Raw genomic sequence first — 117,834 nt, 5'->3', positions numbered from 1 at the left:
ACATACTACTTTAAGCAAACATCAATACCGTACATCACGGTTTAGCTGACAATTGAGTAACGGTTTTTCCAGGGGGATGGGAGGGGGGCGAAATGTGTGATAATTGACTGAAAAATACATTACCCATAACTTGAATAATAAACTTTTTTGGTAAATGTATTTAGGCGATGTGCCTACTTCTATGGAGTATAACAGTGAGAATACATGTAAAATTACTGACTCAACATATACTGTGTAAAGAAAGAATGAAATATATATATACACATTGCCTATAATAAGTCATTCTGCATCTTGCGTTAAGTGTGATCAAATAGGTCAAAATAACACTGGATCTTGCATTTGTAATTATACGCGTAAGCATCATCTTAGACTTATCAAAAGAGAAATAAGAAAGCAAAATGCCAAATAAACAGCACTTTTCAACTTTGGCCTCCAAGCACGTTTCAAATGTTTGTTCTTCTTATAAACTCAATTACACACAATTTATCTCATTCGGATACTAAAGTGACTTCGAACAAAGTGGACGGTAATTTTCTCTCATATGCTCTACACTTGACCTTAATTATGGCGGGTAAAAAATCCCTTTTTATGCATCCGGTTATCCTATATTTTTCTTTTAATCTCGGTTGTCCAGATTTTTTTCCCATTATATATCGGATGTCCAGAATTAAGATGAGTTCTTGTTTATCTCCATTTTCATTTGTAAGTGTACAACCAAAGAGGATAAAACAGTGAATTCAATTAAAAGAAAGAGGTAAGAATGATTTTGTTATTGTAAGAAAGGTGTTGTCAGTATACTGTGCGATGCCTTGTATGTATATGTTACATCTCAAATTATTACTCAATGTACTCAATATATCCAATAAATAGAATTTTATCTCAGAAGTGGAAAAGATTGCAGTTGGGACAATCGGCTTCTCTCTAATATGAAACCCTGACACCTGCTTCAGTGATTGTTTGAAAATTTATCAAGACTTCTCGCATGCACCGATATTGTTTTAGTACCTTAACAGAAAAATCAAGAAACGAAAGATGTCTGCAGAATAAATTACTCGGCGGTAGGTACAAAAAGAAATTCATAGGCAGATGTACTTTGATTTTATCAGTTGTATTTCCAACATGAAATACTAAAACTTTGCATTTTAATTGACGGCTAACTTAATCGTTCGATTTAAGATAACTCTTTTTCTTTATGCCTGAAGGGGGCACCATCGCTACAAAATGAGTATTACAGAAGGCAAAGTGCGATATCAAAGTTAAAACAATTCAACCGGGTGTATGTTATTGTTATCTGAATATATACATGAATATTCAGACGTTGCGGGAGTAACATAAATAGAAGGGGTGAAAAAAGTCAAATATCGTAGCCAACGAAGTTGTTTTGTGTTTATATATGGAATCAACTTTTCTTGTGCTTAATGGCTTTATCCCACTTATAATAGAACTAAATCTTTGGGATTTTACGTTTTAAATATATTTTCCTTGGATTTAATATTTTGTTAGACTTTGTTCATCTTTATTTTTATTTTTTTATTCAATTGTTTCCTTAATGAAATTTTTATTACTATTATTATTATTAAACCTTGAAAACAAAACTTGTGAAAATTCCACCACACTCAAGACTCAGTGTAAAATGCGGCAATTAAAATGCCTAGCAACTAAAGAAGCCCTTTTTAACATTCAAATACCCCCATCCCCCCCCCCTCAAAAAAAAAAAACAAGGAGTTAACAAGGCAAAAGTGGACATGACAGCCAAAATTTCAAATATATTCATATTCCAATACAGTACTTCAATTTAAAAGTTCCTTTTTGTGGGCCCCAGGCTATGTAAAATCCATATCTTTTAAGTCTGGAATTTTTTGGGCAAATTCTATAACTTTCCAGGTTTTTCTATGACCGCAGGACCCATGATCATCAGTTTATAGATAAGAGCTTAAAATTAAGCAGCAATCATAATTGTACATTTCTAAATTGTATCACGGCTGAAAAGACACAGAGAAGTTAATGGTATGCACAAATGACAGTTACAACAGTCTCAGAAAAAAAAAACCCACTCAATATCGAAACCATTTTCTGTCTGTTAAGTACTTGTACATTTTTACTGCAATGTACAGTGAGAGAGTTTGGTTGAGGTAATTTACAATACTATGGAACTATAATAGAAATATTAGCTTACTCCTTACTTTGACCACAGTTATCAGGGAGAGTACGAATGAAGTAAGTTCTTTATGACTGCCTGTAAGCAAGTAAAAACTTCCCATACAGATTTAAACATGCTGACGGGTACTCAACATTTCAAAAATAGAAAGCTTTGAAAAGAGCATCAACTGCACCAACCAAACTATCCTGGAGAACATCAACTCTCTCCACAATCATCTGTGGTGGCCTAAGCATATAGCCTAACACAATGACGTATGGTTGGTTACTGTTCTTCTTTATTTTCCAATACCTGAAGGTAATGTGGAAAGTTTGTTCCAGCCTGCAAGTGGAAGACAGGAACATGTTATTGTAAGATACTAAACCAGAAATATACACCAAATGGTTCAATGCCATAATATGTTTTATTCATAGTCTATTAATCATAGTCTTAGTTGCCATGACCATTTACAGTAGGCAATTTACAATACTATATGAACTAATGGACTATTTTGTATTTGCTTATTCATTAATAAACATGTCATGAGAACTGCAGCAGAGATCATGTACTAATTTATGGCCATCATATCAACCAAGTACGACATGAATCCAACTAGATGACATGTCATGATTAAAATATTTGTTTGCTGCAAACTTTCTAGACACACCCAGTGATGAATATTAATGAGATTAAAGTTATTGGTTATGTGAGCATGCATCTACCACCAACTGATCGTACCATACATGAATATGTCATTTTGTTGCCAAATTATTCATATTTAGCACCTCCAACTTATTAATATACATATCGAAATCAGTAAAACCCATGTGTTCAGTATGGATGATATATATATACCAAGTATGATATCAGTCCAATTTGTCATTAAGATATGTCTAACTCTGGTGTTACACACATACACACACCCACACACATGTCAACTTCACTGCCAAGGTTCTGATATTGCCCTCAGCATATGAATGAGAAGGTTCAATGACAAATGGTCTTTAGACATGACTTCTATCAACATTTGTGCCATCATGCCCAAGGTCATGAGTTTTCTTCTGTATAATATTGAATTATATTTGGAGTTTTGGATTGATCAATTGTTCAATACAAACACGGCTTACTACCAAGTCACTGGCCCTGATAAATTAGTACTTATCCTCAAAACGTTTTAGTTTTACCAATACATACTGGATAAATGTCAATGAAGGATTTGCTGAATCAGATTTAGTACATCTGCTCATTTTCCCACTGCAGGTTGGCATTCCCATTGGACAGCACAAAAATAGTAACCATCGTCCATTAGGTAGAATAGGAATATAAAAATATAATAATAATTATGGTTTTGCTAGAATTTATTTTATCTGATGCATTATGACATGAAATCCAACAGCATTTTGTACTAGTGTAGTTTTTGTTTCACAATGTGGATCTCACCTGTGATATGGACATTACTAGAATCTTCTTTGACTTTTCCAGAAGTACACAATTTATTGTTCGATGAATGTTAAAAAATGTTGACATTAGCAGCATACATTTCCATTGTAAGATTGTACACTACTAAACCATAATGCACAATTTGCATAGTGATGGGATGCTATAATTATGATATGTCAATATGAATGCACCCAAAAAACGAAACTAACAAAAACAAATAAGCATCAGGTCTCGAGTTCGAGTCACTCCAAGATTAATATATGTCGTCCAGTTACAGAGTTGTTGACAATTGACAATTCGTAGTCATGGACGTTAAAATATGAATGTAAGAAACTGACTTCGGTCAGCTTGCGGCTTTGATAAGCCAATGAGGCTTCTTCGCGAGTTCCTGCTTGCAGGAGGATCTAAAATACATACATACATGCAATACATGTACTTTACATGATAAACGTAATATACCAAGTATGATATCAATCCTACATATATAGTTCAGGTAATACAGTATCCGTATCGTGTTGACAAACTCATAGTTACACACAACCTGTCTATATAGCGGGCCTCTTTGAATGTGTCAGTTCAGAGACGAATGTGTGCTTATGGTGCTTCTTTTCTTATGTACCCAGTACAGTACAAAGTGGGTTATGTGTACGAGCATTATTGTATCATGTTAGTACAGTAAACATTGTCGTACGTGCACTAGCATATAGCTTATCTGATAGTACTGTAAACCATCAAATGAATGAAACACAACCATATATGCCTATTAGTTTAATAGTCAAGACTTCATACATACGTGAAGTGAAGTATAACTTTTATGCGAGCTTGCTTTTCTCTTTCCTTTATTTCTTTTATTGTTGAAAGAAAAAAAAACTAATAAATCAACCGAAACATATTCTTTTAAAGTAAGATATATAGCAGAGCATTTTTGGATGACATTCAACACCACTGAAGTTGAAACAATTTGTGCTTGTAAACATTTTATTACAAGTCGTTACAACTATTTATGTTTAGCCATTGAAGTCTGTGTTGCATATGAGGCACCGATCTAATGCTTTGTGTATTTGACTTAATAGCCAAGTCACTCTAATTGAGGTGCCTCAGATGTTTAAAGGGGCCATTTCCCAAAGTTTGACAAGTGGTATAGTCAAAACAACTTGGACTGATATAGCAGTGTGTTTTAACTATTAACAACATATATAAGAAATTATTAATTTTGTGCCTACGGTTATCCTTTAAAGCGACGAAATAGTTCGATGTTGTTCATTCATTTACTTCGTCTCGCTGTCAATACAAGGATCATGGATAATTTAACGAGCTACTTTATGAGAAAAAATGACATCAAAGAAAAGAACGGAGACTTGTTTATTGATAAAGAAAACTAAATTGGATTAAGCCGTATTTCATGTTAAGGACGAAAGGAACTTTTACCGCGAGTTTTATGTCTCTAGTAATAACTTTTACGAGTAACAAGCGTTTTAATGTTTGAAATGATCATTCTTTTTGTTAGTCTTAATAAACAGACTCGATAACACAGTTACCCCCTTTTTTCATGTATACCGCATATTGTTTATTATCGATACCCGCCTGACACACACACACACACTTGTAAATTTGCAACTCCTTGTTGTAAAAGTCATCGGTGTTGGCCCAACCATTTTGAAGCATGCTAAAGTTTACAAAATTGCTTTCTGGGATGATCTTAACCTTTCACGTTATTTCCAGAATTTGAGGAGTGTTCAGTCATAGACAATTAACTCTTTCAGGAGAATAATGCTAAGGTGTTGAAGGTGGTGTATAAGAATGACAAGCCCTTGACTATCAAGCATACTTGGGGACATATTGATGTCATTTAAGTGATGTTGGAATCGTATTTCAGTAATGTTGATCCATGTTAGCAATCACAGAAGCATGGAGGGAGGCGGGGGTATTTCATAATGCTACAGTAGTCTTAAAGCAGGTTTTATTTTGCAGTTGCTTTTAGAAAGTTTTACTTTATCATCATGCATATGAATTGTGTTAGTTTGATCATGATTAATCGTACTCCATAATGTCATCATGATGCCATGTATCATTATTGTCATAATCATTATTTTATACATTGTCAATATCATTCAGATTCTCCTTATGATAATGATTATGATTTTCATCGTCGTCATAATCGTCGTCGTCTTCGTCTTCGTCGTCGTCGTCGTCATCGTCAACATCGTCTTAGTCATCAACATCATCAACATTATCAACATCATCAACATCATCATCATCATCATCATCATCATCATTATCATCATCATCATCATCATCATCATCATCATCATCATCATCATCATCATCATCATCATCATCATCATCATCATCATCATCATCATCATCATCATCATCATCATCATCATCATCATCATCATCATCATCATCATCATCATCATCATCATCATCATCATCATCATCATCATCATCATCATCATCATCATCATCATCATCCTATTACGGTTCAGATCATTAAACGAAGCATTTGCTGAAACGCTCTACCTCCCATAGACTTTGATGGCAAATTCCTGTGATGAAATGTAAACAAATGTATTTTATCTTCTTTAAGTTGTAGTTTTCAGAATAAAATTAGAAAAGAACAGAAGCCAAAGAAGCTACAAAACCGACTTCCAGTAATAACTAGCAAGCTTTTCCAGTCTGTTTGGAAGCCTTTTGGTTTACGGTTGACATTGGAATTGAGATTGATATATGTGTTGTGACAGAATAATGCGATAATAGGAAGTAATCGCAGTTCATAAAGATCAAATGAGTGAATATAGACATAATAAAATGATATACAATGCACACACACACTGTTGACTCATTCCTTCGTCACCTTTCAAACTACATTCTCATGTTACCTTTGATCGATGAAACAAAAAAGACAGAAAATGTCGGTTGGGTTTGAAGATATTTCCCAGCTTGGGATATATAATCCCACTAGATCTGAAACCTTTTAGCTTGTAGCAACTTTTGGTTTTGATAAATTAGAGATGACACTATATCGACAATATTACACCATTACAATGTAGTTTCTTAAGGAGATATTGCAGGGAGGAAACTATGCTGTTAGTTCATGTAAACCCCCATCTCTATAATTCGTGTCCCAAACTCGAAATAGGGTTGATTAAATGTAACCTATGTTGACTGGCTAGGCCCTTCCTTATTCCAGGAACTTTGTCACTGTCGTTGGTTTGTGATGTTATTATTCAAATACTTTACTCTCCTGTTATACCATTTTCATTCCTTTGTCCTTGACATGTGATCACCATCGTCATAATCCGCTGCGGTGTCACCCTCCCCAAGACCACCACCGTCGCAAATGCCTTAGCCATAACCGTCATAATCACCACCAACACCACTATCACAATCAGAATCACCATCCGTACGACTGTCACCATCCCCATCGCCCCATCCATATCCACCACCAGCACCGTCTTAAGTACCATCGCCAACAAACCACGATCACAATCACTAGTACCAATATCATCATCATCCACACCATTATCACCGTCCTCATAGAACCACAACCACCATCACCATGATTAGTAACATCACCATTTAACCACCAACTCAATCACTAGTACTATCACCGTCTTAATCCACACCATTATCACCGTCATCATCCACATCATTATCAACACCATTAACAAAATTAGTAACATTACCATAACACCACCAACACAATCACTAGTACCGTCACCATCAACATTCACATCATTATCACCATACTCATATAACCACAATCACCACCACCACCATAATTAGTAACATCACCATTAAACCACGAACACAATCACTGACACCAGCATCACCCTCCCTACTACCAATACCACCATCGTCATAAACATCACCACAATCATCGCTATCACAATCAGAATCACTATCCACAATCTTATCACCATTTATATCATCATCGACAAAACCACAACCACACCCGTCACCATCATTAAAACCACCGCCACCACACCACAATTACACTGAATAACACCACCACCATCATCATCATCATCATCACCATCATCACCATCATCATCATCATCATCATCATCATCATCATCATCATCATCATCATCATCATCATCATCATCATCATCATCATCATCATCACCACCACCACCACCACCATCATCATCATCATCATCATCATCATAATCACCACCACCACCACCACCACCACCATCATAATCATCATCATCATCATCATCATCATCATCATCATCATCATCATCATCATCATCATCACCACCACCACCACCACCACCATCATCATCATCATCATCATCATCATCATCATCATCATAATCACCACCACCACCACCACCACCACCACCATCATAATCATCATCATCATCATCATCATCATCATCATCATCATCATCATCATCATCATCATCATCATCATCATCATCACCATATACACAATTATCACATCCCAATGCAATCGTCAATAACGAGCATATACGTGCCAAAGTTCTCTGCGTAATATTCGGGTGGGTTTTTAGTTCACCCAGACACTACACTCAGACCCATTCAGCCTTATCGCCTATACACCAATATTTGAATATAGTTATTCCATTACTGAAAGAAATGGACAAGACAATATTCCCAACGTGAATTTATCTGCTTATTAATCTCCTGTTTATAACCACCGAGTTCGAGTTATATCCTAGATAAATAATATATATTTATAGTTATATTATATATGTATTCATTATCCTGTGGTGATGCGGTATCGATAAAATTATAACAATATGCAAATAAAACATAAAAATGGTATCTGTTAGCTTTATTTTCTTTCTTAGTCCTGTTTATATAATTCAAAACTTTTACTAGTATTTTTATATTGTACTTGCAGATGACAGTTTACTAAATTCGGCTTCTACATTATTTTTTTATTTTTTATTGTAGTATTTCACAAATGTTAGACATAAAAGGAAATATGAATCGCATGTCTGTTTATGATAAATATTCTTTTGAGAAAATACAGATAAAAATTATCAATAAATATCTAATAATAAAATGCGATAGTCATTTGAAGTTTTGAAACGACCTTTTGGCTACTAGACCAGGGGTATCTGTTTCTTGTGTGTTTTTGTTGTTAAAGAATCGTACGGTAGGTTAAAAGTACCATCAAGAATAAGAATATCTGACAAGAATAAGTTGAAATTGTTGAAATGACGAGATGTAATAAATTTGATATTATTTCATCAGTTTCAGAAACTTGGAGAGAAGTCAACAATTCAACATTCTTACGATTATATTTTTTGTAAATGACGAGATAACACAAGTAAACAATTTTCATAGTTTTTACTTTATTTTTTCGAGATATACATTGGTCTCCGCCAATTTACTTATTTTTTAGTGGAGTGTTAGCTCAGTGACTAACGTCGGTGCCTTCCAATCATAAGGTCCCGGTTCGAGTCACTCCAAGGTTAATGTATGATATAAGCCAATGAGGCTTCCTCGCGAGTTCCTGCTTGCAGGAGGATCTAAAATACATACAAATACCTACATATTTTGCACAAAATGTTATCTTGGTTTCTATCTGAACAAGTTTCTGCAAAATGTTACGTAAACTGAGGTGGGGGTGGGTGGGGGCACCATGTTCTGATCCTTGATGGCACTTTTAAGTTACCGTAGAGTTGTGACACTGTACTGGCGTTAACAGTCCCATTTTAGCAGACTTAAGTGCTTAGAGAGTGTATCAGGGACGTGTACCTGGTTATGCTTTCTAGCCTAGGCAAATTATTTATCTTGTGTAACTTTTCTTGAGAATATCTTGTATTTTGCCAATTTTGTCAAGACTTTTCGTTAAAAGATGTTTAAAATTAATATAGTTTTGTGGTTGATCATACCAAAATATGTGAATGATGATATCAATAACGTAAAATGTGTTTGGGCGACGAAAAATGGTGGAAAATCGATTATTATTATTAAATAATTTCTCGCTAATTTATCTTTTTTCTTGGAAAAAAAATTCTTAGTTTTGATCAAATTGCAATCTTATTTTGAGTTATAATTGTCTTAATTATGTCAAACATAGCACAAATACTGCTGTGATTAGTGAATATCATAACGGTCAACAGTGAAATGGAGTTTACATGGGTTTCCGCCAATTTGGTCTTTTGGGAACGCATTCGACAACCAGCCAATCGATTAGGTAGGAGTTAAGTAGAACATAGAAATTATTTTACGGAGAGGACTGATCATTTAAAAAAAATGTCCTGGAAATTTCTCAACAAAAGTAAATACTGAAGCATTCGTATGATCCGTATGATCAGTCTCCACGATATTATAATTGCCAATTAACTTACAAGTAAATAATCCGTTCCGCTATTCCTCAAAAAAATGTTCCCGATCGCTGCACTACACTTATCCTCCATCCTGTTAATTGATCCTAACTTTCATCATGTTACAATCTTTAAAAATTCGCCCACGAAATATAATAATAATAATAATAGTAAGGCGAGGATACAGAATGAAAAGAAGCAGAATCCCTCGGGGCAAAAAAGATGATTTACGAAAATATTTGGTAGTGCGTGTTTAACAAATTTGTGTTATCTTATTAAAGTCTTCATTTGAGTATAGCTTCGAATATCTTGTGCAACGAACTGAACGCATGCCTCGTTCAGTCAATGTTAAATATGTTATCATTGAGGAGATATGTATGGCGCGCCGTTTGTGTCAAGTCATTTTGACTCTTTAGCTGATACACGCAGCATACATGCTTCATCGTCTCTGTATAAATACAACGAAATGGGTTACAGCATATAATACTGTGCTGTGGTATGCTTGCCGTATTTTAAAATTAAGTAAACGAGTAGATATCATTACACCCGTGTACTCGTACACCCTTAAAAGGAAAATCTACTTGTACTTTTGGTACTGTATTCGAAATATTGTCCTGAAAAGGAAAAACCTACTTAATACTCATGGTACTGTACTCGAAATATTGTCCTGAAAAGGACAAACCTACTCGAAATATTCTGTTGAGGTATATCCAATTGAATACATTTCAATATTAACTTTGATTCTGGTCAAACTTGAAACATAATGGAACTTCTAGCCATTAATGGTATGTCAACGGATAACCGCACAGCACATATATACTGGATTGCAGTGCAGCGCATGCATTGTAAAGATTGACAGTTGGCAAAATAAATAACGATTCGTCGAGTGTATAATTATATATATATATATATATATACGTATATACCACACAGAATACCGCACAATAACACTTACATAAAGATATCACGAAAACGTTCACGTGTATAAACTAAGTTTTAATGCAGTTATATATGTAACACTTACACTGCACGCTAACGTTCTTGCCGTTTAAAATCTCATATAACTAATAAAGAAACATGTAAAGTTTTCTCCTGCCAAGAAAGAAGACCACACATGATGATGTCAAGTATTCACGATTTGCTATGGTGATGAATAATACGGAAACATTTCACTTCTTAGTCAACCCCTTAATATATGTATATAGTTACAGGAGAGCTTTGTTTGTTTTTTTGCTTTATATTTTGTTGACTTGTCGGTTACCGTCACTTACGATTTATTTATTTACTTCTGAGTTTGCGCATGGAAAACGGATTACCTTATTCCTTTCGTGAAACATTAACGTTAAATGCGACGACACAGGCATCCAACTTTTGGAAGTAAATGAACCGTAAAAACGCTGACGTCATCCGAAGACACGAACTACCAATTTTAAAGCATCTGATTATTTTTTTTGACAAATACCAGGGGCTCTGACGACTGAACAATTCCCAGGTTTATCTTTATGGAGGGCCAAAGTGGACATTCATCGCTCAAAAAAAAAACCGATTCATTTCTTTTCCCTGATCAATTGAAATGGAAGGTAATAATTGTGTATCATTATACAACTATTCTTCCCGACAAAACTAAACAGTGTAACGTCAATCTTTTCAATTTTGTTTTAAAGGCATGTTTCATATTAAAATTTACAACGGTACTAGCTTAACTTGTCCTCTTAAATTCACGCTAAAATGCTTATCCCTTTGTAACGGGCTTTTATAAATACGTCAAATAAATCATAAAGTTCTTAGCAAATAAATAAATCGAAGGATTTAAAATTGGACGTGCACCCACCCCTAAAATTATCAAATGTTCTTTTCGCTGCTATTCCTTTCTCCGTTTTCCATTTACTTACCCCGTGGAACATTTCAGCACCATGATTCTAATCATAATAGGTTCAGCGGCAACGTACCGCTTTAAGGAAACGGCTTTGGGCATGAAAATAGGACTAACTTTTTATTTGCTTTTGGTGTTTTCATCTGTTTGTGCGGTGTCAAGCTCCCATCCATCACCAGCATCATCATCGCCATCTCAACTCAGTTCGATGAAACTGTAAATTGTCAATGTCGAATACGTAAAGAAAAAGTGTATGTGGCTTTATGATGTCATGTTTAGACTTGATCAAGTCGCCAGCCTTGTGTATGAAAGTATGAATGTTATAATGGGTTTAATACAGGAAATATATGTTCTTATTATCACCGGAGGCTATATTTTTGAATAGAATATTTATAGTATTGTGAATAGATCCATACAGAGGAACGGTTTGTGCAGCTTTAGAGTGTGACTTAGACATAAGGTCATTGGTCTGGAACGCTCCTTTAAAGGAGATGACTTTAGACATAATTTTAGTATTGATATGTCATAGTCCAAGAACCAGAAAGTTGTTACTTTAGATTTTTCGATTTTCAAGGTATTCACCTTTAAACTATGCTATATGTCTCGAATATTCCTTTAAACGAGATGATTATACCAGCTGCTGATTTCAAAGCCCAAATGTTAATGTGTTTTTTTTTCTTAGATTCTATCTATAATAACGCAAGAAAAACATGTTATTTCATGCTCATATGAAGAACAGACACTCCGGATGACATTCAAACACCAATAGTCCTTCATCAATTTCTAATACATTTTAAACATGTAACTCGAGACCATGAAGGTCTTATGTTTACCCAGTGACTTTTTTGTTGCATCTGACGAGCCGACGAAATTGTCTCTGTGCCGGTTAGACTAAAGAGTCCAGTCGCTTTCATCGATGAGCCTTAGATGGTAAAAGGTTCATTTCTATAAAAAAAAAATAAAAAAAAAAAATAACAATGATAATGATAATAATAATAATAATATAAGTTATATATAGAGTGGCAACCTGAACTGCTAACAGATTTCTAACGATCTATACCAACCCTTTATATTAAAATTAATATAATTGCACCTCAAGTCATCCTCTTATAAGATGCCAGCGTATAGCATATATATTGTCCATTATGTTACATGCAACGGAGTTCAAACTGTGGTTCTAGCCTTCAATGGATTGTGGTCTTTATATCCATGTCTGTATTTCAGACCAGTTATTTTGTCCCCTCAGTGATGGCACGAGAAACTATAAATTACACGATGAGATTGGCAAGTCTCTCTAAAAACAGACTGAAAAACACATAAAAGGATTCGGATGATATCTTATTTAGCACAAGGGATTCTTTTTTTTATATAATCAATAAACATTTATTTTTATCTTTCTCTCTTTATTGTCTTACTTTCTTTATCTCCTTCTCTCTTCACACCTTTATTTCATTCATTTCTAAAATGGTATTAAGTAAAATCTTTGCCGATAGCGAAGCATTACTTTAAGCATTTGTCAATAAAACGTTTTGGTAATGTGGACGTATTTATAGTATCTGTATTGTCAATTGAAAACGACTGGGCTTTGACAGTTACAAGTTGTCGTTGCAATTAGTCACGACACATTGCTGTCGGGATAAAAGATACTTTTACACCTGCCTTTCAAACAAGAAATAACAAAATAAAAGAAGAAATGAACGACTTTTTACCTCAATTAAATGATGTCATAAACAAAGAGGTGTGTCCTTGCGATGCAATGCATAGCGGACGGGTTGTTTCTCGTAATTTTAGGATCGGTATGTGTGACGCTTATGAATAGTTGTATGTATGCAACATCACGATTAAGCTTTTAGTGAGAAGGGCCATTACATTCTGGAAAGCGACTTTTACATGATTCGAAAAGCACACGTGCAATTAAGTTAAATATATATATATATATATATATATATATATATATATATATATATATATATATATATATATACGACCAAATAGCTGCAGTGATATACGGGCTCTTCTATACTAGCTGGATCCCCTTCTTACCCCAGCGTTCCAACACACCCCCACCCCACTCCACACTCCCCAAAATAATTTTCACAGCTTTGATTAACTACCACGAGTATTTAGTATGATCCCCTCACGTACTCCAACAGAAACAAGTCGGTGTTCCTGCCATATGCAGTAGTCTATACTTTTTGTAACTTCTGAAAAGTATATTTCGGACCATCTAAACACCATACCATGCCTTTGAAGATAGCTCGACAAGTTTCAAGAACACCCCAAATCATTTCTATTCCCAAATGCATTACCTTTCCAAAAAATTGACAGCCTAAAATTTCAAGTTGAATTCAGTGGAATGTTAATGATTCGAGCGAAACTTCTCTCAGCCGTTATGTTGTGTTCCGCTTCTGCATTCTGTCTTTGCCTGCGAAGGGCGCGTATTTATATGGTCAATAACACTTATCATATATATTAACGGTGAATTGCATCTTTCAGTTTTAGTTCATTCTCCTATGACTGTCATGGCGTATAACATATACTCCTACGCACATTAATATACGTTAGGCTATACATCTAGCCTATCCAATAACACCCTAATGTAATTATATAAATTTAAAAGCAACACTAACCACAGCAATGACCTCACATGACTGAAATTTATTTTCCCCAAACAACCACCGTCAGTCAGAAAACAACAACAGTAAACAAGAAAAAATAAAAACAATACAAGACACGGCAATGTGTCAATGGTTTTAATTCCCTTGAGTTTACCCAAATGAACGAATAGGTTTATTTATAGCTGTTCGCTTTTTATCTAATTTTCCACCAAATCCTCTGACGTCACGCATGGTAACTCGATAAGTTTTGCGAATCAAGTGATGGAGCTCATTTACCGGTTATTTCTTCGCAGTGCATTGAGAGTCTAACTAATATTTATATTCCACCGGTCGTTAAATGTTGACAACAATATTACCAGCGTCTGTTCAGCGTCAAATGAAGATAAAACTTTTTTAATCGCTGATAGTTACATAAAAAACGACTTGGTGGTGTATATTTGAATGTACAGCTTAGCAAGGAAGTGGTAAAGAAGAAGAAAAAAATACAGCAACACAGATAGACGATAAAATAACCTCGCAGTGAGTTTAAACATTATAATAGATGCAAAGAGTTCGTATGTGTTTTGTTCCTTAAAATAGCTTAGTGCAAAAATGAATGTTTCTTGATCTTACGTGTGGTACAAAGATCGTATAATGTGTTAGGATAAATTTATAATGTCTTGTAGCTCTAGCATATACTTGAAGCAATGTTCTGGACAGTTGTACTTTTACAAAAAGAGAGATGGAGAAAGATTCAATGATTCCATTTTCATATCAACACTTTTATGAATTATGTTTTATAATTAAAGAGTAAAACAAGAAAGAGGAAGTATTTATGACTATTAACTACTATAGCTGGAGCACAAAGAGAACTGTTTTCTTGAAGTCACTAGTTTGAGCTTAATTTTGCGGTATTTTTTAATTTCATTTTTTTTTGGGGGGGGGGGTTAAAAAAGGGGCGGGTTGTAGGAATGTGTTCCTTTTTAATACAAGTTTTGGAAATTTTTGATGAGGAATAGTCCTTGCTGTGAAGAAAGAAGATTGGTACAACAAACACACAGAGAGACAGACAGACACACATACAGGAACGGTTCAATTTAATATGAACATCCGCAAAATACCAACTCGAAGGACGACATTTGACTATATATTCATTTGTTTACATTCTTCAACATATCTGAACACATAATAATTTGACTAAACAGTGCTTAAATCAGTCTTATGTTTTACATCGTACTTACTATGATTCAGGTGTACATGCAGTTGTATAGCCTCGATTGTTTTATTGGAGAAAAGTAAAGTTTACGTATTCGTAGGATGGAGATGGTGAAATTATCCGGAAGTACCTTACCCTATAGCCTATACCAATCCGACCACCCCCTCCTCATCACCATGAAACCAACTAAATCTAGCCAACTAAATGTTGAGATGAAAACTCCGAAAAGACAAAACAAATCAGTGGCGGATCCAGGATTTCGCCGAAGGGGGGGCCCAGATGGGAAATGCCTAATAGTCGTCCTGGGGAAGGGGTCTAAGGAGAGTGGGTGCCCCCCTCCCCTTTGGGAAAATTTCACAAAATATGGAGGTCCTCGGTGCAATCTGGTGCTACTTTTCGTGAAAGTTTGGAGTAAAATTTATTTCCAATAAATCATGTATTCATGGTTTGCCGGGCATATATTTGCAATTTCGAGCAATGAGCTGGGATTTACGTCTTTGGGGAGTATAGGTGGTGATGCAAACTACTTTTTACCAGGCTACTCCAGGCCATTTCATCTTGGATGCCCCCTTCCAGATGGAGACTATTGATGCAGTCAGAGTGCCCCTCTCACCTTCACTTTATCAGAATGATGGTGTACTCTTTTTGCAAATTTATTACACGCACAGTGGCGTAGCTAGTATTTTTTGAGTGGGGGGCCATGGGGGGCTGTTCTTTCTTGTGGGGGGGGGGCGGAGTTTACTATCTAAGCGGAGCGCCACCTTGGTTGGCGCGGAGCGTACAGAGAAAATTTGAGATTTCAGCACCCCCCTGATCGCAGGAGATGGCACCTGTGAGGCAAAATAGCAACCAAAAAGATGTGCAACTTTGGTGACAGAAATGCAAAAAAAGTTTTTTCACTTTCATGCTGACTGGCCTTGCCAACTCAGCCAGACTTTTAACTTGAGGGAAGTTGGCATCATTTGTCGTTTCAAGCTGTCAAGGCCTTTCTCCCAACTCAAACCCCTGTGGGCTACCGGTAGATTTGCAGGATATGCCCACATGTGGACTTAAATAGCATTAGAGGAAGGGGGTGGAAGACTAACACGCATCGATGTTTCGGTAATGGTCCACATTGATGGCTCGGTGCTTATTAGGCCATTTATTGGGTTTCTTGAGGCAGCTGTCATCAGAATCTGGCTTTTTGTGCCAATCGATGACCGATAACATGTATTGGTATGTAAATTTCTTCTTCATATACCTAGCAACACTCTAAAAACAAATGAGTGGATTTCATTCCATTGGAGTGATCACTCGGCGCACTTCAAATTAAGAGTAAAATTTAACTCTATTGGAGTTAACCCTCACTCCTAATATGAGTGAATATAACTCTTTAGGAGTTAAGATTTACTCCAATGGAGTGGAAATTCACTCTTATACCGGAATGTGCTCAGTGATCACTCCCATGGAGTGAAATTCACCTATGTTTTTATCAGTACAGTACAGTGCATATCATCATAGACGTACGTACTACGTACGTTCGTATATCAGACGCACTCGATACCCACGATACGATACGGTCCTGGAGAAACTATTTCCACTCATCATTTTTTAAGGCGATACAGTAGTGAGTATTGAACAGGCACAGCCGCATGTTTGCAGGAAATTCAGAATTCCCAATATTTTATATCTCTACCAGTAGTGAAAATCATGTTTCGACAGTTTCGTGGACATAAAAAGTTGTTTGTGGAATATTCAATGACATATCAGGGGCGGATGCAGGATTTGTGACAGGGGGGGGGGGGCTGTCTGACTGGTCCAGCCGCGCCTGAACGTAAGACTATCTAAGCGGAGCGCCATCATCGGTTGGTGCGGAGCGTACAAGAAAATTTTTGGCTTTACAAACCCCCCAGATGGCCGGAAACGGCACTTCCCGAGTATTCTAAGCAGCATGTACCTAGCCTGAAAATATGGATCTCATGTCTGCAATTTCAGGCCCCCCGTAGCTACGCCACTGATCACGCATGGGGCACTTTCCCTCGAACGGGGTAAAAAAAAAAAAAAAAAAAAAAATCAGGATTTTCAAAAAGGGGGGGCCCGGGCCCCCCGGGCCCCCCCCCTGGATCCGCCCCTGCAAATATTAAAGAGACGACAAAGACGTGTGATTTGGAGACAACTGTTAACTATCGAATAACAGTTTGAACACCTGGAGTGGTGATCAACACGTCAATGCTGGTGTGGACACATGTGGAGATATGTGGAGACAAGTGGAGACATGTGGAGACAACTGTTAACTATCGAATAACAGTTTGAACACCTGGAGTGGTGATCAACACGTCAATGCCGGTGTGGACACATGTGGAGACATGTGGAGATATGTGAAGACAAGTGGAGACATGTGGAGACAACTGTTAACTATCGAATAACAGTTTGAACACCTGAAGTGGTGATCAACACATAAATGCCGGTGTGGACACATGTGGAGACATGTGGAGATATGTGGAGACATGTGGAGACAACTGTTAACTATCGAATAACAGTTTGAACACCTGTAGTGGTGATCAACACGTCAATGCCGGTGTGGACACATGTGGAGACATGTGGAGATATGTGGAGACAAGGGGATACATGTGGAGACATGTGAAGACATGTGGAGACAACTGTTAACTATCGAATAACAGTTTGAACACCTGTAGTGGTGATCAACCCGTCAATGCCGGTGTGGACACATGTGGAGACATGTGGATTCATGTGGAGACATCTGGAGACAACTGTTAACTATCGAATAACAGTTTGAACACCTGGAGTGGTGATCAACACATCAATGCCGGTGTGGACACATGTGGAGATATGTGGAGACATGTTAAGACAACTGTTAACTATCGAATAACAGTTTGAACACCTGTAGTGGTGATCAACACGTCAATGCCGGGCACACACCTTGTTTCGTAAATTACTCAGACGCAAAATTTGTTCCCAGAATTTGTAACTAGACCTAATTTGAAGAATCCGTTGGACGCTCATGTCCTGCTAGGAAAAAGTATTGTCTCACGCTTTGGTTTTGCTCCTTCGTGTCAATTTCTTGGCTTTGGAGTAATCCTAATAAAATGTGCTAGATTTGAGAGGTTTTATTAACCGTCAAATATATGGCAAGTATTTTGTAAAATTTTCTTTTCCTATTATCTTTTCGTCTTCCTTTTGAGAACTAAAATTTCCTCGAAAAGTGCCTCAAAAACAAAAATGTACGAGATGCAGTTACAACTGTTGATAAATATCCAATATTTTTCTGAGATTTGAAGTGAGTAAGGATGTTCACATTTGTGAGAAGGAAGAGGATAAGTGGGGGCCTCGGTTCGAATTATACCGAGGCTTTGAATTTTTCCCAGCAAAAATGTTTGTGATTTTGATCCCTTGATGAATTTTAACATTCCAACGGTAGAATCATATCTGGTTATTCGTCATCTTTGCCTTCAGTAACTAAGATCTTTGTAAAGAACACCTTGGCAACAGACTGATTGAAGTTAAATTCACTTCCCATGGAGAGAGGTCCCTGGTTCTTATTTGTCAACACAGTGTGATGCATTTTGATGTATTCAAATTTACCCACGGTTTCTCTTTGTTTGTTTATTCATATATACATGTGGAAAGTTAATTTACATTGTATCTGACAAATAAGGCAAGGTCAATCAAAGGTGACGAACTTCTGTTTCCTGTTTATAACGTAATTGATATTTAAAAAAAAAAAGGCATTTCAAGATCCTCTTACATGCAAAAATGAAATAACTGATTGCGTTCGTGTTTCTTTGACGTTCGGGTGTGCTGGATGAGCAATATATACTGTAATGTGATATGACGTGGATGTCACGTGTTCTGATGTAATGTCATATCATGTCATGTGGTGTGCTTTAATGTGATACGCATGTCATGTAATGTAATCTTGTGAATGTAAGTTGATTTGCATACTGCAATGTGATGTGATAAGATGTGATGTGGTGTGATGAAATGTACTGTGATGTGGTTCTGATGTGATGTGATGTAATGAAATGTACTGTGATGTGATGTAATTAGATGTACTTTGATGTGATTAATGAGATATCGTGTGATGAGTTGTGATGTTATGAAATGTACTACGACGTGCTGTGATTAGATGTACTGTGATGTAATGTGATCAGATGTCGTGTGATGTGATGTTGTGTGATGAAATATACCGTGATGTGATGTGGTGTGATGTGGTGTGATGTGGTGTGATGTGATGTGGTGTGATGAAATGTACTGTGCTGAGATGAGATAAGATATTCTGTGGTGTGGTGTGGTGTGATGTGATGTGATGTCCTGTGATGTGACTTGGTGTGATGAAAGCGATCAACGTGCATGGCGGTTGTAAAATATAGTTATCTTAATTTGTGTCTTCTCAGTTAGCAGTTAGATCTCTTCTAATTTAGAACTCAGATGGACAACACCCACTTATGAATATACTCAGTTAATTGAACCATACAAACTAATGAACGTAATGTACTCATGTGACACACTACACATAACTAACTCACAATGTAAAACATTCTATCTCTTTCATTTATTTTAATTTCCTTTTGTTTTCTCTGATTTCTTCCCTCTGATTTTGAACTATAACTCTCATTGTTATATAGTAATAAAAATATGAAAGACTTCACTGCTTGACACATAATATTCACATATTATGTTTTTTTTCCTGTTTTGATGGTACACGTACATATCGTGAAAGCCTAGCATAAACTAACACGTACAAGAACAGCATACTATCGTAAAAATTGAAACCGCATTTATCAAAACGCTCTCTCACACCGTGACAATTATTTTTAAATTTTTACAACGGCGGTTGTCATGGTGTTGCTTATCCTACATGACATATACCTACGCAAACATTTTAATCCAAAGCTCACTAAAAAAAAGTATTAAAAATCCATAATAAAGCATAAAAGCTCAATCGATGGGGGCGGGCGGGGGGGGGGGGCTGTTCCATTGCTCGTAAAAGTTCATTTGACGTCTGTATCGCATAACCAGTTTTCATATTATGAGATCGTTGAAATTTAGCCTTTTGTTGACTGTTTTTGTTATAGCTTCTGTAACACGCTAATATTACCATATTATCAGTTATACTTCTCGAATATTTTTTTGGGCTGTTTTATTTCCTTGTTGACACATTTGATCAACTTTTACCTTTGAAATAATATTTATTAAAACTATATAAACCAAACGTGTAAACACAATCCTTACCAACTTTAGAGAAAAGGTGGGGGGGGGGGGGTGTTGGGAAACGAAACAGTTAAAGAAACAGATAAAGAAATAGATAAAATAAAATAAGAAAAAAACGAAAAAATTAATGTTACAGAGCAAGAGATCCATGAGCATTCATTTCCACAAAACTGGATTCTGGATCAAATTTATACCAATTTTGTAAACAATATCAATTATTATGACCGAGTAATTAAACATAATAACTTAAAATACTCTTGCGGTGAATTAATTGATGAGATGCTGACGATAATAATAATAGTCTTATTCACGTGTCTGTGACGTAGATACATTGTGGCTAATAAAAAGATGAACCTGTGTTTTTTTGGACAGCTAAACCTCAGATGTTGTTGTTGTTGTTTTGGTTCAAAATGACAGATCGAACGGTTTTGCTTTATATATTCTAACTTAAATGAAAGTACATTTCTTACCATTAGGAATTTCCAAGAATTTTCAAAAAAATTATGAAAAACAAATTTTTATCCTCAGGACATCCAAAAATAGAATAACCAAAACAAATATAATCCAAAACAAATTTGACGTCATAAGTTTATATTCATTTGTTGTGATGCGTCGAAAGAGGTGACCTAATTGGTTGTGATATATCTAGGTATATCAATCAATCTTAATTTGATTAGAATGAGGTAACGTTAATTGGTCAATAAAACAACAAATCATCAAAACTTAGTTACTGTACGAGAGACATCGGTCAAATGGATTTCAGAGGTTATAAAAATATTGATTAGGATTTGAGAGTAATTCGAAAAAATATTCCAATTGAGATTATTTCATCTGAAAATCGAATTGATGAACCACCTTTATATACTTAATTAGATTTTATCAGGCTATACGTAACATTTATATGTATGCATGCACAAACATATAACAATATATGTTTTATGTAATTTCACCAAAATAATGACTGCAAAATCATATCGATGTTTCGATTTTTTATCCCTAAATATTTGCTTCATAATCGTAACGTGATAGCTCAAGATATGAATGTTAAATTATCGTACTAATGGGAAATACCGGACGTGTCCAGTTGTGCCACCCACCCGCTAGTCTATAATATAACGAGTTTTATCATGTCTGAAATGAAATAGCGCCTCAATCTCCGTTTTTTTTTTTTAACTTTTTAACTTTTCTTTTTTCTTACTTACTTTTCTGTTTATTCTCTCTTCTTTTGTAATCTCCGCCTCACCCCCCCCCCCACCTCCTCAATGTGTGTTACCTGAGGATGCATTAATATAAGCCTTATATCTTCTGCGGTTGAAGGTTTTTATCAAAACGAAATCACGTCAATAAACCGAAGAAGTGGTATTATATTTAAGCAATGGAAATATCTCCTGCACGACAGGCTAATACTTCCATCTTTAATCAGCTCGATAAGCTAGGGTGGTTTCAGTTTGATTGACAAATTAAGTATAGATATGTATTGTCTTTCTGTGAGATTACGCGGAACTATATGCAATATATACGGACGGTTAAATTTACAAGGTAGAACTAAAGTAATTTATTTCATTTTTTACTCGGTATATAAGATTTACCCCAACCTGAAGTGGCAAGTTGACAAAGGCTGGCTGTGTATTTGATTTCTGCGGTACGTGCTTTCTTGGAATCATGAATATGTACTGCGGAATTATTATAACACTATGAAAAAGAAAAAAAAACATAAATATATTCTGTGAGATATATTCTACAAAGGCTGCGAACTTCATCTAGAAATGATCAATTCGATACAGTAACTCTGTTCCTTTGCATTAAAAGAGTGTAATTTGTTCGACACAGTTTTTTTTATAATTCTTTTTTTTTTCACAAACTCACAAACGTTATACGTTAGCGTACATTTTGTTGAGATGACAATGTTTGGTTTTACGGTTGTGACGTTCACAGTCGGGTCGTAACTTTCTGATTTCCAATTGACCTCTTTCAAATGTGAAAAGGTTGGATAACGACAACCCCCCCTCCCCCACCCCCTGTCAGTCTGAGAATCAGGCAGTAGATATCATTTACCGATGCAAATGTACACCATTGCGTAACGTCCCTTATTGTCCCCTCACCCTCATCGCCTTTTACGACAACCCACCCCTTTACCAAACCATACTCACCATGGTTTATGATCTAGCAATGTTGTTTACTCTTACTGATTGTGTTTGGTATTTGTTCTTCGGACTACGCATATACAGCCACGGCGTTATAATAAATGTAAATACATCACAAGCAACAGCATAATGTGGCGCGACATCGTGTCTTCCGTGTCGCTTGAACTTGTGACATTTCAATGATACAAACAAACCCACTTGTAATTAGCAGCACAATTAAAGATGCTCTCCAAGATAGAATTTTTGTCACAAAACATAACGTCATGGCATTATTCTCTTTTTTGATCAAATTTCTTTCGAACCGACACGTACCGTAACGTTAACATATAAATGGTAACAAAAATAAAACCCTTAAGCAAACAGGTGAACTTCTCAATCTTATACGTGTACGTAAACTCTGTGTAGCTATAATATTTTAGATAAATATCGCCTTTTTTTCTTCGATTCTCAACATTTTTGTCTGTTAATGTTTTGTTTTGAAAGATGATAAAAAAATTAACGTGACCTCGAACTATGGTATTTTGTTATTTCCATATTATAACATAATATCGGTGATATAATTTACAAACGAATGAATCTGAAATCAATTTATAAAATTGACAATGATACAAAGTTCTTACTTCCTCTCATTTTGTTGTTGTTAATGAAACGAGTCGTCTAATATTGAACAAAAATGCTAAACAATAAGGCACCAATGATCCAACAGTAACATGGTTATTAATAAACAATCGTGATGATATATATTAATATAGATATAGATATGGATATAGATATAGATGTAGATATACATATACATACATATATATATATATATGTACATATATACATTGTAGTGAGTTTGAAAATCCAGAACAGTGAAAAAACCTTCCAGCCTCCACCGGGATTCGAACCCGGGCCTCCCGCTTTATATGTGGACACACTAACCACTAGGCTATAGACACTGATTGTATGCCCAGAGGTTCGAAACAGGTAAGGAAGGTCGTTACGCCACTGTAGGCGTTTGTCACCTGTATCGAACAATATTAGTTCTGTTTTGGTGACATATTTGCCTAAAGCTAAGATTACCCAACCCTTGGCATCTCACTAGCTCAATGCATTCCTAATATGGGTTTGTATTCAACTCATACTTGATGGACCAGGATTGATACTGTACACGGGTGTAACCTATTCATTTATAATTGTAGTGCTATGCCCAATCAAAATGTACTGCCTAGGTAATAATGGAATCGACAATATTTGATATAGAAAAGGCATCGAACTTAATTTTTTTTTTTTGTGGTCATCTATCTCTAACGTCATGTTTAAAGTTTCTTTCTTTGACATCGATATTCGCGATATGGTTAAAGTAAAAAAAAAGGGGGTGTCCCTTGTCTGAGGTTGTTTTCTTAATATTTGGACATCGATGGACCATCACGTTTCACTTCTTCATCCTCTGTCATCAAATGAATAGCTTCTTCATGGTCAAAAATATCAAATTTGACAGTAGTATAGGGTGAGAATGAAGTGTATAGCTGAAATCTATGCAATCTTTGTAACATGACTACGTAGTGATCGATCTAAGCCAAGGCTTTTTGGGGGGAATGCTTGGAGGGACGGTACAGTCCTACATAGATTCTCAGATGACTTTAGACATCAATAAGTTTACCTGTCTACAGGGGTTAGAAAATCTGGGAACCTTAAAGGAGTATCCAAGGTTGTCATTTTTAGCTCGATGAACAACGATAAACTGACTAAAGGGGTAGTATACGCTCTAAAAAATGCCAGGAGTCCAAATCTTCCAACTTGAATAAATTATGCACATCAGTCACAGAAAGGAGGTTAGGACTGAATAACTCTATTTGGAATCGCAGCAGCAATTCGGTATTTCCGAAATATCCTACCATATCTTACGTTCTTCCTTCCTCTTTATATTTATTAATTTACACATCATTTATTGTTCGTTTATTTGTTTATTTATTGTTATTGCTGTTTTCTGGGTATTCTAGATACCAATGGGTTTTTTTTTTGCGGTATAGATATAAAAGACCTTGAAACTTACATGACATTTTGTTGATGTCACCTTTCTTCAAGAAATTTTTTAGTCTAGTCCATGCACGTTCGCAGGGACGCGGTAGAAAATAAGTTTACAAAGTACAAGGATGAAAAAATGTAAGATAACACTGTCAAAAAGTTTACGATGGAGTCAAACCGTGCCCCCTGAACCATACTTTTTACGTACCAAATTACTAGAGTCTAGCTGTACTTCACAGGCAAGTGCCATGAAGGTTATATACCTCTCTTAGCCAAAACATCAGATAATTGAACTCAAATTTCACCAGAATTCTTAGAATATAGCCCGGCTTTCTTCCTCTTTAAAGAGGCATAAAATAAATGTTCAACTGGACTATTCCTTTAAGTCTAATGACAACATACGAAATTTATAGGACTTTTCAATCGTCAATGGCTTCCTTTTTTCTTGATCAGATCTCCAGAGTCTTGCCATGGGCTGACAATAACAATTCTTTAATCTCATTCTCTTTTCAAATATCCAATAAACGTCTGTATTTATGTCACTATACCTCTGATAAATGTTAGAACAATGTCAACATGACCGAATGCCAATGACCTTAGCTTCCTTAGATGTGAATGATGCAAGAGGCCGTATTGTCCTCGTTTTTCTTTGTTTTATTAATATTCTTAAATTGATGAAAAAGAAGGTAGTCTGGACAGAATTTGCCCCAAGCCCCGAGTTTGGCGAGTTTGTGCTTCCTTGTATAATTTCGTTTTCTTGCTGCCTACCTCTGGTTTTAACGTAGATTTATTTTGATTATCTCAAAACATTTGGAAAATTGTTCCGCGCAGAAATATTACGTCCTCTTCCCGTCTTTGAGTTGGTGTTTTATTTCGTGTTATTTATACTTCAGAACGATATATTAGGTAAACCGTTATAACATCATTTATAGTCCAAAATTCATGTCAGATATCTAAAATTATTTTTCAGATATCTAAAAGACGTATAACATTAATCAATTGCCTTTCAGATGTCGACAAATAATTGCAGAAATGTTCTCCAAAAATATCGCCGCAAAGTTTTAAATATCTGAAATATTATCCAAAATTAAATATTAGACAGTATTTGAAAAAATAATCCACAATTTTTCAGATATTTCAAATTTTTAATTCATATATCTGTATGACGAATTAAATGTTAATACGCTTTAAACAAACCCGTTGACTGGAAGTAATTAAAATAGGGCAATCCCGTTGATTCATTAAATGGTATTTAATAATAATCTGTTTGGTCAAACTATTCAGTCGATTTTGATAAAAAAAAATAATAATAACGCAGGTTTGTATAACATCTACACATCCAACGTAAACACGCTCTTAATCTCACTTTTTCTGCCTTCTTTCTTGCAACATTTTACTCTTTTTGAAATGTCATCTCAGAAGATTTGATTTCTTTCTTTCTTTGGAATATAGAATTTTGCTGTAAGTTGTAAATTAATCTTATACAAGTATTGCAAGCTCACGTGAGTGTATTGGTGTATGCGCTTTTCAAACTGTTTGTGACGTAGTTTTAGATTTATGAGTATATGGAACGCCAAAAGGGTCCCATTTTGTCAAAACTAACCTTGGCATTTCGTATAATGGCTTATGTAACCTGTAATCACAACAGGCAAATTGATCGAAACAACCACCGGAAGGTTCGTTACACAAATCATTTGATTGGAGTATGAAGGTCTGTGTGTTTGCACAAGTTATTCTGTTATATATTGGCATTACTGTTGCTGCATTCTATCTTATGTTTTAATAGAATAGTCCAGGTCAAATTTCATTTTGTTATGTTAAAGAGGAGCATAATCTAAGCATTCTGGTGAAATTTGCATTCAGTTCCTATGTAAAGTCTTTGAGATATTGACAGTTGATGTTGCCTGCTTTCGTACCAAAAGTGAACTTGGAGCAAACAGGTGTGACGTCATTGTTGCACACTGATAAATAATTTTTTTGTTTTCCTTTCAAATTTACGTCTAATTTTCTACTCTACAATTGGATGCATCCATAATGTGAATGTACCATGGGTATTGGTATTTTATAAACTTCACATCCCCTTTAGACAAACTATAGTAACCCTATCCAATCCAAGGTCAAATCAATAGACTGAAAAATTAAAGAAAAACAAAACATTATTTGTCAGTGTGCAACTATGACATCACACCTGTTTGCTTCAAGTTCACTTTTGGTAGTATATCAAAAATTAATTTTGACCTGGACTATTCTATTTAAGTTAATCATGCCCAATGGTCGACTTTGCATGAAAGGAAGAAATATTGCAATAGCGGTTTCGTATATAGAGCGACATCTGTCTAGACGCTTTATGCATTGGAGTAACTATACAAATAATTGTACGTTAGCTCATTTTATTTAAATAATAATTCAAAGATGCTTCTCACTTTTCTTGACAAATATTTTTGAGACAAATTTTAATGAAACAAATTTAATCGAAAAAGCGTGTTACATGAATGCAAGGCGGTTATTAATGACGTAAACCTGATAGAAGAACCGGAATTACCTAAGGATATGTCTGTTCCAACATGGCGATGAAAGTTAAGGTAACTGAGACAACAGTTCATTACAAATTGGTACACTCTTAGTATAGGGTCAACCTTAAAGGGACATTCGCTGCAATAGTAGTTGCAACCCCCCCCCTCCCCCACACTCCCCTTTCAATATATTGTCCCTATTTATATATAATTCATATAAAATCCATATCCTCACCATACAGAATGCGGTTATGGTTCTTATAAGAACCATCGTAAAGATGAAGAAAGTTCCAGCAAGTTCGCCTCAGACATTGGAATATCCCTTTAAAACAGTTTCTATCTGCTATTGTCCAGTATGCAGATTGCGTACAGACTTGCGTCAAACGCGGCACATTATAATAGGTATATGTACGCTGTATGAATATCTCCACACTATAGATGCAGTGCCCTCGACATTATTTCCGTCCATGTCATGAGTAACGTATATATTTTCAGACAGTGTGAGCAATGCTCTAAAAGAAATTCTTGGCAGAATCCAACAGTCGAAAGAATTTTAAACGGCTAGCTCAATTTCTTTCTTTAAACAAAATTGGTCCCTTAAGCTTGAGCTCATCAACGGCCCTACCGTTTACATAGCTAGATCTTAGGTATACTAAGCTTGTCGGTGCTCTCTGGCCCTTTGTTCCAACCAATACACTTCCCTCTGGTCCGCGTGGAAACGTAAGTTTAGAACCCTTCCCCCTTAACTAAAGAGCAGCGTAATTTGAACAGATCACAAAAGTCGAGGCATTCCCATAATAGACTTTTGACATGGTCTATATTATTTAGCTAAATCACCGGTACTTGATAATGAAATATAACATAGCTTTTCATATTCCGTTGCTTTAAGAAATTATTACTATAATAGTTTAATAGGCTTGTTTTGTATGTCATTTATAAGTTTCAAAGAAAAACATTAAAATATATTTTCAGTCATTTTTTCTTTATTGAATGATAACATTTCAACCTGGGCGAGTTTCATGTAGATTCGTAATTTAATAGATTCATTGTCATCATTTTCTTGAGTTTTCGTTTTATTTTGGTAAATATTTTTTATGTTGTTGACATCAACTTATGTTCCGTGTCTGTGGACACATTATTGAGAGAACGTTAGCGTGAAAAGATAAAATCGTTTGGTGTCATGTGGTGTTCTGTCTGCGCCTGTGACACCGTTTTCATGAAAATCAAGCCATATTAAAATATCGTTAATGTAGCGGAGTATCACTTTGACAGCTTTTGTCATTATCATCTGTCAAAGGAATTAATTTCGCTTGTCACGTTATTTCGTCACCTTGAGGTATTATTTCATACAGTTTCCTTTACCCTGACAACCGTGTGATGATCATAAATATTCATGAGATCTGTTCCCAATGGTTGTTCAATATCTACAGTTAAAAATGCCAAGCACGGTTAAAAAGTGTATATATATTTATATATATATATATATATATATATATATATATATATATATATATATATATATATATATATATATATATATATATATATATATATATATATATTTATATTTATACAGTTTCCTTTACCCTGATATATATATATATATATATATATATATATATATATATATATATACTCTCTTAAAATGAGAGACTGAAATTTCAGTCTAATCGACTGAAATTTCAGTCTAATGATGGATGGGATAAGGGATCAGACTACTTAGACTGAATTCCAGTCTGAAATGTAAAGACTGAAGGTCAGTCTTAATTAGACTAAATACTCTTCAGTCTAATAGACTGAAAATCAAACCACTTTAGACTGAACAGTCAGCAGTTTAGACTGATTTATTGCAGCACCAGTCTTAATAAGATTGAATACTTTCAGTCTATAAGACTGATATCAGACTGAACAGTCGGTCCTTTAGACTGAATTATTACACATCACAGCTATACTGTCAATTTTATAAATTGCAAATTCTGGATTGAACAAGCTTTTCTATAGATCCTCCGTGTTGGCTAAGTGCTGGAATTCTTCAATAAAGATGCAGTTAAGGTCATCAAGACAACATTCAATGATCTGTTAATGCAGGGGAATTTACTGAAAGGTGCTACTTCATGGAGTGACTTCACCTTCACATCCAATCATGTTAGGCTATAAAGACCAGAAAATCATTGTGACAGTCACACACAAAGTACATTAAAAATGGTATTCCATCAAGAAATATAATTGTCAATATCCACCGAACAGTAATTTTATTCCCACTAACCCACTTATATATTCTTATATAATTTTTAATATATTAAAAAAAAAACAGAAATCAAAACTACAATATTCTGAGGGATGTTCAACAAAACATGTTATCTTTGCAACAAACGTTCAAATTATAAAGATACTTTACATAACAGTGACATATTTTCAGTTCAATATTAATCTGTCAAATTTCTGCTTGAATTGGGCCTGGATCTAAAATGTTCTTTAATTTTTTTGGAAAGGATTAGGTGAGCTGAGAACAGATCAGTGGTGTCGCCAATGGGTGGCCTGGGGAACCCCTCCCCCGAGAAGGAATTCACAAATAGACATATCACCAACCAAGATTCAAATGTCTGGCAACACCACTGTAACAGAAAGCACTTTAAATTCTTTGTATGTCACCACCAGGTGGTAATACCCTGGAATTCATTGACAACACAGCTGTAAATTGAGTGGTTATATACCCAGCTGATCCCATCTCCCGATCTCACTGAACTTTAAATTTTCCACTGTAAAGGATATAGTAACTATACGATCCTGCCTTTACAAAAGGGATATGATGGAAACACGACCATAGTACAATGGATCTGGTACATTGCCTTTCTTCCAGTTGTGAATCATTAATGTATAGTAGCAACAATTTTCTTAGAATGATTTCAAAATGGGGAAAACATATGACAAATTTTCAGCAGGTTATTTATAAAATATTAGGAATGGTCAAACTATATATCAGTGCGGTGAACATTTAATACTTTGTGTTTCAATGATATAGATTGGCGATTGCTGAAAGTCATTATCCAGCACACACAAAACAACATATTACAAGCAGTTAACAGAATGGCACAAACTTCATAATGGCTATTAGATAAACATGAACTATTATATACTGCATTCACGATTTCATGATATGGCATTCATATAAAGCAAATTTGTATGCAAAAACAGTACATGTGACTATTATACCACCCTCAATTATTTCTTAACTTTCTGATAGTAATCATATATAGTGATTTTGATTGGGATTTCAATCAAATTTTAAAGTTTTATAAATTATCTCACGTGAATCCTTTAATGTCGGCCTCTAGCTGAAAAAGAAATGTCACTCGAGAGTCGACTAAAAAATTGAAAACAGTTTTGACTCATTACATCACTAAAATTTAAAAAAAATGGGGGGGGGGGGGAATAATGAGGAAAGGATATTCTCAAATGGAATTTTCTACAGTTACTGACTTTATAATAATCAGGTTACTTGCTTTTCATGGAACAAATTATGGAATATTGTGCACAATAAATAATATTAGCTTAATTAATTGCTTAATTAAATAAACCTTCAACATAGTGAGTGCAGTGAAATGTAGGAACATTAAAGTAAACATTAAAATAACATGCTCGAAAAATCATACAACAAAGTTTTTTTGGCAACTAGGTGTTTGTTTAATTACATTCATAATTAGATCAGTATCATTAAAAAACATTTTTAAAAACCAAAAATCAATTAAATATTTATTTCTGGAGCCCTCCCTATTCATATAAAACTGTTTGTAAACTCCGGGTAATCAATTTAACGTTTTAGGGTATGTGTTAGTTACTCCTTAAAGGCATTGAAGATTTGTCCCAAACAGCATGCAGCCATCTGAAAAAGTTAACTTTCTGTTGCTTGCAAGTGATGTTTGTTCGTGTCGCTAAAAAAGACAGACAGTAATGAAACGTGATACCTTGATATCTTTAGCTGGACCTGAGATGTTCATCGCTGTATCGTTCATACACTGTAATGTGGGTATTGACCGTAGCTGTATGTACTGACTGTACACTAGTGTCTAATTACCGACGGTAGCAAGCTGTGTTTGTATTTTCTGGGATCGATGGCAGTGTCTAACACTTCTGTTACACCTCATTCGAAACTAGGTCAGATTACCGGCATTAGACGTTCTTTTTGCGCGAGTCTTCACACCCTTTTAAAGCTACTCCATGCTGACACACGTGGTTCTGGACTACAGAGCAATAAAAAAGTAACATTCACTCCTTGAAGTAACTCCATGCTGGCTGCCCTTATAGATGTGGCATGGATACGGACGAGAGACTTCACTTCTGTTGGTTGCAAAATTCCATACACCATGGAAGCATGGAACTCACAAAACTAGTGTTGTAGAGGGGGAGCATAGTCTATGTTAAATGTATGTTCTACGCCTCTGTCCCAGCTGGAATGGCCAGTTTATCTGCCACAATGAAGAATTGTTTGGGGTTCAATTCTGGTCCGAGAGATAGGATGAAAGGCTGTCAATATTGTCCTTGTCTGCCCTGTGCTGCACTCTCAATATCTGTGCCCTCCTGTTTGGTGAAGATAAAAATAAATGTGATAAAGGACAAGCAATATGGTATAAATCAAAACATTCTTAAAAAAAGATATGTTGAGAGGTAGAGAGACTAGACTAGAATAATATTTAGGAGAGAATGGAGAAACAAGAACATGACTGGCATTGTACAAAGGAGATATATCAATTCACGATAGGCAGCAATATGTCATCCATGGCGGGTGAGATGTGTTATGTGAAGGTGGATTCAAATTCAACCTAACATTTATGGGTTATCATGTTGATTTTGGCAGGTACATGGTTACCAAGCAAGGTTTGTTGTTAGTTGTTTTCAGAAATTTCTCTTTTTAAGGATAAATTGTTCATGACATCTCCTGATTCCATTACATCAGCATAGAAAACCAGTGAACAAGGAATATGATTTACATTTTAGCCTACTGATTTCACTAATATGTCTATCTGCTTGTAAAAGAAACTGATTTCATAACATTAGTGAATGGTAATATTACTGTAAAATCTTATAATAAAGACTGATGGCCCACTATATGTTTAATAAAATAACAAAAGCATACCAATTTTTTTCCAGTTTCCACATGATTTAAATACAATGGTAATGGTTTAACAGAATCGTGTTAGCTTCATGCTGTAATGGCTGTAGAAGTCACTACATTTTTTCAAATAATTAAGGGTGCTTACAATCTATGCATAATAGTACTGTGTTTTGCAATTTCTTGAGCATTATTATGTTCAAGTATTTGTTATGAGGTTAACCTAGCCTAGATTCATTTGGGACGATCGAGTACATATTGCAGTCCTGACAAGCGTGCTTATTCGCCCGACGATTGGGTTCATATGCAGGACAGGCGGGCTGATTTGCCCGACGATCGGGTACATATGCAGGACCGGCGTGCTTATTCGCCCGACGATCGTGTTAATAGGCCCCACCAATTATAACAACAGCCTAGGCCTAGGCCCTATTTGCTATAGTACAGCCTTGCTAGGCCTACCTCGCGCACAAGCCTAGAATAACTAACGTTACGAACTGCCAAGCTTTTATTCTGTATTAATTGGAAAACAACAAAAAACATACATACATACCCTCGAACACTGTTATCACTTCTTCGTGGAAACCTTTATTTGTAAGAAAAGTTCTTAAAGACTCAGCCATTGCTAATTTATAACCTTTACTCTAGCTTAGACATACGGTCGTCTGTCTCGTTCATGCCTAGCTGTGTGTACGGCGTGCGTACGTACAGTACAGCGAGTACCTGGCTAAGCGAAGAATATAGTAGTATATATGTACACAAGTTGTAGCGCTCGTTGTCACACTTATTTTTGTGCAGCGTATTTGCAAGTTTTCGGATGACGTAGGCGCATTTCTTTTCTCTGATTGGATACATTTTTCAGTGGAATACAGAGACTGAAAATGGTAAGATGACATGCCACATGTGATTAGCTGATTGGTTAATAAAGTCAGTCCAAAACAGCGACTGAACGGTGTAACTGATAATACAGTCTAAGTAGAGTGTTTCTCAGTCTAAACTCAGTGTATAACACTGAAAAAAATTTCAGTCTCAAAGAAGACTGAATTCTTCAGTCTAACATTTTAAGAGAGTATATATATATATATATATATATTGGCGCTTCAAAGATATGGATAGCGTCTTTGCCCACAATCGGTTGATAGATTTGTCTAGAATAGATGAACACCTACTCAGAGTAATCAAGACAGTCTAAACTGTTATTTCATTGTGCACAAATACAAAGAGCATACTACCACATGAAGGTCATATTCAATACGTCAATATTTTTTACTTCAATCTCTGCTTGGTAATATCGTCGACGAATAGTTATCCTTTCAGCATTGTTAATGAGAGTTTGAAACTTCAAAGATAATATACCAAGTCATGAAAAGTATATATCAAAAGAAGAAAAAAAGTTTTGGAAGAACTGTCTACTAATAATGGCAACTTCAAGGGCAAAAATAAAGGAAAGCTAAGTACAAAGAACCCAAGCATCAGCCGATTCACACAGAGATTACAGTAACTACTGTAAATCTTAAAGTTTTGTACCACAGTAAAACTGGAGCGCGTTGACAAATCTGATAAATCGGTAGCATGTGCTATAAGGATTACAGTAATAGGATTACTGTGGTACTAAACTTTAAAATTTACAGTAGTAACTGTGTTCTCTGTGTGTATCGGGTGCAAGCATAGGCCTATAGATAAATATATATATATATATATATATATAACTAGATTGATTGATCACTCGGGAGTTTCAGTGAAACATATTGGTCATCCGGTATTAAAGATTCGCATTCATCATGTGGTAACTCACCCAGAGTCTGTAAATAAATACTACGGTGGGAATTTGAACGACTTTTCTGTTGCAAACTCAGCTCCTTGTTCTGCACTGCATGGTTAACGAAAGTAGCAGTCCAGTGGTACTACGAAGGGAATTCTGGGAATCATTCACTTTCCATTTTCTTTTCTTTGTCTGCTCTTTCGCCGAGAATATTTCCCTTAGAATTGTTAAGGTATGATGTTAAGCGTATCCCCCTTTTGATGAAACAAGGGAATGTCTTACCTTTGACTAATAATACTAGGTCAGTTTTGGAAGTACATCAACGCAAACAGCTTCTGATTTAAGGTCTGCAAAGTTATACCGTGATCGGACACTCAGCGTATACACACTAATTTATTTCAAAGAGAAAAAAACAGAAACGCTCGGACGACCTGGGTAGGGTAAACATATAAAGGTTACATAACGTAGTCTTGCATATCGATTCTGGCAAGATCATCTTCAGAGTCAAACTTCAAAGGGCAAGAGATTGAAGACTGCAATGAAAGATACGGTTAGGGCAACATGTGTTGCAAGGAAACAATAAGGAAACAGAGGTGGGCGGGAGGGAGCAGGGGAAGGGGTGAGGGCTCTCTAACTAAAAGTTCTGCTGGTTACGGTAGACGTCTGCAGTGATCTAATGCCGCTGTTTACAACTGATTCATTATAAACTTTGATTTTCTTTATTCGTCCAGTTCACGAACATCGTGTAGATGTTAATTGATGTACAATATCTGTATATGTAGGCACTTTATCAGTACGATAGACACGGGGTTTGTCCTTCCATGTTCTGAGTGTAGGTATTTAAACAAAAATTCATGTCTCTTTGCTTTTTCTCTTTTCTTTCTTAGTCGCTCTCAATCATATCTCAAATGGAGGATTTTCTTTTAAGTCGCCAGAGCCCACTTTTCTACTCTACTTTTTGCTAAATTACATTTTTTTTTTCTCTCCCACTTACCATTTCTGAAAGTTATCCCATAGGGAATAACTTAAAAAACGAGAAGTTCATAAGTATCATCAAAATAAAGTTCTCGATCCGTTGAGAGTTTAATCAATAATTTATGCCAAATCATTTTGTTATTATGCCATGCTTTTTCAAAGTTAATCAACATTTTCTTTCTAAATGAGTAAATGTGTTTCCGTTTTAAATTACGAGTAAAACTTGATGAATTTTAATTCTTCTCTCCTGAGTTTATTGGAATTATTGCCAACATATACGTCAGTTGAATTCTACTGCAATTGTTGTTCTTTTTTATTAGTATAGTAATATGCAACATTAGAGGAAGATGGAGATTTAATGACGTATATACATGATGGGCTTATTAATACTACGAACCAGACTTATATTGAGTCCTTTCTCACATTCGTATTTTAATATATATATGTACTCGCCGTTGTGGATTTGTAATCGTACTGGTACTTAGGGAATTTTGAAAGTCTAGTACAGTCTAGTAGCCTAGTAGTCTAGTAGTCTAGTGAAGTCTAGTAGCCTTTCAATCATAAGGTCCCGGTTCGAGTCCCTCCCAGATTAATGAATGTCGTCCAGAGTCGTTGACAGTTAACAATTCATAATCATGGACGTTGAATATGAATGTAAGAGACTGACTCCAGTCAGCTTACGGCTTTGATAAGCCAATGAGGCTTCTTCGCGAGTTCCTGCTTGCAGGAGGATCTAAAATACATACATACATAATAAAGATACTATAATGTAACATTAAGTACCGTTACTCGAGCATGGAACCTTGAACTAGTACTTCTACCTAATTGGAATTGTATAGTCGTACTCATGCCATTGTACTCATATTGCAAGACTAGGAATTTTTCTTATTTTAACGATGACATCTTTTACAGACCATAATCAATGGATGTCTATGAACCTCATGGCCACTGCTTGGTTCTTGGTTTTTCAATTTGCGATAAAGTTGCCGCAAGGAAATCTGTTCTGTTTGTCTACTCCTTCTCCTTGAAAATAATTACAGTTCAGAGCAGGCTAGTGCAATCTGCAATCTCGACCTGGTTGTCCGAGTCTCGCAGAATTGTAAAACCTCATGTTCACGCAAGAACGATTTGTCGTTTAAACGCTCTCATGAGTGAACAACCGTACGTTTAATTTAACGAGAATTTATCAGAGCACCAATTAGCATAGTTATGAGATTTTGTTCAATGTTTTAACACAGCGAGTGGGGGGGGGGGGGGGAGGTGGGAAGCCTAGGCCACAAGTATTTAACTGCCCCACTCCAACAAAATGGAAACTTTCGCCCCCTCCCCCTCCCTAGAAAACAGAAGTCTAGCTGAAACAGAAGTCCCATTGGACACGCTGGCTACATATACGTCACTGATTATTTTATCAGTCAAAGATTTAGAAAGTAGCCAAATGAAGTGTACTTTGTCCAACTTATCAGAGAAGGCCGACCTCTGACCACAAGTTCACCTTTATTCTAAAATTGTACGAGTACAACAGCAACAGAAAAAGTTCAAGTTCAATTTGCCATTTAATGAGTTCAATCAACAAGCTCTGGCCGTGACTGTATATAGGGTTCATTAATCTTAGTTATAGGCTCTATACCAGATGTCCAAAAATGCACTGAAGCAGAAGAGTACAAAATAATGAGCATCGTAAACTATGCTGGAATAGCATTAGTACAACTATACGTACTAAATACGATAACAGGGGATTAGTGATTTCACTTCTCTCTCTCTCCACCTATCTCCACCTCTCTCTCTCTTTGTACATACCCAGTTGACTATTACTAAAGACAGTATTTGAATCTGAAATGAGAACTTATGAGATATTCACCGAATGAAAACAACACAAGTTCAACAGTTTTCAACTTGGACTGCTAGTTTTATATAACAGTATACGTGTATGGATTATATTCAGTACGTATTTTGGCTTTAGTTGTATAACTGTGTACATGGGTTATATCAACTTACCCGGTTGCTATGGTATCTGTATTAAAAGTTAAATTATGCCTCAGTCCTACTGGCAATATTCGATTTGCGTAGGTTGTGAGACAGATTAAGCTAGGTATTTCCGTTATTATAACAGAAATTGGTAAAAAACGAGAAAATGAAACCTGAGAGTATATGTGTGGCTTATATGGATATGAATAGTTAAAGTTATATACAAAGCCTGGAAGTCACGTTATTGGACATCAGCTTTAACCATCAATCATCAGTATATTCCAACACTATAGGCACGAATCGAAGGGGTGTGTGGGATTTTGTGTGGGCGGGGGTGCGAGGGAGGAGAGGGGGGGGGGGGTAAAATGCTCATTTTTCCAACCTCAAAACGAATATTAAACATGAATTATGGGCACAACCTTACGTTTAGACCTAACCTTAGAGACCGATTTGATAGTTGAAATATATCTCAGAATTAACCATTTAACGTCTTAAAGGTAATTTAATTTACCTGGGGGAGGGACCCCCTACAACGCACATGACAGTTGGGCTTAAACGAACCATAGAGACACACCCCATACTTTATGACTTCCTGGATCCATCCCTGCTGTAGTCGGAAAATATGATACACCCACATTCTAGGATGATAGCCACTTATCTTCAAAGAGAAACAGTCTTGAGTGAACGACTTCAGCATGTATTTACTGTGCCATGTAACCCCTCCCCCGTCCCCATCCCTGCCTCCGTTATCACCCCCCCCCCCCCTCCAGAAAGGACAAAGAGGAGTAATGCTCAAAGCAACTGTACAGACTCATGAAATATTCACATTTTGTCTGGTAACGTTGTATATATATATATATATATATATATATATATATATATATATATATATATATATATATATATATATATATATATATATATATATATATATATATATATATATATATGGTAATTCTACAATCATGAAAGAAATTACAAAGATGGGAATCTTGACGAAAGGAAAGGACTTTGGGAAGAAAATATTTTATCACTTCCGTGGCTTAGAAGTGATCGAATAACTAAAGTAGAAAATGAAAGCTTAAAGGTGTTAGAGGGGTCCACACGAGGGTGCGAGTACTACATAGTTCTCTGTTTCTCATTACCTGAATGGCGTCGTGTCAATTGCGACGAAATCGCCCTTGATTCAGAGGTACAACAACCTGAGTAACTTTGTGTCCAGGGAGAACCTTTTTTTTTCGTCAAGAATTTGAATGAGTCTCATAATTGCCGACCCCATGTGATTCGTATCGCTAGCACGTACTCACCCTAGACAAACCATGAAGGTATATTGAGCTGTCCGTCGTGTTCAAAGGGAAATGCAAGCACGCGTATAGGCTGGAGTGGGGAAGTTTCATGTGGAAGTACTGCGACGTGTTATATCTTAATGAGATATTCTAATGGTAAAAATGTAACACTTCTCCGTAAGGCAAAAACATGACCCATTCTTAGGTGAAATTCCCATCTCAATATCTTGTTCCTAACTCAAGATATAGTTGATTGAATGGAAACCATTTGGACGGGTTACCTATAAGCACCATCCTGACTCCGGACAGTTAACCATTATAGGTGGTATGTGGTTTTGTTATGGAAGATGTTCTTCAAAAGTTTTATTCCTTTATTAATTTTTCTTGATCATTTATCCTTGAAATGTGCCACATTTCCAATATTTGTTTATGTTGTCAATGTTCTCTGTTTTCAGAGTTCGTTCCAAATATAACTTTTATGTAGAATTTTTTATTTTTTCTCCGTTGATAAATGATTTAAATATTCATTATGAAAACGTTTAAGGGATGGTTGATATGCATCACTTGGTTTACTGACCATACTAACTGACCAATACAAATAAAAGCATTGATATACCACTATTTGGTTTTTGTTCTTGTGACCGTTGTACGACAATAAAACAATACCTATTATTGGAAAAACAATACCCTTTATCGGAAATTGTTTAGTTTTTAGAAAAACCAATATGCATATAGAAAATAAAAATAAAGATATTAAAATGAAATCAAACCTTAGGTGAATATTTCATTCTTTTATGAAAATAGTTATGAAACAGATACACACGTAATTATGTCAGCCCTGTCGCTATATCGACGAAGTTCTTCTGATTGTTTTATCAATACTAATATACCTACTGATTTTGAGAGAAGATATTTTATAATCCATATAGTAATTTTCTTTTCTTTCTTTCTTTCTTTTCAATTGCAAAGACCGAAATTGGTTTGAAACGATTTTGTCCTTATAACCGTAGTCTGATAAAATCCTCTATCCATCTGAGAGAGGAGGCTTTAAGGAGGTCTGTAGAACTTCAAATTCAGTCAACGACTTAAAAGACTAAACTGACTTCAAGTGAGTTAATGACGGTTGTTCCATGCCACTGGGAGTATAAAAAGACGTGTTTTAAATTGGTTCACTATAGACCAATGGTACAAATAAACAGGTCACAAGTAGATGCTATGTAGGTCACATTACCGCGGAAAACGGCACTCGTGGTATGCTTGAAATCAAATGAAGTAGATAGATGGTATATAAGCTTAAATAGCTGTAAAGTATGACCGTTTGCATTGAAACAAACAACTTATGAAGTTTCTTTGAGAAAGGTAACTTTGACAAATGTTGCATTCTTTATTTTTACAGTTTATTTTCTGTTTTGTGTTAGGGACGTTTGCCTTGTTATCTCTCTATACATTGCTGTATCTACTATACACACACATAGTAATACATGTGACATAGATTCACGTACACGTACATGCGTTTGACATTTGCTTATGTAGATACCTGTAAGAAACTATCGTGAACCACTTTGCAAAGTGGTCCATATGGCTTCTATAAACATTGCCAGTTTTACTTTTTTTTTAGTTTTGTTTCTGAAGATAGTAAGTACGCAAACGGGAAAGATGTGGTAAATCCTGCAATATTAAAATTATGCTTTATGGATAGTCGCAAGCATTCCTTGCTAATTAGCGTGTTCCAAAGTTTAGTTCTTCGTTCTTACAAAGTACCACTATTATCGTTATTTCCATGATGTTCTAGCAATACACGGTTGAATTGAACAAACAAAACAGTACAACTGACGAAAATTCCAATACATATGCCAATACAGTACTACTTATTTGTCAATTATGAGTCATATCTGATATCTCTGTTTGGTTAAACAATAGCAATGACAATGACAAAGACAAAGACAAAAGACAATGACAATGATAAATACAATAACAATGAAAACAATGACAATACGCTCATGTATACTTGGACTACGTAAACTGATGAAGTTAGACTACGTAAAATGTAAGTTTTCTTGATAGCCAAACCGCTTTAAGCTTCACTCCCTTTAATATGAATCTGTCCTTCAAATGCTGTTTCAGTTGAATATTTAAGTATATTTTATCTCAAACTAAAAAGCCTAACAAAAAAAAAATAAACGAGAAATGTTGCATGGGGCGTGATGTTAATGGCTATGAAGACCGACTTGAGGTATTATTATTATTATTATTATATGACAGACAGATTAATGGCTGATTGTGACGGTTATTACTACGTCAGAGTTGTTCGGCTCGAGGGTGTTGTACTTTCAGTGTTATTTTGTTTCTTTCAATGTCAATTAAATATTGATTTACCAAAAAAATTACTAAGTTATGCAAAATTATCGAAGGCCAAGAAAGGTGATAATACTTTTCTTTCCTTGCATAATCTAAAAGTGTTCGATAAACATATTTTTGTTTTTAAACTTGCTTTAGTCGTTTGCGCTCGCACTGAGACTATGGGGTTACAGTAACCCCTCTGGTGCGATGTTGTCTTTAAATTCCTTGAAATTATGTTTTACATACACTTATTTATAAAAAAAACTGCACATGCTGTGTTATCTGTAATGAATGTTGCTCTTATTATCTTGAACAAATTATTCTCTCTCCCTAATTTGGTACAAGTACCTTTGCCTTTTGTGGGCCGAACTCCCTTAATATATCTATCCACACAAAATCGACTGCGTTAGCATGTTCAAAGGTCATCTTATAAATCACATTTTCTTTTCAGCTAACGATAATTGGTAAATAAAAAATCTGGGGACATTTTCATTTTTATTACTTTTTCCAATATGGCAGGATATGCATATATCAATAGATATAATATTTGTTTTTAATCCAAAAAAATTCTCACATTTTAAAATCGTGCTATCTAAATCCGTCAAAAAGTAGGACATATTATTAGAGGTGATATGCCTATACCGTCATGTTATAGGCACTAAGCTTATGTAAAGCTCATTTATGCTGTTCTTTCACTTTTGGTAAAGTGTGTTTTTTATTATCTTCAGACAGAATTGGGTATTAATAAGATGAAAAATAAGATAAATAAGATGAAAGGAAGATAAGAGATTTTCCCTTCATTGGTCCAATGAGAATTAACAATCATTGTGCTTCCAGGAGAAGTTAATATAAATATTAATACATTGTTTGCGCGGTATTCATTCATAATTGGAGAGCCGGGAAAATCATGACATCCCAGAGGGGAGTATGAGGGGGGGGGGGGGGGGTATTACGCTGACTTAGAGGCAGCTTTTAGAAACGAACTAATAAGATTAACTAATATTGAAGAAAAGAAATCGTTTAAAATTTAATCAGCCAACGCAAGAAGTACTACTGTAGTGTAATAAGAAATCTATTCATAAAACTGTGGATCTGAATAAATTATCGCTGATGCTCAAATATCAACAGACATGTCCTGCCATCCCAAAAGTATTGTGTTGTTCTCTAATCTGCTCATAGGCATAGAATTGTCCATGAGGCAAAGGTACGTCATCATAAATAAGAACTAGATAATTTACTATTCCCAAACATTGACAAGATTGAATAGATGATTAGGCATGGAGATCATTATAATCAACAAGGAATTAAGAAAAACAACGCTAAAACAAGAAGAAGAAGAAAGAACGGGATATGAAAGCTTTAGATATACTTGATTAACACATCTTTATTCAAATTCTTGTCGTAGAAATTCACTTTCACAAAATGAATCCTGTCACGTGGTCACATAAGCAAACAGAAAAATCCTCTCTTGTTTTTAACTTAACTTCTAAACTTGACGAAAATTGATACTTTCTAAAACCCTAACATGTAACGGAAAATTTGTGTTAGTAAATTAATTATTCGTAAGACAAGTGCACATTCAAACATTAAAATGTTTCATTAAAACGTTTCATGATACCATCTGCACAGGCGCACATTTGTTCCGATGTTGTTTTCTCACTCCGAAACCCCACCCCCATGGCCACTCTCTCAGTTTGCGTTTTTCCTTTCATTTTTAACTCTGACTCTCCACTGAAAACGGTTCACTCAACACGAACCCCCGAACTGCTGTTCACTCCCCACCCCCACCCCACCCCCACATACACACATTCACAAACGAAATAAAAATCTTTTAATATCTCCATTAGTTCCTCTTCATGTACACTAAGAACATTATGCCCTCCTCGGGTGGGGGGGGGGGGCTAAGATGCATCTTAAGTCATTCAGGAGAAGAGTGTAAGAAGTGGACTGTACACTAGGATTCTTTGAAATATTGCCTGTCAGTAAGGGAGGGGGTTGGAATGAGCCACCGTGATTCTGTGGGGCTCAAGCCCCTTCCCGTCCCTCCTCTTAGATGAAAACGTGATTGCTCTCCCCCCCCCCCCTTCCTCCCGGTTCATACCGAAAATGCATCGTACAACAGGAGAGATTGTTTCATGTATTACTGTGTATCTCTCTTCTCGTGAACCCATCTGTTTGACGTCACACAGTCAGCTACATTTTGCAAAGAATTCAAGTAAAATAATGACAATATTTATTTTTTATTTACAAATGTCAATGAATTAAAAGAAAAGTTGCATTCAACCATGCACGTATTGTTGTAACGAGTCAGTTGCTAGTTTCAAAAAGTGACTAAGTGACTCAACAAGTTTGTATACATGTAGTTGCTTGATATGATGGTGAGATTATACGTTGAGTCGTGTTCAGAATTTGAACTGAGTCAGTCATATGACTGTGACTATGTGCTAAATTTTAAGAATTGCGTAGCGATAGTTGATTTCGTTTTGTAATTGTAACACTATCAACCACGTCAGAGAAATTTAAAAAACTTGACAAAACAATTTTAGTTACAATTTACGAATGATATATATATATATATATATATATATATATATATATATATATATATATATATATATATAAATATATATATATATATATATATATACATATATTCATATAGCTTTATATATAAACCGGAACCGTGTAACGTGTACATGTACGTGTACGTGTACATGATTAAACGTATTTCTTCTTCCAAATTATGTCAATTAGTACTGAATATACAGACAATCTATCATTTTACTTAATACTATCGATACATCAATTCTATCTACAACGCATCTTCAAGAAGAAAACTGAAATTGAAATAAAAGAACGTTAAATATTTCATATGCCATGCATGTTCTTAAAATTGAATTATATATAAAAAAGAGTATTATTTTTTATATCATCTTTAAATTTTATTTGAATATAGTTTTTTTTTTTAATTACGGTAAGTCAAACACCATTATTCAGTTGCAAATGAAGATGAATATTAACGATTTGTTTTTTTACAAGTTTACTAATAACAGCATTGACAATCCACAATATAACGTATAATTGATATTTTTTACAAATTCAAAATAGTAAATATACAACAAATATATATATATATATATATATATATATATATATATACATATTTTTAATCGAACAAAGAATTAGATTGAGTGCTACAGTAAGATATGTTTCTCTACCTATTCCAGCTGTAAAGAACGAAAAATATAAAGCGCTATTTAATCTAAATTGCATACTGATCTTGCATGATAAGTTCATACGTTGGCTTGAATGTGAAACTGTAACCTGAAACCAAAACTAGAGCTTAACATAAATCGATTCTTTTCACGATCGAGTTTTACTTTTCCTTTTTTTTTTTTTTTGGGGGGGGGGGAGCTCTAACCAATGACGTATGTTCGATCAGACATTTACGGGGTACCCGAATCTGTTCTTTGTTAATAAGCTGATATGATACAAAAATTGTCCTTATTTTATCGATTCCCCAGATGCCGTTCAATGCCCTCTTATTATAACTGTTCTCCAAATTTGGAGCATCAAACTCGACCATAGAGTTCAAGCAATAACTCTGCATAAACTTTCAATTCTTCATCTCATGCTATATAACGGTATTACTCCACTATACCCTGGTAATAAACGAACGCCTTCAGGCTAGGGTCATATAGGTCTGACGTAATGGATTTCAATTGCAGCCCCTTTTATTTCTTATTTTACTGTTGTTGTAAAAGTGGAGATATTTTCGGTAAAAAGGACAAACTTGTTTGGATATCCCTGATATGGAACTGAATGTAAATTGCAAAAGTGTATAGTTTACCCTGACAGGTAGTATAATTTCCTGGTATGTTAGAACCGTTTGCAGTCAACTTTACTTTCATTTCTACCTTCTAAAAGAAATTGATTCATTTGGTAGAGCTGCCACAAAAATATGTTTTTATCAGTTCCTCATAAGATAGGAAACCCAATTATTCAGATGGCATGCATGTTTTATAGCGAAGGTTCGACTGTTTTTTGTTCAAGATTTAGGAAAGTTTCTAAGTTTACCTGGCGATAGCATATGTATAGTCAGAGATCGAATACGAGCCATCGTGTTTCCAAACGATGAGACCTTCCTATTTCTAAACAAGGAGATCTTCGTTTTTCTTAAACAATGGCTCTTTTGTGTCTCTAAACAATGAGACCTTAGTGTTTCTCGACAATCAGATAAAGTAAAAATCTATGAAAAGATGAATCTGCAAATCGCACTTTTAGAGACCAAACAATGAAACATTGATGTATTGTATCTAAAAGAGACATTTGTGACCTTTCAACAATTAGACAATGAAATAGTTATCTGTATGCATGCACATACGAATCTGCAAATAATAGAAAAGTGAGTAAACTATTCGACTACAGAGTCATATATAAGTGGAACTACAACATTTCTATAACAGATAGTGGGCTGAGAACGTGACACTTATTATTTCTTAATAAATTCATAAACTACCTATATGCCACAACCAAATATATAAACTGAAAAATACTATAGACGGCCATAATATATATGAGGAGAACTAGCTACTCCCACTATTAAATCATTGTCAAAAACCGTGACCTTGAAGTACACTATTTCAGTTGCTAAACTTGGATTTTTATCACCATCATTTCCTCCACTCCGCTCCACAGCTCTTTCCAATGATAGTTTCACTGCAGGGCTAACTAACGAGTTCAAAATATGCCCACCATATACAACTTGAAACGTAACATGAGAGAATAATATAAAACAGAGAAAATGGTGACGTCACTATGGATTATAACCACAATAAAAACTTTATATACTATATATATATATACTATATATATATACTATATATATATACTATATATATATATATACATATATATATATATATATATATACGCACGACGTCTATGAACGGAGTGACCAGTGTATATATATAAACAACAAAGGCATGAAAGGGAGGAAAGTGCGATGCAATGTTTCGTTCCTTACGTCATCACTTTGGAGATTTCTAGCATATTTTGAGACACCTTAATCTAACAATAATTCTCATTCAAACACTGGTCGCTCCGTTCATAGACGTCGTGCGCGTTTCGCCGACCGGCGATGCCCCGTATTTGGCATTTTTACAACACAGCGTCATCCAGACGGCTCTCCGGAATCGCTTCGACATGAGATTGTAAAGTATTGGATTGATGATAGAGCTGGTGTAGAGGAAGAGGATGGAGAGATGGTAGAGCCATGTGTGGTAAAACATAAGGAACCCTGGCGACCAGGCATAACCGAAATGTGGCATCAGTCGAATCACATGGAATGGGAACCAGGAGGCGAAGAAACAGAAAGCGATCAAAGCTGAAAAGAGATACAATAATGGAATCTGTCTTTATCGATATATCTTGGGATATAGACAATTATATAGGCTGGGTTTCCTTATTTAGTTGAGTTATTGTAGAAATTATAACGAAATGGATTAATATTGACTTTTAGCTATTTACTGAGAAGCAAACGTCATATTCAATTTAGCCTTAAAGGAGCATTTCAGATATTTTATGAGAACATTTTAAAGGTGAATATCCTGGAAAATTAAAATAGCTGAAGAAACATTATTAGCACTTAAGACCAAAATTCTCTTTAAAATCATCCTTTAAAACCATATTTAGAAGGAAAATGAATATGAATACATGGAATTTATTTCTAGATTTAAGATCAAAGCTGATGTGTTCAATATTTCTGATTGCTGCTAAGGCACGGTTTATCATGTTTATTGAAGGTGTCACATAATACAGTTTGTAAAAGTTGAGCAAAATAAATGGGAAACCATGCAAGCCATGTAATCAAAGGAAGTAATATTTGTTTTTCACGCCTTCCATCAACAAATTGGTATATAATATACACTGGTTGTTTCATTAATTTTCTTTGTGTGGAAATTGATTAATGATGTTTGTGTTAGCTTCTGTTCTGATCCGTACTCTCACGTTTTCTATAGACAACAAACGAGATGAATTGTTTTAATTTTATACACTTCTTATAGCCATTCGATTCATTTCTACCTCGGCGATTTTCTTTCGAACTCATAAAAAACGAAAATTCAATATCATACAAAAAACAATATTAATAACAATTACATCAATAACAATGACATAATATCTATCTCAGGTATATAACTATTCAGTGTTGAAAATAGATTTTCTAAGCAAACAAACTGCAGGATCTTTATACGTTTGAAAGAAAAAAATGAAAGAAAAGGAAAAAATACAATAAGTAGATATAATGCCTAAATGTACAACCTATGTACAGTATATGGTTTAAGCTATGGATGGTAATTTTTGTTTAGAAAAAAAAAAGCTGCGTAATTTTCTCGAGATAGGTATGTCCTGTGGCACCAATCTATAGCAAACAATACACAAGGTGCTTGGGAGCTGCATGTTACTCGTTGGATCTGGTATAAACTTGTGATACCAAGTACGTCATCGTTAGATGACAAGATAATCAACGCGAACATATTAAACCTTGTTAGGGTATTAAAAAAATTACAAACAGAAAGGGATTGTTACTAATATTTACTTATGTTAATATCTTCTCTGAAATAAAATGAAAATAAAATACGTTTATTGATCTTTTATGAATGGTTCAGTGTTCTGTAATAACTGTCATAATAAGCGACTAAACCTCGAATTTGTTTTTGATAAAAGTCCTTCAGAAATTGTTCCTTTTATTCCTTTCTTTATGAATATATAGTAATAATAAGCATATTTAGATCCCCAAAAGAAAAAGCCAAGCCATTAATCAAATTGGTCAGGGTAAGTTCTTTCTTCGTTACAGCCTTCGCTTGTCAATTCAGCAAATAATATACTGCCATGTGACTTTATTTATATTCAAAACCACTGTCGTAGAAAAAGAGAAAGCTTTCATATTTACCTCAAACCCTTCACGAATAATTAGTATTAAAGAGTTCCTCAAATATATTTATATATATATATATATGTATTTTCTTGAGCGTAAAATTTAAAGTAAACATTTACAAGATAAAAAAAAAGGAGCGAGTTATTTTTTGATTATAATAACGTTTTGTCTACATAGGGCAATCCATCATTTTTCTGTAATAAAACTGTACATTTGTCGAAGGAGACATTTCGTAACTATTTATTAGGCTAAGTGAACTAATATTGTTGCTTTTGAGTCAGTGAAGTGTTTATCGTAAAACAGTTGAGTTACGCTTTCTTGAAGGATCCGGCCTTCCCACCACCCCCCCCCCCTTGCCCCTAAAAGGAGAGAAAACCTTGTTAGCGATGATATTTGATGAAAGGATAACGTTGGTAAAGGGAACTAGGTTGAGAGTGAGACTTGGGAAGGGGTGGGGAGGATGAAGTTTAGGGCTAGTACCTTTTGTATTACTTGTTCGGATCTTAAGATATACAAATTTAAATGTTTGGAAAGCCAATTTGTTTAATGCTTAATCGATGATGACGTCAGCGGATCGGTTCATATCTGAAAAATTGTATTGCTATAGAAGTTTCAAATATTTACAATATACCTCAATCTTATGCCGATGGTATACACATGACCTTGCACATCTGCCTATTTTTCTTTCTTTTCATTTCCCAAAATTTTTGTCCTTTATACTTACCCACTACATCAAAGTATACGTTAACTAATTTAAAATGCTCAAGCATGCTTACAGGGTTTTTAGCTTTATACTATTTGTCCTTTTATCATTATTTTATTAAAACACACGCAATAAAGATCCAAGAAAAACGATAAAGAAGAAGAAACAACAATCAAACAGCATGTAAAATAATCACGGCTTTAGTACCCTGAATAGTTGCAAGGTGTAGGGTATATATTACCTATATACACCCACTTATGTAAATCTAATCAGCTGCTGGGGGTTTTCTTATTTAGCAAAGTCCTTTTATGCATACAAGTGATATATACCAGTATACATGCGTACACCAAACACACAATAGTGCGCTACATGCAGAAATGCCTCTACACTGGTTATACCGCCACTTAACTGCTGTCTTGCGTATAATTTACAGAGGGAGAGAGCAAAACCCTCAAAGAATAGCGGCGAGATCTCGGCGCATATAGGGAAGTTCGTGTAAGAAATCCAATTTACCCCAGGGAAGATTTTTAGTTCACAAAGTCAATACAGAAATGAGTTACATTTAACCTATGCAAAGTCTCTTTAGGGAAACATCCATGTTAGCCTACACACTTAACATACGCTATATGTACGCATGCATTATATGTATATATATATATATATATTTATATATATATATATATATTTATATATATAAAATATATATATATATATATATATATATATATATTTATATATATATATATATATATATATATATATATATATATATAGAAGTGTATAAAATGTTCCAGGTAGAACACGATAGAGTGCTCAATTCCACGTTATGAAGAAGAGCGTAATGCAAATTTTGATTTTTGCAACCAAACCTCTACTCAGAGTTTCATGCTTACTAGCAATCGTCAGGAGGTGTACTAAAAAGCTATCTCTCTTTCATCTTAGATTTGACTTTATTTTGGGGGTGTTTTGGTTGGTGTCTGCAGCTTGCGAGGATTTCTGATCTTTTGTTCAAGAGGTTAGGGCTAGAATGATCTATTATTGCTAGTTTCTCGGCCTGGCATAAATTACAAGAACCTGAGCTGTTGATCAATCTGTTTGATTTCCTGACAATGGACCAGGAGATTTGGAAGGCTCTATTACTTTCTTTTAGAGACCAAACATGTTTTGAAAGCTCAGTTTCTCCGTGGTATTTCTTCAAGTTGAACGACTTTTTGTGGTTACTAAACCTTGTTTTGAACTGCCCTCCGCACATACCAATACAAATAGACTTAGAATCCCCAGCAGTCACTTCAGCTTTGTATACTATGGAGGGGGTCAAGCACTCTCCTCCGAGGGGGCAGGTCTCTCGCATTCTGCAGTTGCATCCATGCTTGGGTGAGTTTTCAACGGCCTTTGATAGAACTTTTATATATATATATATATATATATATATATATATATATATATATATATATATATATATATATATATATTTATATAATATACGTACGCATGCACTATGCCTCTACACTGCTGTTTCCTCCCATAATATATGTATCACGTTTAAGGGGGTAAAAGATGAACTTCAACCTAAAGAAAACAGTTTAATTAATGGGTTGATAAATGTTTCGGCGCTCCATGGCACATGATTGACAACTTAAAAATTGTGGAAATGAAAACAGATTAATCATTGTGTCAGTTCATTTGATGATTAGCAAAACAGGGTCATAATTGCCATCTCAGATTAACCATAAATAGGTTTTTTGGAAATCAAATGTATTTATAGCTATTTTAGGTTAAGTGGATTTATGTATGCAGGTGAATGTAGCAAACTTAAGATTGTTGAAGTTGAAAATTAAAAAAAAAAAGCTCATCGCTGATGATAAATTCGAATAAATTTCAGAACTGGTATCATAAAATCCCAGATTTAAGTATAATATTTATATGATTATTATTCAAAAATTAAAAATTATAGACTACATATCGTATCGTTAACTGTCATATGTTCGTAAAGATGGCCTCATTTTAAACTTGTTGTTGTTGTTTGGTTTCTTAAGAATCTTAAGAAAATTTGCAATTTGGTTTAAATCAGACTTATAGAGCGTACTTAATAGAGTACTCGCATTCTAGCACAGTGGTCTGTACTCGTAATTGCCCGCATCAATGTGTACTCTAGTATACTCCGAGCTTTTTGCAAGTGTAATGCAGTAGTATGCACTCGCACGGATACTCAAACCCAAGGAAAATCTACCTATGCTGATTTACTCGTTCCCCAAGATTAGATCAAATCTTGAATAATTCATTATTCGAATCCTAGCATAGATTTAGGTCTATATAACAAGGAGGTGTATGAATCGGTGGGATGGGGGTGGAGGGGGAGGGGAAGGGGGAAGAGGGAATGGGAGTAAAGGGTATTTATTAATTTTATTAAACTTTTCAATTTGTTCTATGCTTTTCCAGGAAGTTATACACCGCAGGGAACGTCTCCATTGAAAACCTCTTGATTTATTATTGATTCATATCTAAAATTCACAAACACGCAGCTTTAAAAAAAAATTAAAACAAATTTCATCCCTTTTCAGATTCCATAAAATAATAAATAGAAATTATTTGGTAATTATAAATTGTGGTTTTCTTATAAGCATATGTCGCTAAGAAGTCTTTATCCTGTTTATCGGTTAATGACATTTTAATCAGGCCTATTACAAAGTTATTACGGACAAACTCGCTCTCTTTAGCCTATTCTCATCCCCTTAAGTTATCCCTCTGCAGGGAACTTGTGGGTAATGAACTTTGCCTTAAATGACATAGTTTCAGCTTTTTGACCCAGAAAAGAAGTAGCAATTAATTAGTGGAATTATTGTGGCCAGATATAAAGGTGACTGAACTGGCAGTCTGAAGTTCTATTTTTAAATGTAATGGAATCAATGGTTTTATTGTTTCTCCAAATAAGAAGAAAAGAATAGAAATATATGAGATGTTTCTGATGATAGTGATATATAATGAGGTGGCAATGGTGACCTCGTTTTCATTCCTTTTTGGCTTCTCTGAATTCTTTATATATATATATATATATATTATATATATATATATATATTATATATATATATATATTATATATATATATATATATATATATATATATATATATATATATATATATATATATATATAATATGTATATTTAATCTGTTTATAGAAGGTAAGTGATGACGAATACAACAGAGAAAATAGACCAGATACAAAGACAGGATAAAAATGTAATTAGAAACAAGTATTTTGTTAACGTTTTTGAATTATTTATTTTGACATTTTTTGGCTTATGATCAAATTCTTCAGATTGGATGTTACACACACGAAAAGATTAAAAAAGCCTATAGAACATATAAACACAATACAATGTATTTCTGTGTGATCGTATACTACTACATACATTAAGCAGAAATATGCCAGAAAATGTGTTGATCCATAATTCTTCAAAGTAAATGTAACAATTCGAAAGACTTCATGGGGTTCTACATCAGTATGTAGTGATACGGTATATGTATTGGGATTAATGATTGAAGCTTTAAACTTATCATATAGTTGATAATAACCTTTAGGTAAACATATAATCAAGGGTTAGGCTGCGAAAACTTCAAGAGCCGGCCTGCGAAGAAAGAAAATTAGCCAATAAAAAAAACCCTGCAGAGTAATAGATAATAGATAAATCCTTAACGCATTAGATGCGAGAGCTCAAACGGCCTATAGGTTATACCCTGTACTTTCCTAAATACACCGTATATATATATTATACATACCAAAAATTTTCACTAAACTTTCTTATTTCGTACTCGTCACAACTTAAATTCATTACGCAGGAAGCTGGGAAGTGATGATACTTTCAAGAAATATTACCAAAGTTCAAGACAGAAAAAGAAAACCCATATTATTTAGGAATATTGATTTTCACACAAAAAAAGACTACTTTTGGTGAAGCAGCGGTGTCCATTTACTTTTCGCATGAGTAAACCAAATTCATAACGAAGAACCAAACGTGGGCTCATAGCCGTTAAATGATAAAGCATTATGGATATGGCTTCGCACTAATCATGAAACAAATATGAAATTTTTTTTACTACGATACGGTTCGCCCTCTTGTACTTCTCAGATTTCATCCGAGAAGAAGCTTTTTTTCACTATCAATCCAAAGTAACGTGTATATAGTTTTGAAAATATATAGAGGTTAAAAAATGGAGGACTTTGGGTAGAGGTCTAGCCTCGATGAGTCACAGACCAATATAATAGAGGGAAAAAATGAGAGCTATTAATAATTGGTTGGCCTCTCCAGTTTCCAAAATATTGAGCATTAAAATAATTATGCTAAATCGTTGGGCATGCTCCTTTAAGATTAATTTGATGATGACGTCACAGCTCCTATTTGACGTCATGAAGCTCTTAGTATCTTCGTTTTTATCTATTGAATTTCGTGTCGCAACTGATAACTATTATGTGTCCTTCCCATTTAGGGCCTCTCCATACTCAGGCTCCCTATTGCATGTACCTCTCTTCCGTCTCATCACTGATGTACACATGTGTTAACAATCCTTCATTTAGAGTGTTTAACCCACCAAATAGCTGTTTATCTTCTTATCCAAACCAATATACAGTTGTAGCCGAGATGTTTCGACAAAATATTAGCAAAGTCAAAACGCTTTCTCACATGATTGCAGAATGAAGTCATCTTGTACTTAACAGATGAAATAAATTGTACCATTGAGAGTTTATTTTTGTCACTATATGTTGCTCGGTCAGCAGAAGTTTCTACCCAAAGTTCAGCGCCCTTTTATATAGAAAATGCATAAGATACATAAGCGGATCATACTGGTTGCACTTGTGCATGGGCAATTAGTATAAATTGTATTCACAAAATAGGACGGATGCCCCTGGGAATTTCTGAGAGTGTTCGTTAACATACAGGTATATGAAATGCTTCAGGTCTTTTCATTAAACTTGGATGCAGATTTTACTATATTGCGTAAAGCTATGTAAGGTATTCACATTATGAATTGCCTTTTTGTTTTCATTTCAAATATAGAATGTTTGCTTAAAGTCATTAAGGAAAAAAAAATAACCAAATGAAGACAACTTATTTAAGTTTTGATTTGATATATGTTTACATATAATATAAGGGGAATTAGCGGTGGCACTGTATGTGATGACGTCACGTAATCGTAGTGCAAACCACATTACCATCTTGTCGTTCGCAAATACGTCATTTCCTGTTAACGTTTGCGCGTTACGTTTTGTATGTGGATGGAGTGAAAGTACGGTGTACTGTGGAATGAGTTGTACGGATGGTCGAACACGTTTACACAAAGATCGCCATTATGTACGTGAAGTACGTGCCTAATGGGGATTTTCATTGGTCCAAGGCGTAGATTAACTTTGGCAAAAAGGTTCGTCAACCTGTCGTGAAGACTTGTTCGCGCTTTCATCTGGCTAATGACTGGTCGGCGGAGGTCTGAGCGTATAGCATTTACTCACTTCCGTTTGTGTTCTGAAAATATACGTCATGTTTATTATTAGGAAATCTCACAGAGATTCGCCATATTTAGACATAATTATGTAGCTTTCAGATAACACTGTGAAATAGCTTCTCGTTAAATATTTATGTAAAAGCCTACTTGTTTTCCTCCAATTACTTTGGTTTGACCTCGGGTCACGAAAATACCCGGATAACCGTTCGACAGCATAAGATTTCCAATTTGAGCAATTGCGTATGGGCGTGACCAGTGGGTTCAGCTCATATAACGTGATACACAAACACAAGTATGTTTTATTATCCGACTTGGTAGTAATTGAATTAGTCATTGAATTAGTTGAATTATTAACTCCTATTTTGCATAAATTAGATAAACATTTCTTTAAGATCTCTAATATGAATTCTAACATTGAAGTTATACGTGTGATTATCTTGTTATTCCCTTCCGCACTACTTTAACTTTGCGGAAGCACATTTTCAAATTAGTTGAAAGACCCCATTTATATCACAACCTGGATTGCAGAACTATACAACTACTCACCCGAAAGGAGTGAAGAAAAAAAAAAGAGTTTAATTAACTTCTTATACATGTCTCAGATATCTTACATAAAGCAAAGCAGGTACCTGAACGAAGGCATTATGTTGGACTTATCTGTGCCATAAACTTTCTTGATCACAAGAGCTCAGTTCCGGCTCTCACTCAAAAGGTAGAGCCTAAATAAGTTCTCCGAGTTCAAGATAAGGGTAATGGAATACTCCGCTCTTTCTCTGTTTATAAAATGTGAGTGACAACGACACCAACCATCGCTGCTATTAATTAAATCACAAACTCCAAATGGTATATACGAAAGAACATTTCTATTTCCTTTTTTACATCGTGCCTAAATTACAATAATTCAACTGTGAACGGGTTTATACCTGGACAATATCCTCGGGGAGTCACATGATCTAGTTGAGGAAATATTTCGCGGAAATGGATCTTCAAAGGTGGCGAAATCGCATCGTCAGAACACCAGTTCTTGAACTACTTTCGACACCAAATTGTAGGTTGTCCTAATTTCCAAGATTATTCCTATCTACATTACATGATCGCAGTTGTTCGAAGCGAACTGTCATTGGAGAGACAGCGGTTCCATTTGTTGGAGGAATATTTCCGGTGGCTGAAGTTCATTGCCTCACTAAAATTTACCGGGAACTTACTTCTGAGGTCAAGACCACGATATTTCTTCTTCTTCTTTTTGTTATAGCAAAGTATATGTGATTTTCAAATTGGAGTGATATTTTTTGCTCAAGCATCTGGCAATATCAGATTAAATGTCAATGGGTTATCATGTCATCGTGTAAGTCGATCTGAATAATGTTAATGCTAAAGAACAAACAAATCTAAATACAGAAACATTGGCAGCTGAGCAAATACTCTACATGTATCACATTTCAAGGATAAATCAACAAAGGAAATAATTAGAGTAAAAATAAAACTTTTGAAGAACATCTCCCGGAATGACCGTCAAAGCTAGGCCACCTACTATGATCCACTTTTGAGAGCATAGGCGCAGGTTTAGCCAATTAAAATTGGGTGCGATACATTTAGGTCAACCATACCTCTATTTATAGGACACATTAATTAGGATGGTTTCTTCCAACACGGTGAAATACTCTCTCCTCCATGCACATAAGTGTTACATTGCTAACAACAGAATATACCTTCAATAATTGTCGAAGCCTGTCACTATTTTTGTTTGCGCTTATTAACAGAACGTACCAAATGAAGATTAGAAAAAGGGGGAGGGGTGGCGAATACATAAGTTTAAAGAGGAATGTAAGTGCTTCTGAGGTCTTGGAAGCCGATTACAAATGTAGGGTTATGTGGGAGTCCCTCCCAAAAAAACAAAAAGAGATAAAAAATATTGAAGGTGAAATAGTTGATATTGCAGGTATCTTTAGGCTATAAACTTTGTACATAATTAAGTCCACACGAAAACTTTTGCCGATGATGTGTGCTTTAATTTGTTGTGTGAGGTTGAAAAGGTGGAGCGGTTTTAACCACAACAACCCTGGATCCACGCCTATTCAATTAGCAAGTTAAGTATGTGATGAATTAGATTGGATTGGCAACATTTCATAGGATAGTCACCTACTTTGGTTTTAACAATATGTAAACAGAAAATCAAAAAAATCTCCTACCTCTCCTCTTTCCCTGTTGCTTTCTTCTCACCATCCCTTGTCTACTTATAATCCCCTTTCATCTATCTCATTGTGTTCACCGTGCTCATTAACCTGTCTGTTTTCTGTACGTGTTTTTGTCCCTTCTGTTACTGTACTTGTCATTTAGCCTCTGAAGAAGATCCTGCTAGGATCGAAACGTCAGGCTTACTTACTTTTACACAATATGTAAACAGGATAGTTAATTTGGAATTATGATACATTTATAAGATTTGCTTTTCAACACCTTTCATTTCAAAATCTATTCAAAAAGCGTTTTTATGTTGAATGTACGATAAGTAATAGAGTTTATAGCTATTGCTGTCTAACGTTTATCACAATTGTTAAACAGTATTGACAAGAAAAACATGGTAACAAAACGGTGTCATATTTTCTTCTAATTATTCAATGGTCGACACAGTGTAAACATTACACAGTTATGTACTCAATATGTTAACTAGGTGCATATGACAAATACGTAATGAAGTTAGTTACATTCAAAGCATGAAAAAGCATGCACAAAGCACACATAAAGCATGTACAAAGCATGCACAAAGCACGCAAAAGGCATGCACGAAGCATGCACAAAGTACGCACAAAGCATGCACAAAGCATGCACGCACAAAGCATGCACGAAGCACGCACAAAACACGCTCAAAGCATGCACGAAGCATGCAGCTGTGGTTAATTGGAAGCGTAACAGTGTATGTACATCTGGTAAATCGAGCATGCTACTCACCTTAACCCCTGCGCGGTATTCTTTGATGTTATATCTCATGTCATCTTGATGGGTTTTTTTTATGATGATATAATTGATCTCCATATAACGAATGTTTTTACCATATTGTTTTCACGCTACGACAGTTTTTCATGCTACGACAGTTTTTCACGTTAGTATGGTGAGACAATTTTCTTACGTTGTGATTGACGTTGGCAATGAAGTTAAGATTTTTGCTGCGCCACCAACAGGGGCACAACCACGAAAACTTCTCGGGGGCTTCAACCCTGCCTCGTATCATTATAAAATCAAACGGTGTAGCCCTCCACGCCCCCCCCCCCCTCCCCCACCCCCACCTCGTCACACTGATTGCCAGAATATTACAACAACACAAATCCTAGCATATAATATACTGTATACATATAATCATATGCGCACACAGTTGAATTTCAAAATGCGGTTGTCTTTTGTCACACTAAACAGTGATCCACATTGTACGGAATTTAAACATCGAATAGGTTCGCATCGGAACTTTCACCTCAAAAGTAAAACTCAAGAATGACCCGTTTCATATGGCAAGTTGTACCGGTATATATGATTATTTTTTTTACTTTTATTATTATTACAAACAGTTGTCTTAACACGTATAGTATATGTATAATTGCCACTTAGACAATTTAGTTGTCGCTAAAACTTATGATATGGAACTTCTGAGAGGTATATGTGGGTACGAAGGCTACATGTAGCTAGCTTATCTGTCAACTGGAATTATAGAGAAACCAAGGACAATAGGGTAGAGTAATTTACTAGAATATATAGTTATATTAATTAGCAAATATCTAATAACCTTAACCAGACTGTGTACTTCTTTGTTGTTGTTACGGTAATCATAAACGCACTACCTAATTAGCATGACAGCGATTGCATATCCCTAAAGAAAACGGATTAGAGGAATCCTTAGAACAGAATATGTGGTTTGTAAATATTGACGAAGAAAGCTGGGTTGCCATAGATACGATGGATTAATATGCATATGTTAAATATGAAAACAGAGATAGATAAGTGGAGTAGTAGACTTCTCTCTAGATTCGAAGTATAAGCTATTGGGGGCTAATGTTGAACAATTATCAATACATTAATGTCTAAATCGGCGTTCTATAATTATGACAGAGAGACTGCAGGTGCGGTTTTCTTCTGAGTTTGCAGGTATTCGTATACGTGGTACTCTAAATGCTGTTATCTTTGTTATCCAACATGACGTCATCGGATATTTGGCTCAATTTATCAAAGATTATCATCTCTTGCAATGTTAATTAAACATTTTTCATGATTAAAAACCCTTATTAATGATTGGCACAACAACTGATATATATTACACAAACCATTTAGTTTTGTCTCGTAGATTTCGTTTAGCCCCGCCCCCCCCCCTCCCTAGGAATACAAAGCAACATATAATTAACATTGCGTGAGAGTGTGTTATATTGTATAGTATTCTTATATATTATGTGACAGGATGCAAACAATATTAAAACTCCATGGATGACGAGAAATGGAGAAATAAATTAGCAGTAAAGACAGCTACTTCTTTCTTTAAAACTTGCCTGTAAAATCGTGTAGTTTGTCCCCCTGAATGCGGGGGATGTTCTAAGCCAGGCTATCAGTGTGAATTATCCGCGGTGAGATTCTGTGCAAGTCTCCCTCTAGTGTTGTTAGTAATTAACTTATCATATGACTGGCTAATCGCTAGCTGTAACTTCATTCTTTTGTTTTTCTATACAAGAAAGATAATCTTTTCCGATCCGTTGCGGTATATTAGGGGGAACTACACATCACTAGACTAAGTATATCTCAGGGCAGTTTAGACCCCATACCTCCTACCAGTATACTCAGGAGGACATTCTATACACATCCTTACAGGGCCACCTCAGAAAGTTCGTTTTGGGTATTCTCACAAGGGCGTAGGAACCGGGGGCTGGGGGCGCCAGCCCCCCCAGTGAAAAATATGGGGGGCGGGAGTATCATTCCGCCCCCCCCCCGCTCCGCAAGTCAGAAAACCCCTTTTTCATTTCCAAATGAGAAAAAATTCTCATTTGGAGCACCAAATTGCATCTAAGGCCAGGTGAAAATGCAAAATTATTTACAAAATGGAGTGGGTGTTGAAGTGTAATATATTGCACCAGATTGCATCTGTGGCCACCTGGAAATGCAAACAAAAAATCTTCAGCCCCCCCCCCCACTCAAAAATACCTTCCTACGCCACTGTATTCTCAAATTGTTAGTATCCAGTTATTACAGACATTGGTTAGATCTATATTATTTCTCAAGTTTCAAATATTTGTCATATCAAAGGGACATAAACAGCTAAAATATTCTCCTTTTTCTGTAACTGTAGAACATGATCCGTGTTGGTAGTCTTTGCAGGTTGCTCAGTGTGAGGGTGGGGGGGGGGGGGTAGATAGCCGCAGGTGTTTGGATTGCACTTATAACAGCAATGTTATAATGCTCCTTAATTGCACAATGTATAGTGGTAGAAAATAATGATTTGGTTGTTCCGAAGCAAGCAAAGACATTTCTTAACTTTATAATCAAACCATCGCATTCATGTGAATCTTAATAGACTATAAACCGTATTCTATGAATAAACGTATATTTAGTCAAAAATAATCCTCTTCCCCACCCACACCCTCTCAAACACAAAATAAACAACAAGAACAAGCTAACAAAGGCACATTAAACATTTGCTTGTACTTCTGCGGTACCAATTCTCGACTGACAAGCACGCACGCACGCAAGACGAAATACGTCATCTACTTCCGTTTTTTTCCCCCCGTCGATTACAAATAACAAAAAAAGTATCAAAACGAGATTAAATAAGCCGCCGGGTCGTTTCCAGGCAGAAAACTCTGACCAACTAAATACGCATTAAGTTGTTAGTTTCTAACGTCTGTACATTATTCTTGCAACAAATACTATGCTAATCACACGTGGATAAACTTTTTAGTAATTAGTACTTCAGAGGATTTTTTTACGTTTCGTTATTTGTGCAAAATATGCGAATCACAGCCATCTATTTGTCAAAGACGACATAGGATGGATTAAGGGTACACGTAGGCTCTCTGTGTTCATGAATACCCCCCACCCCCCCCCCCAAAAAAAAACATAGCGTGTCTGACGAATGGTTTGTTTGTGGTTTTATGCTTGAAGCAGCTGCTGCAAATAACCGCATTCTTTATCTCCACCAGATTCACTGACAATCAAAATTAGTGACATTTTCGGGTGAATCCGATAGATCTGTCTACTTAACGAGTACATTGGCGTTAATAGTAGTTTCAGCGCAATGTTGTCTATGCAAACGTATATAAGAAAGTCGTATAACAGTTATTATGGGCTAAAGATTTGAGAGCTATTAATTAGTTCCAAAAACAAAAAAATAGGAAAAATTCACCTTTTGGTAATGCTTCTTGAAGCTTTCATTTCTCCTTTAGTATATTAAGAGAATGACAAAATGTATTAGCATACATCACATAATCATCCGGGTCTCCATATTGACCCCGGGTCTCTGGGCTGTACCCCGTCCCCTTATCCCGTCCCCTTATCCCTATCGCTTCAGGCCTAGTCCTGGGGAGGAGCCCCTTTTCAGTAAATCGCTGGTTAAGCCGCTGTAAAAGGTCACACTCGACTCAGCCCTGCAAAATTGTATGCGCGTTTTCAAACTTGCAGATATAACCTGGTGGGATGGTGGCATTATATAACAGTTTTGAAAAACAATTTTTTTTCTTAAATATCTACAAAAAAATGTATATAATTTTGCATCCAGGTATTTGTTATTGCTTAAACTGATAAGAATCTTTTTGCAGTTTTTTTTCTGCACAATTATACGACTAATAACGACAGGGTAATATAACGGTTGGTGATCTCGTCCTTCCCTAAGTTTTGTTGTTGTAAATCCTGTACCAAAGAAAAGAAAGTAACTCACTGCTAGCGTCTAAACTGGCTTTGTATATAGCTGTTAAATGAGGGCGTATAACCCCAAGTGTTATGATTGTATTGAGTGAACGCCTGGTGCTTTTGAATCTGAGAATTTACACAGAATTATCACTTTCTATAGGCAAGCCAAGCCGTAAATAAGAAATAAATTGTCAAAACATGGTTAATTTTGATTTGCATGATGTTGTGGTAGATGAGTATCCTAATTATGTATTTTTTTCCTTCTTAACTATCTTATTTTTTCCCTTAAGTTAAAGCACCAGTTTTGTTTGTATTTGCTGCCATCCGGCCGCTGCAAATCGGTCCTGGCGACAGGAGGAGGTCTTTGAAGGGGCGGGGGGGGGGTGGGGGGTGGATGCACTTACTAAAGCCTCGGAACCGGCGTCAGTTAAGGAGTCCGGGAAATTTATTCTCATTTTAATCATATACTTAGGGGAAATAAAGACTTAAAAAGGGGCCAGGGGTCCGGTGACATATAATTCACCGACCGGGCTCTCGGGCGACTGTCGCAAAGTATAATGCTTCACCAAAGCTGGACGAATCTTTGCACTATTAATCGTTTTCCATATAAATGTATGTATACAGTTACAAAGCAAACTTAACATCCCTTAAAACTGTCATCAATGCTCTTGTTGAAAATTAATAAGTACGAAATGGCTGCTTAAACTTTTAAAAAACAATCGTTAAAACGGATTTTTTTTTAAACCAAGGACTGGGTGGCTGAATTTGTACCTAAAGTTGGTAAAAACTTTTACCCGTGCATGAAGTATTGGAAGTAATCGATAACTGTTAATTGATTAATTTCTTAAAATAATCATTCCACTAGTATAGGCGATGATGAAACTGCACGTAGCAATTATTACTAAACATACTATTAATTGTTCTGTCATGTTATTATGGTTTTGACGTAACTGTTATATTGCCTAATATATGTTAGTAATATTAGTAACAATGAAACGAGCTTTTACTGCCGGCCACAATCTTTAACGATTTACTGAAACGCATATGAGATCAATAGGGGTTCACATGCTCGTTACATTCCAAACCCTTTGAGCAAATATGAAATTAATCACTAAAGACAACATAAAGGTAAGATGTGAATACCACAGATATCAACTTACAAAACACAAGATTGGCAACCATGTCAAAATGGTCACGAACGAAGGATATATATATATATATATAGTTCCTCTGTTTATCAAATCGTACGGTATCTTGCAAACTTGATAAGATCGTAATACATCAAGACAAGTTACCCCCTAGGGCCATTTTCTTCCCACATTCCCTTGTATCACATTCATGTTTCCCCCTTATGACGCCAGAGTACCATTAGCTGGGGATAATGTTTCTTCATTTAAAACATTTAAGTTTGATGCGAATCGATCAACAATCTATTTCTGAGTTTGCAAAACTATTCTTAAACCGTTATGATTGTGACAGAGACAAAATGAAAAACTTTTTCTACAAGAAATATTACGATTTTTATTATTAATATTTTTGACATTTTGTTGCGTTTCATTATTACTATTCTATTTCCCTCTCCCCTCATACCGTACATGATCGCTGCATGTTCATTGTCCACGTAATCTACATGGCTGAAACGAAAGTCTCTACATATATACCGAATTGTTTTTAAACAGTTTTTGCTCTTTGATCGTTAGTTTTTGCACCAAAGTTTCCAAGATTTAATGTTATAAGCAATATTAAAATTGATATTTTTGTTTCAACAAACTGAGCTTCAATTTTATAAAATCAAGCGAATTTGAAGCTTAATGTTACGTGCACTATAGATACTGTCCCATAGTACATACCGATGTGTACACCGCGTATACTCAGTGGCGTAGACAAGAGGGGAGAAGGGGGGTGGGGACCGGTTCCACGTCCAAATATTTGCCTGGACGCCTAAAGGAATTGTCAGAAAAAGTTATTTGTTTCAGAACCCCCCCCCCCTCCTCCCGCGTAGAACACATTTTTGTTCCACCCTCTACACCACATCTGGCTACAGGAAATTTAGAAAACGACAGACTCCAAAAATGTCATGAAATTTCAGTCATTATTAAAATGAAACTTTATTGTTTTAAGCATTATCTATATATTTACGTCACTTCGAGTTTCTAGTCTGCAACCGTATCAAAAGATTACATATGAAAAATGCAAGAAGTTTGAAAGTTTGTTTCGAGTAAGCTATGCCACCTTGAATACAGGTTATATCCATTGACTGTCGCTGAAACAGTTTGGTTTACTTGCTGCTGCTTATATAAGATTGCCGAATGTAACTACCTTTTTTCATAAAAGGTTGGAACCTTGAGGAAGTACAAAACAACAAACATCTATATATTTTGACGATATCGTCCAAGACAATACATAAGCCTACGGTGCTGATTACTATCCACGGTAACTACACGTGACCTTGTAGAGGCAAGTTGCACTTAAGACTTTGACGTGGGCTGTACTTTTCAACCTTTCGTTTGGCTGATATATATATATATATATATATATATATTTCTATATATATATATATATATATATATATATATATATATATATATATATATATATATATATATATATATATATATGAAAAAAGAAAGCAAAAAAGGCACAAATTAGCTCTTTGTTAAGTTGTTTCGCTTGTTTTTTTCCCCCTATATATATTTATATATATATATATAAATGGAATGCTTCACAGACATTTTATAAACCGATAAGTTGATATGTAAAACCTTATCAAAGGAATAAACCGAAAACATCTAGAGATATGGAAAAGTGTTTCATGGTCATACGTTTGTTTTGCTGGTGGTGGTAGTAGTGGTGTCTGCATGGATGGTTTTTCATAAAATGCATGGTATGTCATTCTGATAAGAAACCAGTTACATGTTTACGTGTAAGGTGGGATGGAAATTAATAACTACCACATACGGTACACTGATACATACGCAAAGTGTATAGTGAAGAAAACGTTCAGCATAATGGGATCACTGCCGAGTAAGATTTATGGCCATACTAGAAATCGATACACTGCTCTTCATAAATATTTCAGCATTATATTGACTACTATTAAGGTAATCCACTTGGTTCGCTATAAGCTGCAATAGCTTTCAAATTATGGCTTGGAAACTTAATTATTTGCCTTATTTTTACCAAACAAACTAAACCGACTTCAGAATCAGTGGTTTCTTCGACATGTGATTTGATTTTGCGATCAAGACGAACGGTCGTCTCAAATTTAAAAAAATCACGATTTTATCGGAAAGATCAGCTATAGGCCTATACCATTAAAATTGACTCTTTTGTCAATTCCGAGTCCTAAGCGATCTTCAGACGCTCTTCGTTAGGCCATCGCACCCTCACTAGACTCCAAAATTAGAATCCAAAATTAGGTTCCAAATATAGAGAGGAACAGCCAGTGGGAAGGACATGTTCGCAAGTTATTACAGTTCCCAAAAGGACGACAACATTTATGAGAGAATTGATGAGATAGCCCCGTATGTATAAAGGTGATGTAATTGTGGTATATAATAACCATCGATATCTAAGGATGCATACTGTAAAGAGCTTGGTGCGGCACCGTGTTAGAGAAACCGAACAGAATAGGAATTACTGAAGGAAATAAATGTGTAGAGCAGTTTTGCACAAAATGTTAAGATCCACGACCCAGAATCTTCCATAAAGACTGAAACCCCATCCCACAGAATCGATGACTATAGTTTAAAACACGGAAAATAACGAGGTCAACGGACTTCATATTCAGAAGAAAAAAAAAACCTTTCAATGATCGATCTTCCAGCTAACGATTTGTGACCGTCTGGAAGAAATCTAGTTTGCGAACAGTCAATGTACTAAGTAGACACGTTAAGCAGGTCTATCGGGAAAACCTACATACGAAGATGGGTATAGCAAGATCATGTTTTATATTGCTAATAGTATTGATTGATTTATTGGAGCTACAATTGTGACGCAACCAGTTCAGACGTGACCACGAGGACAACCATCCACTCTCCCCTCCCACACCCCCCCCCTCCCCACCCACAGTGGAGGCTTTATCTCTTTCTTGTCTACTCAATTTGAACAACATAGATGTAATACAGATTACAGACTATACCAAGGCTACAAGTTGTATAAATGCCTAAAGAGAAAGCATACATATTGAACCATTATTTTGGGTTTTAATTTTCAATCAACCATTTGTTGTTTTCATTTTCATGTACGCGTCCATTCACTTTGATATCAAGCAGACAGACAGACAGTCAGATAACTAGACTTCGTAAATACCGATCAATCCTAAGTATAGCGTGCGAATTTGCTTAGACTTGCAGGTATCTAGCTATCTATGTTTACGATAGATGGATTAATAATTGTCATATTTCGATCAGTTAGAGCCTCGTTTTATATATTACATTAAATAAAGGGTGTAAACAATATTTCGGTCTTATGTAGGCTTTATCGTGCATGGCGACTAGCAAATAATTATTAAAAGGATTTCGTCAGAGAAAACAAAAAGTTTATTGTTTTATAATGACTTATACTTATGCGGGTTGTCATAGGAACATACATTATCAAATTCATCAAATTTACCTAAAACAAAACTAGTCTATTTAGTTCCAGTCAGGTTTGAACCTACTTGTTTTCGCCATCTAATATATATTTATTTTCTCTCTGTGAATCAATCATTTAATTGGTGGGGTATCCGAGAAGCTCTGACAATGAGAATAGGATGCCCATACCCCCCCTACCCCCCCTCCCCCTTCAATCAGGGAAGTCTCTCCATATTAACATATTTTTGTCCCGGTCGATAATACCAATATCACGAAAGATAGTTCGAAGGTAAAACTCTTATAGTTGACATATGAAGGGAAACAAACATAAATTTGTTTTTAGGGTCGGAAGTTTTCGGTCCCTCTTGAGACCCTCTCAAGATCAAAGAAAAAACCAAGCAAGGCTCAGAGGTAATACAAAAAGTGCATTGACATGCACTTATAGAGGCCACACATATTGATTACCGATCAAAATAAGAAAGAATTACGTAGACGTTGAATACAAAACTAAGACGATGTGTGAAAGTTCGACAAGGCAGAGGAGCTTGGTATCAAGTATTGAATTTGCTCGTCGTCAAGTTTAGACTTACAAGTTTTAAACAAGTAGGTCTGGGAGTTTGATGAGGAGGAGTTGGGAGGGGATTGAACGTCATTCCAATGGTTTTCGAGTTCGTTCTTCCTATGCAAGTTCTCCATCACTCCGTTTTTATCAAATCTATGCATGGTAGTATATAAAGGCATGTAGTTTCGTTAGCCGATGGGAATGATGAGGTTGGTTGAGGTTTAGATGAGGTTACATGAGGTTGGTTGAAGTTGGTTGAGGTTAGATGAGGTATCGTACGATGTACTTATATTGAAATGATATAGCATTTTGTCTCACCCAAACTCATCCTCTCCTAAACGCATCAAATAGTTGAATGAACAGTTTTCTTACACACAAGATGATTTAAAACGTACACTAATGCTACTGGTATGAGTGAGTAATGGTTATCATTGCAGAGTTGAATGATCTTGCACTCTCATGAATGACACAAATGCGAAGTCTTCTGGAAACACTGCCGTCTGTATGGCTACAATTTCGTATGGAGTGACACATCTTCAAAGAATGTTGCACGTCTCAGAGACATCCTCAACCCCCCCTCCAACCCCCACATACACACACACTCTTGCCGTCCTGAAAATTCTCACCCCACCCCCCCCCCCACCAACCCCCTTCAAAATATTTATCTTTTTAATTATGCTGGTTAAGCTATTCCGGCGGATTGTCTGTCCGTAATTTCAAAGTTTCCACGAGACCCAGTTTATGTGTCATGGTGAATAGCAAAAATGCGGTCACGATACATAGAGAGGAATTTTAATTCGAAACGCTTAAAACTATACAACGGTCAAATTTAATCGACAGACAATGAATGTTAATTGATACTCAGTTGTGTAATAGCAACTTCCCCCTTACTATAAGATGAAACTCTTCCGGTTGTAGACAGATAATCATCTGTGGCATAATTAGAGTAGCCTGCCTCTCAAAACAGATGTTGATTTGCAAGCTTGTTATAGTTAATGCACGAACCGCATGCGACCTTAAAGCTTAAACGCGGGAAGCAGAATCAATGAACCCAACCTCTATCACAGAGGAACCTATGGGCGTTCCAAGGAAAACTGCACTGTAGACATTACAGTATGTCATCATGTTGTGTGTGTGTGTGTCGATGGGACGCCTTTGTGTTTATTTACCCATCCAACCACAATTCCCCGACGAACGCGTTCGTTCGTCCATCCATCTGATCAGGCACTCAGTCACTCACCATTTATCAGTTACTCCCGTTCATCCGTTCACCCATCCTGCCATTCACCCCGTTTATTCATCCATCCATGCATACACCTGTTTATTTCATCCATCGATGCATTCATCCATCCATCCGTCTATCCATCAACCCATTCAGTCAGTCAGCCAGCCATACACAGATATAATGTGTCAAATTGTCAATTGGATCAACGCAGGAATTGTCAGTAGAAATTGCGACTTAACCCCAATCCCTGATTCACTATAGTACTTAGTGTTACCCAGAATGTCCCAAGCTAAGTTTCAGGAGCTTTTTTTAAGTCCTTACATTTGGGGGCAGTGGCGTCACAGACTTTTCAGTCTGGGGGGCACAGGGGGGGCACCAGCATTTGATGGGGGGGCACTTAGGTGGATCCGGATCGCCGTCCTGGAGGATGGGCTAGATGCAAAATGGTGCCACATTTGATGTTAAATTCGATCTGAAGATATCTCCAGAAATTGCTATTTTTGAGGTAATGATTTTAACAACGCGCAGAATTTTGCAGAGGATATGAACCACATGCTGTCGATATTATGCCTAACCCTATCAATAGAACCTTCATTTGTTGAATTAATGTGTGCATGACCAGGGCCGTCTTAACGCATGGGCCCACTGAGCCCTGGCCCAGGGCCCCGCGATGTCAGGGGCCCCGCAATAGTAGTAACCCCATGTCTTAATCTGGGAGGAAAACTTATTGAATAGGCCATTATGCCTGATTGAATTCGATACTTGACAACTTGCGACGAGAGTTAGTGAAACACTTGAGAGTTTGACATTAAATATTCGAATCTGAGTTGGCAACCCTGGAATATACAATGCCCCGAAGGCTTACAACACCAGACAACTCGGGTCCGCGGTCCGAGCACCAGTCATTTTTTCAATGCAATTCTCACCCAGGAGAATATATCCGGTAAATTGCCCTCCGAATTGTCCTATGCATGACGGTTACAGATTGTAACGGGGAACGTTCATTTTCAAGGTTAAAACTAATCAAGAATAATCTCCGGAACAGAATGGGGCAACGGCGACTTAATAGGCTCTCTCTCATGTGCATAGAAAGTGACATCCTCAAAAAGATTGACTTTCAGCCAATCATACAACAGTTTACGATCAAGAAATGCCGCAAGTTCCGTTAGTTTCCCCAGTTGAAAGACTCAACACAAGGGTGTTACAAATGGTGAGTCCAGTATTGTTAGGGAAGGGATGGAGGGCAACTGGAAGATTACTCTTCTATAATGTCTTTCAGCTTTTAGATAGATCACGTATGTTATTCAGCTCAAGTTTTATGCTTTACGCGCGACATAGGGAGGGGTGATAAATGCAGGCATGTCTATGCTTGAGCGATTGTCAAGGATGCCAATTTTTCACGCAACTTTTTTCGAACTCACTTGATTGAGGGGCCCCGCTCCATTGCCGGGCCCAGGGCCCGGTGATCTCTTAAGACGGCCCTGTGCATGACCCCCGACTCCTTTCTTGTCCTTCGCGTTTTCTCCCATTATCTATTAAGATGTAACAGGTTCCAGCATCGTTATTGGCTCCTATCAGGGATCTCACAATGCAATCCAAAGTTTGATCACACATCGAGTATGGCTCAGTATGCAGGTGTGAACATTCGCCATTTGTTCCTACAAGCATCTGACCTCAAATGACCTCTGCACCCCCTACACAACAGGGTTAATATATGGGTCCACAAATATAGGCAAGTATGGTACCTGCGGACCCTCACATTCTCACATTTCGTGGTATGGCGTGAGCACTGACACATTCAATGTAAATATCGACACCTGTTGTGATGGCGCGGGTTATGACTTCGATACCCGACGGTCAAGGATAAACTTTTTTCATTTTTTTCGCAGCTCATTTGAAGAAAATACGAATTACTGTGCTTCTTTGTCCTTATGAAAAACCAACTCAGATGATGGGAGTTGAATATAACAAAATATATATATTTTTTTTTACCAACCCAAATCTCAGATGGGGGGGGGGCACTCGAGGTGCACTAGGTTTTCCAGGGGGCACGTGCCCCCTGCCCCCCCCCCCCTTGGCGACGCCACTGTTTGGGGGCAATTTAGATGACATGTGGTATATAATGAAGTTGCTCGTATTTACAATACTTAATAGGCACGTTTCATTAACGTACGCGCCATATTATTAAAAATCGCCGTCTTACAAAAATTGACTGAGATGATATATATATATATATATATATATATATCGTCCACGATAAGCACAACGACAGTCTCTTTCGCGATGTGAATACCAGACATGTATTTAAGTGATATCCAATTATATTACAAAGACATTCCGAACACTGCCGCTATGAGTACAACACAATGCCGACACTGCAGTTATTATAGGTCTACTGCATCACAGAATACCGCTCCCCCCCCCCCACCCGTTTCTCCAACCAATTCTGAACATCATTTATAAGAAACGTTTATATGTGATGACAGGTTACCAGTATTCCGCCCTTTTTCAGCCCATTAATATTTCAGTGCCAGCCCCCCCCCCACCTGCCCTTAATAGTGTTGGTGTTCCTACAACTGCCAGAATTCCTAACTAACGGGCCTACCAAAACTACTAATGCATGTCCTAACTACTGGATGAAACACGTGGTAAAAATAAAAAATAAAATAAAAAATATTAAAAAAACATTAAAAAAACAGATTATATCATCTCTCAATTATTTTTTCTTTCTCGACTCACCTAGCATTTTAACGACTTGTTTTCTGGTCTTTTCAATGCCATCTTCTTCCTCTTTCATTTTCTTGGAGCCTTTTGACTTTCTCTTCACGACGCTCGCACTTCTTCTCATGGGCACTTTGACGTTGTAACCAAACATGACTCTAGCGATGAGTGAGTAAAGTACGATGATAAGAATCATGGGAATAAAAAATAATAATATCGAGGAAAACACGTAATATCTATGTAAGCGTTTTTCCCAATCGTCGTCCCTGATTTCGCACACTGTCGATTCTGGAATTCCTTCACATCCGCTTAACAAGTCATAAGCAAAAAAGATTGGAAAAGCGAACAGAAAAGAAGCGATCCAAATAATGCTGATGATTTTCTTGGTTCTTGAAGCGCTGACGAGTGATTTAGCTTTCATTGGGTGACAGATGACGAAGTAACGTTCAATTGTAAATGTTGCTATGTGTAAGACAGTGGTAAATGCGCACGCCTCGATTAGGAAATATCGCAATCGGCACAGTAAGCGTGTATAATTCCATGGCCAATAATGGGCATCGGCGGCAATTTCAGTCGGTCCAGTAAGAACAAGAAGCAAAATGTCAGATACCGCCAGGCTGAGCAGATAATGAGAAGAAGCCTGAAGGACCCGATTCTTGACAATCACGACGATCGCAAGAAAGTTCCCCACAATTCCTATCAGCAAAATGATCGCGAGTAGAAATAGAAATGGTACAATGAATGAATAGCTGAAATGGGCAGGCGGCATAAAGGCCGATATACGTTCCTTGACTAACGTTGAGTCATTAGCCACACTATAGATGTAGGCTGGACAGGTGTATCCACAGTTGATGAAGCAGAACAATGTCACCGATGGCATCAATGACGCGACCTCTTCGCCGTTGCTAAGGGCGATTCTGTTGAAAAGCTCTGTAAATTTCGCGAAACTGGTTTCGTTCATTGCACATAATGCACTCACTGGTGTGTCTTGTATTGGATCATCGAAACCGTTGCCCGTAATATTAGACAGTGTCGCGTTGCCGCAGATATCCATGGTGACCTATATATGAAATGGAAAAGAAGACATTTCGGGGGTAAATGATAAATTGATAATTACATATCGATAATAAATATGAAATTCGAGACGCCATTTTAACATAAAGCCATCAAAGTGCGACATTTAGGGGACACAGAAGGAGTAAGGGGAAAAAGGGCCTCAGTATTTGAAAATCTCCAGAAACCCACCTTCCCGACCAAATATAGAGAATCTTTGGACCACAGTAGCTCGTGTTGTTACGTTGCTGCGTATAATAAGGTTGTAACTTTGACCAAATCATATTTATTTACAAATACAACCGGTAACCCCTCGATCTAAGTAAGATATCTGTCGCGGTGGTTAAAACTTCTCAGGTATATCGCTTTATCAAGTTAGTAACCATGCAGCCCGCGGTGGTAGTGCCGATGGGGGGGGGGGGGGGTATACGGGGAAAGTGTTCCATCCCCCGCCTCCCCCAGTTCGGTAATAAACCTCAAATGTACCCCATTGTAATAAATAAGACGTACATCTCTTTGCAATTGTTTTGCATGTTATTAAAAAGTGCCCCTTCGTTATTTAAACAGTGCCTTGTCTTACAATATTAAATAAAATTGTCATTAAATCGTGCCGCCCTGTTGTTGAAAATAAAAATAGATTGAAAGAAACAAATGTAATTTAAGATGTGCCGTCTTGTTGAAAACCAATCAAATCCTGAAATTAGTGGTACGGAGTGTATATTTTGAGGATTCTTTGTAGTTCACCCATTGAAATCAATGTCAAGCTCGCCGCTGCCCCTGGAAGTCGTAAATTGCGACTATAGACAGCGTTGTTTTCGTACTGCTTGGCCTCATTAGTAGAATTATTAATTAGGGAACTGTACTTATAGCAATGTTGTTGTACTCGCACTTCAAGCCAACTTTACTTTTTCATTCATTCTTCTATATAAAGCAAAGATTAAGTATACAAACGCAAACAAATATAGATTATCCTATCGATGCCAATAGCGCAATACACACACACATTAATGATCAAATTAAATCCAAAGCAAATATCACCGCTTTATATCTTATAGACATGCAAAACAAGAGGGGGGGGGGGGGGATTCAGAGAAAATAGAGCGAGGCTAGACGTAATTTGAGCTGCAAAGCCGTAGAATGTTGTTAACTTCCACTCGAGAAACGGGAAGATTTGAGATGGAGAAAAGAAATTGAGATCATTGCCATGAGATGTCTATTATTAAACAAAAGTAAGAGATTTGATTTAGACAATTTGTGATTTTTTTATGAACATTATTAAGGAGAAAAGTGTTAGCCTAGGTTAAACAGGAGAGGTGATGAAGGAGGAGGCCAAGGGGGTGGGGGAGGGGCAACTTCCCTAGGGTTAACTTAGTTGCACAGATAACCTCTCCGAATCAAACTTGCCATAACCTTTCGAATGAAATTTGTAATAATGTTCCGAAGTTGCTGAAACCTTTAGGCACTTATGGTAAATAAAGTATATGTCTTTACATAGCAAAGGTTTTTTTTAGGGTGGTGGGGTTGGTGGGGGGGGGTACATATAATGGGAAGCGTCTTCAAGAAGCTAAACTGTGCAAACGTTAAGGTACTTATTCCCGTTGCTTCCTGGCTTTCAATATGGATATGAATTAATAATACATTTCCACCACATTGACTGTTAAATATTTCAATACAACTATTGATGAATGTTGAGAATATTCGAGATTCAGTACATATATAATGTAATGGATCATAATGGAATATTCATACGATACGATATAGATTCCCCGGCAAATCAAACACGTATACCTATAATCATGATTCTAAACACCTATAGTTTCAAGGCAGGATTATCCAATAGGAAGATAAGGCCAGTAGCTATACTTAAAGAGTCCTCTAACGTCAATGAGACCAAAAATGGTTACATCCAAGCAAGACATGTCAACTTTCGAGCATATACAGTCTTGATGAAAGGGGGGGGGGTAGGTTAATGTATATGTATATATATATATATATATATATATATATATATATATATATATATATATATATAGCCGTGTAGATGTTTACACTCGATAGAAATATCAAGGCCTTTACCAGTTAAATACAAGTCACACACCATGATGTCAACTGTCGTATACGACATCACATTTCAACACGTTCATGCATGTCACATTTTTTTTTCTCTCTTTAATTCAAACTCAAAAAGGTTTAGGTGAACAAACAACAAACATATCAAATGCTCCTTATTTAAACTGTAGTGACATTTCTAGAAGAATATTCAAACATATCTAATTTGATACCCCCCCCCCCACGCCCCCTAGCAACTATAGTGTATCAACGTTTCTCTAAGGTCCATCTATACCTAGCTACAGGAGTCACTGTCAATATAAACAGAAATTACTCACACTCTTTCGGTGCCTTAATATGGATAATTGGAAGAGACGGCTGAGACGTCATGAAAATTTGGTTTCTATTGGGGGGGGGGGGGGCATAAAACAACTGGTCACGATTTACCAATAAAGGCTGTAAATGATATACTTATGTCGCTAAAATTTGCGTTGAGAGTTGAAACGATTCAGCTGTATTCATTTGATGCTTTTGCAATATGATTGCAATTAATTGCCATATAGGTAAACTCTCCCATGTTGATGACTTACTCCTTTGTGTCACCATGTGATTGTGATGTCACTCCTTTTGAGGTTTACAAACTGCCACAATGTACTCATTTCGTCATTAATGTTCCAAAGCAGACAGATTTTTTACCCCCCCCCCTCCCCCGCTGCACGTATGAAAATGTCGACTATGATTGACGACGCAATCCTTCGTTTGAGTGTTTTTAAATGTCTCCTCTTCTACCTTCTACATGTAAATTTGAAAGATAATGTTGCTTATTTAATCTCTAATGGCGTTCCAACAGAAGTATTGTAAAGGTTAAAAGACACGTATCGCCTGCAAATGTTAGTATCGTAAGAAGTGTTAGCCACAACCATTTTTTTTAAAATTCTCCTTCAGAAGAACATTCAGGGACATTGAGGAGTGTAACTTAGACAGTTTGATTTCTGATAGTCGAAATCGGTTTCTTCGTGAGGGGCTATGAAATCTTGAAATTTGTAACTTGAATGACGACTGTCTTTAAGTACTTCTCTATAGAATATATTGGAGCAAGAAAAGGTTGATAGTAGGATGGTTAGCAGGCCAACAATATATCCTCCCAGGAGTAAGGCCGGATGGGTGGGGCACGTTCACCCCTCCACCCTACCCCCCCCCTCCCCACTTGTACCATACACGTCACAATGATATATATAAATATTTATATATATATATATATATATATAAATGAAAATCGTAATGAGTTGGAAAATCAAGATCAGTGAAAAAACTTTCAGCCTCCACCGGGATTCGAACCACGGGCCTTTCATTTATATATATTCATTTGCCTTTGTCGTTTACCTCCATTACATATATATATATATATATATATATATATTTATATATATATATATATATATATATATATATATATATATATATATATATATATATATATATATATAGGAATAACGGAAAACTGTTAAACAACTATGCTGCATTTAGAGAAAGGCTGGATCTCGAGTGAGATACAATAATTAAATTAGGTAAGTGATTGGAAGTAAAACAGCCAAATGTTTGGTTTTTGCAGAGCTTTGGAGCAAAACTAGCTCTTCTTCAGTGCATGATCACCGAAAGTGACAAGGAGTAGCAGGAATTGAAACTATTTTATAGAGAAGATTGTCGGCATGGTTGTAAAGTCAAAGCGACTTACTGATTTTTTCTAAACTGAGCAGAAGTTTTAGAAATTCGGATTATATGTATATATATATATATATATATATATATATATATACGTTTTCATTTATATATATATATGACTTTATATCTGATGTGCCTCGTATAAATAAAATAAATACTTACGGAATTTATTTTAAAGATCTTCCACCACCCAGCTGACCCCAAACCACCTGACCCCCAACCCACCAGAACCCCAACCCACCAGAGCTCCAACCCATCAGCATTAAATCGATGTTCAGAATGTGTGCAAGATAACTTGGACTAAAGACGTGGTCTTACAAAACGTAACAGTTCATCTTTCCGTCCGTCGGCGAGCTCCGAAATTTTTATTAGATAAATGTTCCGATGTTTGGCAACACACCGAAAACGTTTTAGTGATCCATCACCTTTTTCACCGTGGCACGTCAGATCTTCGATTCAGACGAAGAATCGTGTAACGCAATTACTCATTGATCTAAGTTTATTCCTCCACATATCCTTGTCTCGAAGCTGAGACTTAACATTTTTTTTTTAAATAGTGTTTTCGGTTTTGTTGGTTAATAGGTGTATTCCGTCACGCATTGTCACAGACATCAATCATTTTTTTTGCATTGTCGTAATTCAGATTCCCCCACACATGGGATCTTAAATACGAGTTTGATCATCACATTCTCTCAATCATAACATACACTATTAACATAAAAATAACATATCATGACACGGTTTATGAATTGTTGTTGTTCAATGTTATATCATAAAGTGAACATAAAATCAATCATAGGCTATACGCATTAAAGGGATATGACCTTTACAGAAGAAAAAATGTGACAATTTCAAAGAGGAGAGAAATGTTCTACTTGAAAAACACAAGTATATATAGAGTATAATAGAAAGAACTTTATTGATCCTTAACAAGGAAACTACAGAGCTCTCAAGGCAATAAAACATAAAAAGATTAAGAACTAAAACTAAAAGAAAGAAAATATGAAAAGCAGCAGGCTGTTCATAATAGGCAAGAAAGACATTCAACCAAAATGTTTTAAAATCATATTATGAGTTTTGGTAACAGAAGAAAGCTGCCTGAGCCTACCACTGTGCGGGATTACTTGTCACAGAGGTTCAGGTTGGTCATGTAGGTGTGGGGTTACTGTTACTGTCAGTCCAAAGGGACTCCAGCTTGCTACATACAAGGCAGTGGTTAAACACAGTCCACCGCCTATATGGTTGTTTGCAAGAATGAAGAAGTAAGTTTCTATTTACTCTATAGATGCAAATGTCTTTCTAAAGTTCCGGAATAATACAAAGCATTAACAAACAATTTTGATCAGTGTCAGGTGCGGATTTTTCCCCACCGGTTTACCGACACACTAAATGGTTAGGTGCGGAGGGCGCCAATTTCCTCTCGGTTACAAAATATGCTATTTAATTTCGTACGAGACTCAAAATGCGCCATTTTTTTCAAGATCCCAGCGCCACCGGCAATATCACTGACCCGGTAGCAATTTAGGCCTCTGTCATCCCTGAGACGAGCACCGTCTCTTTCTTAGTTTGTATCACTTTAAGAAAATTACTGCTAATCCTTTCAAAAGCAAAAAAAAGATTCAAATAAATATTTTTTTAAATATTCATTTTTATAAAGAGACGTATGGAAACTTTCGTCCCCGATATCTGCGCCAATATAGGTATTCCGTGAAAGCACATAACATTGTCACATTTTATAATAACCACCGCCGTCTCCTAGACTGACTATGATCAATAAGCTGTGTTCCAGCATCCTGTTATATGGCTTTGAGAAAATCACTGTTAATCTGTTAAAATTATAAAAAAAAATAAGACAATTCATATGGAGACAAAAACAAAAATGGAAAAAGAAAAGGTATGGAAAAAAATTCTTATTCGATAATATCGAAGATTCCCAGGTCTGCGCGTAACACACTACTTTGTATAAGAACAAAGTAATTAGAAAAATTGTCAATTTCATACGTGAACATAACGTACGGATGCTCCCTGGAGGCATCATCACTTACATCATATGGCGAAGATTTTAATGGATGTATTAATTTTTGAATCGATGCGACGCGCATGTTTTGTATCTTGGGAATGAACTAACACCTTTCTCCCTTCTTGGCCATTTATGGCACTGATCCAACGTTTGAACAAAAACTCGCAGTTTCTCAGGCCATGAACTCACCCCACTTTGTTTTTGTTCTATTGCCTCGGTCATGACAACAACAAAAATGCATCTCGTTCTCCGTTTAATTGTAAACATGATTTCCCCTGTGTTGATTGGACAATCGTCATGCCTATTTTGACCAATCAATTAAGTTCTTTGACTGACAAGAAGAAAAACGGTATATAACATTTCTCATCTTATTATTCCTTTGATACTATGTTTTAGTGCATACATCGAGACAATAAAACTAGTCACAGTACTATAACTGGTATCAAAATAGGTCACCAGTGATTCCCTGGAAATTCGAAAAGTACATAGGCCTATTGTTGTTGTTGGCATGGTAATTATTTAATCAAACGCGGCAATCCTTTGTCGTTTGCTGTTATTAAAATTATGAGTTTAGGCAAAACATAAGTATTGACTTGTCAAGATCAAATAAGGGGGGAACAATAATAATAACAACTGCTAATAACATAGTTATAAGCTATTCCTGTTTTCAAACTACCTAGCTTTAAATTAATGATTAATGCGTGGAATGCTCCTTTAACGCTAACTTGTTGATGACCTCGGCTTCTTCTCCCAAATATTGCAAAGTCAGTTCTGAATAATGTACATTTGTAAGATGTTGTTGAATATTGTCGCCATTTTTACCCAGGGGTTTAGACTCACCTGTCGGGCAATCTGACATGGGCCATGAAACCCCGGTTGGTCGGGGTGGGGGGGGGGGGGGAATCACCATTTGTTTTCGTCGGAGGGATTAAATCACTGCCAGTCCGTCTCTGAGTTTACCTATAAATGCATTATATAGTGCAGGGTGCACTGCAAAGTCGTATTATTGTAGTGCGCTACAGTATTGGCATTACTGGCCAAGTGAACGATACCTACATGACTGGACGTTGAAACTTAAAGTTTCATATAGTCTCTGTACATATTCAGTTTCAGAGGCTAGCTGCATAGGCAACTTATTCTGAGCCTGTCACAGCGCTCACAAGCGCCCTCACTTTGTAGGTACCTACATGTCTATACTCCCTGGTGTTGTCCGCCGAAAAAAATAACACCATGAACAACCGAAAAGTTCTTCCTAATAGTAATACTGCAAGCACTCTACGCGCACTACAATACGGCGTATCTGCGGGCAAATGCAGTTCTAGTTAAACTGACTTTACATAAGGGATAAGAGAAGATTCATCTTCGGTATAAAACCTATCAAATGGATAGACTGTAATCATTAGTCTGTCACTATGGCAACAGTCTAGCTACGGCAGCAGTCTGTCGCTATAGCAACAGTATCAAAGAGAAATGTCATTACAAAAGTTACTGCACACCACACAAAATAAAATCCAAATTCTCTGTCAAAGTTGACAGCAGAAAAGTCAACTTATTCACATATAACGATATCTATAAATGACGTCATCACACATCGCGGTGTGTGTTATCTATATTATATTAAAGGCGTTTGGAAGAGTTGATTTATCTTTATGGTTAACCCCGTCATTAAATGTCTCTAACTGCAGTTTTAGGCCACCTCGTTCATGCTTTACCCTTCAAATCATAATATAGTTACATCTTCAACTAGCATTCGAAGTTTGATCCTTACCCCCCTCCCCTCCCTCTCCTACCCATCCCCTTCCCATCCCCCTCCCCCTCCCTCCCCTTCCCATTCCACCCATAGATTGAACTCTCTTCCTCTGCCTCTGTGAAAACACGCTTATATGCCCATCATTCAATATTCTCAAAGTTAAAGCGAAAGGCATTTCATGTAAAAAAAAAAAATGTTTCTACATTAAAGTTAAAGAGTAATAAAAGGGTCTTTACATTACATGCAATAGACAAATCGAACGCCTGCAAATCTATACACTTAAACAGCCTATACCGTATAAACAAGCTTCTCGAAATGATGACTGCACTATTGGCTGGCATTTATTTATATTACTTTTGTGTATTATTTTTATGATTACTTTCTCTCTATATGTTTACGGTAGAGGTATACCGGGACTCGATCATTAGGTTTTTAAGTCAGATAGAAGGCAAATGTAAAAATCCTTTTCGTTCTCCTGTAAATTATGAAGATCATAAAATTCATTTTCTCTGTGATTGATTGTACTTTACTATTGGAAAATACTATTATTAATACTATCTCTATGGATTTACTGGTATTGTCGTAGTACGGTTGCATATAAACAAAACTTTTTTTTAAAGTCTATTAATTTATTAGGATTGTCGAAATCAATCTGTTCGATGCCTAGATTTCTCTATCTAACATATAAACATAAATTTCGAACAACTTTACAGTATGCCCGTAAACACGCACAGCTTGTGCTCTACGAAAGACATGAGTGTCTAAAAAGAGACATTCACTATGTCGGCCTTGAAAAGTACAACAAAATTTTTATAGCGAAATATAAATATACAAAAAGGATCATATTATAGCAAACGGGCAACGAGTCATTAGTGAGTCCATATTCGTACTTAGTTACCTCACATGCACTGGTACTCATCCTTGTGAGTTTGGACTCGTACTGGTACCCGGGACATATTGGAATCTAGTCCAGATGCTAGTACTGGTACTCATTCTTGAAGACTTGAAGACTTCATTTGAAGACCGAATGCCACATTCGGCGACAGCTTGAATTCGTTTTATAACTGTTCTTTTATCTTTTACGGATGTGAACGACGATAACCATATATGCCAAAAGTTGCATTAAAAAAAAAAAGAAACATTTAGGCAAGACGTCCAAAAGGCTTTATTTCCCAAACGGCTGTCCACTGTTTTTACGGTATTAACCCTAATGACAACTTCTCTCCCTCTCTCTCCAAAATAAAGTACTATTCTGAACCTTTTTAACCAATCAACTACAGTTATTTTGTCGTACGATTTGGGAAAAAATAAATTTTATTTCAAGAAATTGCATTTTCGTTTCAAGAAAAGAATCTAAGAATCATTTTCTTCTTATCACCTTTTATTTTATGAGTCGGTTTTGATAAGTCGGTTCTTGACTCAAAGGAAGCTAAAGTATTAAAAAGAATCTTTAGGTCCCCCACCCTACCCCCCCCCCCCCTCTGGCAATTGACCAGAAAACGCGATTCTGTAATACTCAAGTGAGTAATTGTTGGTATATAAGCAACTTGGACATCACGCAGAACATGACGTCATAACAGGGCGCCACTGAAGAACATTTCTTGTCAAAATCCGTACATTTTACAATCTTTTATTGATCAACCTTAAGTGCTTTCATATTTGTGAACGAAGGCGAAAAGAAGAAACTTGTCGATATGATAGTTACTTTCAATCTATAGATTTGGGAAAGAGCGTATACGATTGCTGAACAGGGTGAAAACTATAAGATCAGTGAGGGACGGCAACTTGCATTGACTTCCCTATACCCAAATAAACGTTAAGAGTAAGGTAATCAGGGGGGTAGGAGACGGGGGGCACTGGGGACACGTGCCCCACCCCCACTTTTTTTTTCCAAAATAGCAAATGTGCCCTACTGGCAAATAAAATGTGCCCCTTTGATGAAGAACTGTCTTTTGGATATCTTAAGCCTTTCATAATTTTAATATTTTTTTTAAATTATTCACGTGCACCATAATAGTATTAATAGCATACTAACACATCATATATATTTAAGTGATATGGTCGGTGTGTATCGGTTTATAGCATAACGAGTAGTGGTTGTGGAATGAGAAACTGCCCCTCTGATGTTGTGCCCCCCCCCCCCACTTTTTGGAAGCTTCCTATCCCACTGAAGGTAATGCAGTTGATTCGATATGCAAGACTTCTTTAACCTGCTGGGACACGATTCATATATTTAATATAATGCAAATTTGAATTCATTATTTTTATTGAATACTAATGAACTCTTCAAAACTATATAATGTCAGTGTTGAATTTATTAATATATATCTATATATATTCAAATCATGTGAACATCTCAGTGTCTTTACCAATAACTCAGTTGCTGTCAAGGCTTGCCTTAAAATAATAATATTATAGAGGAAACTGTAATGTTGGCTGAAGGAAGAGAAAGTTGTTCTGACCGTCCTAGTGAAATTAAATTAAATTCCTACCTATGTTTTCGAGATAACAGCCTTTGAAAGTTGACACGTTCTTGTACCCCATGCAAAGTGAACTTGAAGCAAACAGGTGTGATGTCATAGAAGCACACTGCCAAATTTCTTTCATCTTTTTTTGAATTTTTAAATTGACATCATATTTCATAATTCAACATTGAGATAACTCTCAAATAGAACACACTACAGTAATTTGTGTATTGTTAATTGTATACGTTCCCTTATACGCGATAAGTTGTAACCATATATTCAGTCCACGATCAAAACAATAAAAAGGTGAAAAATAAAGAAAAATAAAACCATTTTTGTAAACAGAAAAGAGTGAGTTTATAGTAATACGGGTTAATCAGCGTATAAAATTCATAATGTATGATTTAATTGGATATGATGGATAGATAATCCAAAACGTATATAATATGTAGGTAACTGTTCTGATTTACTGCCGGACCAACAAAATCATATAACACATTATTTAACATTTTATTTCCACATCTGAAGATAGAACTTACGTTTTAATAAGTCTAAATCGCACATCGCATGGTGACCGACGCGTTCAAATCCTTGTGCAATGACGTCATGTCGTCATGAATATTCAATCGACATGTGTGGATACACTTTTGAGATAATGCCAGATGTCGCTCATATATAATACAAACGAACTGATGTGTAAATTACATTGATTGATCGGCTGGCAATCCGCGGTTCGCTCCAAAAGTCTTGAAATCATTTTGGCATATAGTTCAAAGTTTTTCACGAGTTGACAGTTTTCGCTTCACCTGCCTTGCAAGCTTTAAAAGATGACCGCTTAATAACTCTTTTAAACCTTAGAGTCAGAAAATGGAAACCATGTGGGTTTCAATCCTGAATTCCTTTGGTATTTCCTGTCTCTTGCATGTGTGACGATCGTTCAGTTATAAGAATATAGCCCCTAGTAACAAGACTGCAGGATCGTCGGTGATCCTTCATGTCTTTTGACGTCTGTGGATTGGCTGTCTAAAACAGGTTATCAGATACGCATGCGCGTTGCTATGGTATAAGAATCTTTTTAGTGACATTTGGGACTTTGGTTCTTATTTAATATTTTAACACACATATATATGATATTATTTATGCCACGGTTCCATTTAATAAGTTAAGAAGGTGTCACAGTAATACAGATTCACTGCATATAACCAACGTATCATAACCTGCTCTTTATAAACTTCTCAGACTATATGCATGTTTGCATTGGTGATTTTGTCATTATGCTGTTTTGTTTCTTTGCAGCACTACTATAAGAATCGTAGTCAAAGTAGTTTGAACGTATAGATGACAATAGGAAATGTATTGGTCTCATCGGGAGACAAAATGGGCGTTCACAAGATATCAAAGATAAGGTGAAGGTGTGCAAACTTCTAAAGTCCCTCGACTGTGTTAGGTAGTTCATGAAGCTATAGCGAAAGGTCAGAGGCGTTTTATGACTTTAAAAAAGGGAGGTAGCGTGGCCTAAGGGTCTTTCAAGCCGATTCCAATGGCGGGGAGACTGGGGGTCCTTCCCCATGGAAACCTTTTTTTAATATGTCAAATGGTGCGTTCTCAGGTATATGTTAAGCTCTGCAATAATATCGAAACACAGGGTTTTGATGAAGGAAAATTCATTCTGTGTGTGGTTGGAAAGGGGATGTACCGACCCATATAGCAGTGGTCTTATCCTTCCCCGGCTCAACGTTAAACATCCCAGACTGATGATGGAAGGTTGGGTCCATGCCCCCTGTCCCGACCCCCCCCCACCCCTCCTCCATTGCGCGCGGTACTGGGGAGACAATGAACTAAAGGGATTGACCATCATGAAAATTTAAGGATCTGAAGGAGTTCTGGAAGAGTGCCAAATGCTGATCTAACCAAGCAAGATAATAATTATAATAAAAAGCACAAAGTATAGTGTAACTTTGTGGTACAGCAATCGTTGTATTTTGGGTTATACATACAACAAAAAGTGACGAAAATACATGAACAACATAATTGTAAGCTGGGACGGTTATATACTGTTCGAAACTAACCCTATCGTGTTCATGTTAATAATACTTCAGTGAAAGTTGATTATTAAGTTAAACAACTCCCAGTAGGTCATATAGTATTCCCCTGTAGCTACAAACAATATTCATAAGCCAATACTTAGTGGTAGAAAAATCACACAAAGGGAAACGGGTTTAAAAGTGATAAGGAAATATTGAAATATTGGCGAATGTAATTAAGAAAAGCATAAGAACTAGGAGAGGTCACGTTGGACTCTGTTTTTCTTTGTGCTTGTATGTTTTATGTTGTCTTTTTTTTTTTTTGCTTTGTAATTTGAAGAAGTAAAAGTAAAAATTCAAGAGGTTAATCTTAAATTGTTTTTCCAAATTATTCCTTACTTGTAGAATGATTACTGCAGGACACTAAGAAGAGAAAGCATCGATTAAATTAATATTTTAAAATGAATAGAATAAAAAAAATGCTGCGAAGCAGGTCAATTGCATTGCCCTAAAGCCTTTTCATGCCAGAAGGGCTAGGATATAAATAGGCTAACTATAATAACTCCGTGCCATGTACACAATAATAGATGTGTAACTACATGTTTATATAACTAACTATTGTTGGCTTGAAGAAGAGAGACAACGGCATAGACAGAAGGAGAGACGCCCGCATGTTGTTACGGTTATAATTACCCCCTGCCCCTGCCCCTGCCCCTGCCCCTGCGCCTGCCCCACCCGACTCCACCCCACCCACTCACTCCAATCCATCTATCTCCCATCGACGGAAACGAGGAAATTCCAACATTAAATGCACGTATGTTACAAATTTCATATTTATTTAATAACCAGCGTTCTGACTGGTATTTTGTTAGAAAAACAAGAAATATCTTAAATATTCCGGTATTTTTCGGAAGTCTTCCCCTTAAATCCCGCCCGGTGGGGTCCCGTTGATGAGCCCTTACACTCCAGCCAAAGCGGGCACACCTTTCTAATCAGATATATGTCCTAGTCGTGGGTATATACAGTTGTATAACACAAACTACTGTCACCCGGGAAGTTGCCTTTCCTTACCCCTCTATGATCCTTTATTCGTCGACATCGTTTACTGTCTCAACAAAACACCTGTAGGTCTCACCTTCGATCTATGAGCTCAGCTCGGCTTCCTCACCCCCCGCCACCTCCCCTACCCGCCCGAGCCCCCACCCCCTCCCCCTCCTCCTACTGTTAAAAGTGTTGTATATTACGTTCCTACATATAACAGAAATACTATCAACGACAAACTTTCGAATTGTTATTACACACACCCGACTTTAACCTGTTCACCCGCGTCAACATAGTATGACGGCTTACTGTAAACAGGCTTTGAAGATATTTAAGCAATTAAGTGACTTAACAATGATTGCCACTTTCATTTCCTCAAGCAATACAAATGGGATTTAGCCTTGTCATATACCTTGAAAACTCAGGAAATTTTTCTGGAATATTAATTTGTTTATACTCTTGTGTATAATACGTTAAAGCATTCATGAACTCTTGTACAAAAACGAGGCGTTGGCCCGTTTACATACTTGTTTATGACAGCAGGTCGATTTGTAATTAAGTAATGTGGCGCCCTTAAGTACATTAAACAGTATGAGAGAGGAATATATAATTTTCATATAGTCTGGTTTATACACTACAGTCTAACATGACATTTTATGTTGTATAAACATACGGGTATATATATATATATCTATATATATATATATATATATATATATATATATTTATATATATATATATATATATATTTATATATATATATATATATATATATATATATATATATATATATATATATATATATATATATATATATATATATATATGACCGACTACAACCTATAGTTTTTAGCCTACAGTATAGCGGTAATCATACATGCTTATATACGTCAAACAGATAAATGGAATGAATTTGATATAAATTGCATTAATAACGGAATCAAACTATATTGTGACATGGTGCTGGTACTGAGTCTGTCTGTTTTACCTCCATGGTCTGATGGCTGGGATAAGATGGATGTTTTCAAATTAATTCTTTCGATGAAGAAATGAAGGAAGTTTAGATAGGAGGGCGGGGAAGAACGACATTACTGTGTGTGATCACAATTCTGAATTCAAGGAAGAAGAGAGGAACAAACCCCTGCAGTCTTACCACGGGAATGATTCTACCACGATCCCTTTACCTCATAAATTACCTCTGGGCTGAAATGCTAACATACGGAATTCATGGTATATTAGTAACGTTACTATACATACTCCTGACATACCGTGTAAATACATAAAAGCAGTGTCATCATATTTTCTCCATGATTTTTCTATATCTTTTGAAATTTTTAGTTGCAGTTTTAAGCCTGAAAACTTAGTTGCACAGTTTTACATAGTTACATGCATCAGAAAAAAAGACGTCGGAGAAAATAAAATGATAGAGGTTTATGTATGACGCCCTCTAATTGAATCTGATGCCGGTCGTTTGACTATTTCCGTAGATTGTATTCTTTGACACTGATAACGTGTTATACAGTCACTTCAGAAATAGAATAGAAAACAACAACAGACATGGTTTATTATTCCTTTTTTTAAAAACGAAATGCTTTTAGAACTAATTAAGTTAACAGTTTTGGCCTTTCCATCCCAACTTATGTCGGTCCAGGATTACGTACGCATACAAATCCCATGAGTGTCCAGTATACCCTCTAAACTCCCCCACCCCCTGTAAAAGTTTTAAACAAATGACGTTCAAGAATAGCAACAAACTATTACTTTTTCCCCTCTTGTCTTGGATCCACGTAGAAGCTTCTAGCACTGTTCTTAACTCCAATCTTCTTTTATTGGTCACAAGAGACATGTTTTTTATCAAGCCATTTTGGCTTATCTTACATATATATAGGTTTGGAGAAATCACCCTTAGGAACTGGACATTAAGATTTGCGTCAGTGTATTATTAAGCGGTTGGAGAGCTTTCAAACTAACGAGTGTCCATCTTAGCAATGACGCCAGCCACATGAGAGATGCAATGAATTCTTCACGGCAAATACCAAATTTAAAGGAAAACAGACAACACTTTTTGTTGCTCTCCTCGTCATTTATGCGTTCTCCGGTAACAACTGAAATACATGAGAGATGTTTGTAATAAAAAATAAATAAAAAAATAATAATTCACACTTTTCTTTTTCTTTTTATCTTTTTTGTTTATTTCATTCTTCGGGACGCTACTCGAGTGTTACTAATTGCCAGCATCAAATTTCGATCCACTGAGAGAAAATAGCCGACCATTTGATTTTTTCAAGAAAAATTATTATCTTTTATTTATCGTCATTCCCCAAGATAACCACGCTTCCTTTAATTTTCTCCTTGTTTATGTTGTCCTATGTTTTTATTCATATATCTGGTTATTAAAATAAGGAAATAAACGTGGTGAGTTGATCGCTAAAGATGCAAAAACAAACGCAAGGTTTAAACCTGATTAATTTCTTTTTAATGCCTGATTAATGTCTATATTAATTTCCGATACATTATTTTGTCATGCTGCAGAGCAGGGGGATTAGGGTGGGGGTGGACGCAGTTTTAAGACCACTGTCCAGTGATGTTAAAAGTGCCGAACGTGCCAACGTTCGGCATGCCTACACTTGAATCAGCACACAGTGTATTTTGTTGGTTTGATTTTGTCGCAGCATGTCCAATATCCTCCAGCAAGGTATAATTGAAAAAAACTTCTTTGCGACGGAATTCTATCTTGGTTTTCAGACCATACAGTCACCAATTTTTCTTCATATCTACATTAACAATGCCTATAATTGAGAAAGGGAAGCCTGGTTAACGTTTCAGCTAACACTGAAAAAGGCAAGATATGATTCATCACGTCACAAAGAACCTCTTTATAAATCGTGAATTCCAGATATTTATATCTTGATATAAACTATAAATCCTAATTATCTTGAAAATCAACGCAGGATACAGAGATAGGCCACGAACTTGTAGATTTTCGCTTTGGTTTGGCATGCTTCATATCAAATCCGAGACATCAGTTCAATGGTATGACTTTAAAGGAATGATTTTATCAGAGATTGTACATGTTGAAATGTGTCTGTATCACGATCAGAAAATAATATAAAATAAAAGAAGACGAAATTACATCTATAATAGGTTTTAGGATATTCACCTATCAAATTATCGACAAATTCGATCATGGAAAGTTATATATAAGTGTATATAAGTGTTCAGTGCAAGTAACCAACTGGCTACGTTATTGACTCAATGACGGAACGAACCATCATTATACCTTTGCGATATATAGATGGATGGATGGATGGATGGATGGATGGATGGATGGATGGATGGATGGATGGATGGATGGATGGATGGATGGATGGATGGATGGATGGATGGATGGATGGATGGATGGATGGATGGATGGATGGATGGATGGATGGATGGATGGATGGATGGATGGATGGATGGATGGATGGATGGATGGATGGATGGATGGATGGATGGATGGATGGATGGATGGATGGATGGATGGATGGATGGATGGATGGATGGATGGATGGATGGATGGATGGATGGATGGATGGATGGGTGGATGGGTGGGTGGGTGGGTGGGTGGGTGGGTGGGTGGGTGGGTGGATAGATAGCGGAACAACATCTCTGCCCTAATCCTAATCCAGCTAACTTAAAAGGCCTTTAAAGCGAGCCTCCTGACTGATTAAAACAGGGACGTGGTATTTATAACAACCCTGTATTCAAGTGCAAGTTAGTCAATATCCGATTCTTTCCTCAATCCATGTTATAACTTCTGGAATTTGATCAATTGTCTGTTGAATTGTCTCTACCTTCTATAACTCACGCACGATACAGTTGACAGAGTTGAACGCTTCCACAGCTGTAAACAACACAGTGCAATGGTTGGATGGATGAAAAAGCTCATAGAAAAGGAAAAAGGGATCTTTGTCCTTGAACATCGTAAATATCTTCAAGAGTAGCTGATCATCACAACTGAGACATCTGTCGTTCATTACTGTTGCTGGTAAACCCAGTAATTCCCGAACGTTTCCTATCAAACCTATCAAACCTAACCCCTAAAACACTGATCCATCCTCAAGTTTCCTTAATATAACAATTCCCGAACGTTTTCTTATTGAAGTATAATATTTAATCAAGGTTGGGCGAAATGACCAGGCTGGTTGGGCGAAATGACCAGGCTGGTTGGGCGAAATGACCAGGCTGGTTGTCGAAATGGTATAAGGTTGGGCGAAATGGCAGTTGGGCGAAATGGTTGTTGGGCGAAGTGACCAGCTTCCATTGTAATCAGCATGCAGGATACAGTATAAAGTCAACATGTGATGCTTTTTGGGATTTATCGACATGCATGCTGCATTTTAATACAACTAAAACAAGTCTAGTAACTTTCCAATGAGAGACAACTTTAAATTGGTGCAGGTCTGGGCGTTAATAGAGGGCGTGGTCGGGTTTGGAGTTTAAGAGTTGAGAGAACACAATATATATGTAGTTGTTTTTGTAAAGAATTTTTAATGAAACGCCCTAGTTCGAGACTGTAACGTGGTGATCATGACGATGTTACTTCAAGTGGTGTAGCAAAAGTCCCTCCGAACTTTCGAAAGGGAATCGATACTAGGCCTACACGATAATCGTGGTTAAATGTTAAAGGTTCATAAGTGACATATACAAATGTGTTTTGCGTATCTCAAAATAACACATATTACTCATGATTTAAACCAAATGGCACGTAGAAGTCAAATCAATATGCCAGGCTATCTCTATTGTAGTGAGTATGCGGCATGCCTGACGAGAAGCGGAGTAAGACGGGGGAGGCCGGGGGCGAATATTTTTTTCCCAAACTGAACTGACACTGAAATTATTTCCTCGATTCTGATTGGCTCTCAGTGAGCCAACATGTTCCCGTATAGGTTCCGTACGTATAGGTTATAAGGCTTTATACAACACCTAATTGTATTCTGGTCAATTGATTGGTCAATTGCTCGTTGATTGCATGCAAAATCCGCTCTATTCCACTCTATGAAATTGAACCATGGGTTATACTTTTTTGGTAGCACTTTTTTTTCAATGGTAAGAGAGCAGAGAAACCTGTCTGTTCAAAACAATCTGTTGCATGAGTGCATTTTACCCATCTTAATATAGCCTAATATGTTGTATAAAACAAATAATGAATGGTTTCCATTCGTGCAATAGTGCAAATATTTCATTCGTTGAAAGATGTAATTTGTTCCATTCAACTCGGCTGCGCCTCGTTGAATGGAACATTCCATCTTTCAACTCATGAAATATTTGCACTATTGCACTCATAACCATTCATTATTTGTATAATATACAACTAGTTAACGAGTCAAAAGACACAGACATATCGTCAAATGCCTTTGTTGTGTACACTCACTGGCTGGCACACACTCGCTCGGCGTCTTCATGGCCACTGCATATTCGACTAGGCTTATCATGATTCATTGACTGAATACATTTTGAATTTATGATTATAAAACTAAAAGTATCGCAACTCCGAATGTACACAAACACCTCGTACATATGTACATCGGCTACATGTATACAATTACAACTGCACTGTGTTTTATTGTGTTGTATACTACTATACACAGTACAATAGGCTACATTACATGTGTTGTGTATAGAGCGGAGTCAAGCGAGTAAACAAACGAGGACTGCCTATAATGGGCGCAGTAGTTGGGAATAGTTGCTTCATTGTGTTAAGAACACTATATACTTTCGTTCATATATACCTACTAAAGTTCTGGGAAGTTGCTAATGTGAATATCTTGAATTTGTTCGTGTTGATCATATTGATATCGACAGAGTATGGAGGGATCTATGTTGAATACTAAAGTATACCACGTGCTCGCTGAGAGCCAATCAGAATCGAGGAAATAATTTTAGTGTCAGTTCAGTTTGGGAAAAAAATTACGCGGCCGGGGGGGGGGGGGTGGGTGGTCACCAGGCTACAACTCGAGTTCTGAGATCAATTGGTGGGGACCGGGAATATAATGGGAGGGGCAGGTATCACAAACGACATATGGAGATTGCAGAAAGAAGAGCCTTTTACATTATTGACCCTGGGCCCGGACCTGGCTCACGACGCATGCGCATGTTTATTACTAGGTATATACTGAGGGTGAACATTGATGCGCAGAACGTAGAATGGCGTTATACGTAATAACATTGATTTACATATGCATAATTAAGGTAACTATAGTAACACAAAACATGAACATAAACAATATAGCACTTGCAATAAACAATTGTTGTTGCCTAAAACACGTATACACTGTTCCAATCAAGCATGAATTCATTTAAACTGCGTTTTAATTTCTCATTTATTTACAGAATTTTCTTCTCTGACATTTATCAAATATGGACCCCATTTGATTAATATTTTGCTGCATTTATCATGATTCCTGTTGATATTAACTCATGGTTTCTCTAAGCGTGTCGGTTGATAGCAAAAGCGAGTAAACAGGTGGACCGATGATAATCCGCTCTTTGTAATTCTGCAGACGGACAAGTTGCTGGTTGCTCTTAACATGTAAACATGTTCCCATCTTTGGTATAACTCAGCGTAAAACAGCGTTGCTATTGGAACTGCCTGCTCGTTCTAAATACGCAATAGTCTCGCCTATATAAATAACACTGTCTGCGCAGTATTATATACTGAATGTACATTATATATTGGAGGAACAGCTCTACCAGCTTAAATTTCGACTCTCTGCAGGGATCGGCAGTTCGAGAGCTTCACAATGGTCAATATAGTACCTTTTATCTATTTATTTATTCGATGATGCAGTACTGATCAACTTAAAGTAGTTGGTCGCGATTTATAGCATAATATGAGAACCATAAAGGCAAAATATATCCTTGTTGTTTTTATTGCATTAGCAATACGCACAACCGTTCGATTTCCCTAATATCTAGACAACAGCAACAAATTTCACATAATTTCGCATTTTCAACTAAAGTGGTTACTCTACTGGAAGACAACGTAACACACATTTATCGAGAAGAAGTAAACATTATTTTACCCTTTTTGTTGAAGATCCCATCTTCATATCTTGTTTATTTTCATCAATTTGTTTGTTGATCAATGACATCCAGTCATATAGGAAATAATAATTATAATATCTCTTTAAGTTCGTCAAGCCAGACTAGGCTTAAAGAACTCCTATACGTCTAACCTATACTGATAACGACATAAAGATCGGCAAAACACTTTTATCATAACACACAAACAGAAGTGAATTTGTTATTGTCAAAGCTATTGACAACGTGTGATTCAGTTAACCTCAAAATGCACTTTTTTTAACACGTTCGAGAAAAAAACAATCCAAATCTTTCTAATAGGCCCCGTGAAGACATATGGTTTAAAAATGGTTACTTTGACAATGTTTACAGTAATAACCTGCGTGAGTGTGCGTTTGTTTGTATGTGTTTGTTGTTTTATTTGATTTTATTTTTGTTGATTTTTTTTTTCAAAAATTTCTTAGGGTGTCACTTAATGGATGACTTTAAGTAGAATTTAAGTCCTGATAATTTCACAGTCCAAGGAATATTAAAGCAAACATTGAGTATAATTTTATATAGGGATTTGTTTCTTCAAGATAGTCATGTTCAAAATATAAACTTAAATCTCTGGAACGCTCCTTTTATAATGATCACTTGAATGCTTCTCAGTGCAAACCGGAATATTTATGTTAATCTCTTGCTTGTATATTTGTTTGTTTTTTGTCATAATTTCTAATAACTCAAGTAAAGAATGCCTTTTTTTTACCTCAGTGTAAACAACATAATACCCAATTGATGACATGGCTGAAAATCAACATTATTTGTGCCCTGACAATTTCTTAAATGTATTTTTAAACATGTTACTTTGAGTTTAAACAAGTTCAACGGTTTTACTAAAGAGTTTTTGCATTCAATCTTAAATAACTGACTTAATGGTCTCTGTGTTAGACTATATAGTTCAGTCACTTCAACTGACGAACCTCAGCTGTTTAAATGATCATTACTCAAAAGTTAAAAGGTGTTATAGAAATACAACCTGGATTGATAGCATTGTAATTGTTGCCGTAAATAAAATATTAACATTTTATTTATGTCTAAAGTCATTTTCAGGCAAGTCTGTAAAATGGTATTGTCTATATCAGTTTAGTAACACAGTTAGACATTATCAAGACCCTGTACGAAGTTATAATCATGTAGTTATACCTCAACTTCATTCTTTGGTCTGATACGGTATATATATATATATATATATATATATATATATAGGCTATATTTATATATGCATATATATATATATATATGTATATATATATATATATAGGTTATATATATAAACATAGGCCATATATATAGGCTATATATATATGACTATAGGCCTATAAATATATATATACATATATATTTATTAATATCTGGATGATGATGATGATGATGATGATGATGATGATGATGATGATGATGATGATGATGATGATGATGATGATGATGATGATGATGATGATGATGATGATGATGGTGGTGGTGGTGGTGGTGATGATGATGATGATGATGATGATGATGATGATGATGATGATGATGATGATGATGATGATGATGATGATGATGATGATGATGATGATGATGATGATGATGATGATGATGATGATGATGATGATGATGATGATGATGATGATGATGGTGGTGGTGGTGGTGGTGGTGGTGGTGATGATGATGATGATGACGATGACGACGACGACGACGACGACGACGATGATGATGATGACGACGACGATGACGATGACGATGATGATGAAGCATCCGTGACGTTATGTCGTTGTGTGGAACATTCTGCTTGCTGGAATGTGTTTGATGGAGAGCAAACAGTAAGATGACACATCTATTGTGTTTACGATTTGTTTGACTATCACATAACAATGTCACATATCTTGGGTGTTAAACGTAGCGGAATGTAGTTTCACTTGGATACAGTGGTACGCGCTCAAGTAAAGTAGATAAAACGTTACATTCCTTTTCTCTTCATCCGTTATTACCATATTGTCATGTTATATTAAACTGAAAATAAATATTACTTTTTAATGTGTGAAATCCAGAAAACGCCGAAAGGGGTTTAGTTTGGTCCATAGTTTGGAATTATTTGTTAGAGTAAAGATGAGTATCATCATCTTTCATGGAGCACCGTGATGATATTTGGTGAGCCCTTTGGCGTTCCATGAAAGTCATCTTTCCAAATTTGCTCAGAAGTATAGTTACGAGCGTATATATACGTCAGCATGCAAGCGTTGTCAACCTCTGATAAATTATTACCTAGAATCTAGGACGGGTTACTTTAATCGTTCTCGCGAATGACATGTAATAACCGACACGTTCGATCCAAAAAGGCAATAATTTCGAAATGATACTAAATAGGTAATAAGGGGCAAATGAACAGAGTCCGGAGTTAATGTTTACATCCAGTAAATTGTTTCTAATTGAGTTAACATTGAATCGAATAAATTTAAAGTTCTTTTTTTTTATGGTAAATGCTGATACTAGTTTACGTGATATGTCAATATATGTTACTTCAGTTATTCGTCAAGGACTTTATGATCATATCAATCTGATGAAATTATTGGCATAACTTGAGCAGAGTTTCTTAAAATTGTCATTACGTTGATCTCGCAAGTTCAGACCACGTGATGCTAATCGCTAGTGAACTTGTGTGTCAACTGTCCGAGTCAAATGTGACAAAGCCTGGCCCACTTTCTGTTCGGACAGGCGAATGCTAAATGACGTATGCGCATCTCTGTATGCGTGATATTTTAGACTGCTGGTATATGAGTTTAGTCTTTATAAGTTCTTGTGGGGAACACAGATGCTCCTCTTGCGTCACGTTGCTATGCGCAACCTCCACCATAAGCTGCTTCTAAATCTACTGGCCTTGTCTTTGAAACAAACAAAAAAGATAAGTTCCACACCACTGTCGTGTTTCCTCGGGGTTTAAAGCTATAGTAAATTATATAACATATTTTAATACATGGCTAAAGACCATGAGTAAATTGATACCTATAGATGGAAAGCAGAATCCAAGCCAGTTATATACTCACGAAGGAGAAATGTCATAAACACAATGGTGAGGACAATTGTTTTTACCCCCAAACTTGAACAAGCAAGAAAAAAATATTTCAACATTTTTTTCAAAATTATTGTTATTTGTAATCTCGCAGAGGATAACTACACCCTTTACTAGTAAATTGTAGTAAAATTATTTCAAATATTTGCGTCAATACTTTGTCCCATTCGGTAATTTGCAAGTTGTTTGCGATCAAAAATGTCCTGATATAAAATATAATTATATCCGATTGGCCGATTTTGTTGAACAGATTTAGCCGAAGATACACTTGTGCAGCTGGTCATCCAACATAAAAGATACAGAATTCGCAAAACACTGCCAACTTGATGGAAAAAAATCTCTTTATTACATTGGTTGTTCGTGAAATTTAAGATCATGGTTGATAAATATTAGAAACAGAAATCGTGTCTGCTTTCATAATAATTTTGATAAACAAAAGTTCAATAAAAGAGAATGAATATATTATACAACACTATATTCATTGATTCTTGACATACTTTGGCAAAACTACTAAAGATGAAATTGTATTACGGGGATTCTATCTTACAACTGGTGATTCTGTTATATATATATATATATATATATATATATATATATATATATATATATATATATATATATATATATATATATATATATATATATATATATATGAACCACAACTTGTATACTTCGATATTCTCTAAGGAATTGGAGACTCTTTTTTTGACCTGGCTTAAACTTTAAAGTGTGAGTTGTCTGTATATATTGCATTGGCATGCTTAGGAAGCCTCTGGTGCTGTTAATTCAGAAAATAATTAACGTTTTGGAGTTTTGTGTCTCGAGAATTTTATGAGTCACATCGACGTTTATATATTGACTACGTATTCACACATTGAACTTTGAAGCAGTCTGTTCTATCTAGAATTCATCAAGTCAGTCTTGATATTAAAATTCAAAACGGCAAGATGGGGAGGAAGTACACTGCTTAGAATTTGTTTTTTTTTTCCCCCTCTGTCTTCATCTCAATTATGAACAGATGACTTTTCTCACAAAGAGGGGACAAAAACAGATCAGTTCAAAAAGTCCCACACCCTGTTATAATCTCTATTATAAAGTTACATGAAACAAATATTATTATTTTTAGATTCAGTGATTACGTATAGTGTCACATTCCCGCTTAAAACATGAAGCAAGGTTACTTATATCCAATAAGTCTGTGGCTTTTCAAAAACCGTCTCTAATACCGAATCGGCTTGGCAAGACCAGCTCTTTTTTTACGGTGACATTTTCTCTAATGATATTTTTACATCGGTTTTAGAAGTTCGAATCAAAGCTTGAAAGTGATAGACTAATATGTGAAATCTGTTAGCAAAGAGTCAGTTCTTCTTTATTTATTTCCTTATTATTCTATAAATTAACAAATCATTTATCTTCTTCACAATGGCTAAACATATGCAAGGGATGGATTTGCATCTCGTTAATATTCTTTCTTAAATGTATGAGTCAGTGATACGATTGTTTTCAACGAGTTTATGCGAATAATATTAAGAATCAGCAGTTATTTTTACGACTCGTTAGGCGACCACAAATGTGGGAGAAACCCTCAAGTGTTTATGGATTACAGCTTATACGTCGGGTGGCTTCCAATTCAACATTTTTAACCCAAATTTGGAGTCTTTTCAATATTATAAAGTCATTTCAGTTGCGTAAACCGTAGATTGCTCTTGGATGAAATACCCTCCTTACTATGACCTGGCCGGGTATCGAAGCCGGAACCTCCCGGTTGCTAAGACTCTATACTTCAAATGCTACACGACAACAGCACCGGTTTACTAAACGTACCGCGCTATCCTAGAAGACACTTTTAACTCACTTTGCTGCCGTTTATAATTAACAATCCATTACTCAGTAACGTGTCTATATAGTGTTTAATGTTCTTATTACCGGTAATACCGTCGTTGTTGACTTTAAAGAATGCTTCACACTAGCCCTGGCCAAATACAGCTGGAGACATGACCTATTTTCTCGTCTCCTCAAGCAATAATTCCGTTTCTCTTGACACAGCAGCCTAAGATGAGAAATCAGTTGAACCACACTTTACTCGTGAACGATATCCTATGTATGAACGTACGTACATACGGTGGTCCTGGTGGGACACTCAGGCGAAAGAAGACTTAACGTCTTATGCGAATACAACATCACAACAAAAACATGTATCTTTAGATTAAGCCTTTGCTGACATTTAATTCTCGAAATATCGTGACGACATTTGCCAAAGTTTCGGGTGTTTGCGTAACCTTGACAACATGTACAAATTATGGTATTTGTCGAGTTGACAATTTACGATAATATAACATTTTAACAAAATTTGTCAAAGTAGGCCTATCGAATTGCTTTAGTTTATATATATATACTTGTCTTGATAACACGTCAAGATAGTATAACAATATGATATCATAAAATGAATATATAGTCAAACGGTCGAAATCATGTCTTACGTCATTACATTGTATCTGGGTTACCCTAAACTTGAGAAAATGTCAAAGTAAAGACATCTGATGACACACGGCCAGGTTGTACTGACAAAAACATTTAACGAAACTCCTTCTATTATCGAGATGCTGGGTTCATACTCCAAACTATATACAACACGTCAAAAAAACAAAACGATTTATATTTGGTGACTTGTGAAGTTATACAAACATCACATCTGGATAAAATGTAGACGAGTTTTGTCTTTTACTTGCACGATACGTCTGCGACTCGTTTGTACCTTCAGAACCCCTGCACTTTAGAGACGGCACATTTTAGACATTTAGAATCCATTAAAGTCAGCGTTCTACATTTATTGATATTTAACTTGGGATTTCTCCCAGATGTATATAGGTACACGTAGGCAAAGTGTTTCACAAGTGTCCAAATTGCAATGTATACATCAAATGTTGCGGGAGAAGAGGTCACCACGAACTGTAGTGACGTCATTGGCGTCCCTGCCAATGACCTTGTTCAACTTCAACAAAGCGTCATATACAACGCCTTCCACACATATATATGTATAATTTGTGTCTGGCTAATTTCAGTTTGTCTCGTGGTCAAACAATGTACGTTAAGTAGTCTACGGTACATATAACTTTGTATATGTGTGAAATAGTTCATAGAGTTCTAGCACAAGTATAACAGTTGATAACCGCTACATTTGAAATTTCTAAGAGTTAGAGTATAATGATGTTCTAAGTGCAATTATGAGTAGTAGGCTACTTAGTATTGTATCAGTAGGGCACCTTTGACTCCAAAAACGCGTCTAGTACAAGTAAGACCATAAATTCGCGAAAGGGGATTGGTGGTGGTGGCGGGGTACAAATACAGGCACTTCTGCTGTGTTTTAAATACGAGAACGGACTCATTAATAGTTTGATTGTCAATACTTACGTCTTATAAAGCATCGTTTGAGAGGCAATAACACAGACCTTCAAATGATCAAGTTAAACTGTAATTTCCATGAACGTTCTGTATAATTCAACTAAAGGAATCCATTTTGATGTCAGTGATAACAATACTTATCCTTACTATTAGGTTCACGAAAGTTTTGTCTTTCATTTTCGGTTAATCAGGAATTTTGTTTGTAATCGACTCAGCCGTGAAGTTCATTCGGGATTTAATTTAAATAACACAAATGCAAACGCCTGCAGCGTTTTGAGTGATTGTTATGAGTGATTTTAGTGGATTTAACTAACTTGTATATAACTTGCTGGATAAAGGGATCTTTGCCGGATTGGGAAAACGTACGAGATTGGCTTCATGTGTATTTGACTATTCAAAATTGTCACATATCTGAAACAACATGCGGTAATGATGTTTGCGGTAATGATGTTTGAAAGACACGTTGTGTAATTTGTTATCTGTACCAGACTAGTGCGAGTACAGCAACAGGGGTAAGAGTATAGGTGCAGAATCGTCCCTGTGTTATAGGCACGAGTACAGTGTTCAGTGTACTTGGATCGTCTCGAAAGTTCAGAAGTCGACCAGTCAATTGCGTCATCAAGGGTGTCAAGGTTCTCATCGAAATGGAGAAGAAACTTGAAAAGGGAGAATCCATCGATGACCTCGTCATACGAGTACAGTGTACAGTGTATACATGTGTACGAGAATAGTGTAGGTACCAGTACAGAGTACGAGTACCGTGGTCTAATGCAAGTACTAGTAGTTAATGTTGTAGGCTGGTATCTATTAAAGATTGACAACCTGTCACTAGTACGAGTACAAAGTCCATGAGATGGAGTACAAGACGAGTACAAGCAACTATGATGTTAAAATACTAGTACGAGTTCGGCTGGATCCCTAAAAATCTCAATGATCCCCGTAGTCATCAAAGGTAATATGTTGTATATTATAACATGCCGTGACGTCTGTGGGATCACATAAAGAACAATATATGGATTAGATTGAACAGTAATTTCCAAAAATAGCCAGTTTAAACAACAAATATCTTAGCCTGCTGCTGCTGATGATGTTGATGGGGGTACTCCTCATTCTCTATCTCCACCCCCCTCCCCTTCCACAAAAGTCAAACTGGTGTTAACTGAGCTATATTTAGCTAGCTGTTTCAACAATAAATTAGGTCTCTACAGTTGGTGCTGATAATTAGTTTTACAGTTTGTGTGAGGTTGCCACACGCACAACTCTTGATTGGTACACAGGGCGTTCTGGTCTCGGTATAACGGTCTAATTCTATACTTAATCCTAATTAATATGAAAACACCTCCCCCCCCCCACCCCCTTGAACGGTTTTCCATCGACTGACGATAGAGATGAGGAACATGGCCCCTTGCGCAAGGGTAATGCGTGGTCGAGACACCAGGGAATAATTGGTGTCATCAATGACATTGTCCTATAGTAAGTAGGCTAACGTGTCACGTTTCCTGGTTTAATAGCACACAAAATCCGCACTATGAAAGTAAATTACATAAAATACCTTTAGTCACAATCTATCTCTTAGGTTATATTTTGTGAGGGATCTTACAATAAAACAACTACTTCTTTGCTCAGCTGCTTTTCAAAAGTCTTATACACCCACCAGATCAGGCAACCTTCTGCAGGGCAATTAAGTCTCTCCCTTTGTGAAGTTCTTGACAACACCTCAAACACTTCAGCAAACACTTCAACAGACGTTTGTATATATTTCATTCCTTCCGAAAAGGCACGAACTGTACAAAAGTGGGTATTTCCTCTTCCCTTATTCTTTCTTTCGAAGTTTAATCGAAAATGATTGTAGAAATTGGGCGAAGTGGACTACCTCATTTGTTTGATAACAAATCCTTAACAATAAAATATCAAGTGAAAGAATTCGTTCTTTTTGTATTCTCTGAGCTCCCCTGCTATATAAAAGAGAAAATGAAATCGAGCATATAATCCGTATCAACCATTTTGATAGTTAAATTCAGCTTCTTTTAGACGGTGAGGAAATTGGCCCGTCTACTATTGAAGTAGAGACGAATGCTATAGATTAAGTTTCAAAGCGTGTCAATATCTTCGTAGTCATGTTCGTGACAGGGCCTTCCCTTCTTCTTCTTTTCCGTTGTCTGTATCAAACTACTTAAGAATTTGCATTTTGACAGGGTGACTGACAGCTGCAATGTGGCGAGATTTCTTGTCTAAGAGTAACATGGTATATATTTATATATATATATATATATATATATATATATATATATATATATATATATATATATATATATATATATATATATATATATAATCCGTATCAACCATATATATATATATATATATATATATATATATATATATATATATATATATATATATATACAGTCCGTATCAAAATAAACGGGGGATTTTGATTACCATATTTCCGGTGATTTCACCAACCATATTTTCTCAAGGTAATATCTGCTGTCGATAACATACATATCTGATATCTTCGAAGATGTTCTCATCAAAAGAAATGAACATTACAGTACAAATCACCGTACCTCGTAGATAACGTTTTCAAAAATCTTTTATTGATGTTGTAAATTTTATCCTTATAAAAGTAGGAAAGAAAACTTTGTATTAGGGATTCTAATGGCCAGTGCGGTGTATAATAGTGTCGATAAAATATCGACATTTTACAAATTTACCACAACGTCAACGACCACAGTAAGTTGCTCCCTAGGCTATATTCTGTATGCAATGTATTATTCTGTATTCCTATAGTTTGTATTCTGTATTTTTGTAATCTGTCATTCTTCCGCACAATGAAAAAGGGAAGCATTGTTTTCCATGTTCCTTCAAGTGGGACCATTTCTATTTTCAGTATACTTACTTAACTAAGAACTAAAGAAGATTTGATTGTTCCGGTTAATCTACGGTTTGTCTTGGTTCACGGATATTACGGGACGTGACTTAGCAGTATAGCAGTCAATCAAGTATTCAGTGGTATTCGAATTGTCTACTATGGCCACCACCACTCCCTCTCGGGTGAATATAATTACCAATCCCCCATCGCGCCTCTGTCGGGATGGGTTGTTGTCGGTGGGGACGTGGGGAAGGGGGGGAGTTGTTGTCACCGGTAAATCCCTTCAGAAGAATCAGTCATGCTGAAAAGTCCAAGAAGCAAAACGTAGAAATATAACATGGATATAATTAATGAAATCCATATCCATATATCATATTAATTTCTCCCAGAGGTACTTATCGTAGCAGCAATGTGAGTCATGATTTATGTGACAGACTGAAGTCACATGACACCACCATTGAACTATTGATTGCTTTGGAAATGCGCGTGGCTTTCACACTCGAGAGACTTTTTTTTTCTCCACACTAGCACATTTTTTTTACAAGAATCAAACAACTATGATAAATGTAATTATATATATTAATAAGTGTGGATTTATTCGCCCGATAGCTACATGATCAATGCGGAATTGTTAATCAATTTTGAAATATAGGTTACAGATCGCTTTTCTCCTTAAAGCAACCAACAGTTTTGTATTTGATTTTGAGCAATGAAGTTTAAATATTTGCTGTTACAGTAGCAAAAAAAAGAAGGGGGGGATTTTTCTTCTTAATATTTATTTTCGCTAGTTTGTCATGATTGCATCTTACTTCACCGTTGTATCCATGTCACACGATATTCAAATGGCATATCACAGTGAATATTCACTGCTAATAGTTATACTAAGTGTCGGATTGTTGCATTTTTGGTAAACCGGGACATTCTCCTATGTTTTGTATTTTAAATCACCAGTTTGTGATAGTTCGGACTACGTTAATTACGTCTCGGTCTATCAACTAGACTTAAAAGAAAGAAGAAGAAAAATTTGCTCTGGCAGATGGGGGCGGGAAAGAGCCACGAGCTGGTCAGCCCGAAGACTATACAATGGTTGTTAGTCGGGGAACAACACTCGCCCGAGGTGGTTTCACTGATAAGTTCATACAGTAGTTAGAGGTTCATGTCAGTTCTGGGAGTGCCCCCCCTCCCCGCTCCCCACCCGACCCCCAGATTCGTAGATAATTTTGCCCTAAGTTTTGTTTCCTGTTTTATTATTCCTGTGGAATGTTTCCTGTTGATAAATAATAATAAACTTTCATGTTTTTATTGTGTTCCCTTCCCTGATCCCCCTCCCCCACCCTTTTCTTTTCTTTTGTAATCCTCTTCTGGGACCTTCTTGTCAATTCCACCCATCCTGAAGGAACTGTGCATATCACAGCAGGGAACAGGTTTCAATTGACTTATCTAGAATCACATTCCATTAGCACATGAACTGGTTTAAGGTTTCGCAAGTGATCCACACCATGTACCATCGTCCTGCACATCCCTTAATGAAATGTCTTCAGTAATGTGTATGTTATCAAGAACAAACGTTAACTTGCACGTTATTGTAGAAAGTTGGAGGTCCGAGATGACATGTTGCTTATGTTTTACCCTTGGTACTTCTCTATATTCGTGCCACACTTAGTTACTCGGTTGAGAGTTCTTTATTGAGCTGTTATTAATCACTAGAACTGTAATAGCCTACCTTCAATATATTCCTAAATAACTGGCGATTTAATGTTCAGTACGAGGACACTTAAGCAGATTAAAAGTCAAAGAGAGATTTCACACTGTTTTCTTTAGAGTCAGAGATGTCCCAGCTGTGAGATAACCGTCCGCACTGTGGAGTATATATCTTAGGCGAATCCCGATATATGTACACAGCGATCTCCTTAATATGTACATATGTTTGAAACGGCGGTTTGCGTCTAGACGACATTTTTATTTTCTGTCAAACTTGTCCAAGGATTTACTCAAACTAATTTTGCAATTGATCAGATATAAAGACACCTTTTAAGATGTTGTTTCTTTAACAAATGAACATTAATGTGACAGAATTTAATTTAATTTGATTCCACTTTCAATATTTCGTCGGCCAGACACTGTTCATATAGGAGTGACGATGTCTGCAACAGCAAATTGAATACATTTATTTTAATTATTTTTTCTTCATTATTTTTTAATGATGCTTAACTCTTCAAGTTCAAAACCTAAATTGTTACGGGATTTTCGTGTCGAAGAGCAGCATAAACTTGATCAGAAAACAACTCACAAAGCTGTTTCAATATTCTGAATTAAATGATTTGGTTGTAAGTGACGTTTGGAAATTCAACACAGTCTGTCGTTTCTACAGCTATATGATTAAAGGTTTCGCTTGGATTGGTAGTGGTGTCTTAAAATTGATGGGCACTAGTGATGCAATAACCCCCCCCCCCCTCCCCTCACACCAACCTTTCAAAACCCCTGTACACTTAAGTGTATTTAAGTAATGAATACTAGAATTTTGAATACTTAATTCAAACTAGTGTGATACCAGTGAATTCGTTTCCTTGGTCGTATATATAATCACTGTTTGCGTTGTCCTCTTATTGCATTCTTATGGTTTCCTTATAAGAATGCAATAAGAGGACATCGCAAACAGTGAGTATATGCGACCAAGGAAACGAATTCACTGATATCACACTAGATTGAAGTATTCCAAATTCAAATATTCCTCACTTCATCATTTCATCATTCCAAATACGGTTTCTAAAATGATATTAATATCATTATTGTGTTAATTAATGCAGTGAACTCTTGACGAAATACGAACATTTTTCCCCAATTGATTTTCTTGTTACAAGCATTACGCAATGCCGCAAACGAAAGACTATCCGGTAGTTGTCGAACTCGTATAGTATCCGGGTAGAAAGGAGAACTTAAAATAATCACGCCCTCATCGATCGGATATTTGAAGTCCATCATATTTAACACCCCAAAGTGCCTCCTTCAAATGAACCGTCCTCGATGCTACATCGTTAGACATGTATACAAATTATCTACCAATGACATTTCCGACGTAACATATGACAGAAGTCAAAATCAGAAATTAATCAAATCGATAACTGCACCAGCCTGCTTTATTATCTGCAGGTTATTATCACATCAAGGGTTACATATTGATAAGTTTACCTCTTGGCGTATAATCAAAGACGGGAAAAAGGGAGAAAAAAAATACTAATAATCTGACTATTCCTCAGCCACTGATAGGCCGACAGAACGGTCGATTTTATAACACCCACTCTGTAGGCTGACTCAAGCACAATAAAAGTACTGTACATATTCATGACACGTGCAAAGCATTCATCTCCATTGAAAAATAATCATAATATTCAAGATATATTTGAGCCTAAATTGATTGATGTATGAAAGAAACTATAGAACTACCGTCGATATTGCTGCAAAAGCAGTTGATGTAATAACGCGGATCGCTTCTCCAAATGTGAAACAAACTTAATACTTGCTTGTAAAAGTCTAAATGTAAACGGTCTACTTACAAATCAGAATCGTTTTTTTTTTCGTTTGTTTTTCCTTTTTTTTCTTTTTTCTCTTTCTCTTTCTTCTTCTTCTCCTTCCTCTATTTGTTAAGCTTGAGAGAAGCCAGAAATATTAGCTTTAGAATGTGCCATTTACCTGTATGTTATAAGGCAAATCCAGCAGCTATAATTGCCCTTTAGCAGGGTTCTCCGAATCTTTTCATCCCTGGATTAGGCAGCAGTTTTAGTTTTGTATCTATAGAAGATCTCGTTAACTTCATTTGCAAGGCTTAAAACTTACATATGTCTAAAGATTCAATCACTGCAGGGCCGCTAGTAATGTACGCAATATATATATACGTAAGCTTACAAACTTGCCTACTACTTCTTCTGTATTCTGTCACCGTTGCAGAATAGACACATTCCGCTAAGATTCACACAAATTCCAAACCCAAGTTGTTTTCAATTTTACATTGTTTGAAAGTATTTGATATGGAAAAAGTCATAACTGTCTTTCTTTTAACCGTGGTGTGCATCGTTGGAAAAATCAGGCTTCATGAAACCTTTTTCGACACACAACAAGTTACTCGATCCCCTCCCAGGACACCATTTAGTAACATGTAACTTTGCCAAAATACAATTTTGTTTTTCAATTTTCAATTTGGAATGTTTTCTGACAACGTATTATCTCATTTCCTTCGCTTCATGACACTCTCCATCAACGTTTACCTTAAACTAAGAAGACTTCGATGTGGAATCTTCAAATCTTCAAAGAAACACGTAAACGTTATGCATCATATTGTAATATTGTGACGAGCCCGGCTCCTCCGATAGTAAAACTATATCGGGACTCGCGATAGAAAGGTACTGGGATATCTTGATGCCGTATTTATGCTTCTTCAGGAGATGTCTCGAACGGAAGAAAACAATGACTTCACACAAAAAACAATTTGACGAGATAGGATTTGATTTGATGATTCGGTATAATTTCTTCTCTGTCGATTCTCTTTACAAATAAAACTAAATTACAATGATTTGACTTGACTTGACTCCGTCAATTAAACAATTAGAAAGAGTGATGAAATGGTGACGAAGCAACGAACTGATCACGGAGCGCTGACGGAGTGATAAATTTGCTGGCCAAGTCATAAATTTGCTGACAGAGTGCTCAAACTTTCGGCCTCCTTTTACTTTTAAACCCTACTTCCATAAAATCCCACTGCGCACAATCAGTAGACAGCCAATAAACTGACCATCCTGTATTAACTTAATGATATAAAAATAAGTGCACTGGCACTGATCTGCCCTGATTGGTTGGGAGTTTAGAAGTCCATCCCCTTTCTATGGAAACTTCCATACCACGTGAGAGAACCTTCTCGAATGTTCCACAGACATAATGGAATCTATTTTGGGAAAAAGCCCTGTACCAAGATTCAATAAGATAGTTAAAAACTTCTCGTGGGAAAACTGAATCCATGACCTAGATAAATACATAAGAGGCCCGTAAGGTGTCTCGATGGCGTGTTTCGGTAACATCAAAGAGATGGCATCACTATTTCATAACATCCCCCTCAATCTTTTAAAATTTTTGGATACTCCAAAATTTTAACATCATACTGCTTTAACTTATCATTATCTCAAAAAGGTAGTGTACTGTAAGCACATTCACTAATATTCATTGACTTCAATAAATGGTCTTCACGTATCTCAAAGGTTAACATCTTGGTTACGAATATTAAAATGATCATATGGTATATACATTGATACTATCTCCTTGAAAATTTTTTTTTGTGTACCTCTTCAATATTGATGACATCATATGATGTAACCTAAAAAAAGTATCATTAAGGTATCTCAAAGTTACATGACACAGCAAAATATGCAGTATCTCTTACAAAATACATTTATGCATTTCATACATCAATAATACATTTATATCAAAAGTGAAATCATGCCGTGATTTGGGGAGAGATCAGAGAAAACTTGACTTAGTTATCTTTTAACTGAACAGAACGCCTTAGCGTTCCATGCAAAATTCGTACACTAGAAAAAGAACCTTAAAATATTACAAACTCATTTACAAAACCTCCTCTTTAATGAAGTCATAGTTTCAAAACTGCTTTGAAACCTTGTGAATCATATACATTCACCTCAAGAAAATCAACAAAATGTGACTCGATAGCATGGTGACCCTAGGTATGCACTCCGAATGATAGTCTAGTAAAGTACCAAAGTACTAGATATTCGATACCATAAAAGAGACCCCATAGACTATGACATCAACAAATCTTTCTTCAAATTTACATATTACTTAACATCTTGTTTTTTAAACTTCATGATGAAATTTACTTTTGCATGAATATTTGATAAAAAGAAAATATATACATAAGTTCCTCAAAAGAGCTATACTTTCATTTGCTTCGATAACTGTTGCTGTAAGCAAAAGTTGCATATCACCAATGCTGTCTCTAAATAGCCTTCAATATATAACATAAATGATGCAATGTAAATATCCTTAAAATATTTCTCAATATATGAAAACCCATGTTGCTAATGTTCCGGATATGTTCTAATTGCCGGGTAAACGTTTGAACGAATTCATAAGGAGAAATAAGGTATACTCACTACACATTTGTTATAAAAGATGAAACTAGGTCACTTGGTGGCGTTTTTAACAATAAAGCTTATATTGTTACACCATACAGTACAATGACTTCCACTTAATAGGTATGCAGGTAAATGCCATGACGCATTCCATTCATAAAATCGTGGGTAAAACACCTGTTCATCTGAACTTAAAGCAATATGCAGTTATACATATTAACCATATAATGTTTGCAACATCCTGCCTGGACTGCCTGTAATGTTCAATCCCTTTTCATGGAGAAAATTCATTATTTCCTCTGTGTTGGAATATTTTCCTACATTCCACCAAAAATCATGACTCTTAAAGCCTGTTGGAAAACATGGTGTCTGATAGGTGACCAGAACCTGTAATTCACCCAATTTGTATCTAGCACGTTGAACTTTCATGTCTCCTTGTGGAGCATTTGCAAAAACTTTCTTTTGCCTTAATATGCTATCTTTCATGGAAGGATATGGAAGTGCTAATCCTTCATTATGTGCTCTATTCTCTAGAAAGGATGCAACATTCATTGGCTTAGTGGTCATAAGACACATGACGTGATCTGAAGTTACCCCTGGCAAAATGTTACCAAACTCATCATGAAACTCAATATGTGCATCTTGCATGACATTAACATTTTCTGCATTAGAAGTGTTACTACTCAAAACATTTCGCATTCGTGCAACCTTTTCACTTGATGAACCCTTTGTTTTCAAGACATTTCGCAATTTCTGAATGTTAGTGATATTCTTAGTTTCAGAAGATGCTCTTACAAAACATGGTTTAAGCCTGTTATAATTGAATACATCACTAAGAATTTCTCCTTTGAGAGTGGCCAACAAATAATGAGTCCTATCCAAAACTTGATGGATCACTAATGGTCCACACCATTCTGCAGCAATTTTGCGAGAGTTCGCAGTCAAGGAAGAAGACGTTGGCTTATATAGATACACTAATTGACCCGTTGAATAAATTGCACCTTTGTCCAGTTTTGCACTTATCTTAACATTTTGAGCATCTTGTTGCTTCTTTTGCAAGACTAACATTACCCTTGACAAATGATCAAATCGTTTCTTTAACAATGCAGCATATTCTCCATGAGATTGTGATAATCCTGCCATTGGATTGAACGATAAATTTGTAAGATTTGGTGGCTTACGTCCAAATGCAAGTTCAAATGGGCTATAGCTACCTAACTGAGGAGAGGAAAATGTGTTATATGCATAGGCTGATGTTGGGACAAATCGTACCCAATCCGTACCAAACTGATTTAAGTTCACTTTGAGGAAATTTGAAAGAGTCTGAATGTGTCTTTCAACCTGTAAGCTTCCATGATTGCTTACACTGATGAACTTTTGTTCAATGCCTAAAGCTTTACTTAAGAGCTCCACTAATTTTCCTGTAAGAGAAGCTGCCGCATCACTTATGATACAAGACGGTGGACCAAAAGTTGTGACTACCCTCTGCAATAATGCTTCACATATTGTTTCAGCATCAAGAGTCTTAAGAGAAACACATACAACAAATCTAGTGATCTCATCACAAACAACCATCAAATGTTTAAATCCTGTAGCCGTTGCGGGCATAGTCTTGAAATCCAGACTAAGTCTGTCAAAAGGACGATAAGAATCAGGAATGCGAGCATGATATTGTCTCAATTTGTCCGGTTTCTTACGGAATTCTTGACAACGGAGACATGCCTGAATATAATTACTGATGCGTTGAAACATATTGCGCAGATAGAAATGCTGTCTAATAGTCAAATATGTACGCATTACACCCTGATGATTACTTAACAAGTCATCATGATATCGAGATATTATTTGTTCTACCATAGTCTCAGGTACGACTAACTGAAGAGTCATCTTAGCATCATTAGTCTCATGCAAAAATATCCTGAATAACAAACTATTACATAACAAATAATCCTCTGCTTGAGAACGAACAGTTCTAGCATGCTTAGCATTACTTGGAATAATGTCATGTGCAAGAAAATCATAAATTGGTTTGTAGTAAGGACAAGTTTGTTGTTGAATTTGCAACTCTTTTACATCAAATGGCAGATCATAGTTTTTGATCAGCTTTCCTTGAATTGCCTTCATGACTTTATTCAATTCCTTTTGTTTTGGAATGTGCCCTGTAACCAAATGATCAATGTTTGTTATTACTGGCTTCGGCTGAGCGAATAATTCTGGAGGTGGTTCTCTGATTACCTCTTGCACTCTATGTCTACTCTGATCCACTAATCTTGGCTCTGAAGGTTGTGAAACACTTGTAAAATTTGGCACAACTAACATGTCAGGACTAAATGTATGTCGATTTTCACTCGGCATAGAAATAGTAGGCCTTTGACTATATGTATCTCTCTTATCAGTAGAAATAACTGGTGTAGTCCTCTTTTGTGACTCAGATTGTGGTCTCTGCGTAACATGATCATGTGTTGCCTTAGGAATGGATGTCCTTTTAACTCTATTTGTTGATACTTTGGCTGGGGAATCCTGCTTGGACTCCTTTGTGACTTTATTCGGAAATAAATCTGGAACTTTGACTCCCATTGACCTTGCCATTGACCTTGTCATGATTGGATTAAATGTCTCCTTAGGTGGAGTTGAAATATCCTCATAAGAACTGACCTCTTGAGCAACCTGATCTATTTCAGAGTGGAATTCCTGTGGTGCTCTAGACAAATAATCTGCCAAAACCAATTCCGAGCCTTTTTTGTAACCAACCTGAAATGTATATTCTGACAATTTGAACAGAAGTTTACGTAAGCGTGAAGTTGCTGGTTCTTGTTTTGACTTCAACAATTCAACAATGGCTGAGTGATCAACATATGCCTCAAATTCTACATTTTGCAATAAATGTTTGAATGCTGTCACATTAATAAATAGACCCATCATTTCTAATTCAGTTACACTATACCTCTGACATGCTGGTGGTAATATCTTAGAGTAATATGCAATAATATTCTCTTTACCATTAACTCTTTGTGTCAAGTATGATCCTGTTGCTACTCGTGATGTGTCGCTATATAATACAAAACGACCATATTTCTGTGGCATATGCAATATAGGTGGATTACACAACAACTCTTTAATACTTTGAAATGCACACTGATGTTCCTCTGTCCATTTAAATACCTTTCTCTTACGACTCAAATGATGTAATGGTCTCAATAGTGCTTGAATATTTGGAAAAAATGAAGCCACATAATTAACTGCACCTACAAATCGTCTTACTGACTTAACATTGTGTGGTTTCGGTGTGTTCCTGATTGCTGCACATCTGTCATGTAAAGGTTGGATACAAGCCTCACCTTCTGGGGTTATTGAGAGCAAATGTCCCATATATCGGACTGAATTTTGAAAAATGCTACACTTTTTCGGAGAGATTTTCAATCCGTTGTCCATTAAAACCTTAAAAATTGCCTGTAGGTGTTGTTTGTGAGGTCGTTTGTCTGCACTGTACACAATAATATCGTCATGATGAGCAATACAGAACTTATTTGAATTTGGGATCGTTGCCAAAATATCATTAATTTTCGACTGAAAGATCGCTGGAGATAAATTCAATCCCTGTGGTAAGCGTTTATAATAATAATGCTTTCCTCCATGAAATGAAGCAATACCTGTATATTGTTGTGCATGAACACTAAGTGGCAGACAGAAAAATGCAGACTTTAAATCAAGAACACCCAAAATTTTGGCTCCAGAGTACCCTATGGTACGGATAGTCTCATTCAGTAATGGAAAAGGGTGATTGAGACGTTTTATTCTACTGTTCAAGTAGCGAAAATCTGTGACAACCCTTTTGTCTTTTGTTCCCTTCTTTGGAATGAGGAAAACCGGTGAGGTATAAGACTGATGTCCTACCGCTAAGATTCCTAATCGCACTAATTTGTCAAGCTCACTGGCGACAATGACTTTGTCCTCATCTGAAAGTCTATAGGGACGTATGTAAAATGGCTCATCATTAGTAAGCGTAACATCAGCCTCATAATTTGGACAGTGAGATAATTCACCATAAAGAGAAAATGCATCTCTATGTGAGTCTAGAAATTCATAAATGCTTTCTGTTTCTGAAGCATTTAGAATACTTTGTTCCAAATTAATGTTATCTCTCATGATTTCCTGTTCAGATTTGGAAACCAGGGGATCATCGGCTGTCAAATGTGGATAACGATGTAAATTATATCGTGTAATTTCATCACGGTTCTCTTTAGAGTTAGAATTGGTTTGAAAAAGAGACGGTTTTTCGATGTCTCTCATGACATTGAGAAAATCTAGACATTCAGTAGGTATGTCTTCTGTGACCGTAATGATATCTGCTAAATTTAAATGAGCCACTGTGCGAGAAGGATGCAGAAAAAATTTCCGGTTACCCATGTTGCTTAGTAGAATCTTTGTTCTACCTTTATGCATTTTCACTAACATTCGTGAAGGACACATACGAGATATTAGAGGAAACGGTTTAATAACCACATCTGCATTTCGTGCATATAGTGGAAGACGTCCCTGTACAGTAATGTATCTTTGCTGACCTGGGTAAATAACAAATCTCTGCACTGGCCTAAGGAAAACTTTGGCTTGTTTAATTCTAAAACAGTTTGTGGTAAAGTCCAAAGAACCATTCAATTCCTTCAGAGTTTGACTACCTAATATTAAGTCAATACCTGTCAGGTTTGCAGCAATTAAAGCAGAAAGCTGAAATTCATGACCTTGAATTTTGACCTGAAATGTTATCGTGCTATACGCATGAATAAACTGACCATTACCCAACTTTAAGTTTACTACATCAACTGAGACAGGTTGTATAGAGGATAAATACTTTGAATTTTGCACTGTAGAAGAAGAAATGATAGAGCGTGTCGCTCCACTATCAAACAACAATGAAATTCCTTTACCATCATGTAAAGTACCTCTTACAAAATTACGTGTGTCCAGTTGAATATCCACATTACGGTCGTTCCCTGTATATCTAGAACTAGGAATATTACTATTCTTCCAAATATTATTTGCTTTACGTTTCGATCTTCCCTTACTTGGTACTTTGTCTGGAGTCACTGTATGATGAGTGCTATCACAAGTGCTCCCTACTGAAAATTCTGTGTTGGTACTCTCTTTACATTAGCCTCCATTTCATGGCTTAGGCGAATTTGACAATATTGTGCAAAATGACCTCGATTTTGGCAGTAGTAACATGTGATTGAAGGATTAAAATATGGTAACCTTCTCCTGTTATTATTCTGACCTGTCCTAGGACCACGAGAATCACGAGAACTATATCTTTGCCTCATGTCTTTTGGATTGTCTTGCGATTCTGACCTACGTGACTGATCAAACTTGGTCTCTAATTCCTGAATTTTATTACACAACTCGTGTATCTCAGAAGCTGCAGAAATAGTAGGAGTCTGATCAGAAGACGCTTTGTCGTGCATTGCCATAAATAGTTCGGAAGAAGCTGTGGGTTGACTTTGGATTTGTAAGTCAAAATAACATTGGACTTTCATGACCAAATCTGCAATTGTTGCTTGTGGTGATGCAGACATTAACACTGCTGAGCGACATTGCAAAGTCAGGGTCGAGATGAATTTATCTCTAATTTGGTCCTCGCCATAACTTAATTGTGCTGCAGCTTTTGAAATTTTGGCCAAATGAGCTTGAGCTGTATCACCTGGCGTATAGCTTAATGCATGAAATGCCTGTGATTTAGCGTAGGAAGAAGTGCCTGGACTGAAACGAGCAAGGAATTGCTTGCGCAGATCAGCAATAGTTGAAAAATTTTTGTTTTCAATCCAGAGTCTGGCTTGGCCTTTAAGTGTTCGCTTAAATATGCGACATATTTCATTAAATTCTTCCGCTACAGCCTCAGGGGTGGTTTGGGACGGCAATTTATGCAACTCCAAATAATCTTCAAATCCCAAATAATGAGCTTCGGCTAAATCTGCATCAATTACATCGCCCTGAAATCGTGATGGCAAAAAATCAGTGGGCCTATGTTTCTGCATAACATTAACAGAGGTCGAAGTTTCCTGTTTACTGACGGACATTATGCCGCATACAATTAGGCTAGTTACGAGTATACAACATGTGCCTCTACTCAATTGAACACACTATCGACCGCAATTAAATACAAATAACAAATATGCAATACATGGACACGATTAAAATAACTTATCGGTACACTCTGATCTCAAATAGGGGTTTGGGATACAAATTGGCATGATTTCACTCACCCTTAAGTTTAACTAAGAACTGGTAGTGGAAACGACGAATGAAGTCCCTCGGTTAGCAGTAGTATAGTAGTAGTAGCGGCAGGTAGGCCTACATCTCGTATACTGCAGATTCGTTCGCCGTTAACATCGGGTAGAGCCTAGGCTTAGATTTCGAAAATGTTCAGTTCTGATAATTTGAGCTGTAGTATGCTACGTCCTAGTTGCGCGAATGTTCAACGCGAACTGCATGCTGGGTTGATTACGTTAGTGTACAGATCAGTGGTTCCGGTGTACAGACTTAGGCTAGTATAGGCTGACTTCCCTCGTAGAGTGTGTATGTTAGGCTAGGTCGTGAACATGCGTCGTGTTCCTCGTTAGGTCTTCGGGCCAAAAAAAAAAAATCCTTCTGTTCGTTATTGATCGTAACGAACGAAAGTTGTGAAAAGTTCCTTTACCGTTTTGTTCCTGAAGAAAGCAACCGATCTCCACCATGTAATATTGTGACGAGCCCGGCTCCTCCGATAGTAAAACTATATCGGGACTCGCGATAGAAAGGTACTGGGATATCTTGATGCCGTATTTATGCTTCTTCAGGAGATGTCTCGAACGGAAGAAAACAATGACTTCACACAAAAAACAATTTGACGAGATAGGATTTGATTTGATGATTCGGTATAATTTCTTCTCTGTCGATTCTCTTTACAAATAAAACTAAATTACAATGATTTGACTTGACTTGACTCCGTCAATTAAACAATTAGAAAGAGTGATGAAATGGTGACGAAGCAACGAACTGATCACGGAGCGCTGACGGAGTGATAAATTTGCTGGCCAAGTCATAAATTTGCTGACAGAGTGCTCAAACTTTCGGCCTCCTTTTACTTTTAAACCCTACTTCCATAAAATCCCACTGCGCACAATCAGTAGACAGCCAATAAACTGACCATCCTGTATTAACTTAATGATATAAAAATAAGTGCACTGGCACTGATCTGCCCTGATTGGTTGGGAGTTTAGAAGTCCATCCCCTTTCTATGGAAACTTCCATACCACGTGAGAGAACCTTCTCGAATGTTCCACAGACATAATGGAATCTATTTTGGGAAAAAGCCCTGTACCAAGATTCAATAAGATAGTTAAAAACTTCTCGTGGGAAAACTGAATCCATGACCTAGATAAATACATAAGAGGCCCGTAAGGTGTCTCGATGGCGTGTTTCGGTAACATCAAAGAGATGGCATCACTATTTCATAACAATATCTTCCACCGTTGTCTTTTAACACATCATTAATTCCTTATGCACGACTGCAAATACCCATATAATAATATCTAAACGCAATCATCTTGCTGAGTTAATCATTACGAAACAGCCATTTCTCTAAACCATAATTGATTCTGAACTATCCATGCGATTAAAGAAAAAAGCTCTATGTCACTTGTGAGTTCATGTGAGTTTTTTTTTATATGGAGGAATAAACTGGAGACAATTTACAGATCTATATATTTATTTAATGTAAGTGATGCAGTAAGGGCGAGAAGGTCGAAAGTCGAAGGTATATTGCCAACGAGAGATTGCTGGCGGTTATTAATTTTCGGGAAAGGGGTGATTGCGTCCGACAATAATGGGTGTGTAGAAGAGAAGGACGTTGGTTGCGTACAACTACCGGTAGGAATGGATGAAGGGATAAACTAACATTTGAAAGATCAAATCTGCCAAAAGCAAACACATGCAGCCATTAAAGCAAGAACATAATTAATTGAAGCTAAATTTTTGAAATTAAAATGTCCCAGGGGTCCAATACGTGTAAGGGAACCAGGGAATCGGCAACTTTCAGATCCGTCTGGGTTTGTGCTGCTAGTCTCGAATGGTTCTACTGAGCAAACTTGCTGCTTACAAAGATCATGTCATATGCTATGGTATTTATAGTTGTTACAAAACGATCATTAAGGGTTTCGATTGTATAGAATAGGTAAGTTAAATTGTCAAATCGATTTTGTCACTTAATAAGATACATGTACGTCATTGTAAATCTAAATATATTTGTCAAAACCTTAAGCGAAGGACGATGGTGTTGCTTATCCATTCAAATTAAGCTCGAACGAAGGACGGACGCTGATATTGTCTCACAAGTGGTTTTTACTAATTCTAATTTAATTACGTCCATTTTGGATGAAATGAGGGTATTGATTAGTACAGTACCGACTCTTACAACTTTCAACGGTAGATGAGTTGGTCGGAAGCATACTACTTCTAGTAAGAACAAATACATCATGTTATACGAGTACAAGTGGAATTTCCCCAAGTGACTACAAGTGAGTACTTGTAGTACCAGGCTCCAAGTGACTAAAAGTACATATACTTCACCTTGTATATAGATCTATACTACCTTTTTCAAATTGCCAGAGTACATGGAATGATTACGATTAAGATATAGCAGGCATCCATCCTAGAATTCTTTTACGAGGACGGATTAACTACAAATTTGGTTGAAATTAAGAGAAACATTCTCAAAATAGACATAAACTATAAAGAAACGCTTTTACTTTTACGAGGACGCTTTTAATTTTACGAGGACGGATTAACTACAAATTTGGTTGAAAGTAAGAGACACATTTCTCAAAATAGACATAAATATACAGAAACGCATCCATGTTTTTTTTTCTTCCTTCAATCATGAAGTTTTGTCTATTGAGGGATTGGTCACATGAGCAAGGCAAGTGAGCTCGGGATGGGCGAGTCTTCTTTTTACTTACTTACGAGGTTATTAACGCTTGAAGATGTTGCAAATCTTTTTGCATGAGAAAAATAAATAAGACAAACTGAATTTACAACAATATCATGATTAGGATCTCAGGAAAAATCATAAAACACATTAAAACAACCAGGAGAATCAGGATATTTTCAGAAAGAAAAGTAACACAGAAAAGGTGTAAAAACACAGATATTCCAGAGTGGAGGACAAAAATATCTATAGTTAACCAATCACTAACTTTACTAAGACAAAAATGACCAGAATACGCGTCTTCATTTGCTCATTTAGGATCTGCATATAGTTGCGCATTAATAAACTAACATTATTTCTGTAGTAACTTGCTCTGTCTTTACAGGAAGGAACCATACCGACATATCTCATCGGATCGTCGGTCCTGGTTGCGAGCCGACACCACGTCGGCGTTTGTGAGTTGAAGTAATCTGGGTGAAGGTGGAGAAATTTATAGCTATTTTCGCTTTTCGCTTCCATTAATGCATATTCTTTCTGCTAGTTCACCCGATACACACAGAGAACACAGTTACTACTGGAAATTTTAAAGTTTTGTACCACAGTAAAAAAAAACTGGATCGTGCTATAAATTGGTAGCAATGTGCTATTAGGATTACAGTAAGAACTGAGGATATGTGCAATTCCAACAAATCAAGTTGTTGGGATTTTTGGGGATTACACATATCCTCAGTTCTTACTGTAAACCTAATAGCACATGGTACCGAATTATCAGATTTGTCAGCACGATCCAGCTTTTACTGTGGTAAAAAACTTTAAGATTTACAGTAGTTGCTGTAATCTCTGTGTGCATCGGCTGGTTAGTTACAACTTTTTTATGTCGCCCCAAATTCCAAAAACCGAGAAAGCAAAAAACATCATCTTTAGCCTGTGTGGTAGAAACGATCACGACGAATATTTCACACAAGCAGCTAAGGAAATTGTCATTCTTCTCCGACTATATCGTAGCTTTGTTGGTTTTATTATCCATTACGACTGTTACTTTAAGGAGTCCGGGAGGCACAATTACATCACACATCTTGATAACCTATACTGACTTGCTGCTTTACGGCTCTGTGAGTTTTGTTTTGAAGTTGCTAATAATATGAGTCTCTACGAAACATAGGTTAACTTGATGGTTGGATTCTCTTTTCCTTAGAGTTGTGTACAACCCCCCCCCCCTTCCAACCCCCATCCACCCACTTCCACCCCTAAATCCAACTCATAACTTCGTATATCCCCAAATTTCTACGGACAGGCTGCACAGATAATTTAATGCCATTGAAGATACAGCATTAACCCCTAACAGTGCGTGTGACTGTTACCTCTCCAAAGTTGATCAATTTGTCTCTGTGCCTATACTGTCCTATTGTGAGACATTGTCATCACGCTGGTCTTAAACCCTCCAAATTTCATTTTGTATGATTAAGCAACACCTGCGTCCCATTATTGTTGCATGTGTTAAAGCCGGGAGGAGAGGGAGAGAGAGAACTATATACATTTATCAAACTTTCTTTTAAAGATATAAGCAGACGGGAATAGATTAAAGGAGACTACAACTCACCCACTGTGTTAATGACCTTGTGAGGGCTCAATCCGACTTAAAAGACACCTTGATTGCACACGTGCAAATATGGAATCAAAGTTAAAGCGGTATAAAAAATATAATACCAATGATATAGACGCACGATATACAGCTGTTGTTATAACCTTGACAGTAATTTCGTATCTCTCCTCCTCAAAGTTAATAACTGTCCACGCAACAACACCTTTTCTTTTTTCCAAATTAGTTTCGAATAATACTCCTCACACACAACAGTTTAAGATATCCATATACCCGGGATTCCATTTGAAAAATGGTTAGGGGAACGCTTCATCGACTTGAGCTCAATTTCGTACCGATAGGATCGGAAATAAAACTGACTGTTATTAGAACGTGCACAAACCTAATAAGTGGCAAACTTAAACACACCTTCTGGTTGGACGCGTCTGTCTCGGTCTTCAACCAATCAGATGGCTTCAAATGTGCAACGTGCTCGCCCAAAACGCAATATACACAAAGATCCAAGTAATATATATATAGGCACAGAAACCATTAGAACGAATTAAACTGTACATTCAAAACTATCCATCTACATTGTCTCACGTTAGGAGTGATGGCAAGA

General features: G+C 36.2%; 1 protein-coding gene and 1 long non-coding RNA gene across 3 annotated transcripts; both read right to left on the bottom strand.

The window, feature by feature from the left end:
- Positions 1-29,663: 29,663 nt before the first annotated feature.
- LOC139984844 (uncharacterized) lies at positions 29,664-33,640 on the bottom strand. The gene is made up of 2 exons (XR_011799206.1): positions 33,116-33,640; positions 29,664-32,033 (listed from the first exon to the last, which is right to left on the bottom strand). It is a non-coding gene; the product is annotated as an uncharacterized lncRNA (long non-coding RNA).
- Positions 33,641-42,258: 8,618 nt separating this feature from the next.
- Positions 42,259-117,626, bottom strand: LOC139984864 (growth hormone secretagogue receptor type 1-like). Of its 2 annotated transcripts, none has more exons than XM_071998969.1 (3): positions 117,341-117,626; positions 70,002-71,043; positions 42,259-46,276 (listed from the first exon to the last, which is right to left on the bottom strand). In XM_071998969.1, the coding sequence occupies exons 2-3, from the start codon at positions 71,035-71,037 to the stop codon at positions 45,978-45,980; spliced, it is 1,335 nt and encodes a 444-aa protein (XP_071855070.1). In that variant the 5' UTR covers positions 71,038-71,043; positions 117,341-117,626; the 3' UTR covers positions 42,259-45,977. The 2 variants fall into 2 exon arrangements, with proteins under 2 accessions (XP_071855070.1, XP_071855069.1); XM_071998968.1 differs by having other exon boundaries at positions 117,234-117,621.
- Between the last annotated feature and the right edge of the window lie 208 nt (positions 117,627-117,834).

Source organism: Apostichopus japonicus, chromosome 17, assembly GCF_037975245.1.
Source record: "Apostichopus japonicus isolate 1M-3 chromosome 17, ASM3797524v1, whole genome shotgun sequence".
Lineage (NCBI taxonomy): Eukaryota > Metazoa > Echinodermata > Holothuroidea > Aspidochirotida > Stichopodidae > Apostichopus > Apostichopus japonicus.
This window is presented reverse-complemented; position numbering and strand designations above follow the sequence as displayed.

Excerpts from the sequence above, each read along its gene's own strand:
- LOC139984864 (XM_071998969.1), bottom strand. The coding sequence starts at position 71,037 with ATGGATATCTGCGGCAACGCGACACTGTCTAATATTACGGGCAACGGT. Across the intron at positions 46,277-70,001 it reads ACAAGTCGTTAAAATGCTAG|CTTTGATCGCTTTCTGTTTC; the intron begins GTGAGTCGAGAA and ends ATCTCTTTTCAG.